This window comes from Elgaria multicarinata, chromosome 10, assembly GCF_023053635.1.
Source record: "Elgaria multicarinata webbii isolate HBS135686 ecotype San Diego chromosome 10, rElgMul1.1.pri, whole genome shotgun sequence".
In the NCBI taxonomy this organism is placed as follows: domain Eukaryota; kingdom Metazoa; phylum Chordata; class Lepidosauria; order Squamata; family Anguidae; genus Elgaria; species Elgaria multicarinata.
The window spans coordinates 55,308,119-55,449,446 of NC_086180.1; the positions used below are offsets into that span (position 1 = coordinate 55,308,119).

The following is a 141,328-nucleotide window of genomic DNA, read 5'->3' on the forward strand; positions in this document are numbered from 1 at the left end:
ACAGTTAAAGCTGCAGATGCCCAGACCTCTTTTAAATCTGGTCACTCTAGTATAGCTCCTGCAGCTTTAACTGCTGTGATGAAGAGGGAATTTCACCAGGTTCTCCATATATACAAATGATACCTGCTGAAATTCCCTTTTCTATACAACTATTAAAGATACAGGAGCCCTGTCCTCCTTTTCATATGGTCACCCTACCCTGATTGGAGGGGAAAGTGTGACAACATCCACCCACCCACACTGCTCTAATTAGGGGCTTTTCTATAACATCCAGCAATGACATGTTTTCCCCTTTAAGGCCGCAGTTGGAGCAGGGGGAGGGGATAACATGCCTCCAGAATGACGCACCTCCAGGAAGTATGCCTTCCCCCCACACTAAAGGTGGCCTTAAAGGGGAAAGTGTGTCATTTCAGGACATTTTAGAAAAATTCAGGAAATCCCCCCCTGACACCCAGGATAGAACAAAAAACAGGACAAATCCAAGGAAATCCTGACAGTTGGTCACCCTACAAAGGCTGCCAAGAGCCTAAGACAATGTTTATTATGTTTGTCTCTTGTAACTTGGGGATGGAGGTGGCTGTGAGGGGGTGGGGGGTCAGTTGTAAACTGTCTTGAGCGCTTTGAAAGAACAGAATGAACAAATGCACTCAACTTATAGACTTACATGTACAGCAGCAGCATTACGTTGGCCATGTCTCCAACTTTTCAGAGGGCAGTCCTCCATTTGAAGGGCTGTTCAGTACAAGGCCAGTATCTCTCTATATAAAACACTGAGGTATGTTTCTGTAAAGGCTTCAGCTGATACAGGTTGCTAAGCAACAGTAACAACATGTAACATCAGCTGATACAGGTTGCTAAGCCCCTCGCCTGACTCCTCCGGGCTTTTCAAGGTAATCCTACCCCCCTTTCTGCCTCTTCGCTCCCCCCCCCACACACAAAGGGGGCAGCACCACAGTCCAGAGCATGAGCAAGGCACGGCCAGGGCCCTTGGTGGCTGGGTGGGAGGCCGCTTGCCTGCTGCGAGTCGAGGCTGGGCGGGCAGCCCAAGACTGACAGGAACCCCGGGGAGAGGGAGACACCTGCTCCCCCTTCCCCTGACCTCCCTGCCCCCCAGGTCTGCCAGACAGCACTGTATCAGCAGCCTCCAAGCATCCCACGCCCCTGCGATGATATTTAATTAATAAACTTAAAGATATGCTACAACGGCATATGTTACGCCAGGTACAGCTAGTAAAAACAAAAAGCCCCAAGAAGGGTGAGCCAGCAGGTCCTCTGAAATTGCCAGTCAACACTTAACACCTGGACATTGTCTGTATGCTCTTGAAGCCCCTCAGTTGTATGATGCAGCTCCCAACTCAGAGCCACCCCGTGGCAAAGAGCTGAAGAACTGCAGCAGAAAGGTCAGGGACTATTCCTTCCCCATCCTCACTTGAGTTGTGCTGCGGGGGCTTTCCCGGGTGGAAGGCAACCACTCATTGGTTCAGGAAGTCATAGGGGAAGGGGGTTGCTGGAAAGCCTGTGCTGCCTTCCGCTGTCTCCCTCTAGATGATGCCACCCTACTCCAGCGATACCACAGGGTTTGGCAGCAGAGTGGTGCCAACTCGGCACCGTGAAGACAGCCCCCTAGTCAGCCAACAATACATACACTCACGTCACCTGGTCACATCCGCCCCCCCCCCCCCCCGGTGAGATGTGTTGTATTTCTGCTTAAATTATAACAGTCATTTCTAAATTAGCATTTATACCTCTGAATTAACATTTTGCCAATTGTATGCAAATCTTCACCCTCTTTTTTTTTTGCTGATGCTGAAGGCGCCGCTCAAGCTTCATTGTCTGTTTGTATATCTGGTCATCCTCAGCTAAACAGAAGCTCCACTGACTTATAATAGCAAAGAGCCTGCAGCAGGTAGCTAAAACTGACAAAAATGGATGCTATGGAAGTTTAAAAACAACAGCAGCGAGCATTTCAGAGTCCGGGGTGTGTGTTGTGGTTTTTTTCCAAAGAGCTGCACTGCAGTAGCTTTTGGCTTTGTTATCCTGCCCAGGTGATCTTACAACTTAGGAGCAGTCTGAATTAGATAACCTGCATGTGTCCTTTCAAAGAGACAGCAAGTTGCTGTTAGCTTTTGTATTTCCTCCAGTTTGGTAACAAAGACAGAGATGGTATTGTGAGATGTAGAAGAAAAGGGAGAACAAAGTCAAGGCAGTGCAAAAGCAAAGCTGAACGAAAGAGGTGTTTGACTGGAGTCAGATGTCTATGATTTGCATTGAGGGAAGAGAGAAAGGAAAGGTGAACAAGGAGGAAAAAAATGAATGGGTGGCGAAACAGGGAAACAGCCGGTTTAGCACTTGAACAGAGTTGGCAGCAAGGGTAGCCCGAGTTGGGCACTCCACCACACTCCAGCATGGGCCCACGGATGAGAGCACCTTGGAGTTGTGCCGCCTCTTCACCACTGAAATCTGCTTGCTCACCTGGCCCAGACAACAGTGGGGGTGAGAAGAAGGAGCAGGAGATGCCACAGAATTCTAAGTTCACTGGTTCTCTGCCTGTGAAGAGAACCAGTGAGAGAACCATAGGGGTAGCAATGGTGAGAAAGGGGATAAGGGGGAAGAGCAGGTGGGGACAATGATAGAAAGAAAATAGATTCACTGCAGGAGTGGTAGCAATGATGAGAAAGGCAATAAGGAGCAATAGCTGCTGGTGACAATGATAATGGGCCTGTTCCAACAACATGGCAAGCCATAGTTTGGCCGTTGACCCTTTTCCAGCAAGTGGTTAGTGAGTGTGTTCGTGGTCATCTGGCCATCATGGTTAGGAATGGTTCGCACGACATGCTAAGCCATAATGTTTGACTAAAAAATTCTTAACCGTCATCGTTGAGTGTGTCGTCTGAATAGGGCCAGTGAAAAAATAGATTCATTGGGCCCATTGATGGGGTCTTGCCCATGGGACCTCCAACCACCAGCACTGCACTTAAATTACAACCCCCATTCTAAGTCTGATGCTATAGCTTGTTTGGCCTCACGAACAACAGTGGTGAAAGGGGGTTTCCATCTTATTCTGCTGCTGGGCACTCCAGAGGCATCTGGCTGGGCACTGTGAGAACAGGATGCCAGTTTACACAGGCCTTAGTTCTCAACTTCTCATCCAGCAGGGCTCTCTTCTTACGTTCGGAATGGGCATCCCATCTCCCAGGCAGGACATCCTTGTGACAGGCAGACATCCAATAGACGACTTCTTCTCCATGCAAGGGAAAAGCTACACCTGTGCTACCTGCCAGGCAGCTGTTCAAGGAACTGCCAAAGTCGGAGGTGGGAAGACACAAGCCAGGTCTCTGTTGTTCCTCCTTTACTTCTTGGCATGCTGGCTTTGTGGTGGACATGCCCTTTCCTTTTCCAAACAGCTGCTGGACATGGAGAAGTGTAGCAAGGGGAGCTCTCCCAATTATTTTATTCTGCCTGGAGGAAATGCTTAAGCGACTCGATGAAGAGCTGGTCCAAGAGACTTTGCTGGCTGAGGCATAGGATAAGATGGCGCAACTTTCTCCAGAAGCCGACTGGATTGCCAGTCGACCCCTACTTTAATATTAGCAATGGGGATAGCTTCCTGTGCCACGCCTGAAGGCAGCAGGACAGTTTGAGGAAGCAGGACAGGCCATGGGGTACACAGAATTCCACTAGAAGGGAATGGTCAGGGAGCCTCAGCCAAACAGCCAGGGGATTCTGCTTGCTGCCCAGCACCACCAAGGTGTGAAACACCTTGGACAGCTCCTGTAGAGTTCTGACTGGTTCTGACGGAAACCTGAAGCAGATTCACCACCCCACTGACATCAGAGCCACCAGCTTCTGCTGGCCTACTGGTCAGGCTGGCCCCAGCTCACAGGGTGCAGTCAAAGGCCCTGGATCAGAGTCAGTTAAAAATAGGGGTGTGCACGGACCCCCCGATCCGCTTCTCTTCCAGATCTGCAACTTCCGTATCGGGTTGGCTCCACTCCGCTCCGCCTATAGTCCGCTTCGGTTTGCTGCGAAGCTCCGGATCCGGATCGGAGCTCCGCTTTTCCCCCATAGGCTTGCATTGAAATCCAAAAAACCCTACAACTTTTTTTCTGTTAAAGTTAGAAACCTCAAGTTTGGCACCATGACACCTCATGGACATATACACATGCATGCCAAGACTCAAGCAAATCCAAGCATACCCTGATTTTCGGGGAAATTTTGAAAATCGGACACCCCATCTTCAGACATGGGATTTACTCTGACATTTTGATAGATAAAAACTTGGAAGCAGGCACCCTCACAGCTGCCATCTAGATCCACATTTATGGCAAGTTTCAAGCAAATCCCATCATCCCCTGATTTTTGGCGGGGCTTTAACCTCTAACGCATCACCCGTAACCCCAATTCACACCCCTTTCGATATCTCCGTCAATTTTCACGTTAGAAACCTCAAACTCAGAACCATGATAGCTTAACCATGTATACACATGCATGCCAAGCCTCAAGCAAATCCAAGCCTCCCCTGATTTTGGGGGAATTTTTGAAAATTGGACACCCCATTTTCAAACATGGGATTTGCTCTGACATTTTGACAGATAAAAAAAATTGAAGTGGGCACCCTCACAGATGCCATCTAGATCCACAATCATGGCAAGTTTCAAGCAAATCCCATCATCCCCTGATTTTTGGTGGGGCTTTAACCTTTTAACTCACCCCAAATCAAGTCCCATGGTAGAACTACGTCAATTTTCATGTTAGAAACCTCAAGTTCGGCACCATGACACCTCATGGACGTATACACATGCATGCCAACCCTCAAGCCAATCCAAGCCTCCCCTGATTTTGGGGGAATTTTTGAAAATCGGACACCCCAGTATCTCAGGGATTTAAAGCTGCAGACAGCTCAATGGGGCCATTTCAAAGGAAATCCCAACTTCCTTTGGGGAGTAGATAAACCTATATGAATCTTCTTCCACACTTGAAAAATTGATTTGGAACTTCAAAAAGTCTAAGTGAGCGCAGGAAGGACTTATCCCCTGAGACAAAGCAAGACACACACAAACCATCCCTGTGAGGCGGTCACTGAGGAGGAGGACAGGCGGGCAGATCTAGTATGGGGGAGTCAGTCCCGGCAGATGCCCCACCACAGCAGCACCCCAGGGGGAAGGCACGCAGGCAGGCAGGCAGGCACATTTCTGGGGGCACAAGGAAGTGATGCAAGGATGGCTTGTTTCTTTCTAAGCCAGCAGTAACACATTGCAAAGTACAAACCATCCCTGCGAGGCGGTCACAGAGGAGGAGGAGGACAGGCGGGCAGAGAGCCAGGCAGAGATACGCCATAGATCTAGTATGGGGGAGTCAGTCCTGGCAGATGCCCCACCACAGCAGCACCCCAGGGGGAAGGCACGCAGGCAGGCAGGCAGGCAGCTGACATTTCTGGGGGCAAAAGGAAGTGATGCAAGATGGCTTGTTTCAAAGCCAGCAGTAAGTCATGCATTGCAAAGTGCAAACCATCCCTGCGAGGCGGTCACAGAGGAGGAGGACAGGCGGGCTGATCTAGTATGGGGGAGTCAGTCCCGGCAGATGCCCCACCACAGCAGCACCCCAGGGGGAAGGCACACAGGCAGGCAGGCATCTGACATTTCTGGGGGCAAAAGGAAGTGATGCAAGGATGGCTTGTTTCTTTCTAAGCCAGCAGTAACACATTGCAAAGTGCAAACCATCCCTGCAAGGCGGTCACAGAGGAGGAGGAGGACAGGCGGGCAGAGAGCCAGGCAGAGATACGCCATAGATCTAGTATGGGGGAGTCAGTCCCGGCAGATGCCCCACCATGGACTTGCCTGTTTGATTTTCACAGCAGGAGAGGCGGCCTGCTTACTGGTGCCAGCCTGAGCCTTCCCTTGACCACCACTGCTTTCAGCACGCCCAGCCACAGACGTGCGCCTGCTCCCTCTTCTCATGATGATAACATATATAATACTAATACTAATACTAATAATAATATGTATTTAGGGAAATGGGACAAGTGTGTATGCTTTGCCCAAACTGGATTTGAAATGCTCAAACTTCACAAGCAGTGCACACAGCACACTCACACAATAACACAGTCACACACACAGTCCAAGTAACACACACACACACACACACACACACACACACACAGAGAGAGAGAGAGAGAGAGAGAGAGAGAGAGAGAGAGAGAGAGAGAGAATAGAGAATAATTTTTTTTGTATTTTTTTTTTTTTTAAATTTAATATAGAAGAAAGAAGGAAGATGAAACACAGTCAGGCTTTAAGAAGGGGAAAGGGGGGGGGAACCAAATAAACAAACAAACACTCCAAAATTTAAAAATAAAGTTTATATAAAATCAAAGTAAGGGAAAAACACAGAGCAAACTAAGCAAACAGTCAGAAACAAGCAAACAAACACACACACAACCCAAGCTAAATCCTAATCTAATCTCCTCCAACTCCAAACACAGCAGCAGCACCTATAACTTACTCCTCTCTCCACGAACGCCAACCCACAAAGAGACTGAAAGGAGAAAGGTCTCAGGGTGGCTCTGCCTTAGTCCCCCCCACCAACGCTGGGATTGGAGGATGCTTCATGAGGTGATCAATTCTCATCAGGATTGGGAGCTGAATATGCCTGTCATCGCTAAAAAAAACAAAAAAACCTGCTGCTTTTACCCTTTCCCGTTTTTTTAACATATTTTTAAAAAAAATTCTAGCAAGCGAACTGCACCACGCAGAGAGCTGAGAGTAGGCTCAAAATGACCCCCAGCCACGACTCTCTAAGCACCAGAAGTTTCAGAAAGATAGCTTAAAAAACAACACAGTTATCCCCTATTCTTTTCCGCAATGCAATCCTATGGGCAAAATGATCCAAAATGGCGGGTGGAGCGCTCTGTGAAAAGAGAAGCGCTTCTCCTATGGCTGCTTCTCTTTGCCATGCTTCTAAGGGTCCACGGTCCGCTTCTACTCCGCCTCTGGGCAAGGCGGAGCAGGCCAATTCGCTTCTGATTCTCCAATTCTAATCAGAGCGGAGCACACCTCTAGTTAAAAACCAGCGATTCACTCCCCTTTCCCCCATTACTGCGTCATCCAATTATTCCCGTAGTGCTGCATAATAGGCTGCAACACCCCACTCTCCATGTCCTGTTTCTTTGCTCGTCACAGCCCCTTTAGCATTGGGCCTAGCTCACCCACATGCTCCCTACTCCCACCACCACCCCAATTTGACCATCTGAATATATCCTCATCAATTTCAGAGTCTAAGGAGACTCTCCTGCATTGGGGATATGGTGTGGGGAGAAAGAACTGTTTTTCTCTGTAGCCTCAAACAGCGATTTCTTTCTGTAACTCTCTCCTGCTGGCTTCATTTCCATTTGTCAGAACACATCAAATCTACACTCAGTTGGAAACATAATTGTGTTGTTTTTCTCTCCCAGTCGCCTTATAATCAGTAAAATGTGTGTTGTTGTTTCTATCAATAATACATTTCTTGTCAGTTCTACCAGGTGCCCTACCTTTGGGGGGATTAAAAAAAATCTGACTTCAATATAGGCCCCAAAAGTCCAGCCTTCTCCAACCTGGGGCCTTCCAGAGGTTTTAAATGTCCATCAACCCCAAGCAGCATTGGCCAATGGACAGAAATCCTGGGAGTTGTAGCCCAAAACATTGGATTGGGGAGACACTGCAACTGACTGTGAGAATGTTAGGTTTCCTGGGGAGTGCAGAGAGATTTCAGAATTTGGTAATGGATGTAGAATTCACCTTTCAGAGAATCTCAGGATACACGAATATCCGTCTGATCAGACTTTGCAAGCATTCCAACTGAAGGCATGAGGATGCTTGCAAAATTATTATGGACCTGGAACGCTCATCGTCAGAAGGTTCTGACCCCTTGCCCTTAGAAGAAGAGGTACCAAAGTTAATAGTTCAGAGAGAAGACTCAGCTTCAGAAAGGCATCATGGAGCTTCTCCCTTCCCAGGACCCAGTCCTCCAGGAAGACCCCAGAGGAGGTTGCACTGCCATCCTCAGACTCTGAGCACTCAGGCCATGAGGAAGCTAGCCTGCCACAGCCACTCCCACATCATTACAATCTGAGATTGCTAAAACAGGCCACACCTCTTTCAGAGACAAGCTTCAGTCAACATGGCAGCAAACTCAGCCTAAACCCAGCAACACTTCTATTTAAACCTCAGTCTTGCTCTGATCTTTGTCGGAGCAACATACAAACAAGCCTGCCTTGCTTCCAGCCTCATTTGGAGTGTCCCATGGCACTTTTTTGTCTTTCTTCCTGAGAAACCTGACCTAACCTGACCCCTGTTCCAGATCTGATCCATAGCAGAACCTTGCAACCCAGGCCACTTCAAAGAGCATAATCAGAACCCGTGGCCTAAAATAGTACAAAAATGCCTAGTGCGGTCTCCCTCTTCCCCATGCCTCTGACACTTACCTGTTGGTACAGAGGAAGGTAGGGGTTGGCACTCCCCGGCCCCAGCACAACACCCTTTCCCTCTGAGGGCCTTCTCTGTGGTGGAAATGATGCCCAGAGCATCAGCTCCCTAATGGGGATTCTGGAACTCAAAGTCTCACTGTGCTACTATTTTTCCCTGCCCTTCCCAAATGCTCACAACCCCACTAATCTCAGCTTTCATTTAAAAGAAGAGGGAATTGTATAGACCACATGCCTGTAAAGATATCCTTGAAAGACTGCAGATAATGGTTGCTGAATTCCCAGAAGTCAGAGGATTCATTGCATAAGATTTCAGCTCAGCTGCCAGGAGTGCTTTTTCTAACTTTGACTGGTTCAGCAGCTGCTGCCCTATCTAGAGAAAGCTGACCTAGCCACAGTCCTTTGTTTCATCCAGGCTAGATTGCTGCAATGTGCTCTACATGGGGCTGCCCTTGAAGATTATTCAGAAACTGAAACTACTACAGAATGTGACAGCTAGAATGCTTGTGGGAGCTAGACGTTCTGATCATATCACTCCTATTCTGTTTACATTGACTGTCTGTTTCTGGGCCCAATTCAAGGTGTTGATTTTGACCTTTAAAGCCCTCAGTGGTTTGGGAAAATGCTATCTAAATGACTGCCTATACCTGTATGAGCCTAAACTTTTCAGGGAGGGATCCTTAAAAAGGAGGGAGGAGCGACCATAGCTCAGAGGTAGAACACATGTTTTTTCATCCCAGGTTCAATCCCTGGCATCTCCAGGTAGGGCCAGGAAAGAATACTACCTGAAATCCTGGAGAGAGGCTGCCAATCAGTGTTGACCACACTTAGCTAGATGGACCAATGTTTAGATGCAATGTAAGGCAGCTTTCTCTATTCCTGTGTTCTATGTTAACTTAGCACCAAGAAGATGACAGTGTTGGTGCCAGGAAGACCTCACTTGGGAGAGCCTTCCACAGTCAGGGGGCCACCACTGAGAAGGCCCAAAGAATTGATCAGCACTAGCATAGTTGGGTTTTGTTTTTGTTTTTAACAGGAATCCATATTCAAAACCCCACCAAGTGGATTGTGGAAGGAATTATCCCCACACACACACACACACTTAAAACTGTGGTTCCTCAACAAGCTAGAAATATGGACATAGATGCTTTCTCACTAGCTGAATTGGAGGCCCCTGAGCATACTCTCCCTGCTTATCTTCCAACCAACATTTTTTTTATTTTCCATGTCTGTTTTTCTTATCCACCTCTATCTAGTCCAGCTATCTTAAAGAATGTTCCAGCAGTGCCTTTTCACAGTCTTTTGTTTTACCTCCACACCACACCTGCCTCTTGTCTGTGACCCAATAACTAAAATAAGGCATAGCCTTATTGGGTGATTGACATCTGTCATCATTGGGCCTCATTCTTCATTCTTTTCATATGTATCTGAGGTAATTGCTTCTGAATATTTTTGCTCCCAGAATAGTGCTGCTATTCATATTTGTTCCTGAATGTCGCATACATATTTAGAAAGGACTATTTTCAGCTTGTATTACTTTGTCATCGTGTGTCAACTATGTCAGGATCCCCCTCAAACGATAAGGCTTCTGAATGATTCAATCCAAAATAACTGCATGGTGGAGGAGGATTGGAACATAAAAAGAACACAGCCCCTGTAATTACCATACACATACCTAAACACACACGCACACATACGTATGCGCACACACATACGCGCGCACACACACACACAGAGAGATTTTGAATTTCCTGAATTACACAATCCATGCTGTCACGAAGTCATTTCTTGGTAGCTGCAAATAAATATGAATCTTGCTTAATATTTCCTGGCATGTTGCATCCCAAGAACAATGAGTTGGATTGAGGATCTACCACGCTGGGACGGAAGGGCTTCATTCATAGCGCTCCCTCCAGTGCACCACCACTCACCCCATTTAGCAGGGGGTCCCAGCCCTCTGTAGCTGGAGAGGCTGCTGTGATGAGGAAAGGGCAGGGAAGTCTCCTTCCACCAGACCAATTGCACACACCTAAATCTGGATCCAATCCAATATGTGGGATCTTTGAGAAACTATGTTGTCTGGAGGCAGGGAGCAGAAGAATCAAGGTTGTCCTAGGCAGAGTCTACACCAGCTGTTTATTCCAGGAAAATATTGAAGTCGTCCCTACTGGGCCGCATGATGCACAGGTGATCCTGCTATGATCTTGGGTCAACCCCTCAGTTATTCAGGAATATCACTGACTGCTTTTGTCACTTTTTTTTTTTTGGCTTTCTCACTACAATCCTGAAGTCCGCAACTGGTATGCCCACCCTTCACGAAGCTGTTGCTGTTTGGTGCAAGCCCCTGGCTCTGCAGACAGCCAACCCACTTTCAGGTGCATGTGCATCAGCATGTTTCATCGCCAAGTGTTTGGTTTTTCCAGTAAATATATCACTGCGCAGCAGCACATTTTCAACACAGTACCTATCCCCCTTGTTTTGCTACGTGTCTGCGCTGGTGCACATCTCTAAGGAGCTATTAAAAAAAATCCATGCCCCATACCCATGTGACTAGTCTCACCCATTTCTGCCAATACACATTCAGAACTGCCAACACGGGGCACATGTCCTCCTGCAATGGCTCTCTTTTACTTGCGGGAAACATCGGTGGCGTGTTCCCCGTGAGTGCCAATCACAGAAGCTGGGAACCATTGCAATTATCCCTCCTGTGTTGCAAAAGGGCTGTAGGTGTAGATTAGCCCCTACTCTATTATGCTCCCCTATCTAATTTTCCTCTGTTCACTTTCTGCCCTAATCAATCTTTGGGATATGCCCCTGTGATGTTCAGCTACCTTATATGCTGTAAATGTAAATTTCTACAAGGTTATTGTTTATATTATGCATAAAGTTTCAGGAAGTAAGTAGGCCTCAAGGTACTTACAATTTGTAAGGGTGGGGGGGTTGAATGCCTAAGTGCTGATTGGATAGTTGAGGGGGAGTGCTGATTGGCTGAGTAAGAGTGGGAGGAGCTGGAGAAATGTATCCATATCAGCGGTTCTCAACCTGTGGGTTGGGACCCCTTTGGGGGTCGAATGACCCTTCCACAGGGGTTGCCGAAGACCATCGGAAAACACATATTTCCGATAGTTTAGGAAACTGTATTGACTGAACTATGTCATGTATCATCTTTTGTATTATTAAAGCTATTGTTATGTATTATTTTCATTAGCAAACCATCCCATGACAATGGATCGTGTAGAGAAGAACGAAAATAATTTTATGGTTGGGGGTCACCACAACATGAGGAACTGTATTAAAGGGTCGCGGCATTAGGAAGGTTGAGAACCACTGATCTATATATAGTTAAGTGAGTGAGTGAGAGAAGTGTGGGTTAGGATATTGTGGAGTGAAGGGTAGAAAGAAGTGGATGATTATATGAGGGAAGTAGACAGTAGTATTATATAGTGGAACTTGTAAGAGAAGGAACTGACAGAAACCAATATACTTGTACTGAGGAAAGAATTTCATTGTCAAAGGATGGTGTGGTAACCACTAGCAAGATGGCTAGTAGAAAAAGACCTGTGAATCATTTATTTGGGCATAGTTTGAGTTGTGCTGCCCTCAGTGGCTTCCTAGTCTGTTGCTGCAGCTTGTTGAGTAGAAGTGGTTCTCCAGCAACTGGTACCAACCCTGTTTCCCTGCCCCAGAGCTTTCAAACTCTTTTAAGCCCAAAGGTTGAATTTAATTTTGGAGAAACTTTCCGGTAGGGTGACCATATGGAAAGGAGGACAGGGCTCCTGTATCTTTAACAGTTGCATAGAAAAGGGAATTTCAGCAGGTGTCATTTGTATATAGGGAGAACCTGGTGAAATTCCCTCTTCCTCACAGCAGTTAAAGCTGCAGGAGGTATACTAGAGTGACCAGATTTAAAAGAGGGCAGGGCACCTGCAGCTTTAACTGTTGTGATGAAGAGGAAATTTCACCAGGTTCCCCATATATACAAATGACACCTGCAGAAATTTCCTTTTCAATACAACTGTTAAAGATACAGGATCCCTGTCCTCATTTTCATATGGTCACCCTACTTTCTGGGATTGAGTTCTGGTGGTGGATGGGGCCAAAGGCAAAAGGGGTTGGAGGCAGGGGATGAGGAAGCCCAGAAGCCAGACTGGAACCCCAGGTGGGCCAGTTATGGTCCACAGGCCTGAGGTTGGACACCCCTTCCCTGCTCCATACCAATGAACGCCTTGCATGCAGCATTTCACATTGAACTCTCTCATGCTACAAGTCACAGCCAGCAACCGGTGCAACTGGTGCCCCCATTGAAAACACTCAGCACAGTATTTCCCTTTCTTGGCCTGTTTTGCTCTGATGGAAACCTCATGGAAAGATGCACTAAAAGCGTAAGATGCTGCAATAAGAGAAAGGTTCTTCAAGCCTCATCCATGGCTTGAGGTAATGGAGTCAACTATTTTTCATTGGTAAGAGGCAACAGGGTGGCTTCTGGTTGTATTCATGCCGCTCAGATAAGAGAAGCAGACCAAACGATGAGGTGGAAGCAATGCACTTTGTCATGGTGTTGCAGACTTTCAATTTCCCCTTGGACAGATTTTCTTCACAGCTTTAAGACAAGGGATCTTGATTACTCCCGCAAGAATAATCTCAGTTGGGGGTGTGCCTCAGATGCGGTTGAATCCACAGCTGAATTGGAATCATTCAGACACATACAGGGTTCAACTGAAGTGAGGCAAGGATACTCCAAATCAACCTGAAGCAATTCTGGGGCCTCCCAAGTCTTTGTCAGTGAAATGGAGCATGTTGCCATTTTGCAGACATTTCTCATCAAACTTTCGATATAAGTTCCCCATCACACAGATTTATGGCAGGGACCCTGAAGTAGTATATCAACTTGCTTCTAGTCTGTTCCCTGTTGTTTGCCATCACTCTCTTCTGAGCAGGGACAGTGAAAAAGTTGAGGTAGCATTTAGAAGGTGTTTGGTTTGTATTTCTAATCTATACCCAGAACCAGTTTTCTCCCTTATTCCAATCACTTATTTATCCCAAACCCTTTCCTTTCCAATCCAGTCCTATCCTGAAATCCTTATCCTTTGTTAAAATCCATTCTTAGTGCTTTTGATTTATTGTTGCAGTTGTTTGCTTTTGTCTGTCTTGAGTGCACTTTGTTGTTTGTAATGATATACAGGTAGCATCCATTTCCTTGTCCCCTATACCCTACTCCAAATTTGGCCTAGTTTTATACGTTCGATTTTTATTTTTGTTCATTGTTCTCTGTTTGCATCTGTGTATACCTCTACTGTCTGATCACTATGTCCCTTTCAGCTCTTTGTAATGTGTAGAGCATCTCCTGCCTGAAACTCTGAAGAGCCACTGCCTGACAGTGCTGAGAATGCTGGGCTCGCTTCCTATGTTCCTGTGGGAGAAGTTGGCACAGTTGGGCATTCCACAGCACAGGATGATCCAGGATTTGGTGGAACTCCACATGCCTGAGGTTCCATGTGTGACCTTAGGGCCTGGGACAGGCTTTCAGCCCCAGTACCATCAGCAGCTGGCAGAACGTGTTGATGAAGGAAGTGCAGGAGAACCAGGTGAAGAGGCAGGAGCCAAGCCAGGAGGAGGGAGAAGGTCCCTCTCCTTCCTGCAGCAGCTCTTCCCAGCCACATAGGTCCCTCTCAGGCAGCTGCAGAGGTGGGTTTGTGACGTATGCCAGGGCTTTGAGGACAGGGTTAGGTCCAATAGCAGGATGTTGAAACTCAGGTCAGTACCAGATGCCACTATGCATAGTGCTGCTGATGGGACCCTACGTCACTCCACCCCACTATGCCAAAGGCCCACCCACCCACAAATCGTGGATTCAACCCCATAAGTATGAAGAATTATTTTTGGATAGAATTTAAGAGTAAAATCGCAGCTAAGTCCTCTTTAGACTATACCCATTGAAATGAATGGGATTGAAGCCAGTCATGACTACTTTAAGACCCATTAATTTCAATGGGTCTGGTCTGTGGAGGACTTAGGTGGGATTTTATCTAAAGTCACAACTCTAAAACATGTATTACAGCGTCAAAACTACAAAAAAGCAGGGCCAAAAATACAAAGAACAAAAGAAAGAAATACTAGGACGTTGTAGCTTAACGCTCTTAGGAGAGACTTTTCCAAGGAACATCAGAGGGCCAGATTGGGATCACAGGTTTTTCCCCTTGTGCCTAAGGTTTTGCACCCCTGATTTAAATGTATATCATTTTAGTGTGAAAAGTGCTTCACACTCATGATTGAACTTTCACTGCTCTAATGTGATCAAGAACCTGATTATTTTCACCATATAGGCAGAAAGCTGTGCCTGAGTTCTATACATTCAAGATCTCTATATAGGATTGATATATAGAGATCCATAATTTTCCCCACTAGGTCACTGGAATGGGAAAACATACAAGTAGTTGTTAAAATGACAATCGTTAATCAGTTTTTGGGAGTGTGTAAATAATCAGCCATTCATCCTTCAGCATCTTAAACCATATTCACAACCCAAATTAATTCCCTTTCATTATGAACAAGGAGCTGCTTACTTATGCCTTTTCATAGTTCTCCATTTTTCATCCTCTTAGATTTTAGCTTGGAGAACTTTATGAACTGAATGAAAGTCAATTCCCCCACTCCCAGAGTAAGCAGATTTTATACTGAAAAAGACTAATTTTAACTCTGGGCCAAAATTGAAAACTTATTGATAGTTCAGGGAAACACCAGTCTGGGGTTATTATCAGCGGTAAAAGGAGTTCATTCGGCACCTATTCAGGGGCATGTTATTCCACAGGTAAGTAGGGGCTTGTCTATATGCTGTATAGACGTCATTGTGGCTGCATAGTTGTGCTCCGTTGTTTATATGACGCAGCCGCCAACTCGCAGCCACATCAAATTATTCCCTGTAAAGCTGTACATTTTTTATGTGTCAATTTACGTCAGTTTTTACTTTGCTCCGATGTCACCATGGTTGTTTGTGAATGTATCAGTAGTGGTTTTAGTTTGGATTAACAATGAGGACATAGGGGTCAGGGTAAGTGCAAGAATCTAGGACAGGGGGGCGGCTCCAGGTGAGTATTTAGTAATGACTGCCATGAAGATACTAAAGTCTCATTCTGGAATAAAGTAAGGACACTTATGCATAACACATAAATTCAATGAACTGTACTAGCACAGCTGCACAGCTATGGGTTTTCAAAGCTATAATGTTGTGCAGAGTTGAAGAAAAAAAGTGCTGTTGGAGGGTTTCAGTCACTCAATATTTGATGCCTGTTATCACCCTGTGACAATGGTGCCGCAAATTTTCCTGGCTGGATAGCCTGTGCTCACTCCTGCCATGTAACCCAATCGATGCTGCTTGGAGAATCAGTAGTTAAAGCAGTGCCATATAGATGCCCCCTAGAACTTGATCCAACTAATTGAAAACAGTGCAGGCTACATGCTTTGGAAGCCCCTTGGGCAAGATACCCTCAATGGCCACCCTCCCTCAGTGAGGCTTCTTTCACACCTACATTGCCACCAGTGGCTGCGGCTCCTCATTCTTTTCCTTATCTTTGCTATCACTTCCTTGCTTGATCGTCAGAACACCAGTGAGCAAGCAAGCAGTGGCATCTACTTCTCACCAGCACCACCACCACCATTGACTTGGACAGAGCAAGAGGCAGCTGTACAACTAGGTTGCAACAAAGATAAGGCGGAGCATGCCCAGGAGGCTCTCATCAGTATGGGTCTTCAGCAGGTGCTCAACCATGCTTACCCTTGATGACACCAGCCCTGACTGCAAAGGTCACCCCCAACCCCAGTAACTAATTCTGTGCGCCTTTTCATTGGTTTCCTATCAGTTCACTGGGAAGGGCTCAACTTCAATTACCATTAAAAAATAACTATTAATATTTACCATTTATATAGAATTATTTGTAATCTTGTTGTTGTAATAATAGCAGTGCTTTGGCATTGGCATTTTTGTTGTGGTTGTTACAGCATTCAGAGCCCTCCACATATATTAGCATAGCAATCCTTGCAACAAGCCTACAAGCAGAGTTGCAGGGAATACGACTCAGCCAGTAGTTCTGTTTTCAACAAAGGGGTTCTAAAGCTGGCTGGGAAATCCTCTAAGCCATGACAAGGGAAGGCAAAGTGGTTCCCTCCAGAAGCTTTAGACTGAATCTCCCATCATCCCCAGCCAGCATGGCCAATGGCTAGGAAGTTGAAGTTCAAAACATCTGGTAGGTTATTGACACTGGGTTGCCTACCCCTCTAAGCTCAGAAGGACTCTTATCCAGCCAGCTGATCAACAAGTAACGAAGATGGCAAAAAGAACTCTCCTTATAGAGCCTGCATAGAACCCTCACTATCTGCATATGTACCTAGTCTTGAATAAACATCTAACAATAAGTTTACTAGTGAGAGCTCTATGCCAAATATCTACATGACAGGCGTAGTCTCTCTCTCTCTCTCTCTCTCTCTCTCTCTCTCTCTCTCTCTCTCTCTCTCTCTCTCTCTCTCTCTCACACACACACACACACACACACACACACACACACACACACACACACACACACGGGGTGTGAGGTGTCATGACTTCTTTGATTCTGGCCAGATTGACTATTCAAATCATGTTGTTAGTCTAGGACAGTTAACAAGCACACTTATGATGCAATCTTCTGCTTCGGCTATTGGGCGGTATAAAAATGTAATAAATAAATAAACAAATAAATAAATAAATATTTAGTCAGCTGTAAGTCTTGTTGATTTCAGTGGGGCTCACATGCAAAAGATTGCAGCCTATGGTACCCTTTCCCCCCTCCCAGAAGCTTAGCTGTTCTTGGCAATAAAGTTATTAGCAGCAGCATTATTATTAGCAGCAATCCATTGACATTTTACAGTCTGATCCTAACTGTTCTCCAACCTATGTTCCATCGCTTTCCACAGAACTTGCTTCTAAGTAGGAGATTGCATCCTTAATAATAAGTCCAAAGCATCTACTTCTAGGCATCTCATTACCGAACAACATTCAAAATTTGAAAGGTGTTTAGAGGAAGACAAAAACAAACATGGGCTTGTTGATAAGGAAAAATGACTGGAATGTTTTATCATTACTGTTGCAGAAAACAAATACCTGCTATAGAAATGGGGCTGAGAAGAGTGTAGAAATTAAGAGAAATGAGGTGTCTGCCTGCTTGCTAAAACATTTTTTTAGGAAAACTGATCCAGTAGGATAAAGAGATAAAAATCTGATGGAACTGTTATCATGACTACTGTAAACTGATTCACAGTCTGTCCTACCTGCTCTCTGCCATAGTTCTTTATTGCGTGTATTTGACTTTGTCTTCACTAAGTACAAAAAGTGCCTTATGGGTGATATGTTATTTGCTTTCCAACAAAATAAATAAGAACAGGCAACTCACTCCTAGGATTTCTGGTGCTGCTAGTAAGTTCAGCCTTCAGAACAGGAGAGTATCATCTTATATGAACACTTTGCACACATCAGTGAGTCTGTCTTTCCTCCTTCTGCTTCTGAACCACATTTTGGAGATGCACCTCTTTGGGAGAAAGGCTGTGAAAGTTGAGTGGGAGGAAAAACTAACAGGCTGTGGGGACGTGCACATTTGCAATAGGGAGAGAAACACACACACCCTGTAAAGCTTTGATGCCTACAGAGACAAAGGCCTTAGCTAGATCTAAGGTTTATCCCAGGATCGTCCTTGCCTGCTCCCGGGATATCCTGTGTGTCACATGAACAGGGAAGACCCCGGGACGATACCAGGATAAACCTTAGGTCTAGCTAAGTCCCAAGTAAAAAGGTCAGGCCTTAGAGGCCTAGTTGGGGGGGGGGGGTTCTGTTGGGAGGGGCTGTCTCTGAGATGAGTAGTTTAATTTCTCCAGTTAAGATTCTTTTCCATGGTTAAGTTTCATTTCTTCAAGCTTGAAGCAGTATTTTCTGTTTTGGTCGAAGAGGCATAAAGGAAGAGAAAGCCAGCCAGAGAGAAAGCAGGAAAATATGAGAGCATGAGGAAGAAGTAGCTGTAAAAAACTAAATGCAGCTAAGGTAAAAGAATTTGCATTTTGCAACTTTTAGCTTCTTTTGACACTATTCACTAAATACTTTTATATGTAGTTTGGTTGTTTTAATATAATAGAAAACAGTAGTGTTAAATATCAAGTATCTGGTGTGCCATTCACCTCACAACTATAGCCTAAACCCCACATTATTTATTTATTTATTTATTTAATTTATATACCGCCCCATAGCTGAAGCTCTCTGGGCAGTTTACAAAAGTTAAAAACAGTGAACATCAAAAAAGTATACAAAAATTAAAACCATCAAAAATATAAAAACAACAGTATAAAACAGTATCCATTTTTAAACAACAACAGTTCTGGGGGCTGTTAAAAAACAAACTTAGTATATGTTGTTAAATGCTGTTAAATGCCTGGGAGAAGAGAAAGGTCTTGAACTGGCGCCAAAAAGATAACAATGTTGGCGCCAGGCGAGCCTCATTGGGGAGATCTTTCCATAATTGGGGGGCCACCACCGAAAAGGCTTTGTCCCTTTTTGCTATCCTCCGAGCTTCCCTCGGAGTAGGCACTCAGAGGAGGACCTTAGATGTTGAGCGCAGTGTATGGGTAGGTTCATGTCGAGAGAGGCATTCCATCAGGGATTGTGGTCCCAAGCCGTGTACAGTTTTATAGGTCAAAAACAGCACATTGAATTGGGCTCGGAAACATATAGGCAGCCAATGCAAGCAGGCCAGAATTGGTGTTATATGTTCAAACCTTCTGGTTCCAATCTGGCCGCTGCATTTTGCACAAGCTGCAACTTCCAAACCGTCTTCAAAGGCTGCCCCACGTAGAGGGGAAGGTCAAAGAAGGAAGGTGAGGAGCTTAAGGAGGCAAGAGATCCTTAAAGAGTTGCTCAAGGGGTCAGGACACAGAAAGAACCTGGACACCCCCAAATTTCTCTTCCCCCTTGAACAACATGGAGTCCCCCCATGACTTTGAGTGCAGCCCCTGCCACCCCTGCTGCTGCCTCTGCACTGCTGCTACAGGGACTCAAAAGTGCCAAGTTAAGCTTGTTTTCAAGCTAAATGTGCCCCCTTTGAGCCTCTGTAGCAGTTTGCTGCCAAGTGTTGATGGGAATTTGCCAACTTGTTTTGCCTTGGCAGGAGGTGCAGTGAGAGGAGTGCAGCCCCCAGGTCCCCAGGAGGATCCCCTGGACCACCCAAACTTGCCACCCCTTCCTTAGGAACTACAGTATGTAGGCCAAATATTACTTAAGGGAAGCTCCAGTACCTTTGTGACATCAGAAGACCTTATACCAATCCCGACTCTCATCTCTGATCTATTTGCATGCCTAGAAAGTAGAACACCTTGGTCACACATGAATATAGGATTTATTTATTTATTTATTTATTTATTTATTTATTTAAATCATGTTTGTGAATGATCACAAACAAAGCAGTTACAGTCACCCATACTCTCATCCCAATCCATATTGAGAGCATGGAATTTAACCCTTTTCACTATACCATTTCCCCCCACCAAAACTCTTTCTCACATGCCTGGATAAGAGAAGATTGAGGGGAGACATGATAGCACTCTTCAAATACTTAAAAGGTTGTCACACAGAGGAGGGCCAGGATCTCTTCTCGATCATCCCATGCAGTACACTGAATAATGGGCTCAAGTTACAGGAAGCCAGATTCCAGCTGGACATCAGGAAAAACTTCCTGACTGTTAGAGCAGTACAAAAATGGAACCAGTTACCTAGGGACGTTGTGAGCTGGACAGTCATCTCTCAGGTATGCTTTAAGGTGGATTCCTGCATTGAGCAGGGGATTGGACTCGATGGCCTTATTGGCCCCTTCCAACTCTACTATTCTATGATTCTATGCACACATCCAGAAGCTCTTTGATCATATATTTAAAAACTGGGACACACAGCAGCTTCAGAGGGCTTTTCAGCAGAAAACAGCACCTGCACAACAGTCTCAATCTAGATCAGGGCTGCTAACAATCACAAGCACATGATTATTATTATTTTTTAAAAGTGCTTTAAGTCACTTCTAGTGTGACTCGATTCTAACGAAAGAAGAATGAAATGATTAACAAACGTTTAACAGATGAGAAAAATAAAATAATAAAATAATGAGAAACAGATGAGAAAAAAAGAAAAGCTTTTATTTATTTATAGTGTTTTTACCCTCCTTCTGTGCCAAAATGGCTTACATTTAATCAGTAAAACAAAGTAGTCCCTGCTGCAAGCTTAGGCTGTTTCTACATGAGGCATTTATCATGCGTTTCTGATTAATCATTCACAGAAGTTCACAGGACCAATACATGATGTCGTCATCCACCAGGGCACCTCCCATTCTTTACAACCTTTATTGCATTGTTTTTCATTATGACCAGCATTTTGCTTTCTCCTACCATAAATCTATAGTGTAGAATAAAACATATAGAAAAGGGGGGAAAGGGGGAGGGAAACCACATGGAAAGGAGCTGATCTAATCCCACAAGGAGTCTGGAAGCAGAAGCCCTGGTAAACTTTTGGGATTTTAGCTTGGTGTACAAATGCTCTTTCATTCTAAAAACACACAAGGATAAAAATGGGGGGGGATCAATCATTCAACAGGGCTGGCAGAATGGGCTGGCTCCCCCCTCTAATACCTTTGAATGTCAACTATGGACATTCCATGAAAAATTAACTGCCCCAGAAATTTTTACAGGCGTGTTTCACTTGCAAGCAAACCAAATCATAGGTTTTGCTGCCATAATGCTGCAAAACAAGTTTTTACCAAATCGTTATTGTGCTCTAATCACTCATTTGAATGAGGATTTGATAGGAAAAAATCATGAGCATATAGAAGGCTTGATCTTCACTAAGGGTGGAGACCACCTCTCCAATCAATTCTGAAATTGATCTGGAGTAGCTAGAAAATCCATTTGGAATTCCATGTGATTTTAAGCATCCATAGGACCTTTCTACACCTATGGGTGTAGAGGGAGGGAGAGGGGGTGATCCTGGAATTACCTGCTTCTGGGATCGTTGCCCTCAGTCTAAACAGGCCACGTGATGTCACATATATCACAGCTGTCACAGCTGCATTTTTTTTAAAGGGCCAGAGCTGGAGAAGCTAGGACGGGTGCCCACACCACCTGTGGTCTTCAGGATAGTCCCGGGACCGCAAGTAAAACTGGGATAACTGAGGTCTCAGTTATACTGGGAAAATGGAGGGATCATCCGTTCTGATCCTGGGATCTGCTATGCATCATTTCGACACACAGGGATGATCCCGGGATGATCCCTGGAAAAAATGGCTGGTGTAAAAAGGGCCATAGATACATTGTGTGCATAAGCCACGCTTTGTTCTGGGTTTATGACTTGGGCCTGTCTGAGGAAGGACAAGCCACAGTTTGTGGTTTGCCTGTCATGGTAAGTAAACCACGGATGGGAGCAATTCATCATCATGCAGCAGCATGGTGCCTTGTTCATGAAAAGGCGGACTCCTTTAGAATTCTGGCTTATCACATGTAAAACAGCTACATGCTTGATACATTGTAAGAATGCGTCTATCATGAGAATGCACATGTAAGCATAAGATGATTCATAAAAAATACAGCAGCAATAATAGTAAGGAACAGGGTTTGGATATTATAGAACCACAATATTCAACCCAGATTCTGTTGGGGTGTTTAAGTAAAAATTCTGCAATAAATCTTCATTGCAGTATTCAGCAAGAAAATATTGCTTTAATAGTTTTATGTGTCTCCTGCCACTAGAGGACATAATGAGCATTGTAAAACAGGGGACATTTGACAAAGCATCGCCTCTGACAGGAATAACTTCAGCTACACTAACCACTGTTCTGCTTTAACTATGAGACATAATTCTCCAATCTTTATGCTACAAATCAGGCAGAAAAGATGCATCCAATTGCATTAACATGGGAGCCAAACTATAATACGTATAAAGTATTCACAGAAGCCAACATTATTTATCAGAAAGCCAAAGTCACATAATCTATATTTACTGGGCATGTTTTAGAAATTGTCTGCGAGTGCAACCTTGATTAAGCCATCTACATTATTTCTTGTTATTGATGCTGCCAAATGGCCACATTCAGTGCATCCCAATGTGATCAATGAAACTGATGCTTGGTCCGTGCACACATGGTCATCACTTGTTGATTTACATCTGAGAATGGTCAATCACAGCTATACTACCACAGGCAGGACTTTCACATCCCCTCAGACACAATGCTTTTCATACATTCTGCAACCAGTCTTCAAATGTAGAGAAACTGAACAATACATGTGCACATGTGAATCAGGCCTTAGATATGTGTTAACTGGGAGCTTAAATAGCATTGTTTTTTAACAGGTCGTATGTGCAGTTTAGGGTAGGGTTCAGCACTTTGGATAGCTGCTTTAGAGTTCTGGCTGGTTCTGACTGAAATTATTCACAGCCCCATCGAAATTGGAGCCACCAGCCTCCACTGCCCACATCCTGTGGGAGTCCCACAAGAGGCCTCAGTGAGGGCGCCTGTAGCCCAAGCAGCTCCTGCTTGAAAAATAGTGAAGGTCCCTAGTCTAGCCTGCAATGTAAACCTATTTCCCTGATCCTAGTATTTTCAGCATCTCAAAGCTCGGTACATTTTTGCTAACTTCTGGTAGGTCTAATAGGAAAGCTGTTATTCTGTCAACCTAATAGGTATAATGGGAAGGGATTATATGGTATTGGCTAAAAATTGCACCGCTGAGTTCTGCCTAAAGCGAAAACTATTTCAACGTGAATTTGAAAGCTCCTGTTTGAGTAAAACATCCAAGGAATTTCTAGAAAAACCAAATGTCTTTTGGTAAGCATAGCAACGTTTGATGTGTGTGTGTGTGTGTGTGTGTGTGTGTGTGTACACTGCAAAACTTCTGCAAAGTTTCAGCCAAAAGGCAGGCCCAGCAAGGAATGCTTGAAGATTTCACTTGGTCCTCATTTTAAAGGGAATCAACCTGATCCACACTGCCTGAAGAAATGGCCAGATTATTTATTTATTTATTTATTTACAATAGTTATATACTGCTCCCCATTCAAAATTTTGGAGCAGTGTACAAGATAAAATAAAATAAAAACAGAATAAAAACACATTAAAATAGATTTTTAAAAGAAGCAAACTGCAAAGTGAACCATTATCCTTCAATTTCACACATCTCTGAATTTTGTGATCCAGTTCTTGGCTCAGGAAAAAGATACCAAAAATGTTTATAAAAATGAGTGTATTGGGATAAAATTCCATTTAGACATGTAGACATTCAGAAAAAATGTGTGTTTTTTTATAAAAGGCATTCAAAATAGGTCTTTAAATATGTATTAAATGCTATTTTTCATGCTAATCCCCCCTGCTCCCCAACCACAGTCTATTCAGAAACAGGACAGAATGGAGTTATGAATGAATGGACCAGTTACCTAGGGAGGTTGTGGGCTCTCCCACACTAGAGGCCTTCATGTTGCAGCTGGTCAACCATCTGTCAGGTATGCTGTAAGTTGGATTCCTGCATTGAGCAGGGGGTTGGACTCGATGGCCTTATAGGCCCCTTTCACCTCTACTATTCTATGATTCTATGAATACAAGCAAAACTAACACAGTCAGGAAATAAACTGATCTTCCCCTCCCTACACCCGAGCATACAAGGTGCCCCCCAGCTGCCCAGGGTATCAGAGGACATGTTTGTCATCTTATCTCCTTGATTACCTAACTTTGGGAGAAGCATTAAATCTGGCCCTATTGCCTGAAGTGTCAATTCCTTTTCAATTTATTCTCAAATTGTTTCACATTGAAAGCTTTCTTTCGCTTGTCTTCCACATGAGCCCCCTTTCGTCTCTGTGTTGAGCCAGTGAGAGAGCTACTATTGAAATGACACAAAGAGATATTTTTGTCCCGAATTCGCTGCTTTCAAGGCACTCTAAAATTAGAGGTATTCATTGGGGTAATGTGTGTCTGCTGAGCAATAAAAGCAAACAGGACTGGGAAGTAGGAAAATGTGAAGGAAGCCTGGTTTGTTTGGTCAGAGTTTCTCAGACTGGGTTTTAGAGAATTGTGGTGTTCGTTGGAAGCGTGCCAGGATTCCTGAATGAAAACATCCTCCACTACCAATCTCCTACCACCAGTGTATGGTCTCAGTGCATTGTTGGGTGTGTTTTAGGGTGTGCACTGAATTTACATGGGATGACAAAAATGCCAAGGAAATCTGGCCAATATCTCATATGACAGAATCATCACCCTGAGAAAGAATGATAATATTTATTTATTTATTTATTTATTTATTACATTTTTATACCGCCCAATAGCCGAAGCTCTCTGAGCGGTTCACAAAAATTAAAACCATAATAAAACAACCAACAGGTTAAAAGCACAAATACAAAATACAGTATAAAAAGCACAACCAGGATAAAACCACGCAGCAAAATTGATATAAGATTAAAATACAGAGTTAAAACAGTAAAATTTAAATTTAAGTTAAAATTAAGTGTTAAAATACTGAGGGAATAAAAAGGTCTTCAGCTGGCGACGAAAAGAGTACAGTGTAGGCGCCAGGCAGACCTGTCTGGGGAGCTCATTCCACAACTGCCACAGCGGAGAAAGCCCTCCTCCTAGTAGCCACCTGCCTCACTTCCTTTGGCAGGGGCTCACGAAGAAGGGCCCCTGTAGATGATCTTAAGGTCCGGGCAGGTACATATGGGAGGAGGCGTTCCTTCAGATAACCTGGCCCCAAACCGTTTAGGGCTTTAAATGTCAATACCAGCACTTTGAATCGGGCCCGGACCTGGACTGGCAGCCAATGAAGTTGGAAAAGGACTGGCGTAATGTGATCTCACTGGCCAGTCCCTGTTAGTAAATGGGCTGCCCTGTTTTGTACCAGCTGAAGCTTCCAGACTGTTTTCAAAGGCAGCCCCACGTATAATGCATTGCAGTAATCCAAACGAGAGGTTATCAGAGCATGGATAACTGTAGCTAGGCTATCTCTGTCCAGATAAGGGCGTAGTTAGTATATCAACCTAAGCTGATAAAAGGTGCTCTTTGCCACTGAGTTCACCTGTGCCTCAAGTGACAGTTCTGGATCCAAGAGCACCCCCAAATTACAGATCCGATCCTTTAGGGAGAGTGCAACCCCGTCCAGGACAGGGCAAACATCACCTCGCCGGACAGATGAACCACCCGCTAACAGTACCTCCGTCTTGTCTGGATTGAGTCTCAGTTTGTTAGCCCTCATCCAGTCCATTACCGTGCCCAGGCACTGGTTCAGAACAGTCACTGCCTCACCTGGGTTTGATGAAAAGGAAAGGTAGAGCTGGGTATCATCCGCATATTGATGACACCTCAGTCCACATCTCCGGATAACCTCCCCCAGCAGCTTCATGTATATGTTAAACAGCATAGGGGATAAAATAGAGCCCTGCGGAACCCCATGGCTTAGGAGCCACAGCACAGAGCAATAATCCCCCAGCACCACCTTCTGGAATCAGCCATCCAAGTAGGAGTACCTCCAACTCCCAGCTCAGACAACCTATCCAGAAGGATACCATGGTCGATGGTATCAAAGGCTGCTGAGAGGTCCAGGAGAACCAACAGGGTGGTTGTGTGGCTAAGAAATAATTCTCTACAGTCCTTTTGAAGGGTCCACCATAGATTTCATCAGGTAGCTTTTCATACATTTTATAAATGTACCCCAGTGGGCCTTGGTTTACGTGGAATAATGGGCTTAAGTTACAGGAAGCCAGATTCTGGCTGGACATCAGGAAAAACTTCCTGACAGTTAGAGCAGTATGACAATGGAACCAATTGCCGAGGGATGTCGTGGGCTCTCCCACACTAGAGGCCTTCAAGAGGCAGCTGGACAGCCATTTTTTCAGGAATGTTTTAAGGTAGGTTCCTGCAATGAGCAGGGGGTTGGACTCGATGGCCTTATGGGTCCCTTCCAACTCTATTATGCTATGATTCTTTTATTCTACTTGATCTTAGTTTTCAAGCAACAGAAGTACAAATGAAGAAATATTTGACATGATTGCCCATTTAGCTAAAAATCCTAGTACTTTCTTTGCCCCATTCTCCACTGCATAATATTTTAGAGGGGAAACAACTTTCAAGCTAGGTTGAATAAACAGGCCCTTTGTTGGCAGTGGGTATATATATGGAGGACAGCTTGATTTTAACAGAGGATCCCTTGGAATATGCTACCAAGAATATACACTGTATATTGGTAGCTAAAAGAAAAAGCTGACAGATCCAGCAGGAAATAGGCATCAATGCTTCAGTCAAGAATCTTCCCCAACGTTGTACCCTCCAGATGTTTTGGACTTCATATCCCATCATCCCCAGCCAGCATAGAAAATGCTTAGGAATGCTGGAAGTTCTAGGCCAAAACATCTGAAGGGCATCAGGTTGGATATGGCTGCAAGAAGGAAAACCACTGAGAAGTTTAAAATGTGACCTATTTAAACTTGCTTAGCTCAGTGCATGAGAAAGCACCATAACTGCTAAGTTGAATCAAGAAATAGCAATATAAAAGTTAATTAATTGGTTACAATAGATAGGTAATGGGACAAACACCTGCTGAGAGAGCAGCTAGTGGTGAGGAAGTGAAGATCCAGGTAGTAGCCCAATTAATATTGTTAAAGTAAGTACTGTGGAAAATGGCAGATGGATTAAAACTTTGAGCACTAATTTCTCAAGAGGCACGGGAAGATTATTGGCAGATAATGAAGTTTTTAAATGCTTTATTGCATGTGTGTTTTAAAACAGTAATATATCTTCTTAAAGTAATGTCTATAACTACTGAAATACCCACTAAGGGGGAGAAACATCTGGAGGTTTGTGATCATAGACGGAAGGGCTATAGCCAAGGGGATGAGTGAAAGCCCGGCCAAACTCCCCTTCAAGGTGGCTTTGCTCCAGCTTTGCTTTTGCCTTGCTCTTCTTCCCATGCTGTAAGGTTGTCACCTCTGCCCCGCTTTCCAGTGTCCTGCTCTGTCCATTGTGTTTTCAGACACTAGCTGGCCTGGTTGTTCCTCACTCTGTATGTCCTTATTCCCAGAGGCACTGCGAAGTTTGAGAGGACCCTGGCCAAGCTGTTTTCTGGGGGCCCTCTGCCTAGCTGGCCACTTCTACTGCTGGTGACAGCTGAAGTAGGGGGTCTGATGGGGCCTACCCAACCATATTGTAGTCATAATTGTCCAGGACAGAATGGGGCAGGCATCAAAATCAATGCTGGTGATGGCAATGAACCATCTGGCCAGATCAACACCTCGTGTCAAATCATTGCAATCCCATCATGGTAATGCTATATCTCTCTGGCACATTTATACCTCGTAGGACACACAGTGACATTTGTTGTGGTATTTTGGATAATGTGGAATAAAAAACAGGAAATAACACTAATAAAGCAGTATGTTTCAACACCACTGTAGTGTAGATCTAGCCCAGGGGTTCCCTGGGAAGATGCACGTCTTTGTTATTCCTTACTGCTGCAACCATCTTCATGATCTCCCTGGCCCTGGAACCAAAGGCATTCCAGACTTATGGGATGTCTTGAGAATAGGAAAGCAGTCTTGTTATGCCCAGTTCCGCTCTCCTTTTGAATCTAGAGCAGGCTTCCAAGCTGGTTAGACATGTGGGTGAGACCAGATGCTGGGCTGGGCAAAAATGCAACCAGTTAATAAGGTTTCTTTAAATTTCAGGGAAGACAGCATTCTAATCTACACCAAGCAGGATATTGCACTATGAAACAGTATGAAAGTGGTATATAAAAGGCAGGAGCCACACCAAGCAGGATATAGCAGTATGAAAGCGGTATGAAAGTGGTATATGGTATATGGTATATGGTTACGCCTGGAACGCTCTTCCAGAACACTTGAGAACTACCAACTCAATCACAGCTTTTAAAACTCAGCTAAAAACTTTTCTTTTCCCTATAGCTTTTAAATATTGAGTTTGTTCTGACTCTATACTGTTAGCTTCACCCTACCCGGTGCCTGTTTACACTTCCCTGTGCCTGTTTGCATTCTCTTCTCTCCTTATTGTTTACTGCAACTTTATTAGATTGTAAGCCTATGCGGCAGGGTCTTGCTATTTACTGTGTATAATCTGTACAGCACCATGTACATTGATGGTGCTATATAAATAAATAAAATAATAATAATAATAATAATAATAATAATAATAATAATGTCAATGGGCCCCACCAGTTGTCAGTGCACTTCAATACTGCTATAAAGCAGTCGTGTGGCTCCTGCCATTTATATACCACTTTCATACCAACTTCATAGTGCAATATCCTGCTTGGTGTAGATTAGGCCAGTGAAAGAAATAGAAGTTGTATCAATGAAAATAAAGTGATTATATTCTCTGACTGAGTGAAGGCAGGGTCAACAACTTACATGCAGAGAACATGAATCACTCCAGGCACTTCATAAAAGGCAATCCAGGGAGTGACTAGAGGCACTTGGGAAAAGAAGGGGGAAAGAAGATTGTACCCATACAATCAAGGGTACCCAGCCAACCAGCAAGGTGGGCTGGGGATATGAAAGGGAGCAATCTCTTCTTGGTTTCCTGTAAGACTGGAGAGAAAGACCTTCAGCAGATTTATGCAAAATGCAGCCTGTGTGATGGCTTGCTTTGAGGATCATAATATAATAATAATATATTTATTTGTTACCTGCCCCTCTCTCTGGATCGAGGCAGGGTACAACACAAATAAAAACACTATAAAATACATATAACTACTTAAACATTTAAAACTAATACATTATTAAAAGCAGCACATTATTAAAATTCAACTGGGTAGAATTTTGCACTCAAATACTGGATTTAGGAGATAACCAGGGGCTTCAGGTTTCCATTACAGTAGGAGTGTTAAACCTCAGGTCCACTGGGAACCCATTCCAGACCCCTGGTCACTCCCCAGATGGCCATGCCCACTTACCCTCACCCCACCACATCTTTCCAGCAATGGCCACCAGGTTCTCTGGCTTTTACATGGTTCCCCGCCCCATTCTAAAAAGGTTGAAATGCCTCACCTAAGGCTTGCTTATGTGCAGAAAGAGTTTTAAGCTAACATATGCTGGTATATGGAGTATTTTGGCCCTGCCCCTTTTGACTTCAGTCCTGCCTACCACTTGACCGCAGCTCCCAAGAGCTTCTCCCAAATTGAATTTTGTCCCTAGGATGAAAGGAGTTTGACAGCCCTGCGTTACAGTGACAGTCTGCTAATATACTATCGTCCAGACACAAACCTATAAGTCCATTTTGTTGGAAGAGAGGAGCTTCCACAAAATGCAATCACTGAAAACTGTCAATCTGGCATTGTGTTTTGGTCACATGGCAGAACCCATATAGTGAGCCCTTCTGAAAATGACAAATATTCCCAACCCCTCCTGGTTCTGTTTCCAAAATTATTATCCTGGAAATTCTGAGATAAAGTTGCCAGCAGAACTTTTCAGCTGAAACTCTGACAGACTCAGTAGGAAGCAACAAAGGCAAACGAGAGAGAGAAAATACAAAGGATTTGAACAAAATGATCAAAAGGCTCCCACTGTGGTTTTGGGTGGTTTTTTGTTTTTTTAGGTTTAGCTTTTTAAAAGCTCTTGTCATTGTGGCAACAGCAGCAGCAGCAGCTAAAATGGACCAAAAGAATCCCAGAATAATTTATAAAATAAAGGGTAAATTACATCATCAAAATAATAATACTGGTTGCTTTGAGCAAACTGTCCCCTGTCTTGTATGTATTCAACTGAATGATGTCATCCCAGACAGCTTGTAGCTATCATAAGAGAAATGTAAAGTTTCCTCGGATTTATAACCTTTGCTTTCAGTAGGCATTCAGAGGTGTTGTTGCAGCTTTCATAAGCTCTATGGATTCATCAAACCATGCATTTTTTGGCTGTCATTTATAATTCTTCTCACAATTTGCAGGCTACTCTCTCTTCTTCTTTTTTAAGGCTCCACAGTGTCTTGTATGATGGTACAAAAAGGTACCACACCCCAGGATTATATTGTGGTGAATACTTTGATGAAAATGTCAAGCCAATGTGTTACTGCTGTGAAAATGGCAAATTCCATGTTGGGGATCAGTAGGAAAGGAATTGGGGGGGGGACTGCCAATAACACACACCCCTATACAAATCTATGGGGAGAATACTGTGTATAGTTCTGATAATTGCATCCCAAAAAGGATATTGAAGAACTGGGGGAGGTTCCAAAAAGGGCAACCAAAAAGATCAAAGGCAAGGGTGAGATGGGGGGACATGATAGACATGTTTACAATTATGCATGGTGTGGAGAAAGTGGATAGGGTGAGATTTTTTTCCCTCATAATAAGAGAACTCAGGGTCATCTAATGCAGCTGAATGTTGGGAAATTCAGGACAGATGGCAAGAAGTAGTACTTCATACAGAGCACAGTTAAACTACAGAATCCGCTTCCACAAGATGTAGTGATGGCCATCAGCTTGGATGGCTTTAAAAGGGGATTAGAAAAATGCATGCAGGATAAAGCTATGAATGTTTACTAGTCACGATGGCTATATACGATCTCCAGTATTACCTCCAGTATACCAGCTGCTGGGAAACATGAATGGGTGGGCATTATTGCATTCATGTCCTACCTGTGGACTTCTGATAGGCAGCTGGTTGGCCACTGTGTGAGCAGATTGTTGGTCCTGATGGAACTTTGGCCTGATCCAGGACAGTTCTTCTTCTCTGTTTGTGGCCATTTGTAAAGTGGTAGGAGAATGCTACTATAGCCATGAGTAAACCTCAGGGTGGTTCAATTGTATGGTAATTTTGTCCACTGTCCCCATTACTAATCTATTCTAAATCCAAATAGATCAATCATATTTAGTGGTGAAACCACCTTCCCCCATTTCACCCCCCCCCCATGGCAGTAAAAAATGCAGGTACAAAGGACAGCCCATCCAAATATAACAGGGGTGAGACTTTTTGGGTTAATTGTGATCATTTGCGTCTGGCTTCTGTCATAGGTTCAAATCCCACTCTCCCCCATGCATTTCTAGTTAAAAGGATCTTGGGTAGTAAGGCCTGGAAATATCCCTACCTGAGATTCAGTTGGACCTGTCAGTAGTGAGCTAGATGGACCAATGGATTGTATTTGCACTTATTTGCATTCATATTAAGTAGGGTGACCGTATGGAAAGGAAGACAGGGCTCCTGTGTCATTAACAGTTGTATAGAAAAGGGGATTTCAGCAGGTGTCATTTGCCTGCATGCGGCACCTGGTGAAATTCCCTCTTCATCACAACAGTTAAAGCTGCAGGAGCCCTGCCCTCTTTTGTATTTGGTCAAGAGGACAAGGCTCCTGCAGCTTTAACTGTTGTGGTGAAGAAGGAATTTCACTAGGTGCTGCATGCAGACCAATGATACCTTCTGAAAATCCCTTTTCTATACAACTGTTAAAGATACAGGAGCCCTGTCCTCCTTTCCATAGAGTCACCCTATTTTAAGGCACACATGTGTTATATGATGGTGGTGCCTCTCCACTGTCCCACACCAATAATAGATCTTTAGCATGAATATTGAACTTTCTTCTGGGAAGTCTTTCCTCCCCCAGTTCTATCCTTCAAGGCTGAAGTTCAGAGTAAGAATATAGCTCTCAAAGTAGCTGTGCAACATTGCACATGCAGCTGTGGTATATATATATAAAAAAACCCAGATCCAAAGCAGTCTGGAGTTAACAGTCTCCTTTTCAAGGGTCATCTTTATTCCCTCTTTTTAAAAATCCAAATCCTTATGTTTTTAGTCCTGCCTCTCTGTTCCGAACACTGGTGACAGTCAGGATTGAAAAGACAAGGATTTGAACTTTTAAAGATTATCCTTGGGAGGGAGAGAAGAGTCACTGGATTCAAAAATATATCTAGGGATTTAGAAAAATGCATGCAGGATAAGGCTATGAGTATGAATGGTTACTAGTCATGGTGGCTATATACTGTCTCCAGTATTACCTCCAGTATACCAGCTGCTGGGAAACATGAATGGGTGGGCATTATTGCATTCGTGTCCTACCTGTGGACTTCTGATAGGCAGCTGGTTGGCCACTGTGTGAGCAGATTGTTGGTCCTGATGGAACTTTGGCCTGATCCAGGACAGTTCTTCTTCTCTTATGCAGCGATGTCTCATGCACACCTCTGTTAAGTCTGTCTGTTAGCCCTTGTCTCCTCCTGAACCTCTCTGCTGGTGCAGTTGGGTGGGGACTTGTCAGAAGGCTGCGAGGGAGGCGTTTAGAGAACCCCTGAGTGTTTCACTTTGGAGAGAGCGCACAGAATGAGCCTCCTCCCTAAGAATCACTCAGGAAAATGGCACTGCTTTCCTCTGCTGAAGGGAGACGTTAGTCCCTTTCTGGCATCCGTGGCCATAATATGTGGGATGGGGAAACTCTTTCAAATTCCAAAGACCAAATTCCACTTCAGAGAAACTTTGGGGGGGCCACATTCTACAGGTGGACGGGGCGGAAAGCAAAAGTGGTGGGGCCAAAGTATGAGCATATTTTAGCTTAAAGCTCTTCCTGCTAGTAGCAAAGCCTGAGGAGAGGCATTTTCTAAATGGCTAGTGGTTGGGGGAAGGAAGCGTGGCCAGGGAAAGAGCCACGGCCATCTGGAGAACCTTGGAGAGATGGATTAGGACCCTGGAATGGAAGTTCTGCAACCCTGTATTATACTAACTAGTCTCAGCCCTGTTTGCATGCCTAGCCATCAGCACTCCTCCTGGGACAAATACTGCAATGCTTGACAAGCACGAGAGCCAATGGTCAACGTGGGCATTGAGAGGTGAGTCACAAACTGGCCCAGTCACTGTGTGAACAGCTCAACTGTGTAACAGCAGACAGGACTCTGTAAAGCAGGAAGGGGCCCTGCAAGGTTTGGACAGTGGCCCACAGGGCTCCGCAGAACAGGCCTGAATGGAAGAGGGAATGGTGGCAGCTGAAGTCAGGGGGCCAATGAAGTAATGCATGGGAGAGAAGGTCAGCAAGTTAGTGGGAATGGGAAGAAGCAGTTACCAAATGACAGGAAGCTGTCTGGCCAAGCTGGGCCACATTAACTTAAAATCAGGAGTGGAGAACCTCTTTCAGCCGAGGGTTGAATTCCACCTCAGAGCAGCTTTCAGGGGGCACATTCCAGTGGTGGGTGGGCCCAAAGGCAAGAGGGGATGGGCCAGAAATGATTGCCCTCACTGACACTCTCCTGTAGCCAAATCCGTCAGCCTTTCATTTGATTTGCTGAAGTCAGTTGTGGCAATATCCTTCTGTTCACAATGTGACACCTGATCGGGTGGGATAGTCCATGTGACTAACTTAGGAAGAGGACAGAACAGTCATGAGACAGGGGGATTGTGTAAAATAGCATTAGGGAAAACAATGGCACTGAACAAGATATGGGGGAAAGGTAAACATGGTCAGCAGAATTCTATTCCATTTAAGTTGCTGCTTTAGAGGGCTAAAATTGAAAGAAGAGAATATTCAGCAAAGAAAATCTGCATGGGAATGCTCAGAGAGAATTAGGTCTAAGCTGAAAGGGAGAATCTTGAGACAACCCCACCAGAAATATTGGTTTACTGTTACTACTGTTTGCTGTACACATCTTTAAATTGCTACACGTTATCCCCCCCCCCTTTTGAGACTCCCTCTCGAATGGAAGACAAACTGTAATAATCCTTTCTGCCTAAGGGATTTGTTCTTCCATTTTATGGAAGTACCAAATCATTTTAGCCCGGCAGAATCCATAACTATGTCCAACCTTTATGCCCTGTTTTTTAACGCACATTGTGCTTGTGAACCAAAAGGCAATGCTCTCAACATTACAAATTAAAGGGGTGGGGGTGGGAAAACAATAAGAAAAAAAATGCTGTATAAATCATTCTTGATACATGAAGCAAGGCATATTAATAATGCAAGTTCACACCTAACTTTGAGGTTGTTGTGCTATCTTGAGAAACTGTTCGGTGTAGCTCCCTACAAATCCATAATAGTTTCCTGTCTAAACATGGATAGCATTGCACCCTTATTTATTTAATCTATTTCCCAGCCACCCTTGAAGACCACAGTGTTTGTGTTTTGCTATATTATGTTGTAATGCAGAAAGTAGATTTCCAGATGTCTTGGACTTCAAGTCCCAGCATTCCTGACCATTACCCAGGCTGCCATGGGCTTCTGGGAGTTGAAGTCCAAAATATCTGCCCACCCCTGCTCTAAGAAACTCAAGGATGTTGCTTTAGTCCTGACCTCCTTCAGCCCCTGCACACACTGATATCTGGCTGTTCATTAATCACATTGAAAATACATCTAATTCTTCCAAAGGGAAAAGAAAGCATGTTGTTTAATGTTACTTTAATAACCGTCAAAAGGTGACATCATCTCTGCTGAACAATTTGTTGCCACGCTGTCCATGTGGTCTGAAGGCCCTGATTTATATCACTGGGTTCTCCCATTCCATCCCCCTCACTCTGCAAGCCAGATGTTAGATTTGTAGGTGGAGGAAGAGGGACCAGAAAGACTGGGGAGGAGGAATGGGAAAGCTTCAGCTGCATGATCTCTTGTTTCCTCCATTATTTTAAATTTTCACGTGGCATCGCCAGGTTGGTCGTGACTCTGCAGCCCAAATGGCATAGCCCTCTTTTGTTCGAATGCAAGCCCTACTCTCAAGTTGTCAGGAAGAGAGACAATGAAATTACCAGAGGGAGCCTATTTGAAATTAACATGAATCCTGACAAGGACATTGACTTTCTCCTAATTAACCTGTATAGAGAGGATAGCACTGATCTTCAAGAAATGCCCAATCTCTCCCTTTAAATCTGTGAACAGTAATTTGGAAGCATTTTGAGCTAAACATTATGGCTTAGCTTGTCATGTGAACCATGACTGAAGTGTATCATGTGAAAATTCCTAACTATGGTGGCTACATAGGTGCAAAAGGGTTAGTGGTCTAACTATTGCTTAGCGTGTTGTCTGAACAGGCATGTATGACCTACTAGATTCTACACACACACACATGCGCACAGAGAGAAAGAGAGAGAGAGAGAGAGAATTAGAGTTTTGCAGTTACAGACAAATAGCAAAAGCAAGAGGTTTCTGGTGGGCTACAATGCATGCATTGCGGTGTGTTGCATGTGAGTCATGAGATTTGCAGTTCTGTGATATAACCATATAAAGTACAAGTAGTAACTCATAAACCCCATCAGCTCAGTCCTGCTAAAGTGACGCTCAAGGGACATAGATGTTGCAAAGGGAAATGGCATCCATAGCCACAAATCCATCAAGCAGACAGGGGTGTCATCTATACTGAACACTAATTGGCACCAGGATGAGGGAAAACATATTGATCCTGAAGGAAGCCACAAAGACAGACATTTGGCAGCATTTTTAAAGGTTTGGTTTACCATATCTCATGCTGGCCTGCCTTGAGGTTAGGAAAAGTGGGATAAAATATTTTAAATACATAAAATATAATGTGTGGTGTAGTGGCTAAAGTGTTGGACTGGGAGTCAGGAGATCCGGGTTCTAGTCCCCACTCGGCCATGGAAACTCACTGGGTGACTTTGGGCCAGTCACAAATTCTCAGCCCAGCCTACCTCACCGGGTTGTTGTTGTGAGGATAAAATGGAGAGGAGGATTATGTACAATGCCTTGGGCTTCCTGGAGGAAAAAAGGCAGGATATAATAATAATAATAACAACAACAACAACAACAACAACAATAATACCTTTTGACCATCTCTAGATTTCCTGTAGTTATGTTTGCCCCCAGTTTGGATATGGTTAGTGCCCTTGTACATAGAAAGCAAGGGGCAGCATGGGGCTATGTCCAGTATTTTGCTAGCAGAAAATGACAAGAGTTGGCATTGTTCTGCTAGCCGTTGCACCACTGCTACCAAAACAACTTGTGCAACAAACACAAGCAACACAACCTAACGAAGTCATATTGAGCAACGCCTTTTGGAATCACCTTACGGAACACCTTGTGCAACAGCTTGCACAAGCAGAATCAAAGTGCTGCATTTGACCCTTGAGCAGGGATGAAAAGGGGGTTTCTGCAAGTAGTAGGAGCTTTGCATTAATGGAATGGCACCTCTTCATACAACCTATGAAACAGGTCACTGGATGAAGATGAGGTTTCCTATACGTTTAATAATTGTGTGGGAGGGGATTTTTCAGTTGTAATATTCCCTCACCTTGAGCATTTGCAATCTGTATAAATTATCAAAATAAACACATTTTAATGGATGTGTAATTATGAATTTTGGACTATCTGTTCATCATAGGAAGCACAAGGAATTGTGGAGGGCACTGAAGCCTTATCCCAAGAGATGCAGTTGCGGCCTAGTCTTCCTGGTTGAGTCCTCAGGCTCAATTGAAGCAGCCACGGGACCGCAGACGGACTCAGGTAAGACCCCCCTCCCCCTTGGTCCCTTACCTGGCTCTGCCGCCGTCACCGCACGGGCGGCGGCGGTGGCAGGGCCAGGTAAACCCCCTCCCTCCTCTCCCTTACCTGCGTCCGTCCGTGGTCCCGCAGCTGCTTCAATTGAGCCCGAGGACCCAACAGGAAGACTAGGCCACAGTTGCGGCCTAGTCTTCCTTGTTGAGTCCTCGGGCTCAATTGAAGCAGCCGTGGGACCACCGACAGACTCAGGTAAGACCCCCTCCCACTTGGTCCCTTACCTGGCTCTGCCGCCGTCACCGCAACTCGGCCTAGTCTTCCTGTTTGAATCCTCGGGCTCAGTTGAAGCAGCCGCGGGACCGTGGCCGGACGCAGGTAAGGGAGAGGAGGGAGGGGGGGTTACCTGGCTCTGCCGCTGTCGCCGCAACTCGGCCTAGTCTTCCTGTTTGAATCCTCGGGCTCAGTTGAAGCAGCCGCGGGACCGTGGCCGGACGCAGGTAAGGGAGAGGAGGGAGGGGGGGTTACCTGGCCCTGCCGCCGCTGCCGCCCATGCGGTGACGGCAGCAGAGCCAGGTAAGGGACCAAGGGGGAGGGGGGGTCTTACCTGAGTCCGTCTGCGGTCCCGTGGCTGCTTCAATTGAGCCCGAGGACTCAACCAGGAAGACTAGGCCGCAACTGCATCTCTTGGGATAAGGCTTCAGTGCCTTATCCCAAGGCACTGGGGGGGGGCAGGGCCAAGTAAACCCCACTTACCTTTTTGGCGGAGCTCCGGATCGAGGCGAAGGATCCGCCTTCACCTCGATCCACTCCGCAACGCTCCGCAGGTCCCCCAATCCTCTTCGCCTCCGCCTTAAGAGTAGGCGAAGCCCCCCGCTCCGCTCCTGCTTCTCCGGTTCGAGGAGAAGCGGAGCACATCCCTACTGATAATCCCTGCAGAGGTTCTTAACTTTGCTAGCGAATCTTACCACCACTTCCAGGATCCATGTCGAAAGTCCTGCTTTCAGAAATTTTACCAGACATTGTCCACAGACTTTCAAGCTTGTTTTACAAAACAAATCACCACTACCAGCCAAAAAAGGCTATTAGGATATATCTAAATATTTCCAACGAAGCATGTAACAATCCAGAGTCTGATGTTGGACTGACTCTGGTTTGGCCTTTGTTTCTTTGGAATTACAAAACACACAGTTCCCATGACAGCAGACCACCAAAAACTTCAGTCTGATGAGTTGAGGAAGAGGGACTTACACACGCTCATTTAAAGGAGTAGAATTTTGCAATGGAGTTCTCCAATAAAAAAAAAAGTTTACAAAATTGTCATGTATTAGGGAAGATTGCACAAAAATTGTATAATAGTAAAAAAAAGTTCAAAACTGCATTATATTTGGAAAATTGCTTGCAAAACACAAGTATATTTTCCATACAACAACACATGCATTAGAAGAAATGTACACAAAAATGCATACAAATTTCCATGTGAACTTTTAAAACTAATCTCAGAGTTCAGGACAAACTGAACTTCAAGACTGGAAAAAGTTTGGGACAAACTGAAGTTAAGAAAAAGGATAAACAGAGAAAATGCGTTCTGTTTTTTAATTCCAAAGAAACACAGAACAATTGACAGATCCATCCATTCCTAATGGCACAATTGTCATGCCCAAGAGAACAGCTAAATGTTAAAAGAAACTCAAGGAAGCCCTATGTCAAGTTCTTCCTTTCTCTTCAGTACCATGGATTGGATTATAACTGCCCTTGTGCAATTCTGCTGTTCATTTCACCGCCCTTGCCAGGGGTAGCCAATAATGCTGAGCGAAGGCACAGATGACATTGGAATCACAGGGGAAAGTGGACTACACATTCCGGGGGCACGGAGAGGGGAGAAACTCAATATTGAACTGCTGTACTCAGTAGCAGCAGAAAGTGCACAACATTGAACCGTAGAAGTGTAAAGTGTTGTTTTCCCATTGGTGTTTAGGCACAAAAGTATATAAATTGGGGAAAACTCAAACAACAATGATAGGACATACGTTTTTCAGAACAGTGTTGAAAATGCACATTTGCGGGTTTTATTTGCAGGCAGAGAATTAGCCTAATTTGTTTAGCTTTTAGCTGATTAATGTCCCGAGATGCATCTTGACAATAATATTAGGATGCTCATAGGCTTCTATGACACTTCAATAAATTATGCAGCAATTTAACATCCATCACTGCACTGATGAAGCCCATCCTGTTATCTGCCCATGTGCAACATCCTGGTGATGAATCAACAGGTCATAGGGACTAACATGACTCACAAAAAGGAGTTCCAGACAGCACAGTTGCAAAAGCATGAACAAAACTGTTGCAGAACAGGAGGGAATGGCAGCCATTCACTGTGTGGGAGAAAGTAAATGGGTGTATTTGGAGCAGGCATGTGCAACTTGTCTCATCAAGCCAAACGCATACTGGTCCCAAGCATGCATGGAAGACCCTCAGGGCATCAATCCACTTCCTGCATTTGCTGGAATTGTAAAAATACAGGAACTTGTCCAATTGATGGTGGGTTGACAACATATGGCTAGTGGCCTACATTTGGTTTGGTGGACTGCAACTTGATTCTTTGATTTAAAGAAACTGTGGGTGAGGTCATCTCATCTCCCCTCCAGAGAAAATAAATTTTATATCCCCAGTCCCCCCCCCCACAACACACACATACAACATTCTTGCTGATTATCATTGAGGTGAGAGCTCAGGCAGGAGGGGTTAACTAGGTGAATATCCCTGCTCAAATTGTGGAGAGAAGGATCAAGGGGGAATCAGCTCACCATTTGAAGACCTCCACTTCAGTTCTGCTCACACCCCATTGCCCTACTAGCTTCTACCCCATCCTTCTTTCCCAAGGCCTAAGAAACCTGATCTTGAGGAAGAACAGGGTAACAGCTGGCAGTAAGCCTATACACACCAGTTGCTGGGGAATATGGTTGTGGGATGCAGTTGCACTGTGTGGGTCTCTGCTTGTCGGTCTCTGGTCAACAGCTGGTTTGTCATTAGGTGAACAGAGTGCTGGACTAGATGGACCCTTGGTCTGATCAAGCATGGCTCTTCTTATATTCTTATCTACAAATCTGTAAATTTCAGTTACTCATTTTTCCAAACTTATGGTTTGTTCATCCCAAACTTTGACAATTATTCCAATCTTCCATTCAGTTTGTTCTAAATTTTGAGAATCTTTCTTTTTTAGAAAGTTTGCATCAAAATCTATATGCTGTTTTGTGTGCATTTTCCTGCTACATGCATTTTTGAAAGTAAATTCCCTAAGCACCTTTTATCAGCTTAGACTGATATACCAACTCTGCCCTTATCTGGACAGAGATAGCCTAGCTACAGTTATCCATGCTATGATAACCTCTCATTTGGATTATTGCAATGTGTTATACATGGGGCTGCCTTTGAAAATGCTCCGGAAACTTCAACTGGTAGAAAACAGGGCAGCACGGTTACTAACAGGGACTGGCCGACAAGTCCACATCACGCCAGTCCTCTTCCAGCTTCACTGGCTGCAAGTCCAGATCCGGGCCCGATTCAAAGTGCTGGTATTAACATTTAAAGCCCTAAACAGCTATCTGAAGGAATGCCTCCTCCCATATGTACCTGCCCGGACCCTAAAGTCATCCTCAGGGGTCCTTCTCTGCGAGCCCCTGACAAAGAAAGTGAGGGAGGTGGCTACCAGGAAGAGGGCCTTCTCTGCTGTGGCACCCAGGCTGTGGAATGAGCTCCCTAAGGAGGTTTGCTTGGAACCTACATTACATTCTTTTAGACGCCAGGTGAAGATCTTTTTATTCTCCCAGTATTTTAACAGTCTATAAATTAATTTTGCTGTTTTAAATTTGTGTTTTTGCATTGCTGCTATTTTTATCTTGGTTGGGCTTTTATATTGAATTTTATATTATAGTTTTATACTTTGAATTATCTTAATTTTGTAAACCGCCCAGAGAGCTTCAACTATTGAGCAGTATAGAAATGCCCAATAAATAAATAAATGCCCAATAAATAAATAAATAAATAGCATATTTGACATTTATTTTGACTAATATAAGCATTTTTGTGTGCACTTCCCCTTATATAAACATTTCTATATGCATATTTTTTTAATTGGGGAACTCCATTGCAAAATTTGGAGAAGTGCGAATTTTGAAGAATATCAGTTTCAGTTCATATATTGATTCAAAATGCAAAACTAGGTGAGTTTGCATTAATATGCAAACCAAATTAATTTCTCCCCCAGCACTACCTTACGAAGGGCTCCAAAGATGACCATCAGACCGCCTGCCCAACAGCAAATGATATGCAGCATAGTTTTCTGCTGGGGAATCATGGGTAGCAGTTTTTATTACATTTATATCCTGCCTGTTTCCTTCTTGCAAGGAACCCAACACACCTTCCATGGTCCTCCTCCTCTCCATTTTATCCTCACAACAACCCTGAGAGTCAGACTGAGGATTAGTGAATGACTCAAAGTCACCTGGTGTGCTAAGTGGGGACTAGAACGTGGATCTCCCATGTCCCAGACGAACAGTCTAACCACTATACCACAACTGGCTCTCTTAACTTTTGAGGTACTCTATTCCAATCCCTCAAGGCCAGAGCCCCCTCTCCCAGAGAAGACACCTGTGTAGCAACTGATTTAAGATTCCAATGAAGACTGGCGGTCTGCCCATCTGGTCAGAAAAGGTTTGAGGGTGTCATTTCCTACCAAAAAAAGCATGAAGCTTATAGTCTACGACAAGATTTCCTGGCAAAAAAGCATCTGTCTTTGATAGAACGTTCCACTAGCTGCTACCTCAACTCTTTGGGCTCTTGCCCTTGTGGGAGGGGAATCAGGTAGCAGTTGGAGAACTGGAATTTGCATTGTTTGACTGTTGAGTCAGATGCTTTGTGGATTTCTGAGCATTTGACTTTAATACCCCAAAGGTGCAAACAGTCTACGGAAATACATCATTTTAGCCAGTTTCAGTGATGTTTTACCTACCTGTTTTAATGGTTATTTTACATTTTAGTGCTAGCCACCTTAAGCACCATTTGGTAGAAATATGGAATGCAAACTTGATAAACAAATAAGAAATAAATAGTTCTAGCCTAGGTTCCACTGTGACACTAGAATATGACAAAGAGATGAAACTCAGGAACAAAATGTTGATACGTGGTCTTATATACCATCTAGTGTCAGGTGTGGAAGGTAGGTTTTGCCCTCACTGCAGCAGTATCACCCAAAGCAGTGTTGCTTTCCTGCACATGTGAACAGCAAATTTATCATTTATCATTTATCTTTGAGAAAGTGATACTACAGGGATGAGGTTAAAGTTGCTTCACACTTCTGGTGGTCCTCGTGCTTTAGGAATCAAATCTACACCTTTCTGTAAAGCCCCGTCTCCATCCTTAGTTTTGTGTGTTGGTCACGCCCAAATGTGACAGAATTTCAAGAAGTGGCTTTTATATAGACAGAGTTGAAGTGGGCCAATAACTACTTTCTCCACCTTTTGCTACAGAATATCCCCTTAAATTAACCCCCAAATTCTAGATCACATTGTAGTACCATTATGGAGCCAGATGCATTGCAGAGAGATGTCCATACCTTTTGCCAATGAAAGTAAGCCCAGCGACATGACAACCGGTTAAGAACTCTCACAATATAGTATTTTATTGACATCAGCAGCATACATTTGGAATATAATAGGAACAGTTTTGCACAACCTTTCCCTTTGGAGATGGATTTCTTTTTTCAGAAGACACAGATGTTCATAATACAGGTAAGGTAACAAGTAAGCTGCACAATACCGAAACAAGTTTACAGGTACTTTCACTACTTGAGATTCTTGTGGTAGGTCAGCTGACCAATATTGAGTGTAAACATTCAATTTCAATAATTAGCATTGTTTTGTTGTGGATGCTGTTTTATCGCATTAATTTTCTAGGCACATTGTTTTAGTCTCTCAAATGTGTAACTAGAGAATTGAGTTTAGTTTGAACATGATTACTTAACTGAACCTACTGGCTCCTTTTTTAAACCTATCTGCCAACTCCATTTTAAGAATCATCCCACATTGCAAATCAGTCCAATCTAACTGAAATATGTTGAGGTTTACAGTGCCATCCCATGCTTGTCTACTCAGAAGTAAGTCCCAATGAGTTGAATGAGACTTACTTCCAGGTAAATGTGCAGCCTTAATTACCTCCATGTAATCTGTGCTTGCGGGAGGCCTGTCACACCTTTCTCTCTGACCACATCATTTTCAGGATGTGGTTGTGTATTATCTGTCACTCTGCCTTTCTGTCTCATTTTTCCAAATTAAATGTAATTGTGTCTTCTTTCTAGGCTGAGATGCAGTTGTGTAGTTTGCATTCTATGACATATATTAACCTGTTCTGATTGGCTTTTGACAAGCCCTTGCATCTTGCACTCTTAGATAGTGTGAAATAGTCTTCAGGGTAGGAGTCACCATCCATCCTTAGCAAGAGGCTGTGAACATATTCCCTAGCGTAAAGGTTTTCTCTATTATGAGGTGGGACTCTGCTGTTGGGAAATTCAGATTCAAAAGCAGTTTGAGTTTTCTGCAATGGGTTAATTTCCTGCTTCCTACTTTCTTTCTTCTCTCAAATATCATATTCTGAGTTAAATGTTATTATAATGTTCTGTAAAATTTATAAATAAGTGTGCTATGGAATGTAATATTGTTATGTTAACAGTGAGAGTTGAAAAAGGTTATATATAAAGGAAGTCTGTTTTTTTTAAGTGTGTTGTTGTTGTTTAAAATCTGTTTTTAATCATTTGGCCCAAAAGCAGTATAAAAATATTTTAATAAAAATAAATGTTACTTTGTAACTGAGGCCTACTGTGGCAGCCTGCCAACTACCAGCAAAGTTCTTAATGTTCGCTTGTTGCCAAGGACAACAGTTACAAACCTCAGCAGTTCACAGTTAATCCTGTCAGATTACATACTGGACAGAAGAATAAAAAAGATAAACTTGTAATAGGCCCTTTTACTAATTTTCTATTTATTCTCATTGGCTCATAAACTGAGGCCAATCGACTGGCAGCTAATGACACACTAAAAGATTACTGGTCATAGGGTTCAGATTAGAGTGTATAAAATGATTGTCCCAACATTGTCCAGGGTCAGCCAGCTCAGTTGGAGGAGGTTGGTCAGTTCAGGTAGAGACTGTTAAGGAAAAAGACAGTATAGCCTAAGGACTGAGCTCAGGACAGCTTTTTTTCTGGCAGTGGGCACGATCCTCTTATCAGTTCTCCTGTGATGGTTCAACTGAAATGAATGGGAATTGTTTAAAACTATTACAGTGTTTCCCCCTGCCCCCACTCAAATCATTCTAAATGAGCCTGTCTAGCACCTGATCTTAATTTGCATGATACCATACAAATATCCAAAGTCACACAAATAAGTTTAAGTATGTATGTTCATGAATTGTGTAAGTTGTTTGCTGGGTCTAAAATTTCATTCATAGTAATGTTTGCGTGAATAAGGCCTGATTTATATATACTGCTGCAGCATAGATACCACTTCTGTGTGATCCACCCTCATTAAGCAGTGGTGACATCCAGGAATTCCATGTGTGGCTCTTCTTGCAAGTTCTGATGTGTGTGTGTTTGTTTTTGCTGATGAAAGAAACAAAACATCCCAGGGTAAAAGGGTTTTTCTCCATCTTTTAACTGTGTGGGATGTCTCAAGGATACCACAAGACATTGATTGTATCCTAGCCTCGGTTGACAACTGCAGTAAAGATGAAAAGGACATCAGCAGATGTTTGATGGGACCAAACAATAAGGGTGCAGTCTTATAGTCCCTGGGAGGATATCCCACGGGCCATAGGATGGATCCCCCTCTTCACCTGAGGTCTAGGTGGAGAATAAAGTCTACCTTCATAAATTTCTCTGTTGTGAATGCAGAAAGAGCCATTATCAATACTCCAACCATGGTAACAGCAATAAGGGATCATGCTGGGCATGGATTGAGGGAGGCTTTGGATCCATTCGTTCCAAATCCCTCCCATTTGCATTAAATGTGGGGGATACTTATTTTCTCTCCTTTTGAGACCAACAGGCCAGAAAATCTGTAAGTGGAAAATGCCCCTCCAAAAGAAGAAAAATACCCCCCCCCCCACACACACACCATCATAATTCTCTTTAGACATTTTGCCCTGCCAGCACAATTCTTCCCCCCCCCCCCACCTCCATAAGATTGCTCTGCCAATCTGTTTAGGATTGCAGCCTTAGCTAGTTTATTATACTGTACCAGACTGGCCCAAGATGCAGTCCTAAACACACTTACTAGAAAGTAAGCCCCACTAAAGATAGTGTGACAACTTCGTTGGCTGCCAGTCCAGGTCCAGGCCCAATTCAAAGTGCTGGTATTGACATTCAAAGCCCTAAACGGTTTGGGGCCAGGTTATTTGAAGGAATGCCTCCTCCCACATGTACCTGCCCGGACCTGAAGATCTTCTACAGGGCCCCTTCTCTGTGAGCCTCTGCCAAAGGAAGTGAGGCAGGTGGCTACTAGGAGGAGGGCTTTCTCCACTGTGGCACCCTGGCTGTGGAATGAGCTCCCCAGAGAGGTCCGCCTGGTGCCTACACGGTACTCTTTTCATCGCCAGCTAAAGACCTTTTTATTCTCTCAGTATTTTAACACTTAATTTTAACTTAAATTTAAATTTTACTGTTCTAACTCTGTATTTTAATCTTATATCAATTTTGCTGCGAGGTTTGTGCTTTTTATACTATATTTTGTATTTGTGTTTTTAACCTGTTGGTTGTTTTATTATGGTTTTAATTCTTGTGAACTGCCCAGAGAGCTTCGGCTATTGGGCGGTATAAAAATGTAATAAATAAATAAATAAATTACAAGTAAACATGCATAGGGTTGTGTTACAGAAAATCTGAATAAACACAATCTAGTTGCAGGTTAAAAAAAATATCAGCAAGGACTTTTTTCCTTCCCTCTGAAAGGTTATAATCATGAACAATCTTAATAAGTTTGCCTCATGAATAAAATAATAATAAGCTACCACAAACATTAATGAAAGAATGCTACAGATTTGCCAGAGATAACTGACATGAAAATCAAGATTCATCTAAAATTGATGAGCTTTAATTCAAACATTTTGAGTAGGAACTCTTGGGTGTTGTCCATGTCAACATCTTTGCAATTGACACTCCCATTTTGTCAACACTTTATCTTAAATGCTGGATCCTGTGATGCCCCCCAAAGTTATAATTTCAATTTTGTTTGTCAAATCTTAAAAATGGCACAGGTGTGAGTCAGAATTTAAATGCTCCAAAACATGTCAACTACAGCATCAAACTATAATTAATTTAAGGAAGCTTAAAGTGTTCATAGAATGGGCACTTTCTTTTTTCATTCTGTTCAGCTGTGTGGTGCCCTGATCCAGGGAGAATAGGTGGGTTATTCCTTTCCTCTCTGTGGTATTTTCATGCCAAAACTCCCCTAGCTGCTAGTTCTCGTTCTCTCTCTCTCTCTCTCTCTCTCTCTCTCTCTCTCACACACACACACACACACACACACACACACCACACCACTGCAAAGTTGCTGTTTTGGGGAAAACAGCAGCTTGGGGAGCTGATTTTGGTAGGAAAACAGCATGGGGAGGAAAGGGTTAACCCTCTCCTCCATGTGTTATGGTCCTGATCCAGATGGGGACCTGACACAACTGTTTTTCTTTCTTTATTTTTCTTTATTTAAAAGATGTATAAATTGCCTTTTAGGGAAAACTTTCCAGCGGCAGCATACAAAATTTCAAACCACAAAGCAATGATAAGAAATAACAAACATTGATGAAATCAAAATGAATGATTAAAACTAAATAGCACTATATATGCCACAACACCTAATGAAGTCATGCTTTAAAAAACATATGCTCAACGTTCCCTGCGCTTAATTCTGACTGCACACAGTGGGCAATCAATCGCCATGGGTTTTCAAAGGGTGTCATCCTTTCTTTCTTTTTTATCGAAGTGCTCTGGGAACAGAAGCACATCTTCCCATTGAACCAATGAGCACTGGCAAATACTCAGATTTCCAAAGGGCAGCACAAAATGCCAGTAATATAGAGCCCAAACGTATAGCACTATTTTAATTCTCTCTATTTTTGTGAAGACAGTGGAAAGCCAAGCCAAGTAGCAAGTTGTCCCCTAGTGCCAGCAGTAGAACCAGGAGACCTCATCCTATGCACTGTTGCCTCAGTGTAGCCAGTAATAACGGAATTGGATCAGTAACGAGTAACTGGTTAGTCTCACAGTTTGATAGGCAATGCAAGATTCTGAAATTGGCATTGTCTATGAAATTGGCAATTTTACAGATGTGGAATTGGCATAATGAAATTGGCATCTCTATCAAACTGCTGCCCTGTTGAATAAATGGCATGAAGTTTAGCTCAAATCATTTATCTTCCTATGTCTATTATGGCTGAGGACTACAAGAATAGGACTTGAGCTTACATTCTCTCGCCCCACCCCAAAATGTGTGTTTTCATATAATTCCACCATACTTCTCTGGTTACCTGAATAAACTCTACTTGAGACAAGGTTGTGGCTATTTCAGACTCTGAAGGTACTCTGAGAGATGCATCATTGCCTGTGGGTCAGCAGAGGCCACTGTAGGATGAGTATAATACACAGTGGTGTATTATACTAACCTCATAGTACCATCTAGTAAATAGGGTTTCTGCAATGCTTCAAAACCCTCATTAGACAGAGGCAATAGAAATTAACGTGTACAACATAGGCTACCCTAATCATACTACTTTCAGCTCTTAAGAACTAATGGCCCAGTTCATATGATAACCACAGCCCAACATCGCTTATTTAAGCCACAGTGAGTTGTGGTGTGTGCCAGCAGCCATTTTGAATATTCAAGCTACGACAGGTCATTGCCATGGCTTATTGTGATGTCCAAACCCGGTGAAGATAGATTGTTGATGCTGTTCACAAACCACTCACAACCCTAAAAAAGCCCATGGGTTGTAGATGGTTTGTGAACCATGCCAACAACCCATCCTCACTTAAATAAGCCATAGTGGGCTGTGGTGATTGTGCAAACCAGGCCATTGTCTATCTCCAGACCCAGTTTTAAATGTAGAGCAAAACCAAGAGAATAAGAATCCAATTCAACTAAACAATGAATGAAGCGCATACATAGATATTTTTGTTTTTTGGTCTTCTGTAAATACATAATTCATGGCTCCTCTGACGCAGTCCCATGCAAATGAAAGATAAAAAGTTCACAGCTGCCACTGAGGCTGTGTGTGATGTTAATTGGTACAGTGATGAGTTTCATAAGCCCTTCAAACTGAAATGCAGGTAAAGCAAAATATTCATGATTTCTGAAGCTCCCTATTTTCGCAAGTTCCCACATAACAGGACAATGAGCTGTCATGCTTGTTAAGAGTCAAGACAAGCCAGGTTACAATATTTTAACATGTGAAATGACTGAACTCAGTAGACCCACTGAGCAATTCATGCAGATTTCTCCCCCTTCCATCAATCTCCATTCCACCTTCTTTTTTTGTTGTTTAATGTATAAACATGCTTACAAATAAGAGATGACTTAAAAGAAACACCTTTTGTACTCTCCGACAATCACAGTTATATATCTTGTTTCTTTGTAGAATAACGCAGTGGCTTGTGATATTCACTCCAGAAGACACCGTAGATACAGAGTGTTGATAAAATGTACAGCAAGCATGCTGAAACCGGATCATTTGCAACAGATTAGGAAAAAAACTAAAAACTAAAAAAACCAGACTGGCTCAACAAAGTAGTCCAAAGTCAATTACAGTAGCACAATACACATTAGTTCTCTTGTCTCATTATCTTCTGCTTCTCGATGCCCACAAGACATTTGATGTTACTAATATAAATATATATAAAAGGAACCCATCCAAATGAGCTTGGATTGCTTAGTTTGGGGGTGAGTAGCCTCTTGGTGCGAGGCAGGTCCACATCCCCCACCCCAGAACCCACTGGGGGCCATACCTCAGCCCTCCAAATGTGCTGTTGTGGCTACAGAATTTGTCACTGCAGTGGTGGTGGCAGCGAAAACCACAATGATTTTGCAGGGAAACATGGTGTGTGGGGAGCATGTGCCATGTTTCCAAGCAGAATCGCCCTTCTGGGAACCTTCCAGGGACCATAGTCTGCTTGCAAACCAGGTGGCTCTTTTCCCCTACAGAATCGACACCATTTTTGCTGCCACCACTGCAATAACCAATCTGGCCATCGCGGCGGTAGGGGAACTCAGCAGGGGCTGCAGCGATGGCCATGGGAAGGCCAGCCTGCAGCCTGTGGGCCACAGGTTGCCCTCCCGTCTTAAATGTACTGCTTCTGACTATGGCTACGCCTTGTAATCTTACATCTCCAGAGAAAGTTAGGTGCACTTTGGTCCATTGAAACCAATGGAAGAACTATCTAAGTTCCATTAATGATGAACGTTCCCTTCTGTGGCTCAGGGGCTTGGCTTAAATCCTAAAATAGTTAACTTATCTGCCAAACAATGTGGAATGGAGCACAGGTGCTGCTGAGGAATGGAAAGGGAAGGGAAATTTTCCTTCCATCAACTTCCATACATCAACATACCTTAGGATAAAAGCCCCATTTATTGTTCAGAAGTCCCCCCCCAACCCTCCAGAAATGCTTCTTGTGGGTAGGTGGCTGCAGGGAAGAAGAGGAGATGGGAAAAAGTCATTCTCTCAACTTCCTTAAATGAACATATCCTAGGATCCAAGCCAATGGCCCTGATTCAGCTCAAGTCAGCCCTGAAAGTCCCACTGAACATAATAGACCACTAACTTGTCCGTTCGAATGGGACTAAGTTATGACTAGCTAACTAGAGCTGGACTGAGGCCATTACTGACTAAGCATCTGACAATGGCCTTATTTCAGCCCAGTTCCCATAGGAGCAGCCCTACCATTAGGCAGACATAGGCCATCACTAGACCAGGCCTATGTCCCTGGATTGTCCCGGGATCATGCCTGTGCATCCAAGTGACACACAGGGGGGATCCCAGGAGCAGGCAGGGACGACCCCTCCATTTGCCTGGGATAATCCTTGGGTCTAGATAAGGCCTGAGATAGCTGCCTCAGGCAACTGATTTCAAGCATCATGAAAGGGCAGCAAATGGTTAGATATTTAATTTATTATGGTATTTTTACTTCCAGAAAACAGGAGAGGCACTTGTGGGGATTTTCTGCCTCAGGTGCTGAAATAACTTGGCTAGCCTTGGATACTATGCATCTTGACTGTACGTGTTGGGGGAGGGGGAGAACCATTAGCTGGTTTCCATCAGATAGCAAGATATTTTTGGTCAATCCTGATGGCAGGCTCACTCAAGAACATTGAGAGCAGATACGTTTGGGGCACCATTTGTGACAACCAGCACAGAGAGGTGGACTATCTGCTCAGCTGTGATGTCACAGAATCACACAAATCAGAGCAGCCACATATAAAACTGTAGAAGTACCAGATTGCACAAAAAGTGCCTCATCATGAATGAAGCACACTGACGCTTGTGTTCGCAAGGGGCTCTTTAGAGCTGGGAACCTTCATTTATTTATATTATTTATTCACTTTAAATGGCAAATCCTTAGTGCTCTCTGAAGAATTCCCATCTAGAATTAGGATGTTTTCTGATGCTACCTTCACAGAATTGCTTCTGTTCCTGGGATTCCTGATGCATTTGCTAATTTGCAGATAAAAAAGAAGCGGTAAGGTTCTCTCATTCTTCTTCAAAAGGATCAAGGCTACAATTTGACTTCAGAAGAGGGACACACTGTAATGCATTTCACTTTCCAGTAGACTGATTGGAAACCATTGCAATGCAAGAATCCAGAAAGATACCCCCCACCAAATAAATCAAATTACTTACATATTTCAAAGCAACACAATAGCAAATGATATTGAAAGCATATGTCTTGCATTGGTAGACTCACTCGCAGAAACCCAACATACTCAGCAGCATGGTGGATACTTTGCATTTTACTTGTCTGAGATTTAAGCTTGGGACATTAAAAAAGCATGAGATAAAAATGGTAGGCATTATTGTTATTTCTTGACATGGAGCAGAAGTATTTTTTGTCTGTGGTTTTGGATGCAAGTACACAGGTGTCAATAAGTAATGTAATCCCTTGATCAATTAAAATATGTTTATTGTTAAATTGGCAGGGGTTTTGTTTTTGTTTTAACAAGAACATTTTTTTGGGGGGGGGATGTCAAGAAATCACCTAGTATTTTTTGAGGTTTTTTTAAAAAAACTTGTTCTTAATTAGGGGAACACCCAAATATGTAGGAATCTACTTCCGTTCTGGAGTGGTGCAGCCCTGTGAGGGTGAATGGGCGCCCGGTCACTAGCTTCATTTCCTAGAAATCACTGCGATGGATCCAAGAATTCAATGGGCATCGGGAGAGAAAGAGCAAGAGGAAATTTAGGGTTTTACTCATGCTCATCCAGGATTTCTTTAAAAAATGCCTTTTGCTCATAACGGGCAGCATGAAATGACAAACACCATTCCAGTGAATGAGGATGTTCAGGCTGGCGCAGGTCAAATGATAATGTCAATTAGGGATTAAGGCAGGGGTGTTGACCCTCTTTCAGGCCAAATGCAATTTCAGAGAAGCTCATGGGGAGGGGGGAGGATTCCAGTAGTGGGAGGGGTCAAAGGAAAAAGGGGTGGGGCCAAATAAAAAGGGGCAGGACCAAAATGCTAACATACTCAGCATCATTGCATTCACTTGGCATTTTACTTTTCTGAGATTTAAGCTTGGAACATTAAAAATCCAAAAAAAAAAAAAAATAGTTTTAAGCTTTTACTGCCAGTAAGGCATTTCAATCATTTTGAATGGGGGTAGGGGAACCACATCAAACAATAGGCCATCAGGAGAAAGGCAATGGAACTAGAGGAAGGACACGTGGCCATCTGCAGAATCTCAGAGGGCCAGACTGAGACCCTAGGTAGATCAGACTTGGCCCACGGGCCTGAGGTTCAACACCCTAGATTAAGGCAACTTTAGCGGAAGGGCCCAGTTAGAATCACCACAGATAACTAAGGCACCCACCGAATCATGGTTTCCTCTTGATATAAGCTACTTTGATGAAGCCCTGGTCTTGTCAAACAAAGAGGAAACAATGCTTTAATTTAACAGTCCATTAAACAACAACCACATGTTGTTGTGGGTTAAAACTCTACCTGGATAAGAGGAAGCAGGATTGTGAACCCTTAACTTCTGTAGGACTGGCTGCTTGACTGGTTAGAGGCAGAAAAGGAAAGAGGATGTGAAGTCAAGGACAGGTGGTATACATGATGGGTGCATGGGATGTAGGAGTCAAGGATGGGTGCACCCAGTAAGTTTTCTAAGTGGAAGATGGGATGTGCAAACAATCTAATAAATTGAAATGGGCTTCACATGAACAAACAGCACTTTAGTCTCTGACCATGTGAAGACACTTTAATCTGAAGTAGCTCCTCACACAGGGACAGCTACAGCCAAACCCATGCAAGCAATTACTTTGCTCTCAGAGAAAACTACCCAACTCATAGCCCACCAAGCCAAACACAGCTGGTGGTCAAGCGGATACCCAGCAACATGTCCTGTTCATGCAGTCCAAGGCAGGCAGCCAAAACAGATGGTGTATCAAGATGTCTGCCTTTTGGTGGCAGTGTTATTGATAGCAGAGGTGTTAGCCAATAGTACCTATACTACAGTTGGCTTTACTTCAGTTTGAATGGAACTAGGCTCAAAAGACAGAAAACTAGTCTTTAATCCAGGCCCTGCCTCCAAACATTTCCCCCAGGACAGAAAAATGTTATGTCTGTTTGGAAGGACAGCTAGAGCACTATCAAACCGCTTTCCTAAGTTTATTTATTTATTACATTTTTATACTGCCCAATAGCCAAGGCTCTCTGGGCAGTTTTATTGGGATGCATCTGCGAATAGGTCAAATTGATATTATGAGAGAAAATGAAATGAACAGCAGGGAGATAATGCCCAGTGAGAATGACTGGTGAAAAATTAAGCAGGGGGTAAGACAGATTAAGGGCAGATCAAGGAGAGAGGCAGCAATGAGAGAAGTTGGGCCAGATCTACACCAAGCAGGATATGACACTTTGAAAACGGCTTGAAAATTGTATATGGAGTGAGTCCTAGGCCCCAACAGTTGTCACTGCTGTTATAAACCATTCTAAAGCTGTAGTGTAGATCCTGCCAAGTTTGCTGGAAACAAAACTTGGCAGGGTTTATTTTCCTTTCCTTTTCAGAGGTGAAAATCAAGAAAAACTCAGGCTGTAATCCGGAGTAGTCCTGTAGGGCTAATCTAAAGACATTTCCTAAGGATTACTGATAATCTCATCCTAAATGCTCACTCCAATGCTGTGTTAGCATAATAATGCTGCAATGCCACCGGAACATCACATTACTTTGTAGATTTGCTCTTCCAGAGTTGAATAAGCCCCATTCTAAGGAAGTCTTACAATTCAGCTGTACTGTTTAACTACTGAAAACAATGAAAATCCCACAAAACGCTAATTTCATGTGTTAGCGCAGTGAGATCTACAGTGGTGTGATGTGAAACCCACAATGGTGTCTGATCCCATGCCTGGATGGGAGCTGGACAACTATGATATGGGAAGCACATGCCTGTACATAGTTCCAAAGTGCCATAGTAAAGACCACAGGAAGCAGCTCCAATGCCACAATGGTAACATATGAATGGACCTCAAATGACTGTGACTAAGGCCACCTAATCTCAGCCCTGGTTCCATATGACCATACTTAACTCAACAACTCAACTCAACATGGATCAGAAATTTAGAATAGTTATTCCACACAAAAACGTGCATGGCAACAGAGAGGGACAGTTCATCGTTTCAGCACGCCCTAACTACAAAACAACTACCAAAGTGGTAAAACTTAAGAGATCTCGAACTTAACAGGGTATCAATGCAAGAATAATAGTTTAAATCAGTCTTCTCCAACCTGGCAACCTCCAAATGTGTCAAACTACAACTTCTATCATCCCCATCCAATTTCGAGGCTGGCTGGTGATGATGGGAGCTATAGTCTGACACATCTGGGGGACACCAGGTATGGGTACAATCCAATGCATGTGTTGACAGAAAAAAGCAATGCTGGGAGTTCTAGGACCCTTTTCTGCCTAAACCTACATAGGATTGCACCCTTTAAGGATTTACAAAGTACATACAGGAAATGCAGCGTAATGCTCCTACAATCCAGCCCAAGTTAAGCACTTTTGTTTCCCATTTATATTAATGAGTTGGCCTTAAAGTGCTTCACTTTGTCTAGGTCATGCCCCTTATTTGCTAGCCAAAAAGAGTTTGTCTAGTAGTTGTACAAACTCCTTCAGAACCAACCATCCCTAGTTCATAGGCATAATTGCCTGGGCATTGGCATATGAAATTGCTTAGTATAAAACTACCTACCCGCTCATTTGCAAAATTCTTTTTTCCCCCTAAGCCTTCCCAACATATGGCAAGTAATTTTGCTTCTGCTGTCCACTACCTGACAAAGACTGTGATCCTATCTGCTCATTTACCTGGGAATAAGCCCCACTGAACTCAAGGCTTGCTTCTAAGTAGACATGCATAGGATTGCACTGTGAATATGCTTTCTTTAAGGGAAGGCCTTTACCAGCAAAGGCCTGAGTAATTCCCAAGTAACAGCCACCACAGCTCATACTAGAGTATTCAGTGCTGAAGCGACGCAATGAAAATACAGATTTCTACGGATCAGTATGCACATTTGGAAAAGCCAATCCATACTTCTTGCACATCTGTATGCCCCTGCAGTTTATTTCCATCCCACCTCTGTCCTTCCCAATGGCCCACTACACTTCTGTTCACAAAACACCATTTTGAGAAGCCCCGGAAGCCAATCTCTGTCTTTGCTGAGTTCATTTATGTAATAATATCTGCCCTTTACCATGGGAAAACGAGCACAGAGCTTTGTTTAAAAAATAAGCATTAAAGGTTTCTTTTTTAAAAAATAGTTTTAAAAGAAGAAACTCCGCATTCAAACATGTTTTGAGTAAACTGCAGAATAAACTACTACATAGCAGCAAGACTACATTAGACTTTTTGATTTCTCCATGGTGTCCTTGGATAGATACACCACCCAGTAGACCATGTTGAAAGCTCCAAAAGTGACTGGAAACAAAATGCGTGCATATTTGTCGATCTTACTGGTGCCAGAACTGGAGGCCGGAGGGGCGGGAGCAGGGGCAGGACTGACGGCTGACGGCTTGGCAGAAGCTCCCAAAGTATTCGCTGTAGTCTGAATCTGCTCCAGTCTAGATCCAAGTAAATGATGGATGGACGGAGACCCAGCTATAGCTTGCTGGGGTATATATCCAGTTAAAACTGGGGTAGAGGGAGGAGCCGAAGGAGTCCCTCTCGCAGAAGCCAATGTTTCCGAGATGCTAATACGGCTGAAGGGGTTCGGACTCGATGCTGAAGGAGAGCGGGGCGTAATGTCCGAAGGCCCCTGAGTTACTGTCGAAGGTGGCATCGAACCGTTTCCTGTGTCAATTCTCTTCACACTCTCGGCTTCTGGCTGTACTATGGTGTTAGTTCTTTTCCTCACATTTGAATTCGAGTCTGTATTCTGCAGTATTGAAAGAACAACATCAGTGGTTTGCCATAGAAATGGTCACACATAAGTGCAGACATGAAGATAAAGGCCACATTCAGAAGACACCTTAAACCATGGCTTTAACCAAGGTGAATAAGGCTTTCTGGCTTAACCACCATGGTTAAAGCCATGGTTTAAGGTGTCTTCTGAATGAGGGCATTCTTTAATAGTATAAAAAAAAGGTAAGGAGGGGGGGAAAGCAGCACCCTCCTGAAATTTATGAATGGGGTTCGGGTGTTCAATGAAAATGTATTGGTCAACACTAAATCTCTTCCCATCACATAAGGGCATAGAGAAATAATCACATGACAAGTAAGACGATCATTGTTGCTTTTCTAAACCTAGACCCACCAGTATATCCTGTCTCCCTAAATGTGGATTGTGATGGTAATGTAGATACCAGTCAGTTGTAGTAATTATTAGAGATGCTGGTGACTGGAAGCTATTCTGCATATTTCACAGAATGGTAGTACTCGAACTGAAGTAGTAAACCTTTGCACTATTGCATTCTCCAAACTGCAGAGTGGTGGAGGCAGGTTTCCTATTCTTTGAACGCTCTCCCAAATAAAAAGCTCCCTGCATGTAACAAACCAGCACATCAAGGAGCCAACTATACTAAACCTTTCTTCTTGAAGAGCTACTTTATTACATATAAGGAAAGATTATTAAAAATAATGCAGGCATATATCAAAATATAATTTCCTCCATCTGCAATCAGAAATGGTACAATCCAGTACAGTCCTCAATTACTACCTCATTCTGTGTAATGTGTGGAATGGTTTTTGACAACAAAGACAATATTTACTGGAAATCCCTGCAGAACAAACCTCATCAACAGTTCTGGAAATAATTCAGGTGTTCACCTGTGTTCTATCACAATTCTGGGTCCATTTTTATAAGGCTTCATTTGAGGTTTTCCGCATGTTTGTCCCATATAGTTTGTGTGTTGAATTTCAAAGCTGGATGTAAAGCTGGTTCACAAAAACTGAATATGCAGATCCTCACCCTGGCTGTGCCTGAATGCTTATCCCAGTGTGAAATGATACAGAGTGACTGACCTTAATACTCATAGCCATGCCTAAATGGCTCAAATTTGAATGCCAGTCACCAGTTTTCAAGGAGGGGGGGGACCCTCAATTTAATTGCATAAACACCACCAAATAGCTCCAAGCATTTCCTCTGCCTGACAAAATAAATCTTCCAAGAAAACACTCTCTCTCTTTCGCCCTGGACCAAGGAACATACGGAACTGATGACACACCACAAACAAATACAAGTGGCTTATTTCAGTAAAGTCTATTACTGCACTATTGTATGCTCTTGGTTAGCATCTGTAGTGTTTCCAGGGGGGTAACTATATTAGCCCGTTAACCAAAACAACGAAAAGCCTTGTAGTAAATTAAAAACTAGTAATTTTATTATAGCATAAACTTTTGTGGACTAGACTCCATTTTATCAGATAAGCTTATGCCATAATACATCTTTAAGATGCCACATGACACTTCGTTGCTTTATCCATAATTGTACTCCCTATGAGCAAACATTATTAGTGAGGAGAGGAGCTTGTCCTAACATTCGTAGAACAACCAGTATGAATTCAATGCTTGTCTCTGGGGCTTCTGGGGCAAGCAAAATGTCCTTCTCCATTTACCAGCATATGATGAGCTGTGGACTCAAGTATGGTGGAAGTTACATAAAACATCTGGCAAGCAAAGCAGCAGTCAGAGCAGGTGACAAAAATTTCAGGAAGGGAAATGTGATCAGACATTTCAGCTTTTATCACACACAACAAATCCTCCCCCAGAGAAGGATAAGATTCCTATCATTTTCCTTCCCAAGGTTGACAAGATACATATCTGGTTCTTCTGGATGCAGGGCTGCTGCTACAGTTTCAGGTGGCAGCTATGAACATGAGTGTTCTGCAGCTTGCTTCAAGCAACTTATTTTAGTGTAGACTGAAAATATTACTTACCTGATTGATTGATTAAATGTGTTTCCCATAAAACTGTGCCCAAATTCCATATAGTGTTGCTTCTAATGCTTTAGAACTCCCTGAGTATTGTAGATATTTTTTCTGTTGAGGATTGTTTTGTGATGATAAATGATTTAAAGCAAATAAACATAACTACTACCAATTATATCTAGGTTTTAAAACCAGCAACCTTTCTTGAAGGATGGAGACAGGAGTCACCAAGTGTATGAAAATATGTATTCATCATATATGACAACACATACACACATGTGCATGCATACAGAGAGAGAGAGAGGGAGAGAGGGAGAGAGAGAGAGAGAGAGAGCTTTATTATTGGTTACTCAACTCTTATAGATGATTGTAAGCTGCCTTCAGTGCCATTTTCTCAGTCGAAAGGCAGGGTACAAATCAAATAATTTCATATAACTTTTTTTCTCTGCACACACATCTGTAACAATTGAACATGAAGCTCAAATGTATACATGACAAGTACACAGATCATTCATAGCACCAATAATAGGTGATGCCCAGAAGGTGGATGGGATTCTTGTTTAGACATATTTCTTCATTGGACTATTTCTTTCTTGCACGTGATTGCTGCTATCTGCTATTTTCTGTCCGCATTTGTAAGGGTTGGATTTACTGTTAGAAGGAGGAGATAGAGAAGCAGAAAAATATACTGATGGCAGGCAGCACTGATGACACAAGTTGATCTAGAAAGCTTGAGTTCCAGCATGTGCAATTCTAATCACACAGGCATGGCATTTTTTTTATCTCCAAACATGGGTTGTGTATGACTTATGGACAGGCAAATGAATTTTTAGCATCTTAAAATACATTGCAATGAATGATACACTCAATGAATATGCATGTGGTGCGCCTGCTCCAGTTGGACTATGACCTGTCCCACCGCAGGGCAAGCTCCTACAACCCTGTAAGAAGGAGCAAGGGAGATGGGAGCAGGCAAAGGGAACATCAGAGGCTCCTCCAGTTGGACAGCCCCTCCTTCGGGAGATGAGAAGGGAGAGCAGGTCCATCCCACCAGCCCTGCTGACAGTCTAATTATTATTATTTTCTTTTCCCTCCTCATCGCCTTTTCCTTGTGTATCGTGTCTCTTTTAGATTGTAAGCCTGTTGATTGATTGTAAACCACCCCAGGAGCCTTTTTTGGCTGAGGAGTGGGATGAAAATGCTAGAAACAAACAAACAAGCAAATAAATAAATAAGGGGGGCATGGGTATAGCATGTTCATAAAGTGGTGGCAGAAATAAAGTATAATGCTACTTTAAAGTATACAAACCAATAGTTATTTAATGCCAGAAGAGCAAGAAATACGCTTAAATGGACTATGTAAATTCTATGCATGTTTTCTCAGATATAAGCCCCATTGTATTGAATGGGGCTTACTTGCAGCTAAGTGTGCATAGCACATTGGCTCACATCTTTTTTCTGTACAGATCCCTATGTGCAATATTTGTCAATGTCACTTTACAAGGGAGAAATTAAATGGTGAGAAAACGTGGTTGCGCCCCCAGAATATTCTTCATGATGAAAAGAACATAAACGTTAGGGGGAGAATGTGATTTGCTTCCAACAAGAATCATTTGTATTTGATGAAGAATCCAAAAAGCTGGAAGATGATTTTGTACAGCCACAGCAATATACGACGAACAGGGATAGCTGTTTCGTGTGGTCTTTTGAACATTGCCTCTATTAAGCACATGGATCATTATTTCAACCTCAGGCTGTACTATAGTAAACACACACAGGCATATTAGGATTGTTTGTAGATAAAGGCTCATTATCTTCTTTTTTTCTCCCCTCCCCTTTTTTTTGGTTTACCAAAGTGGTGATTATGCAGGGGGGCGGGGTTCATGGACAGCATGCCGTTTACAGCAGCCATTTGCAGACTGCCAAAGAGGAAATGCATCACCCAAAAGAGGACAAAAGAAGGTACCAATTTACATAAAATGTGCATGTGCTAATTTACATGTATAGAAGCAAATTGAGAAATAATTACTGTAATTTAAATAGAAATACAATACATCCCACCATAATGTGGACAGCTGGGGTCAGGTGACCCTCTGGGCCTGTTCGGTGTGCTGTCCAGGTGCTGAGCGGCCATGGGCAATTCAAGGCCCCCGCTCCTCTCCCTTTTCATGGTTCTTTCTCTTTAGGCCAGATTTGGATTGGACAGGTCTTCCAACAGAAGATGCCATCCAACCCTTCAAATAAGGGACTGTCCTCTGTAAATGAGGACACATGGCCACCCTAGTTAATCTCATCCCCCACAGAAACTTTGTAGCAGAATCCCAAAAATCCTGTTTAGGGATGTCGTGGGTACCCGACTGAGTCCAGGACTCTGACGGACTGCCCCGTATCCACCCCTCAACTCAGTCAGGCACCCATGACACATTCACGAAACTACACTCCAAGTGAGTGCCCACAAGGCCTGACAACCTCTCATCCAGAGCCTCCACTGTGTACCACAATGGAGGCTCCAGAAATCATGCATTTTGCTCCACTGCCTAAATGGCGGATGTAAAAATCCCATTTATGCAAGAGTAAAGGCACGAACACACTCTGTTCATGACTTTACTCTTGTATAAATGGGGCCTTTACGGTTGCTGTTTTTGCAACAGAGGGTAAAACACTGGCCTAATCTACACCAAGCAGGATATCATACTATGAAGGCAGTATGAAAGCGAGATATAAAAGGCTGGAGCCACACTACTGCTTTATAGTGGTATTGAAGTGGACTGACAAGTGTTAGGGCCCATTGACATGTACCATATACCACTTTCATACTACTATATCCTGTGTGGCTCCTTCCTTTTATACACCACTTTTGTACCACTTTCATAGTGCAATATTCTGCTTGGTGTAGATTAGGCCTGGGTTTCTGGACCGAGAACAGACCACTGCATAGCACTCGTTGGGCCTATGCAAGCCTCAAAAGATGCTCACGCGGCCCGATGAGCTGTGGCAGATGGTGGTGGGGCAAGCATCCAACAAATTGCACACAGGTGAGCTGGCAATCCCTAATTTCCTATTCCACTGAAAACAGCCTAATGCTCCTCTTATGGCATCAGGTGACATTTTGCCTGGGTGGCCTTGATTTCAGTTAGCGTGAAATTTGTATTATGTAAAATCCTCCTCCCTCCCTTTTAGCCCCCCCCCACCACCACCACCACACCAAAACAGAATTTAGTTATCCTGTATTCCAAACCACAGCTGAAACGCTTTTGAATATTTTCTGGTGCTTTTTAAAGGGAGGCTGATTTCGACAGCCAGAAATGACACATTCTTGACTTCTTCAATCATCTCTCAAGGACTCACACAAGATACTGCTTTCATAACCACTGCAAAAATCTTATCCACTTTATTTGCCGCAAAGGTAGAATAACCCGGCAAACTTCTTTGCAGGCATGTATAAATATTGCAATTAATGCCGTGACCGTCTCTTTCCAAACGGAAGCACATTAAATTGACCATGCGTAATGCAATGGAGTATGCCGTTGGCATAATTTGCTGCAAATTTGTCTGATCTATTGTTAAACATTATGGCAGTTCTATTCAATAAGATTGTGTGGCTGACTTTAGAGTACAAAATCTATCTCGATACCAGAAGAAAAAGAAAGAGGAACTGCTCATCTCTTTCTTACAAAAATAGCTTGTAGATCATTCCCTGTTCTACCCCACCATCCAAGCTCTCCAGGTATGACTGCCACCATGCTAAAGTGGTGCTCAAGCATGACTCAATCCAAGCCCTTCAATTATGAACAAGGTTTGCCCATTAGAAACAGCTGTTCATATGCAGTGGAAATTTGGAAAGAAAGAAAAAAAGTCCTCTGAGCCTCCCTAATCCTCCATTTGAGCCAGAAAAGGAAGTATTAGATCGTTTTGCATGTATTACCAGCTCATGACAAGCAAGCCAATTTTGCACTCCAGTGAAGTTGGGTTGCAAATTTAGGATGGGCTGAAACTGTGCATCCTTGCAAAAGTTGTGATGCACAGCAGCTAGTTCGCTGGCATATTAATCAGCACTGCTGAAATGGCAAACGTGAGTCATATAATTACACAACAATAGAAAGAAGCAAGCCAGCAAAAAATATAGAGATAGTATTTTCAAACCCTTTCCCTTATGTGCTAGCTTACAATGGAAGGGGAACTCTTTTTTATTGGGGCAACATTGAGACATGTGGTTCTCACTTCCTGTTTGAAATGGTATAGTCCTGGGAACATGTGCTTTTTCTTCACATTTTTAGTGAAATGACATCAGATTGTATTAAAAATAATGACTAAATCTCTAGCCTTGATGGCAACTGTCTGCAAGCTGGTGCTTACAATTGGCCATGCTGGCTGAGAATGATGGGAATTGCAATCCAACATGCCTAGAGGGCACCAGGTTGAAGAAGGCTGCCTTGTGGTTTTAGAGATGACAACAAATCTATGCTCGATGAAAATAGGAGAAGACAACTTTGTCCATACACTTGCAATCTAATCTATGGCCATTGCTAGATGAGGGTTTAGCCCGGTGCGAGGCCCGGGCTCCCTGCTGTGCATGCAGACGAAGCACAGGGGATCCCGGGGTCAGGCCAGGCTAAACCCTCCCTTGACCCGGGATAACCGGATCCGTTTGTGGCCTGTTTTTTCCGCAGCCCTGGGCTGAGCCCGGGGCTGCGGAAGGTCTAGCTAGTTCCATGGCTTTTCCCGGCTGCTCGCTTACTTCCGAGTAGCTGGGAGAAGCCGAGCGCTGTGCCCATTGGGCTGGGGGGGGCGGAGGGGGCATGGCGAGCAGGGGGGGCATCAGACATGGTGAGCGGGGGGTGGACATGGTGAGCGAGGGGGTGGACATGGTGAGCGAGGGGGGTGGACATGGTGAGCGAGGGGGGTGGACATGGTGGGCGAGCGGGCGAGTGAGGGGGCGAGCGGGCAAGCGAGGGGGTGAGCAGGGGGTATCAGACATTGTGGGGGGGAATCAGGGGCAGGGGGAGCGGGGAACCCTTTTTTTAAAAAAAAAAACCCTACCTTTTCATTGGTGCGCTCCTGCGCACATCGCCCCTTTAAGTTTTTTTAAAAAATGGCCGACGCAACGGGACTTTCCTTTCCCTGTCGCATCTGACGTCTAGCTAGGGGCAACGGCCCGCGCTAGCTGCAGCGCAGCCTCACCCCGACTCCCCACTGGATTATCAGGTAGGTCTAGCAAGGCCCTATGTCTTGAAGTTAAGATTAAAAAGGAAAGGAGTAATCTGTAGCGGCTTTGGGTCCAGAAATAATCACAGAGGGAGTCCCAAGTGTCAAGGATTACTTCAGTCCCCTCTGGACACTAATCTCATTTCTCTGCCTTTTGAAAGGTTATTATACAAAAGCCCAAAATGTTTTGGCCTCTTGTTTTTTAGGCCTTCTTCAGGGGGTTGTTACAATGTCTGCAGAAATTATTAATAACAAATTGTCTTGTGATAGCAACTAGTCTAATAAACTTTTCTATAGCATCCTGATGCTTCTATAGCATCATTAACTTTCTCCCACTGAAAGCAACAAGTCTGAAGCATAGCCATTTTGGGACTGGATTGCGGCTCACATTTTAAAGTCGCTTGGCAGATGTGGCAGGCTTGTGGACAGGAACTGCCAGAGCCTAGCAAAACATTCCAGGGGATTTATGGCTCCTGTCAATCCACATCTCCCCGACATGTACATCTACTAAAAGAAGGGACTCTCTGGAATAAGAACCTGGATGCAGAATAAGCTCAACAGATGTATAGCTTAATGTGCAGGTACCTTCCTGGCTCAGAACAACAAACACACTCCTTCCTTTCAGAATTCTTATATTCCCAGTCTGGATTAATCTGCGATTCACATCAAGGCATTCCGAAATACCGGTGAGAAACTAGAAATGGATCTATCACAATCATAACAATGACATTGGCCATTTCTACACCTGCCTTTTTCCACAGGATCATCCCTAGATTGTTCCTGTGCATCCAGGCAGGGACAATCCCTCCATTTTCCTGGGATACCCCTTAGGTGTAGAAAGGGCCATCATAGCATCCAGTGGTTTCCCACCCCCTGGAAAGCTACAGAGAATGAGCTGACATAGATGTCAGCTCATTCTCTGTAGAATGAGCACTACAGAGAATGAGCACCATAAACACTGGATGCAACAACAGCGTATGAAGTATTTCTTTCACTAGGCATTACCTGGAAGGTGGACGTGGAAGACACAGGCTGGTGGCAGGCACAAGTCTCCCATGAACATCTAGCTAGGCCCCAAGAGGGATTTTAATGAAAACCATGATTCTGTTCTTCATGCTCCTGGAATAGATTCCTCTTATGTTTTTACAAGTGAATTCTATTTTAAAATATGTTGGTTTTTTAAATCATCATCATCATCATCATCATCATCATCATCGTCATCATCTTGTGATAAAAAGTTTCATTGTGAATCAGGGTCACAGCAAAATGTTTCCTTTTCTGGTAATCTCCTAATCTTTATTAGCACAATATTTAACCCTTGTCACATACCCCTGGGGAGGGTGCAATTTAGAAACTAGGTCAGTTTCAAGCAATCCCTCTTCTACTGTTCAATGTGTGCTTCAAATAAAATGAAACACTGACCAAACCAACAGACAGTGGTAATTCAGAGTGGCTCCGTTTCTTTGATTATCTAGACTAGTACCCCATACACTACAGGAATTACCAGTTATGTTTTAACTTTTATGTTTTGATATTCTCCCAAGCTAGAACATGTACTTTCCCCCCAAATTATCTTTAAACCGCAATAACTACAGATATTAATTTCTGCAAGCCAATTACAGTTTATGAATTTACCTCAGAAAAAATCCAAGACAATTTTGAATCTAGCTGTAGTCACAGGCTGAATAAACCTTATACAGAACCTCACTTTGATTTCAGGCAAAGAATCACACACTGCTGGATAGGACAGAATTTGGGTCAATGCATTTTGAATGATTTTCTAGCTTGTGGGAACCAATTATTCACGTGCTTGCCTCAAAAATATTGGGTTTAAAAAAACACAATTTAAATAAAGCCGTGTAGCAAGCCATTATTTGATACTATTATTTTATGGGAAGCTGGAGACAAATAAAAGATGGAGAACCTGAAAAAATCCGAAAGGAAGGGTGATTGCTTTTGTGGTGACCATAAGGAAGAAGCTAATAAAGCCAGCATAAGATAGCATCCATATGTGTAATACAATAAAGTTACCACATTTAAATTAGCTTACAAGGGAGGTGTGAAAACTGTAGTCTTTGGAGGCCTGTTAACGAAAGTTATTACATTGGCTGAGTGCTAAAAAGTTGAAATTGTTTATGCTTCAGGCAAAATGTTGGTATTTGTGGTAGAAATGGGAGGGGGAGTAATTGAATGAGACACATAAATGTAAATCTCAGAAGCAACCAGAAGTTTTAAAACACTCCTTCATTTCAAGTGCATTTCTATCTCATGAGACTGGCCATAGATGGTCCAAACATAAGCATGGGTGCAAGGCGAGTGAGCATCCAAGATGTACACAAAAGGAGAGAGAATGATCAGGATGCGATAGAAAAGTTTATTAGACTAGTTGCCATCACAAGACAATTTGTTGTTAATAATTTCTGCAGACATTGTAACAACCCCCAAAAGACTGCCTAAAAAACAAGAGGCCGAAACATGTAGGGCTTTTGTATAATAAACTTTTCTATAGCATCCTGAGACTTCTTTCCATTTTTGTATCCAAACGTAAGCATGGCTTTTCAGGCCTCTTGTGATGTATGCATCTGGTAATACAAAGAGAGGTAACTACCATGGAGTACATTGGACTGGATTTTCTAATGGATTTTCCCATGGTTCCATGCGATCAAAAACTAATCTCCTGGACCAGCTGAGGATTAACAGTGGCTGGATGAAGAGCTCAACTCCAGAACCCATTTTGAAAATTAGGGTCGAGATATGGGCAAGGAGTGAATACAGATGATACTTTATCAGATGGAAAGTTACCATGTTGTGCAGGTCAACACTGGACAAGCCAATTGTCTCTAACACCTTGCAATGGTGAGAATAATGTTACATCGCCACCTGGCAAACAATACCGACAACCGATTTACCAAGTGATTGCATGAATTTAGCAAGTGGTTGCCTCTTGTTAAGTTAAGGCTAAGGGTTGTATCCAGAGTAGACCCACTCTGGGGCTTAAATTATCATACAACTCCATGATTTCTGAAAGGTATACTCCCCCTGCTTTAAAAAAAGAAAGATAGCACTAAAGTTTTTAAGTTGTTAGAATTATATATTTTAGTCAAGTAATTACATAAATTAATCAACTAAAATCTCAGATTAGCACACACACCAATTAATTAATGCAGCTGACAATAAGCAAAGATTCTTGGATTTGGATGGCTTGCCAGGCTGAATCAAACCTCACCTACTTCCTCCCTTAAAACAAAACTTTACCTACCAGTTGAAACCATACCAATACTCCTTTTCAACCTGGATCACCTGCAGTAATGATGGCCTTGAACTTCTTTGCTTTTGAAGCCATGTTTTGTTCAGGTATGTTACTACAAAAGGGAATATTCTACATTTTCAAATAATATTAAAGAAAAAAGTCTTTATAATATTTGTATTTTTGCTTGTGATAATGAGGAGTAACCTTGATTTGTTAAACTGTATGCTCACACTTAACAGAAACTCTCCCCTTCTTTCAGAAATCACACATTTTGAGAATTATTTAGGGTGCAGTCCTATAGATGTTCAGTTTGGAAGAAGTCCTACAACTCCCATCATGCCCCAGTCAGCCAACACCCTTAGCCATTAATACCTTCAAATTTGAGATGGGATAAATGTGAAGTTACAGACTCCTTGGGCATGGCTAGACAAGGGGGTTGGAGGGCGATGATCTCACAATTTTATGATTGCGAGATTATCACCCTTGTCTACACGTGGCGGCGCCATTACGGGCACCATTTTAGATTTTTTAAAAAAGTAAAAGGAGCGCACGAATGCTTGAACAAAACCATAAGTTTTGTAAAGTGTTTTGCAATGGCTCTCCTAAGGCTTAGTTACTACTAGTAAAAGCTTTAGGATAAAATATGCTGGCATTTTTGGTATTTAGCCCTGCCCCTTTCACCTTTGGTCCCACTTCCTTTTGCCTTCAGCACCACCCATCACTGGAACGCAACTCCAAAATTGAATTTGGCCATCAGGCTGAAAGAGGTTCGACACCGCTGACATAAATTATAAAGATTTGAAATGCCCTTGCCAGATGGAGAGCAGGAGCCAAGAATTAGCCTCATTTCCCCACCCACCACCCCAAACGGTCAATGTACTGTAACGGCTTTCGGAACATCAGCATATGGCTCATGCCCTGGGGAAACAAATTCGCAAGACTTTCAACTAGCCCAAATCAAAAGAGAGGACCAGGACGCTAGTGAGTGCAACATCCCTGGCCCGCAATCACAAACAAGCTTACCACCATCGCAATACGTAAACCATCAGCATATTTCAAATGCAGACATTTGCAACAGTTAATTGGAGATGATCCCTAAGGATTGTAAAATATACTGCTTATTTCGTCTGTCAGTTAATCACATAATGCAATTAGCTCATTTCTGTAGGGTTGCCAACTTTAGAACAGGCCACTGTCACTGTGACTTTAAGAGCAGATTGATATACAGACAAAAGCTTCCCCTGCTGATTTCTGCACATCCAGCTGCTCTTAAGGGAATAAAGCCACACTTTTTTCTGATCAGGTGACAACCTTACCAGTAGGCAATAGTTCCGACACATCCATCATCCACCAAAACCCATTGCACACTAATTACAATTCCATTTCCACTCAGATCAGCCAGCAATGATTTCAGGAAAAAATCCAGCTCAATCCTATGTATCAAACTGGGTTAACTGGGGCTGATTCCTAGGCAACTGTTCATACGACTTCAGCCACGATTTCATATGAACATGATATACTTAATCACAGCTTGTTCATTCACACGTTTCAATTGTCAGCTGTTCCTCTGCCCCAATCCTGAATGTTGTCACAGCCTAGTGTTGCCAACTGACCAGAAAAACAAACACGGCCTGTTCTGCAATGGAGCCTTCAACAATGATTTCATCTGAAGAAATCAGTGTGTGAAGGTTTCTGCAACTTGTCGATTAACATTTATCACCTATAGATCAAGCCACTGTGAAATTTATCACAACGACTCTGTGAGGTAGGTCGGGCTGAGAGTCTGTGATTGGCCCAAAGTTGCCCAGTGAGTTTCCATGGTCGAATGGGGACTAGAACCCAGACCTCAAAAGCATGTGTCACTTCTCATTGCCTGATAGACTATTCTGATGTGAATCATAAAATAAACCTGGATTATCAATGTTGGGCTGTAGCCGAATAAGTGTTGGGATCATTATGTCCTTTAAATGCACATAAGGAGTACAGCAGTGGGGGGCGACATGTCTAAAATGCCTGGGAGGGAAGAAAAGTCTTTGCCTGGTGCCAAAAAAATAACATGTGGGGCACAAGGCAAGTCTCCTTGGGAAGGGCATAAACAGAAGACCCTCTCGCTTGTAGCCAACCTTCAGCATTGCCACACAGAGAAGGACCTCCAAAGATGCCCTAAAGGTCCAAGCAGGTATATATATCCTTTAGATACTCTGGCCCCAAGCCATTTGGGCCTTTTTGGAAGCCAGTGCAGCTGACTATGTACTGGCATCACATAATCACATCAACTACTCGCAGTTAATTGCCTAGCAGCTGTATTCTGAACCAAGCCTTTGTAGTAGTCTACTGAGAGGTTACCAGAGTTTGGATAATTGTGCCAGGCTATCCCAGCCCAGCTGGTATATCAGCCTAAGCTAATAAGAGGTGCTCCTAGCCACTAAAGCCACCTGTGCCTCAAATGTCCATGCTGAATCCAGGACCACCCCCAGTCTGTGCACTTGGGCAGGATCTACACTACTGCTTTAAAGTGCTTTATAACAGTTTGGTCAACTGTTGGGGCCCAGGACATACGCCATATACAGTTGTCAAAACTGTTATAAAGCGCTTTAAAGCAGTAGTGTAGATTCGGCCTTGATCTTTCCAAAGCAGTCCAAACTCTTCCAGAACTAACTAGACATCACTAAACTGGACAAACAATATCTCCACTTGGGCCACAGCTAGACCTAAGGTTTATCCTGGGATCATCCAGGGTTTGCCCCTGCCTGAGCACGGGATCCCCTGTGTGTCACCTAGATGAACAGGTTTGACCCCTGGATGATCCAGGGATAAACCTTAGGTCTAGCTATGGCCTTAGTCTGGAGTGAGCTTCAGTTTACTGGTCCTCATCCAGTCCATCACCTGCTCTGGCACCAACTCAGGACATCCACTACCTCACTTCAGTTAAATGAAAAGGAGCGGTATAGCTGGCTGACATCTACATTACCGATCACGCTTCAGCCCAGATCTCTGGCTAACCTCCCCCACTGATTTCATGTAGACGTTAAATAGCACAGGGAGTAAAACTGAGCCTTGCAGAAACACATGACGTAATTGCCATGGACCAGAACAGCAATCCCCCAGCACGACCTTCTAGAAACAGCCATCCAAGTTGGGATAGAACCACCACAGAACAGTGCCCCCAATTCCCAACCTAGTCGATCCAGAAGGCTATCATGGTTGATTGCATCAAAAGCCCCTGGGAGTGCGGGCAAGGGAACCCCTTTCTCTTATCTCGGAACTCTCATCAGCTAGCACTAGCCAGGGACGGCCCAGGCTTGTGTGTATGCACCCACATGCTTCCCCGCCCCCAGTTTCGTGCATTTTTGCTCGTTTTAGAAGTTTGAAATGGCCCCCCTAAGGCTTAATTACAGGCAGTAAGAGCTTTCAGCTAAAATGTGCTGATATTTTTGTCCCTGCCCAGTTGACCATCTAGTTATGCCACTGTCATGTAGGGATACTGAAGAAAACTGCTGCAGACTCAAATGAAGCCAAATTCCAAAGAATCCAACCTCCAGTGTTCATGCGGGGCGGCTATCCAGCTTTTGGAACAATGCAATAGGCTAATGGGAGCTGCCATTAGCCTACTGTGAAAAAATTAGAGCTGTAAATGACTGCAATTGATATAGAAGGGCAATTTACATAAATGTAAAGGGTTTATGGATGCAAATGGTATGAAATATGCATTTACGTTATAATATTCGTGTCCTTAAAGCCGGAGATCAGCAGGGCCCCGGGGAAATCCGTAGGGCCCCAACTGGCTCAAATTTCTCCATGGCGGACCACCCCTGCAACGTATAATGGGGGGGTGTCAGCCATCCCTACTGTCATAAGGAGGAAAGGCATCCACTATCCTCACAATTCTCCTAGACTTCATCAGAGACTCCTGGATCTTTAGAAGGGGAAGGAGTAAACTGGGTCAGTTGTGAATAATCTGAGGAGGAACAGTTTGGCTTCAACTGAGATTGGGAATCAAGGAAATAGAAAATCAATGCATCTTCAATCTCACAGAGTGCCCTACTGAACACAGCCAATGCAGTCAGGGATGGCAAAATGCTGGGAAAGGAAACGTGCACGGCAAATTAAAGAATGGCTCAGAGTAAAGAAGGGGTGCTGGGTTCAGGGACCAGGCCCATAAGACACAAAATTGCCATTTGCATCCTGCGAATCATCCAGATCATCCCAAACCAAAGGAAAACATGTTTTCCTAAGCTTAACTGCCATGGAGGGAGGGGTTTGGTGGGGGAGGGGGCATTGCAGCATGTAGGGTGGGGAGAGTTAACCCTTCCCTTCCCAGTTGCAATTCTCTCCTTGAAAACTTCCCCCTGCAATGTAATTAAGCTAAGGGGGGCGGGGGGGACCCTTCCGGACCTTCAAAGCTCTGGGGAATAGATTTGGGGCTGGAGCCCAACCGGTCGTAGCAATGCCCCTGGCTTTGGATATCTTATTTCATGCATTGTAAGAACCATGGAAGCCAAAGCCCCAGTGCCTCCACTCGTGCTTCCTGCTGAATGTGTGAAGCAGGGCATGGCACATCTTCGTCTGTGAAAAGACGCACACACTCTCATCTCAGCTGGAGTTTGCACACTCCACTGTGGGCCAAGGCACAGCTCCCCAGTTTGAAAACCAGTGAACACCACCTTGAAGCTTGGATGCCCTTTGCTCCTGTGTTGGATGGCCATCTTTTTCAGTTTTGTTCAAGTGGGCAAAGTGTGTGTTTTCAAATGGGGGAAAAACCACATTTTCAAAATGTGTGCATCCAAATGCACACTTTTCTCCTATAGGCAAAACTGTGAAAATGGTTTGTTTGTTTTTTGAAAATCTGCATTTTTTAAAAGTGTACTTTTTTCCAACACAAACACAAATTTGGGGGAAATGAGAGCTTCTCCTGGAAAAAAAATGCTCACATTTCTGTTCAAACTCAGAGGCAAATTCGAGTGAAAAATGAACCAAAACAAAATTCTCATACGTCCCTAAATACCACATAGAGGGTGCAAGAAGTAGATGCACCTATTCTTCAACCAACACTACTCACATTTCCCAGTGTACTATGTAACATCTGAAGCCATCTCATACCCAGGGACAAAGACAATGCTGCTTTTAATCCCCATCAGGCTGTTCACTTGCAACGAACAACTAATGCCTCCATGTCTGGGCTAGTAAAAGACTTTGGTGGAATTATTTTTCAATTCTGTACTTCTATGTCAGAAAACGCATCTTGCTGGCCATTAAGGAAGAGGAAATCAAGTTCAGACTCAAGACCTCCTGGGCTGTAGTGCATTGGAAAGCACCAACTGTATACAGAAAACATTTGGTGTCCTCCAAATGTTTTGGACAACTGCCATAATCCCTTACCATTGGTCATGCTGGCTGGGGCTGATGAAAGTTGTAGTCCAAAACATCTGGAGGACTCCAAGTTGCCTACCCCTGTGCACCTTCAAGGGAAATTACCCATGTTAGATTTATTTACATAAAATCATAGAATAGTAGAGTTGGAAGGGGCCTATAAGGACGTCAAGCCCAACACTCTGCTCAGTGCAGGAATCCACCTTAAAGCGTACCCGACAGATGGCCATCCAGCTGCATGTTTGCAAGTGAACATATATAATGCATGTTTGAATTTGGGCCAATGGCTGCACCGTTGGGATGCTAGCAAACATGCCTTCAATCAAATTAAATCCCCAGATTTCTGGGCACTATCCTAAAACTTGATTTGAAAACAGGCAAACTGCAAAATAATGCAAGCACCGTTATTGCTTGTTAACGTCTTTTTCAGCCAGCAACATGTTCTGATTCAACTCGGATGATGTGGCTCAATCTCAGAGTCAGCCTGAATGAGTTGAGGTTCCATTTCCTAGAATGGTTTCTCATTTAGCCGTCTGCCTCCAATTGCACTTTAAAGGAGGACAATTTCCTTCCGACAAATCCAATGATAACAAAACCCCACATCGCCCCTATTTGTTTTCTCGCACCTTTTTAAAACTTGGTGCTGAACGATATATAACATTCCACCCCTGTCTGCAGTATCCAATCCACGTAGTTCAGACGGGAGCCATTTGTATCAGTGAAATGTTTTGCGACGAAGCGGGCCTGAAGAATTGCCTCAAAAGAGAGTTTCACATGCAGGAGTCGCCACTCTGAAATGTCAAATGCGCAAAGCCTACTCCTCACTTTGAAAATTGTGGCAGAGAGTATAAAAGGCACTTTCAGGATCATGCTGTCTGTAGTCACCTCCAGATCCATGACTAGGCTGCAGCCAGTTCCAGGAACCAAGCTCACAAGAAATCTAAAATTCTACACAGAATGAGGGCCAAATTCAGAGGTGTTCAACTTCTTTCATACTGAGGGACAAATTTCTTTTCAGAAAAGCTCTCAGGGGCCAAAAAGACTAGTGTATTTTCACTTAAAGCTCTTATTGCCTTTAACTAAGCCATAGGAGAGACAAGGTGGGGGATTGCATAAAGGCAGGGAAATTATTGGTGGTCAGGGAAAAGGGGAAGGCAGCATTGCCATCTGGGGGACATCAGAGAGCTGGATTTGTACTGCTGGCCAAATGACGTGTTACTTTTTCCACATAGTTCTGGCCTTCAGCACAGGGGATATGAGTTTCATTTTGTCTCGCCTCTCCCCACCCCACCTGCCACTGCAAGAACAATTTGCATTGCGAAAAAAGATCCATTGATCTAAAACTCCAATCAACCATCAGATGGACACATTTCAGCTCTCCCAGGGCGGTTGATAGGCAGAGAAGCAGATTGGGTGCGCAGATAGATAAGAGTTCTAGGAAGCAGGAAGGCCTGGAGAACCAGGCAAACAGTAGCAGCCTGGAGACCTAAGCCAGCCGCCGCCACTACCATCCCCATCACCTCAGAAGCTAGGACGTCTGAGGCAAAGTCTGCCCTGATTTCCTAGGAGGCAATCTGCAAGTGGTCAGCAAATTGCAGGGGAAGCTGGGGCACTAAACCAAACAGCCAAACCCGGGCTCAAACCTGGTAATGAGCCAACCCCTTTGACCTATATCTTGGGCCTGTTTCACCAATACTTTCGGGGAGCCTCACAGTAATATGATGATTTTCCTGACCTTATATATGATTTTCTCCTGACCTTGCTTGTCTATAAAATGAGACCCCCAAGGGAGCAGGGCAAAGAACTCTGACTTGAGGGTGTAAGAGCTGTGCTGCTTTTCTCCTTGCTGACGTGGACACAGGGGTTGAGAGACTGGCTACAGTATGAGAGGAACAGGCAAAGAAGGCAGCTTAGCTGCAACTGGTAGACAAAAGTGACACCCTCATATCCTACTTGTGGGCTTCCCAGAGGCATCACCTGGTTGGTCCCTATGGGCTAGATAGGCTTTTGGCAGGGTTCTTCTTATATGAGTCCCATGGGAAGCCAGATACCAAGGAAAGGCCAGATGAGGCAAAGCTTTGGCTATTGGGAGGTATAGAAATGAAACAAATAAATTAAATAAATTAATAAAGCCACCTGAGTAGGGGAACTGGAGCTGACATCTGGCCGTCCAACTCAACTAAGACCCATCACCTTTCAATATACGTTTGACAGCCATTTTGCTAGTAAGCTTCTAAAGTGTATTAAATCAATAAAATACCATGGGTGCCTCATCTGCACAGTTTTCCCTCTGCACAGGAGCTGCTGGAAATTCAGGGGTGGATTTCATGGCCTTCCTTTTTGCTTTTTCCGTTTGAACGTTAGTGAAATAGTTGACAGCTGCAAATTCGATAAGTGCAGAGAATACAAAGGCAAAGCACACGGCGATGAACCAGTCCATGGCGGTGGCATAGGAGACTTTGGGCAAGGAATGCCTTGCGCTGATGCTCAGAGTTGTCATAGTCAAAACGGTGGTTATTCCTTGAAAATAAAAGACACAAAGCAAAATTGGTTGCTGTATTTATCCAATTCAAAATCAAATCAGATCTAGTTTTTATAACCCTCCTATACATCACAGACCCCAAATGGTACCCAAAAACCACATGTAACATGTGCCAGTTCATACATACTCCATGTATTTCTTCCAGTAAGGGAATCAATTGTTTTGAAGCATTTCAGCACCCTCCTTTTCTTTAATTCTTTTTTTTAAAAAGTGTATTGAAGATTTCATTAAAACGCATTGGGGCCAGTTAAACCACAATTTGAATTAACGGGGAGGAAATGCTGCATGTGTCCCATCTAAAGAGACAGCCCTATACACACTTACCAGGGAGTAAGTCCCATTGAACTCAATGGAGTTTGCTTCTGACTAGACATTATAGGATTGCAATGTAAATGACCCAATATGGTGAAAACTATAATATGACAGCACAATCACAATTTTCAGTTGTTGCAAAAGTTACAATCATAATAAGTAGGCCCGTTCAGAATTTTTATTTATACCTCCAGATGATTATCTTTATTGCACTTAGCCAATGCCATTATACTTTGGTAGACAGCATAACAAAAATAACCCACAATAAGATATAATACAATCTGTTGCTCCCCAACCTCCCCGGAACTGTAAGAAGCTGTCCATACAGGAGATATATCAGCAATCCTTTAAAAATTTATGATTAAGAATGATTGGAATTGCTGATACATGTAATTTCCTGGCAGCTACAGCAAGGGCAGCTACCTCATAGGAAATATTGTGTTGATTATCTGCCGATAACTGCACCCTGTATATCTTGTGGATCAGGAGATAGCAAAGGTCCATGAGACCTCATGGAAATTAACACTGTGTGGTTATTACACATCCTAGATATCATGTCGACTAACTTGTCCCCATTAATTTCAATGGGTCTACTCTACGTAGGACTAACACGGGCTATTATGGATTGTATCCAATGATGTGATTCCACTAGTACAAAGCTCCTACTGGTTGTGGGAAACCCATTTTCGGCCTTACACAAGTGTCAACTTTGATTATGCATGTGCAAATTGTTGTGCAAAGCACTTCACAAGGTGTCCCGCAACTGATTAGACTGCATTAGATTAGGTGATGATGCGCTTCTTGTCATTTTTCTGCTTGCTCTACCCAGTGATCCTGACAACAATTCCATATTTTTATATGAAACTGCAGTCCTTGGCTCAAGAGTACTTAACACTGTGTTGGATTGTGGCCATTGTCAAACAAATCTCATTGTTTGTGACTTAACTATAACCCAACACTAATTAAAATATTTTTTTTCCAATCATAAAGGGGTTTAAAAAGTAGTAAAGGAAAAAATATCAGAGCTACTAAAGAGATTTTTGGAGGGCTTTACAACTGCAAATCGAAAAGACTGTATTGAAGCTCAGGACTCTAAATGACAGTGATTCCAGTGCAAATTCTGTTTACAGCTGCTGCTTTCCCCCCTTTTTCTTTCTTCTTTTCACCAGATGATAATAAGGACGAATGAACTCAAAACCGCTTTAAAATAATATGAGAGACTATACATTTTAATAAAGCAGCCGAGAAGACAGCAGTATGTGACCAAATGCAGCAATACAGTGTTTCTCCTGACAGTTCTGTAATATAACTCTAATGGTATGGAACAATCCACTTACAGTGCTTGGATTGAGACTGTGGTTTAAATTAGTACAGAGTACAATCACCTCAGGGAAAGGCTCTCTGTGTTCTGCAATTTGGTGCGCATGCACATAACGGCACAGACCTATCCAGCAATGGAAAGCTGGGCTTGGAAAGTTTGTGCTTAGAATGGATGCAAATGCACAGCCAAAACCACAATGTACATCTGGACACAACACATCTAATGTGGGTTCACAATCACTGGGCAGAATATGGGTTTGGGGTGCACATTCCCATCACTCTTGTAATGTGGAAAGACAAGGAGGAAACGGAGAGGCCATGAAAAGTGTGGGAAGGGGGAGCAGAGAGCTAGCACATGGGCTAGCACTTGGTCTCAACATGTGCTAGCCCAACGATGGTTTGGGGATAGCAAGTAGTGCATAGGCTCACACGTTCATTTGTTCCCTGGTTTGCTCTAGTCCAGCTTTGCCCAGCCTGGTACCCTCCAGAAGTTTTGGACTCCAACTTAGTTTGGAGTCCAAGATCAAGAATTCTGGGAGTTGTAGTACAAAATATCTGGAGAGAGCACCAACTTGGGCAAGGCAGCTGTAGTCTAAGCACAATTTGCCATTCTATCTAAACTGGGCAAACTCCGGTTAGTGCTAACCAGACATACCCCCAAACCACAGATGGCAGAGGAGAGTTGGCAAAACATGGCTAGCACAAACCATAATTTCCCTCCATACAGACGCCATGGCAAAGAATGGGCAGAACCCAACAGGGTGTTTATGCTCCCACTGTTCCCTTTCTACCCTGCCAATTTCCTTCTTCGAGGTCCCATCAATTTTGTTGTGCAAGCAAGGGTCACTGCTTACATAAGGGAGTTTTAGTATTTTCTTAGGGAAACGCTCATTTCTAGAAGAAGGCAGGTTGGTATAGCTCCCTTATGAGAGCTCCACCAACCTGCTTCCTTCCAGAAACGAGTGTTTCCGCTCATTTTCAGTTGCCCCAGAAGTGCTAAATCACCACTGCAGAAGCAGTAGGGGTCGCTTTCTCTCCAGAGTTAATAGTGTGTAAGAGAATCAGTGGGGCATGAGGCACCCCACTGGATTCTGCCCTGTGTTTCCAACAAGCCAGGAGAGGGAGGAAGAAATCCATATGTTAAGGGGACAGGGGAAGAGGGACTGCGCAAGCCCTAGTTTGGCAGTCACCTGCCAGGATGGCTGAATTGAAGCAGAATCTTTCCTGATTGAACCAGGTCTTTATAGAAACAGCATTGCCATTGCAGTATGTAGAATTCAGAAGTGTGCGGCAGGAATTGGGATGGTAAACCCTGCCTATGCGACCACAGCTTGTTTTTGACCAGTTGATTCTGAACAACAATAATCTCATGCTTAATTGGGGAGTAGCCATAACTCTGTGGTAGAGCCAGGGTTGGAAGGGCATTTTGTTCGGCCTGCATTTTTAACTAAACCAGCCTAATTCATGCTCCCCCAAAAGCTATGTAGATCAAACTACAGTCCTCCTCCAGACTGTGCCTTTCTCCAAATTTTGTGATGCAATTCCAGATTGAAAAATTGCATTCAAGAATACATATATTAGCAAAAGTTGTTTACAAAAACGCACACATTGGGGAAAGTTACATACAAAAGTGCTTGTATTAGGGAAAGTTTCATACAAAAATGTGCATGTTAAGGGAAGTTGCATCCAAAGAAGGAATGTGACTTTTGTGTGTGCATTTTTTAAAAAATTACAGACTCATGCAGGAATCAGATGGTATGGACTTATGACTGAATACCTGTGAATATGACACAAACTAGAAAGAGATGTGTTTCGCCCACCCCTATGAAGGGGACATACTTTGTATGCACAAGGGGCAGTATCCAACAGTAACGTTCTGCAAACTCAAATAGTGCTAGAAGAGCTCTAATGAATTTTCTATTGCACAAGCAGTAGCCCATTATTCTTGCACAATGGGTGCAAGCAGTTGCGTAACCTAGGCAAAATGTGTGATTGGTTGTCTAACGGGTTGCAGAACGGGTTGCACAAGCATAATTCAAAACTGCATGCACAACCACACATGTACAAATATAAGTTTAGTTGGATGATTCTCCAGTATTCGAGGCAGTAAGCCTGTGTGCACCAGTTGCTGGGGAACATGGGTGGGAGGGGGCTGTTGCACCATGTCCTGCTTGTTCATCCCTGGCCAATGGCTGGTTGGCCGCTGTGGGAACAGAGTGCTGGACTAGATGGACCCTTGGTCTGATCCAGCATGGTACTTCTTATGTTCTTGCGCGTAGTTCGGAATCTAGTTTCTGCTAGCACAATGTAATTTGCACTAATGGAATGACACAATTGGATACTACCCGAGATCCCTGCTTCAGTTTCAAACTAAATCATCCCAGGCCACTGCCAGCCAGGAGAGGCAGTGCTAGGCTAGGGATACCCACTGTCTAGACTCAATGGAATAGAATAAGGCAGCTCCTTATAGCAATATAAATCTTGCATTATCTAAGCAAGGATTCTATCCTACTGCAAGACACTTGCTTTATTTGGGAATCGGCACATTATATTTTAAAGGGACCTTTCAGATTAATGTAGTAATTCCAAACACAACAATACACTACTGTTAATTCTCTTGATTCTCTCTGGGGGTACACACAGTGATGTGCCACAGAGAAGTGCTCCCCAGATACTTGATTGTATGCATTATCCAATAATGTATGCAATTAAAAACTCAAGTCTTTTCAGAGAGGATATATCAGATTGTCTAATTGGCATGCAAATGCTAATATATTATTTTGTAGCCTGAACCATGCATTTTCTTATCCCTCTCATAATCCAAAGAGAAGAACTGGCGACATCTCTATTAAAGGGAACAATTAATTTTGTGCTGCTTCAGAAAAATGGCAGGATTATCACTGGACACTTCCTAAGGCAGCTCCTCATCAGTTAAAAGCTTTCTGCCAGAAGTCTGCTAGAGACAAGATGCAACTGGAAATACCATGAAAAGAAAACCGTTTTAATGCAAGCATGTATCTTGAAAGGTTTATGCTGAAACAATACCAATAATCTACATGTAGAGTAACCAGTTCCCAACATATTGCGCCCATTCAGAAGACACCTTAAACCATGGCTTTAACCATGATGGTTAAGCCAGAAAGCCAGGCCGAATTCAGAAGACACCTTAAACCATGGCTTTAACTATGGTGAATAAGGCTTTTTACTTTATTCACCATGGTTTAAGGTGTCTTGTGAACACATCCTGGCTTTCTGGCTTAACCACCATGGTTAAAGCTATGGCTTAAGGTGTCTTCTGAACAGGGCCTCTGTCTCTTTTCCTAGATCTACACATTCCAGAGAAGGAAGTGGCAATGAAGGGGTAGAATGGACTGTATCACTTTGGAGCACAGGTGGGGAGGGGGGAGATAATTTTTAAAAAAAATTGTGGGGGGATGCATTCTAGAGCTGGGTAGGGATGAAGGCAAAGCATATGGGGCCAAAGGCAAAAGGAGTAAGGACAAATATCCACACCCACCCACGCAGCATATTTTAGCTTTTAAAGTGCTTACTGCCTTATGAAAGCCAATTCAGCCTTTTAGTATGAGGAAGCAATCACACAAAAGCTGGGAAACCATCAGATGATAGGTGGTCAGAAGGAGTGGAAACCAGCGACGTGGAGGAACCTGGTGATGTCAGGAAGGGGGGTGACCCTCTGGGGAATCCTGAATGGATGGTTCGGAATCCCAAGCAATTCAAATTTATTTTTTTATTTTTTTATTTATTTAAGGATTTTTATGCCGCCATTCAGCCAAAAAAGGCTCTCACGGCGGCTTACAAAAGTATTTCTTGACAGTCCCTGCCCACAGGCTTACAATCTAAAAGACATGACACAAAAGGAAAAGGGATTGGGAGGGAGGAGGAGGAGGGGAAAAAGGAAAGCAAATTCAGGCACTACAATCTTAGTTGCAAAGTTCAGCAGTTACAGTTGACAGCAGGAGGGAGGGGGCTCTCAGCTGGAGCTGGAGCCAGGCACAGTGGAGAGGTGCCTGGCTGCTGCTTCCTCCCTCACTGGTGGCCTCTGCAGAGACAGTTGGTAGCAGGAGGGAGGGGGCTCTCAGCTGGAGCTGGACCCAGGCACGGTGGAGAGGTGCCTGGCTGCTGCTTCCTCCCTCACTGGTGGCCTCTGCAGAGACAGTTGGTAGCAGGAGGGAGGGGGCTCTCAGCTGGAGCTGGACCCAGGCACGGTGGAGAGGTGCCTGGCTGCTGCTTCCTCCCTCACTGGTGGCCTCTCCAGAGACGGTAGCAGGAGGGAGGGGGCTCTCAGCTGGAGCTGGAGCCAGGCACAGTGGAGAGGTGCCTGGCTGCTGCTTCCTCCCTCCAAATTTGCCCCCCAGGCCTGAGGTTCAAGACCCCTGGCATAACAATACGAGAACAGGATTGCTACATCTCTCTGGCTTGCTCAGATCTCTCTTGCTAGCTTGCTCCAATCTGGCTCCTAGAACCTCTCACCGGTTCCTACGTCTTTATTTGGTGGGGTGAAGGATGCACAGATCACCATGTATAAGCTTTCTGTGGCCCTATTCAGACAACACACTAAGCCATTATGATTCAGCATTTTCAGTGAACAGAGTTTTTCCTAAACATGGTAGCTAAATAACTACGGTTTAACTATGCTCACTAACCACTTGCTGCAAGCGTGTTGTCTGAACAGGCCTTATAAAAAAAATCTTCCACCCAGCCAAAAGATGCAATTGGAATAGCTGTTTCATGCCCTGCTTCTCCCAAGTCAACCCTAACAAGATAAACAGAAGCCACTGGGAAACTGCAGCTCATTCCGTGGGAAAGAAAAAGACTAAGAAGCACCAAGCACTGAATTACACGCCTGTGGAAGATGGCATTTTCCAAACTTAGCTAACAGCCGCTAGCTAGAAAATTTCCATAGAAACTGGAGTATTTTTGTAGCATTTACACCTTTGAGCACAAAGCAGACTAGCAAATTTCAAATGGCTTATTACTGTAAATGCATCACTACAGTACAGTACATGCATTGCTACATGGTCAGGACAGGACAGCAAAAGGCAGCAACCTTCTCTAAATTACCCTGTGTGCTCTCTGGCATCTTCTACTGCTGTGGCTACCACTGTTAAGAAGGGTAGTTTACCTTGCCAAGCCACTGTGGCATGGCTAGATCCGTCCTACACCCCACAGTAATCCACATCTACCTAGCATAGTTGTCTGTTGCCTGCAAACACAAATTCTGTCCTGCTATCATGTCTGGTTAAAATATTCTTGCAGGTTTTAATGAAAACCTGCAAAACCTGTTTGATCTGAGTTGACAGTGGAATGGAGGAAAAAGAAGGCTATAATCCAATACACACTTACTTTTTGAGTAGACATGCATAAGATTGAGCTGTAAGTTTGCATGCCGCAAGCAACAATAGCTATATGAAAGCATTTTCAAAACACACATCTCCAAATAAAACAATTATCTGTGTCCAGTCTAACAAAAAAAGATGTCACTGAGATTCAAACTTCTTTTTTCACAATTACCAACTCCGTGCTGGAATAAAAACGTGGATGGGCGTACATATTCAGATTTCTCATTCCATTGAAAAGCCTGCCCTTCAGTTCCTAGCCAGGTCTCATCTCTTTTATTACTTTCTTCAAAATATGCCATTTAATAGGTCTTTTAGCCCAATAGGATTAATCAAACTTGATTAATCCTTCTATAAAGCATGATAAAGAGGAGATTCAGAAAGATGTCTTCTTTAGAAAATTGCTTGAGCCACATCTGCATCTTCTGCCCCTTTGTCAGGAATCCAGATTTCCCCCTTGTCTTCTTGGGTGTGAACTCCCTGCGGTTTATCTACTTTGTGTTCAGCGTCCATTGTAGCATCCTCTTTTAAATTGCATTTTAATGTGTTTCACTCTAATATCCAGTCATTGATTTTTCCTAATTGCTTTTCCAATTCAGCCTCACCCAGGCAGGAGGAGAAAGGAGACGGCATCGGCGGCAAAGCTGACATTTCAAATTCAGGACCTGAGGCCACCCGCTCCTTACTTGGGCAAATCTCCCATTCCTATCAGTTGGGGTCCTTTTGAGACATGCACACATAAAGATGAATTCCTAATCAGGTGGACTTCTGAGAAGGAGCTCTGTGCATACACATGAGAGCAACAACCTCCTCTGATTGGGACCCCAGGAGGAAAAGCTGTAGGCCTGGCCTTTGACTCTTACCCAATAACAAATGCCTATGTGTCATGACCAGCAGCCCGGATAACCATCCTCATAAGATTGTGACCCCTCATCCACAAAAGAGGCTCTGGGGTCAATAGAAGAAGACTCGGCAACAGAAAGGCATAGTGAGACTTCTATCTCCCCAGCACCCAGTTCTCCAGAGGAATCTCCGGGGGCAGCTGCCCTGCATCTGGAGGAGGCACCATTACCATTCCCAGAGTCTGAGGACTCCAGCCATGAACTGACTATCATGCCACAATCACTCCCACACCGTCACAGCTGGAGGCTGCTAAAACAGACCAGACCCCTTTAAAGGTCAAAGCCTCAGTAGATGTAGAAGCTAACCAGCCTAAAGGCTTGTAAATTCCTATTTAAGCCCCAATCTTGCTCTGATCTTTGTTGGAACAACATATAGACAATCCTGACTAGCCCCACTCAGAGCTCTCCATGGTACTGAACTCTTTTTGTCTTGCTTCTTGAGACATCTGACCCAACCTGACCCCTGCTCCAGATCTGATCCATAGCATAACCCTGCACTTCACAGAGCACCCTCAGATCACGGCCTGCATCAAATTGCATGACTTGTAGCCATCCAGATGTTTTTGCCTACAACTCCCATCAATCCTAGGCAGCATAGTCAGTGGTGAGGGATGGTGTGAGTTGTATACTAAAACATTTGGTGGAACACAAATTTCCCACCTGGTCTACATCACTAAATCGCACAAGAAATGGATGCCCATTAGGTTTTCAGTTTGTTATGGTTGTATTTTTACTGCTGGGCTAGGGGAGAGGCACTTGTGGGATTTTCTGCCTCAGTTGCCCAAATACCTTGGCTGGCATTGAGTACTCTGCACCTTGACTTGGAGAAGGGGTGCTATATGCTATTCTCCCTCAGGAAAATCAGCATTTTCAATCGCGTGGAGAGCCTCCATAGATACCAGGGACTCTCCCCTTCAGGAAGTTGACCTCAAAGAGCAGAAGGCCTAGCAAGCTCCATCTCCTGACACATTTAGTGAGTACGTCTAAATCAGTATGTCTAAATCAGGCTCAAATAGCAGGCTCAAAATAGTAGGTAACCTGATGACCTTCATGGCTTGAGTGAGGATTTGAACCCCCTAACCCACAGGTAAGAAAACTCAGATCTGGCAGCCAAATCTGCCCTCCTGGAGACCCAGTCAGGCCCAGATGACCTCATCCCTCTCCCCTGCCCCCATAACCACCAATGATTTGGTGATATCCCAGCTTTTGCGCAGTTTTTTCCTCCCATTCTTAAAGGTTGAAATGTGTCTCCTTGCGCTTAGTTACTGGCAGCAAGTGCTTTAAGCTAAACTACGCTGGTATTTTTGGCCCCACCCTCTTTGCCTTCAAACCCCTCCCACCACTGGAATACAGCCCCCTGGAGCACTTTCTGCCCTCAGGCTGAAAGAGCTTTTCCCGCTCTGCTCTAACTACTGCACCAGTACTGCTTCAGAACTAGTGACCGTTATGAAAAAGAAACAACAAGGAAGATTAATAATACATGCAAAGTCAATCTTGCTACTTACCAAAAACAGTTCGGGCAGGGACAGACTCCTTATTGATCCAAAATGAAACTTGGGAGAGGATCACAGTCATGATGCATGGGATATATGTCTGGATCATGAAATAACCCATTTTTCGTCGGAGATGGAAGTGCACCGTCATTACAACATATTCACCTTTTTTTGAAGAAGCAAAAATCGATGTTTTACTCACAACAAGAATTTTATTTTAAAAATTCAAAATACCCAGTCTACTACGGTTATTTTTTAAAGGACATCTCCAGCAACTCCAATGTCATTCAATTATTCTAACTCTGAAGGTGCATGATGCTGTACCACTCTCGAAGTGAAACAGGTCACAGCGTGGTCAGTACCTTGATGGAGACAGTCTGGAAGTCCCATGTGAGCTCCATGATGGAAGGCCAGGACGTATCATAATAAATGAAAGCCACACTGAGGCCAAGGAAGTTAAAGAGATCTTAAAGTAATCCTTTCCAGGAGACAGAATGTAAAATATTAATCAGTAGACTCCATTTGACATCCCTTATGCTCCTATGCATTATATAAAAAAAGCGTAGGTATATCTGGACATTGAGAAATAAGAATGAAAAATATGAGCTGTCTGTTCTGGCTGCTGCAGCCTTTGCTAATTTGGGGCCCTACCGATGTGTTGTACTAAAACATCTAACATCCCCTCGGCCAGGGGATGCTGGGAATTGTAGTCCAACACATATAGCGGGCACCAGGTTAGCAAAGGCTGCTTGGCACCAGAATTATTACTGGGTGGGCTCCAATCAGGCCATAGGTCCATGCAGAACCACCAGGAGCATCCCATCTACTGACTTCAGTGACTGGGCAGGTTGATAAGAGAGAAGGCATTCTCCCAAGTATCCTGGTCCCAAGCTGTTTAGGGTTTTATACACTAGCAGCAAAACCTTAAAACTGGCCTGGTAGCCTAGAGGCAGACGTTGCAGGAATATCAGCAAAGGAGTTGCATGCTGAAAAGGGGCAGTTTCTGACAACATCCGAGCTGCTGCATTCTGCACTATCTCCAGCTTCTGAACCAGATTTAAGGACAGCCCCACACAGAGCACATCACAGTAATCCAGTCTTCAGGTTACTACTAGTGCCTGTACCACTGCGACCAAGCTATCCCTGTCCAGGAAAGGCTGTAGCTGGCATACCAGTTGAAGCTGGTAAAAAGCAGTCCAAGTCGCCATAGCTGTTTGGGCCTCTAGCGACAGACAATGATAGATTTCGAAGCATCCCCAGACTATGAACCTGATCTTTCAAAGGTGATATCTCCAGGACTCAGGAACCACTCACCCACAGGGCTTTCATCTTGCCACGATTCAGCTTTAGCGTTTTAAAACATTGGTTTTCTACTGTTGTGTTCGGACCCACTACTAAGCCATAGCCCAGCCTAAGGCAGGTCACAAAAGCAGCACTAATAGCATTCAAATAAAAGGAAAAGTGGGCCCTTAGCTGCATATTTGGGCTAAAGGTGGGCTCCAGGTCTCAAAAAGCTGAAAACTAGTGCTTTAAAAAGCAAAACTAGCAAGTTGAATTGAGCCCAGAAGAAAAGTAGTAACCAGCGAAGCTGGTAAAAGATCAGTGTAATATAAGCGCTTAAGAAGAACCATGTTGAATGGGACTACAGGGCAGGATCTACACTACTGCTTAATATCAGTTTATTATAATGCTTTTGACAATTGTTTGGGCCCAGGAAAACATTCCATATACCATTTTCAAAATGTTTTCGAAGTGTTATATCCTGCTTGGTGTAGATCTGGCCCAGTGGCCCAGGTCTATTTGGTCCACCATTCTGCTCACACAGTAACTGCCTGTGCGAAGCCCACAAGTAGGTCATGAGTGCAACAGTGCCCTCCAATATCATGCAATCAGATGGCTCCCATCAAAACCTTGGAAGCCACATTCTAAATGAGCCTTCTGGAATGTCTTCAAGCACAGCTTCACATAACACATAGAGCAACAAAACTAATGGGAACTCCAGTACATCAACTTTTAGCCACTAAACAACAGAAAAAAGTTATTCATTTGGATGGAGAAGTGGCACAATCCAGTGGAGAACTTGTGCAGGAGAACTTCCCAGTGGACAGTGTCATAAATCTTCCCTGTCCCTCTGCCCCTTTCCACAATAAACACTCAAAAAATAAATTCCAAATGGAAGATCATGAATTACATGGAATCTGTTTAAATTGATACAAACTGGCCCATGTTCCAAATGCCACTTTTCTAGCTAAAATAGTGGAAAATTCAATCAAATCATATATAATACTCCTGAGGGATCCTGGGAACTTACTTTTGAAACCCCTTAATAAAAGCATTGCTCTATCTTGATGAGGAGCATAAGAAAGTACCTTATACCAGTGGATTTCAACTGCTCCAGACAGGAGACCCACCTCGGACTCCGAACCTCTAACATGGGGCCTACTTTCACAATTTCACAATTGCCCAGTAGGGCTACAACAGCTTTGCCGCAGCCCATCTGGACTGATCTCGCAACCCACTGATCTCACGACCCACCAGATGAACACCAGTACCTTATATCAAGGCAAGCCATTAGTCCATATAGCTCAGTATTGTCTACATTGGCTTTACCCAACCTAGTGCCCTCCAGATGTGCTGGACTACATTTCCCATCATCTTCACCCAGCATGGTGCATGCTGTCTGGGAATGATGGGAGCTGTAGTCCAACACAGCAAGAGAGTGCCAGATTGCGAAAGGCCTACACCGATACCTGGAGATGTTTGCAGCTGAACCTGGGACTGTCTTCATGTGAATCATGTGCTCTTCTACTGAGTTATGTCCTTTTCTGACATGCATATTCATCAGGCATTTTTATAAGGCAAATGAGTATTTCTCATTTATCTTAATCATCATATTGCCATTGTTACTGCCAAGTCATTCATAAATAATGCTTGGAGATGGCTCAGCCTTGGGTTCTAATTTGTATTCCACAGCTTGGCTCTAAATGGAGGCTCTAGTCATGGCCAAATTGTCAAGATGTGTCCAGAAAGATATAAAAGAGTACGGCTGATGAAGATGAGTCACGGATCAACATCAACATGAAGGATAAGTACAATTCAAGAATGGCAATTGGCCCCCACTTTCTTGGCTTTTAGAAAGGGTAAAGAGACACATCTTTTAAATTTAGCCATTTAAATCTTTTTATATTGTATTTTGTATTTGTGTTTTTAGATTGTTGGTTGTTTTTATGCTCCTCATGATTTTAATTCTTGTGAACCACCCAGAGAGCTTCGGCTATTGGGCGGTATAAAAACGTAATGAATAAATAAATAAATAAATAAATAATCATATGCTTGTTTTAATATTTTAACTTTTCATGTCTTCTGTTTGTTTGAAATTGCTGTACCCCACTTTTGGTGGCTTTTTAGCAAGTAAGGTGGTATAGAAATGATAATCACCAATAAAATAAAAACCAGGCGAGATTCAAAATGACACATTCTTTCACCCAAAATTCACACGTAGGTTTTGCTCTCACAAAATCAAGCAAGAAGGATTGTGGAGATGTTCAGATATGGAAGAGGACCACATGGCTCAATGGTTAATAGAAATATCTGCAGTTGCACTTTAAAGGACACAATTCATACGGCAGCAACTACAGAAATAAACAGCAAAAATAATACGTCCTGGATCATAAGAAACTTATGACTATTTCCCATTGCCCAGTGGGGTTTGGCCTTGTGGTTCCCTGGCAGTAACCCTCACGCCACATAGGAAACTTCTTTGGAGACTGAAGGAAGCTTCAAAGGCCATGTAGAGTGGCCATGCATCCTCTTTTACAGAGGACTGCCCTCTTTTTGAAGGACTGTTCAGTTCAATTTGTTTAAAGATAAAGAACCATGAAGACTGCTGCCCACCAACCATTAGCACTTAGACAGCAGAGTGAGCAAGGCACACAGGCCACCTGGCTACAGCCTTCCACACTATGGTGAGAGGGACTGTATTTATTTATTTATTTATTTGTTTATTACATTTATATACCACCCCATAGCCGCAGCTCTCTGGGCGATTTACTTCTATTTAAACTGAAATAACTATTTCTAAATTTGCATCTATACAGATGAATTAGTATGTGCAAATTGTATGCAACTTGCCATTTTCTTTTATCCTCTTTTGGGGTGATGCATTTCCTCTTTTTTGGCGATTTGTAAGTAGTATCACCCTAAGCTGATGATATTCGGATGGTAATCTTCCGTTCAAAGCAGGTTTAAACAAAACCACTGGCCACACTGAAACCCTTGGTAAAACTTAAATTTCTACCAGGTTAATCACAGTTGCCTGTTTTGATCATTCCTGTGTCTTTTTCTGAAGAAACAGGACTAGAGAAAGAGAAGTAAATTGTTTACCTGTAGTTGATGTTTTGAGGATGGCCATTTTTGGAGTTTTATATATTCTGAACCCGTACAGAGTTAACTCCAGGAGAGTACAAGAACTTCTGCACACATTCAGAGCTTAGTGTGAATTGACAGTGTGAACCAGGTGGCCACTTTGCACAAGTCTATTAAGAGAACATATGTGTCACTCTGGAGAATGTGGAATATGGAAGAAGTGGCCATGCCCCTGGTAGAATGGCCTCAACAATAGCTGGAAGAACTTGCTTTGCTAAGAGGTATACCACCCTGAAATCCCAGTGATAACAGGGTGGGATATAAATGTTTTAATAAATAAGTAAGTAAATAAATAAATAAATAAATAGTGATCATAAGAACCAGCCCACAAGAAAACTTCTCTGGAGGAACTTGGAGACCATGTTTAGGATTAGCGCAACAAATTTATACAGGATGAGGAGCCTCCAGCTTGAGGGTCAAATTCGGCCTCCCAGGCCTTCCTGAGACCCTGTCCCATCACCAAATCAAGAGAAGGGAGAGGGGAGCCAGTTCCATCAAGAGGCTTCAACTCCTGGCTTCCACTCTGCTCACCCCTCACCTTTTCATTGGGAAAACAAGGAACAAACAAAGTCAGCTCAGGTGGAAGATGCTCTGGGTTTGGATTTGCTCAGGAAGACGTTGTAGTGTAGCTCCAAGTTCTGGTAGCCAGCTGGCAAAGTGTCCTGTGTTGATATTAAAAGTTTGATAGCTATCTAGACAACCCTGCCATGAAGGAGCAGAAGAAATGAAGCCAAACTCCCATATGACACTAATATCTCAAGACAGTTTGTGTACCTTTTCACTCGCCACAGGCCATTTATTATGGTAAATGAGTGACTATGAATCCCTCAGCTCCAGCCAGAGACAGCTTGTAAGATGTGGAGGAATAATTGTGAGATCTGGAGTAGCTGAAACAGTGAATGATGCTGTGCAATAGCTGTCTCCGAATAACCAGCAATCTCAAATGGGGGAAAAACATAGCTGGAGATTTCATCTCCTGAGATGGACATAAGCCTCTGCCATCAGGCCAAATATTGGTGGGTATGAGTACTTTGGCCACATAATGAGAAGACAGGATACCCTGGAGAAGAGGCTGATGCTAGGGAAAGTGGAAGGCAAAAGGAAGAGGGGCCAACCAAGGGCAAGATGGATGGATGATATTCTGGAGGTGACAGACTTGACCTTGGGGGAGCTGGGGGTGGCGACAGCCGACAGAAAGCTCTGGCATGGGCTGGTCCATGAAGTCACGAAGAGTCGGACACGACTGAACGAATAAACAACAACAACAAATGAGTTGACCAGCAATAGGATGAGCTTGATCCTTAGCAGATAAGTTTGAGCTGGAACAAGTCAATATCATCCCAATTGTTTGACTCCATTGATTATTTACCAAGTGAGACTTCAAGAGAGGCCAACAGACTCATGATGATCAACTGCCATGTGAATTCTTTTGAAGATGTCATTGCAACTATTCCCCACAAGAAGGCATTCATCTATATATGGAAATGTTCTAATTCCTAGATGATGAAGCTTTATCATTCATTTAGTACATATTTTCAATTCCATAGAACAGCCCAAAAGAGGGGATGATCTCCTCTTTTGGGCTGTTCTATGGATCTCCTATTGTGAACCTGTGCTGGAACTCAGTCAAACATAAAGTCTAGACTCCAACACTGAGAAAGGGAAAACATCTGCTGGATATCAGCTGGAAGTTCCAAAGCCAGTTGAAAATGTTAACAACTCTGGGGTTGAGAATAAGGTGATCATCTTTATCCTTCTTTGGCTCAGTAAAATACGGTAAAGTAATCATGTGCCTGATGATGCAAAGATCTCAGAACAAACTGAATCCCCTCTCTTGAAGGATGGTGACTCGGTAGAGGATTTGAACGGGAGGGGTAGTGCCCACAACTTCTGAGTAAGGAGGGATGTCAGATTTCATGGCATAGCCAACACGTAACCATGAGGACCGTTTGTCCGGTGTAATTGACTTCCAAGTGTAAGCAAAGTCTCAGTCCCTGCAGACAAGTGGATGGGCAAACTAAGTAGTAGAGTGGCTTAGCATCAAAAACAAGAACATTGTGATACAAGTGTGAAATTTAGTATGATGATATTTATTACCATGTAGATTAAATTAGATATAGCAGCATCTTGGAAAATGGCATCCGAAATTTAGTTTTCTTACAATAACACTATTATTTTTAATCTCATAGAAACTCATGTCTCAGTACAAAATTAAAGAGAATAAAATTTGCTAAAAAAAAGCTCCGTATCAATCTTCTATAGGAGCAACTCTTGCCAAGATATTAAGGTTTTATTCCTACCCATTTGTCTGAGAAGTCAACAAGGTGTTCTATCTCACTCTCATTTCAATCTTGCACTTTATGTGGCTTGCATTTGGCTTGGTGGGAAACAAAAGGTTCCAGCCTGCATTAAAGGTGCAACTGTCCACCATCTACCATACCAGTGTTCTATTCTCACAGTATAAAAAAAAAAACCTTTAAAAAAGAAAAAGAAAAAAGCACGGCAGAACTGCTGAAGTCATTCCACCCATCCTCTCTTCGCTCCCACTTAGCAATAAACAACTTGAGCCTGCTGGTGGAAATTCTTATATGAACGAATCATTCCCCGTTTTGGCCGTTATTCAAACTGAAATTTAAATCAAAGGAAAGCCAATGTAAAGGCAATCTAGGTGGGAAATTGCTGCAGTGCATAACCCAGGGTGCTGAAGAAGTCATCAGAACATGCTGAGATCTGATCAAGATCATGCAGACAGTTTCCTAGAGACCAGTGTCAGAGTCTTGGCTAGATGTTCCATGATGGAGCAATGATCTCTCACTTACTAATAATATTCAATACAATGTGAAAATATTGCTTCGTCTTTCTATCAATAATGCCACTCAGAAATCTGTCAGCTACATCTGTTCCCTCTGTTCCTTAATTCTGTCATGATCTCTGCTACAGCATTTTTAACTGAACCAATAATAGAAGCTTTAGTAATATCATTGTCATCGTAACAACTAACAGCCATCAATTGAAGAGGGGGAAAATACCCACAGATCTTAAACACTGCCACTTCTTCTCGCTGTTGCTGCCTGTTGCTATTTTCTAACACCGCCAACAAAACAAAACAAAACAAAAAGACAGTAATAGCTGTTACATTTTAATGTGTTTGTTCCGGCATTTCTAATATGAATTTATTTGGACCATCTGCGTGCTATTTGTAGTATACGTCATAACTAAAGATCAACATTTACAACTGTACGGCTTTGAAAATATGTCAGTAGCAACAAATTTCTGTTGGATGGATTGGATTTCCAACCATCCTCACTTTCCTTTCTGAAGGGAGACAGCGTATATCAACAGAGAATTGGCTTCAGTGTAAGCTTGAAGATAAGCCGTCTAAGATCTGTCATCGGCTTATGTCTCTCAGGCTGCTGATAGCTCCAGGATGTATCGTTGGCTAAAACAACATTATTCTACTAATCACCAACAAGATTCTTACCTGTAATGGATTTAACAGTGTCAGTGGATGCTGTATGCCCAAGCAGGTCATACTGAACTAAACTGGAAGACTCTTCAGGGACTTCCACAGAATTCTTAGGCCCTTTAGTCCAGGTGTAAATCATTTCGCTCTTTGGATATGCATCTGAACAACGTAGAATTAGAAAACATGAATTAGATGTTTCTTTAGGCTGTATGTAGGGTCTGATATGATCAAAGCTAATATCAATGGAAATGTTCTTACTGATTTCAGTTGATCTAAGCAAGGGCTGCAGAAACTCTGGCCCTCTGGGGTTCCCCAGAAGGCTCTGCCCTTGCTCCTTCCACCACCCCCTTTTCCCAGACCACCAATCATTTGGTGGTTTCCTGACATTTGTGCAGTTTTCCCCATTCAGAAAAGGTGAAATGCCTTTCTTAAGGATTAGCTTTAAGCGAAAATATGCTGGGGGATTTTGGTATTTTGGCCCTGCCCCTTATGCCCCACCCACCACTGGAATGTGAGAATTTCACTGAAATGGAAGTTGGCCTTCGGGCTGAAAGAGGTTCAATGCCCCTGTACTTTAGAACTGATCTGGCCCTAGCTAAAATCAATGAAAATATTCCTATTCATTCTAATTTATCTACGCTTTCATACAATACAGAGACAGATATCTCTGGCTATTCTCTGACCTGTTTCTTATGCAAAACATAAGTTAGGACTCTAACATGATGTAAAATGCCATAACAGTGACTTACAACTTCCAAATTTCAGAGGGCAAGCATGACCATCCATTGGGAAATCCACCAATCTCATGGGGCACTCGGCACTTATGGTGAGCCTATAAGGAACCAAATGGAATTAGTCCTAGGATGGTGTTTTGCCTCAGCAGTAAATATCTTATGTAAAAAAAAAAAAGTACAGAAACATAGATAGATAAATCAACTACCTCATTGTATACAAGATGGTGCCATTTCGCATTATTCTAAATAGTTTATTTGGGGCTGTCATATTATGTGAGACTGATTTTTTCCCATTCCGGAAGAAAGTGTCTGGTGTCCACACTTTGGTAACCATTAAGTTATTTAGTCGTAGAATTTCAATTGGACCATCATATTTTAATCTCTTGTCCACCCATGTCTGGCGGAAGAAAACATCCATCGTGTATTCCTACAGTAATTTGGAGGAAACACAAATTTAATAAGTTTTAGATGCATAGCCTTTCTATGAAAATCCCTCAAGGACAAATTAGTCATTGGTAACTGTAAACCCCCTAAATACATTTCTATCAATTAAACTGTACCATGTACTCCTTAATACTTTAATTTTCCACATTAGTCATATAAATAAATTGCTATACATATTAAATCAATCAAAAATAATTACTATAATCTAATATAATGGCAAGAACCACGCAATTAAACTTGTACTCTAGCACAGAACTGGAAACAAAATGATTAATTCACTAACATACGTTAATGATTTTTATGTCTGTGCTATTTTTTTAAGAGATGGACAGATTAAAATATGCACTGGGGACACATAATTACGTATATCAACCCAAATCTAAGAAATATTATTTAATTTCAGCAAATAAAACACTGATTGGAAGGAGGGGGATGATCGTGGACTTACCTGCTTCCGTGATCCTCCCCCAGCATCTATACAGCTGCGTGACGTCCCAGAAAAGTAAGGAAACCCCCTTGCCAGACTCCATGCCCAACCCCCACCATGGATGGCAAAATTGCTGCCCCACCCACCCCCATGGGAGCCATCCTGCACAGCTCCATGCCCATTTGAGGACCCGGGAGGCCACGCCACACCAGCCGCAGTCCTCAGGATTGTCCCAGGACAGAGGAAAAAATGGGACATCCCCAGTTTCAGTTATCCCAGGGAAAGTCTGCGGTCATCCCCAGTTGACCCCAGGATCCCCTGTGTGCCATTTGGACAACCTAGAGATAACTGCCTGGTGTAGACATGCCCCAAAAGGAAAACAGCAGCTCTTCAACCAAATTATGATATTGCCTCTGATTCAACCATCACTTATTGCAGAAGAGTCTTTCTAGTGGTCTTTGTAGGACTAGTGAATGTATATATGTCTTTTACAGCAGAGCCCCCTGTAAAGCCCAGTGTGTATTTGGGCTCCAGTACAAACGAACTCTAGAGCAAATAAGCATACATCTCAATGGGGAGGGGAATTACGCACAGAATGTGCACATAGAGCTACTCCTTCCACTGAAATCAGCCCTTATAGGCTTCTAACAATGTTTACTTAGAAGTAAGTTCCAATGAGCTCAGTTGGGCTTCGTCCCAAGTAAACATGCACAGGACCGACACCATAGTGAACTAATCACAAGATCAAAAACATGCATCAAACAATGAATGGATCAATCAAGAACAATTTCAAGACTGAAGTCAGGGCTACAAAGTGGCTGTGACTTCATGGAACCGCAGGAAAGAAACAACACAGAATGTGAAACTCGGCAGAGAATTCAATTTCCTGAAAATCTCGGCTTGCACATTTTTATTTATTTATTTATTTGACATTTTAAGCCACCTTTAAGGGTTAAACCCTCCTGAGGCAGCATTCCAAATAAAAACCATTCAAAAATATTCAAATATGCAATAAATATACAATAAAATATTTTAAAAACGATATAAAAAACAAATTACACCAATAAAACCCACAGATTATGGGAAAGTTAGTGAAAACAGATGTTTCTTTAGAGCCTTCCTGAAGACCTGCAAAGAAGGGGCCTGACGAATCCCTGATGGAAGCTGATTCCAGAGTTGCTGGGCGGGGCCACCAGTGAAAAGTTCCTCTCCCATGTACTAATCAGCCTAAACACTCCTGGGAATGTAAAAACGGCCGATGATGATGATTTTAAAATAACTTTCCAGCTAGCTCTAATGATTGCAAAAAGATGTGCTTGAACGTTTGGTCAATAACTGGTGGATCTCAAGAAGTTGGAGTAGTTGCTGAATTCAATTTCTACTAGTTGGGGAAACAGCTTCATGACCTGCATAGCTTATCCCCTCCCCATGACTTGCAAAAGCAGCATAAATTATGCAAAGTAAAACAAATCAGGCAAATGTGCTTAATTTGCATACATTATACAGTTCCCAGTATTCAGCTTTTCTTGCTTATATGTATAAAGACCATAGGCTTGACTCCAGTACCAAAGACCTCTGTCCATCAGGGGGGTGTTTTAAGAAAATTTTCCAACTGCACAAATGCCCTGTCAGACACCACCCCTTCCAAGCCAAACACATTATTTGTCTTTCACAACTGGACAGATCATCACCAACACTAATAGCACCTTAAACTTAAAGACAGATTGAGAGGGCCGTATGGATACCCAGGAAGGATGACAGACCAAAAGAAGTACACCACTGGTTGTCATGTACAGCCTCCAATTGAAACCACTGCAACAGATCATCAGTGAACTCCAACCCATCAGCAGCACAGACACTTCTCTCACACAAGCCTTGGGAGGCAGGCCAATCCTGTCCTACAGACAAACTCCCAACCTGAAGTAGATGCTAACCAGCAATAGTACACAGGACAGAGTCACAGACAGAGGGACCAGACCATGCATTGGACCCTAGTGCCAACTCTGCCCCCACATCTATTCGGGCAACACTGTTACAGGACCCAACAACATCAGTCACACCATCAAGGGCTCTTTCACCTGCATCCTTATATACTTTGTGTTACATGCTATCCCTGACTTTGTCTATTGTTAAGTTCTTCATAAACACATACACATAACACGTGTCTTATTTTTTTCACCACTTTTTTCAACTGCACATTATCAGATTTCTAACTGCACATTTTTTTGCCAACTGCATGTTTTGTGTCCAACTGCACACTAAAAAAAAAACCCTGCCGTGCATTCCATTTTTGTCTTTCATTCAAGAAGGTTATGAATTATTTTATATTGGGTTGATCATGTTCCAGAGAAATGGCTATATCCTTTCCAAAGCAGATGTCAATTTGCTGAAAGCAAGGGATTTTTATTTTTATTTTTACAGTGGTCTAAATCCAGCATGCACAGGAGGGCTAAAATCAGGGCTGCCATGTCTAATAATAGCCTGAAAATTAAGCTGCTGCTGCTGCTAATCTTCCCTACTTTGCATGATTGACAGTAGTGCACAAAGGCACTTGAATTAGTTGTTCACTCGTTACTGGGGTTCATCCCCCCACCCCACTCAAAGAAATCAAGAAATACATACCATCTCTACATCAGAAACAGGTCCAAAACTGGTGACGTAGATATCTGTTTTGACTTCGGTAACAGGACCTAATGTACAAAAAGGAAGTGAGCAAGAAAAATTGAAATGTTTCAGGTTAAGAAGCAGGAAATGTGGTACGAGCAAGTAACGCCACCTCTTATGCAATTGTCACTTTGACGATTCATTGGGCTAATAGGAGGAAAATGCGCAGGCAGCATGTTCTTCTAACCAAGCCTGCTGTACTTGGAGATTCTTGCATAATGTTGATTTTCATACAATTCACTTTCCTTACATAAGTATACTGGTATAATTCACAGACAGTTTTGAAACGCATTGTTTCCATTGACATGAGTAAGAATATGCATGCACAGGAAGATCTGAAAAAAACATTTTTTAAAAGGTGGGTGCTGCTCCTTCACACCATAATCACCAGATCTACTTCAGGCTGGGAGTGATGCTATGTACCACTGCTTTCACAAATGGTCAGTTCATACAGATAAAACCAAACCGTGGTTTGGTACTACAGGACTGAACCCTTTGCTCCCAAGCTCTCTCCTCTACTGGCATACTGCACTTAGCGCTTGTGGTTGGCAATTACACCCAAACTAGCATGCTGTGGTTTGCGCTGACCTGCAGACCAGGACTGCAATCAGGATGCTTTATAATCCCAGTTTCCAGGGAAAGCACAATATTTTTTTTGTCACTTTGGATGCGGTAGAAATCTACAGTATGCCACCAAGCAGGAAGTAACTAATTGAGTGAAGAGTATAAAGGAAAGAGAGAAGGGAGCACAGGGCTCATTCCTACATGTGAATTCATTGCAAGTGTGATCCAGCTATACCAAAGGTGTGAAACGGTGAGCTTTTTAAGGATTCACAATGTGGCCCATGGCATCTCATCACATTTCACTTAAAGGATAATTGGTTCACTTTTGAATTCTGATAGAACTGACAATTTCAGTTTGATACTATACTGATGCCACTGAGCATCTACCGGGTTGGGAATTTGGCACTCGAGCTCAATTGAGTTTGACACCCCTATCAATGGCATACGTAGTTTGACAGCGAGTGAAAAGAAATGCATTATTATTAAGACCAACATCATCATCATCATCAAAAACAACCACTATGGGAAGGATCCAACAATGGGCTACCACTAGCACTGTTGATGTTGTGCCAGCAGAAACCAACACTTGAGCAGCATCCATTTGCTAGAGCGACACATTCTAGCATGACAGATTTCCTGGGAAACTCATTGCACTAGCCAGCACTATTGATGTTGCACAAGTGTTAGTTTCTGCTACTGCAACATCAATGGCACTAACAATAGCATACCGCTGGATCCTTGCCTTATAGCTAGTTCTTCCCTGCATGCAATACAACTTGCATGTACTTCACTGACGGCTCTTTCATCCAAGCAGTTTAGAGAGCCAGCCCTGCTAAATTTCAGCAGCTTGTTTTTAATCGTAAACAGCTTTGTGTTTCTCTTGGTAAAGAAAAGTGGTGTACAAATGATTAAAATGAGAAACTGAGAAAATAACATCAGAACTGAAGAATGTGGTATCAAAGCATTCTCTGGGCCTTGCTGCATAAAAGTGCCAGGCTACTATTCAACGCACCCCATTCACCAGTCTACTATCTCTCTTAACATGTTCGTACTCAGCCACTGTCTTGTGCTGGGGGTAGCTGTGCAAGGTTCAAGACTGAAGTGCTACAAAGACTGATTTCAAAGTCAATAGTCGCATCTTCCTTATCCCCTTCACCATACATTCCTGTACAAGTATCATGTATAACTTGGATAGAATCTTGCTGAGGACAAGTACATATTAACTAACAGTGTGTTCAGATTTATGGGACTCATTCTTAGAGGCAGCCCTTGATCAATCCCTAAAAGACTTGGGACCCAGGTATCTGAAGGAACACCTCTCACAGAACCTGTGCACATGCTCTTAGATCTGGGGTGGGTGAGGGAGGTCCATCTCATTGTCCCACTGTTAGGGGAAGTAAACCACCCAGAGAGCTTCGGCTGTTGGGCGGTATATAAATGTAATAAATAAATAAAATAAATAAAATCAGGTGGTGACACATAATAAGGCCTTCTTCATGGGCACCCCAACTTTGGAACACCCAACCCCAATAGGTACGCCTGGGCTAGCACCAACTTTATAGACATTTCCATGCCAGGCAAAGACCCATCTGATTACTCTGGCATTTATGACTGGCTAGTTGCTGCTGCAATCAATCTGGCTGCTGATTGATTTATTGTTTTCATTACTTGGTTATTCACCGTATTTTATTATTCTTTTGATGTTATGGCTTTAATGTTGTTGCCTGCCCTGGGATTTTTTTCTGAAGGGTGGGATATAAATAGAATAATATATTTTTAAAAGCAAAAAGATAAACTGTTGCAGATTTCAGCTATATGGATTTCGTGGCTGCAAAAACACACTTGCAGCTCAATCTTGTCTAGGGCAGTTTTAACTTGCTTTCATAAGAAGTGAATGGTGGGCCCTGACCATGCTAGATATGTATAAAAGTCTGGATGAAATTGAGAAAGTGGATAGGGAGACATTTTTCTCCCTCTCTCATTATAGTAGAATCTAGTATCATTCTATGAAGCTGAATGGTGGGAGATTCAGGACAGTTAAAAAGGAAACACATCTTCACATAGCACATAGTCAAACTATGGAATTTGCTACGACAAGTTGTAGAAATGGCCACCTGTTTGGATGGCTATACAAGAAGTTTGGATAAATCCATAGAGGACAAGGCTATCAATGGCTACTTCTCTGGGCACTACAAAGTCCTGCCCTTGCCTACCACCCATCCGACCTATGATGGTGAAGGTCCCTGAAGCAGGGCTTCCAATTATTATTATTATTTATTTATATAGCACCATCAATGTACATGGTGCTGTGAAGACTTCAGCAAACTGGTAGGTTCACATTAGATAATCACACACAAGTTGTATAGCAAAAATGTGTTGTGCAACTTAACTTAAGACATAATCCTATGCATGTTATACAGAAAAAAGTCTTACAACTCCCAACATGAGTCATGCTAGAAGTTGTAGAATATTTCTCTGTCTAAGCGTGGAAAGGATTGCGCTCTGAAACACCTCCAACAGATGCCAACCTGCCAGGAATCCAATTGTTATTGCACTGGGCTACACTGAAGATGAGGACATTCAACCAAAGTCCCTTCAAAGTTCCAGGCTCTTGACTCGACTGGGCTTTTTTAAACAACTTCCGCAACCCCGCAGGCACAGTGGCAACACTCTTTAAAACTTTGTTACAAAAGGTAAGGCGTATTTGCTTTGTGCATAACAGTGTTGCACGTGCAAATGTCACTCCATGTCAAAATGCAGAAAGCAATAAGCAACTAGCAAAGTGAAAAGATTATTTCTCATCATCCGGATATGCCAGTTTCAAGCTGCTAGCTGCACACAAACTAAAAGCTTGTAAAATTACCCGACTCCGGTTTCTAAATTGCGGTTAAAAGATCAGTTAGGAACAACATGAATGCAGTAATTGCTATCAGTCTTTACCAACAAAACAGGAATATGTGAGCTAGGTTCAGATCGCAGCCACCTCAATCAGCTCCTGCAATTTTCTAGTTCAATATTATCAAAGATCTTTCACTTTCATCTATATATATCTTTTGTTTGATTCATAACGGTAAAACTGTTTTTAAACCAACATCTGAAAAGCTCACCGTTTTCCACTGAAACAAAACCTTTCCAAACATTGCTACATTCATTTGAAAGTGTTGTTATGGATATTTTTAAGTGCCATTTATACCCATAGCGGTTTTACAACATAAGCAAAAAAAAAAAAAAAAGGTCCCTACCCCAAGGGTCTTACAATCTGAAGTTGAACAGAGGGGAGGCAAGGCATGGATGTAAAAGACAAGAAAACAAGAAATAAACGTGATCGAAGGCACTAGATTTGGGAGGGGTGGGAAGATACACACTTACTTGGAAGTAAGTCCCACTGAACTTAGTGGAACATACCTCTGATAACTTGGAGACCAAGGCCAAAGCTAGACAGGGCGATATCCAAAGACAATCCCCAGGATCGTCCCTGTGTGTTCACATGACGCACAGGGGATCCCGGGAGCAGGGAGGGATGATCCTTCCCTCTCCCCGGGATATGGCCCTACCCTTTCAGCCCGCTTTTTTCACAGTCTTGGGATGACTGCGGAACGTGTGGGCGGGCATCGCATGTAAGCCTATCTATTAGAATGCAAGCCTATGCAGCAGGGTTTTGCTATTTTAGTGTTTTACTATGTACAGCACCATGTACACTGATGGTGCTATATAAATAATAATAATAATAATAATAATAATAATAATAATAATAATAATAATATCCCAGCTCCTCGTGGTTACTCGTACAGCACCATGTACACTGATGGTGCTATATAAATAATAATAATAATAATAATAATAATAATAATAATAATAATGGAGCTGGGAACCACGCACAGGGAGCAGAGCTCCTCAGGAGCTCTGTGCCCATTGGGGGTGGGGTGGGGGAGCGGGGAAATTATTATTTTGTAAAAAAAACCCAACACGCTACCTTTGAGCGCACAAGCGCTCGTGCACTTCTTCCGTTTTCTTAAAAAACACAAAATGGTGGGCACGAAGTCCTCTCCCTCCAAGGTCGTCGCACACCGTGTGTAAACAGAGGGGGAGATCTCACGATAACAATATCGCTAGATCCTCACCCCTCCGTTGCGCTAGTTCCATAGGTCTAGCTAAGGCCCAAGCCTTATGATTGAAGGTTGCGGAAACTGGAGATGTTTGGAGAAGAGACAATTAAGAGGTAATATGTCATCCATCTTGAAAAATCTGAAAGGTTGCCACATAGACGATGGACCAAATTTGTTTTCAGTTGCTCTTGAGTATAGGGCCCGAACCAATGAGCTCAATTTACAAGGAAAAGAACTGAGATTAAGCATTAGGAAGAATTTCCTGACAGTATGCACTGTTCAAAAAAGGACTGGCTTCCACAGGTCGACTCTTTTTCTTAGAGGTTCTTAAACTGAAGTTGGAGGCACCTATCGGAGATGCTGTGATAGTGCATTTCCTGCACTCGCAGGGAGTTGACTAGATGACTAGCGAGGTCCCTTACAACTCTATGATTCTAAGTAACATGCATAGGGTGAGGCAAAGTAAGGAAAATATCTATTAAGGTCAAGTTGCTCAAACTCTTAGAAGATGAGTCCCATTCTACGTACCTTCTGGGCCTTCACAACCCAGCATCATCCACCTTCTTTGTTGGGCCACGGATGTGCAACTTGTGGCCCTCCAATAGTTTTTGCCTATAACTCTGAAGATCCCTCATGGTTGGCTATGCTGGCTAGGAGTGATGGGAGTTATAGTCCAAAACATATGAAGGACAACACGTTGCCTCCCCCTGCTGTAGGGAAATGTTGAAAGCCCCAAGGCTGTCTTCAACCTTTCTCTCAAACTTACACAAAGGAAAAACATTCATGAGAACCAAGCAAGGGCTCTTCCTGAGGTCCCTGGAAGTTGAAGTTGGGATAATGGGGCAGTGGAAGGCCTGAGAACCTAGACACGGTCTGTTAAAACATGGCTTCGCCCTGAGCTGTCAAATACCACTACATCTGGCTTGTGCTTGTCATCACTGTGATAAACTCCTCTGCATTTATTGCAGGGCATTTGTTTTCATGCATTTATAGAACATATAGGTTCTGCACCAGTATGTTGCCTTTTGCATACAATCACGTACTGCAATAGCGGTCAGGTGAACTTTGTATTGCACACAGTACAGGAACTTCAGTCATCATGAAATGCCACTGACTTGGGCCAAATCTACACCAAGCAGGATATTTATTTATTTATTTATTTATTACATTTTTATACCGCCCAATAGCCGAAGCTCTCTGGTCAAAATATGTCAAAATATGACACTTTGAAAAAAGAAACAGTTTGAAAACTGCATATGGTGCGTTTCCTGGGCCAAACAATTGTCACTACTCTTATAAACCACTTTAAAGCAGTAGTGTCGATCCTGCCTTGATGTTTGCTTGTTTAAAATTTATATCTCACCTGTCTTCAAGAAGGAAATCAAACCAGGTTAAAATTAAAAATAGCATTAAAGCCACTAGAAATGCACATAAAACTTAAATCCTCCAGCCCATTCCTTCTCTCTCTTTGTTGTATCTCACACTATTGATTGTAAGTTCATTGAGGCAGGGGCCTGTCTCTTTGTTTATTTGTTAAAAATGGTATTCTCTTAATAAGGATGTTTTATGGTAAGAATACCATAAAAATGGTATTCTCTTAATAAGGATGTTTCTTACTGCTGAGTGTTTAATATAAGTGCTGTATGTATTAGGTGCCTATAATTTTAAGTATAATTTAATTTATATAGTGCTATGATGGTACATAACACTATATAAATTAAATTATACTTAAAAATGTTGGCACCTTATACATACAGCACTTATATTAAACACTCAGCAGTAAGAAACATCCTTATTAAGATCTACTACCAAAAAAATCAAGCTAAAATCAGAGCATGCATTCTCTAAAATGTGAGCATGTGAGTAGTGAGGACATTTTAAGGAATTAAAATGCCAGTTTAACACTGCTCCAGACAGTGTGTTCATACTTCCTTGGGTGTTTAATTCACAAGCTCAGGCGTAAGACACAAACATGAAATACCAGTCAGGTCTTACTATGTGGTCCCTAGATTTATTTTGGCTTATACCTTAATATACCGATGCCAGGTGGTACAATCTGTTAAAGAGCAAAATTGTTTAATTACAATATATACAGTTTTTAAAACCTAACTTCTCACGATACAGTTGAACAACCGGACATCATTATACCTAATATATACTTATTTATGGGACCAGTTCATGTTGCATTTAATAAATTTAACTACTGCAGAAAAGGGCAACTAAAATGATTAATTGGCTGGAGCATCACCCCTATAAGGGAAGGTTACAACAGCTCAGATTGTTTAGCTTGTGGAAAAAGAAGGCTAAGGTGTACATGACAGAGGTGTACAAAATTGGAGAATGTGGATATGGAGACATTTTTCTCCTTCTCCCATAATACTAGAACCCCAGGTCATCCCATAAAGCTGATTGGTGGGGAGATTCAAGTCAAATAAAAGGAAATACTTCTTCACACAGCACATAGTTCAGTTATGGAATTCATAACTACAAGATGCAGTGATGGCCACCAATTTGGATGGCTTTAAAAGGGGGTTGGATAAATTCTTGGAGGAGAAGTCTTCTATACCCTGATGGTTAATGTGCTACCTTACTGCCAGTATCCAAGGCAGTAAGCCTATGTGCACCAGTTGCTGGGGAACATGGGTGTGAGGGTGCTGTTGCACCATGTCCTGCTTTGTTGGTCACTGGTTGACAGCTGGTTGACCACTGTGTGAACAGAGAGCTGGACTAGATGGACCCTCAGTCTGATCCAGCATGGCACTTCTTACTCATTATTTATTATTATTATTATTATTATTATTATTATTATTATTATTTATTTATATAGCACCATCAATGTACATGGTGCTGTACAGAGTAAAACAGTAAATAGCAAGACTCTGCCGCATAGCCTTACAATCTAATAAAATCATAGTAAAACAATAAGGAGGGGAAGAGATATTATAAATATAAATAAATAATATTATTATTTATTACATTTATATACCGCCCCATAGCCGAAGCTCTCTGGGCGGTTTACAAAAGTTAAAAACAGTGAACATTAAAAACAAATATACAAAATTTAAAACCATAAGAAGTATAAAATACAAACAAAAACAGACAATATCCGTATGTTCTTATGGTGGGCCTTCTAAAGTTCTATCAAAATAAACATCTTCTAAAGTTCTCAGTTTGCATTCAGCACTCTAGGAACTATCTACAGATTCAATGGTGAGCATTTTTAATGTCAGCTAAACAGTAGGGGCATTGTCAAGTATGAATCACAACTTACAGGAACAAATATTTCAAAGAATGAAAAGCAACCCAAATGCAAAATCCAGCTATTACTCCAGGAGGGAGCTTAGCATCACAATAAATAGGCTAACCAGAGGGCAATTGCACTGCTGGTCTTACGACTTGCCCAAAGCATTTTATCAACTGCAGTGAAGAACAAGATGGCATCCACATACACCACACCCCTGCTCCATTCCACCTATAGAAGCCAGCTGGACTGGGAACTGAAACTTACTTCAACACTAGTGAAGAGCAGACAGCATCCCCCACCTCACCTGAGAGCAGCAGACTAGCTTAAAGAGTGCAGGACAAGTTGGCTGCTACACACAGCTGTATTTTAAAAGAGCCGAGAGGCGGCTGCTGCCCCCTCCACACCAGCCAGCACCTGCCAACTGACACAATCACCTCACTCTGTCCAATGATAGGGCTGGCCTTATCCAGTTTATTCTACTTTGTTATCTACTCCAACTCTTCTTGTCTGCCCTAACTCCTTATTACTGTACAGGCCCAATTAGGGTGCTAGTCAAAACCTGTAAAGCCCTGAACACCTGTGTACATTAATGAGCATTTTCTCCTATATGTTTCCTCCTGTTCTTTGACTTCTGGTGTAGCATAATGATAGAACAGTGTCATCCCTAAGAGACCAAACTACAAATTAGGAAGTCCCCATTTTTGGCATGAACCTACTTAGCAACCTTAAGAAAGCCACACACTCTCGGCCTCAGATTCCACCCCACGCACATTTGCAATAAGCAGATAATAACACTAACCTACCTTAAAGAGTTCTTGTAAGAATTATGACATGTCTGATATTCTTTGAAGGCTTGACCACACTAAATAACATTAAATAATTTCTATCCTGCCTTTCCCTCTCATCTCCAAGAACCCCAGGAAGCTAACATCATAAGGATTTAAAACCAACAATTTTATCTCTGTGTCTCTGGCCTAATCTACATCAAGCAGGATATTGCACTATGAAAGCGGTATGAAAGCAGTATAAAAAAGGCAGGAGCCACACCAAGCAGGATATAGAAGCATGAAAGCAGTATATGGTATGTGTCAATGGGCCCCAACAGTAGTCAGTGCACTTCAATACTGCTATAAAGCAGTAGTGTGGCTCCTGCCTTTTATATACCACTTTCATACCACTTTCATAGTGCAATTTCCTACTTGGTGTAGATTAGGCCTCTGTCACACATGCACGCGCACACTCTCTCTCTCTCTCACACACACACACACAGAGAGAGACAGAGAGAGAGAGAGACAGAGAGGGCAGATACAAAGAAAACACCTTTTAACACTCAACAACCAGAAAGGCCGAAAGACTGCCTTCACAAATGTTTTCACTTGGTGCCAAAACACAGGGACCAGATGCCTCTCCCAAGGAAAGGGAGCCCCATAACCTGAATGCTAACACAAAGAAGGCCTTTTATTGCATCCCTTCCAACAGCATGCCTGACAATGGTTGGACACTGAGCAGTAAATGGACAGAATCATGCAGTAAGAGACTGTCCTTAAGCATCGTGATCTCAAGATGTTTAGGGTTTTACTATGGAACGTGTTCTCTACTTTTTTAGATGTTTACCTTTGCATTAAAAAAAAGTACGTGTTTATATCTCAGTTTATCCTGTATATCACTTTGAGTATAGGTCACATTAAAAAAAACAACCCTAAGCTATTCATTTACACAAACACAGAGATCCTCCCCATAGAAAAACAAGTTTCTATTCTGTCTGACTGCAAAAAATAGGCTTGAAATGGTCTCCATACACATTTTGAGGAGTTTCTGCAGAACCAAGTCCCCCTATGAGTGGAGACTGTTTCCTGCGACCTGTCCAGAATCCTCTACAACATACAATGTTTCCATAGCAGAAATGTGCTGAGGCACCATAGCAAACAAATATAGCAGGCAACCTTTTGGGGCCGAGAGCACATTCGGTAATTTGAGAAACAGCTGTGGGCACTACCACAAAATGGCTGCCGTGGGAGGCATGGCAAGTAATTTGCCCCAAAGATTCAGTACAAAACTGACCTGCAGTCTGAGCCCCAACACACTAAACCATTCGTTTGAACCCACAGTTTTCAGCACCACTACATTTTCAGCACAGTTACCAGCTGCCAGTAAGAAAATGGGTTAATGTGTTAATTTTATTTAAAATACGGGAGGGGTAGGGCACTGTGGCAGGTGCCAAGAAAGGTGTCCAGGTGGCGTGTTGATGCCCATGGGCACCATGCTGCTTACCCTGTGCTATATTATTTAGAAATGTAAAATATTCCCCGAGGGAATGAAGTTTGAAAGCATCCACATCCCTGCCATCTTCCTCACTCCTGATCCAAAAAGGTCATGGGTAGAAATGATGAGGTAATTTGCTTTCCACTCTTATTCAGCACTCAGCCTACCAGCTGAAGATGCCAACAAGGTTGATAACTGGGGCCAATTTCGTGATCGGGACACCTGTCCACTGGGGATAGTGCTAAGAATACCATCACATTTTGCCAAGGTCACTGAGCAGTAGACAGATGGTCATAACTTCAGTCACCACCAACCTGGGAAAGGAATCAAGAAAAACAACTTGCAGATAGTCCCATATCCTCTTAGCAGTCCTGAGTCATCTAGTTTTGCCATTTGGACAGCGGCCTGGAAAAGTGATCAGCCTCACTTCATGGTTCACCTGCTCCTCATAGTGTTATTTCCCCTTACAAATCAAATAAGTGCATAACGAAAGTTGAGAGGTGATTGGTTGTATTTTTAATAATCTTTATGTGAACATTCTCCCTGATCTGGAGATTCACAGAACATTGCATTCTTTGCATTTCCAGTTCTTCTCTTGTTTTCCCATATATGAGCTATTGCCTGTGTGCCATGTTCATGGGCTTCCAGGGGCATCTAATTGGCCATTACAGGAAATCAAAGGCAGAAGGCAAAGCAACGGGGGAAGGGGCTAACTGGAGCAGAAAAGAGCCAACAGGAGCAAAGGGTTAAGACTCTTCCCTCTTCGGCTCAAAATTGTCCTCACCAAAACTGCTTTCCATTTAAAAATAAAAGACCACTGAGACTTGTCAGAGTTATTTGTATGTAAGCATGAGTTTGCTCTTTTGAGACAGGGGACTCATCTATACCAAGCAGGATATTACACTATGAAAGTGGTATATAAAAGGCAGGAGCCACACTACTGCTTAATAATGGTATTGAAGTGCACTGACAACTGTTGGGGCCCATTGACACATACCATATACAGCTTTCATACCACTTTCATAGTGTTATATCCTGCTTGGTTTGGATATATCATGGGCCTCAACAGTTGTCAGTGCACTTCAGTACCACTATAAAGCAGTAGTGTAGATCCTACAGTGCACGTCAATACTGCTATAAAGCAGTAGTGTGGCTCCTGCCTTTTATATACCACTTTCATACCACTTTCATTGTGGAATATCCTGCTTGGTGGAGATGAGCCCAGGGTTTGCCCAAGGCAACCCAGCGAGTTTAGGTGAGAGCTGAGATTTGGATCAGGGCCTATTGGTTCAAAGCTTATGCTCTTAGTCACTAAAGAATGCAGTTTTGTTTCACTTCCAGACTTTCACTTCTAACTTTAAAACATTAAGGTCCCTTTTCAGCTTCTGTGGAAAGCTTAGAAACCAACACATCTTTAGTCTGGCTCCTGCAAGTATGTAGGAGAACACAATGGATGTATTCACAGTGGCAGAGCCATCACTAGGCTGGCTTCTGTGTGGATATTCCACACAATTCCTGAAATTTGTTTTATTGTTTTTTAAAAAGTAGATCTCTACTCCTTTTACGTCTAGCAACACAGGGAAACAAACAGGCAATGTTCGGCTCAATTGCTCAGTAAGAAGTACTAGGGTGTGTGTGGCTATCTCAAGGCTAAACAGAGGAAGGCTATCTGTGAGCAATTACCTTGGGATAGAAGCTGTACTGGGAACCTTGCCAGGATTCTCTAAGATATCATGGTGTTAGATATGAATATACCAAAGATCCTTGAGGCTGGGTTAGCCTAATCACAGCTGTATGTAATATAGATAAAAAACTGTGTATATATGTATATGTGTATAGCTTTTGTCACTCTGCGCAATGACACGGAACTGTAAAGAAGTCTGAAACTAATAAACTTACTCTGCTAAGTAAGAGCTGCATTGTGAGCTGTGTTTCTAAGCACAAACAGAATTCCTAAGGAAAAGTTCTGGCCCCAACAGGGTGACCATATGGAAAGGAGGACAGGGCTCCTATATCTTTAACAGTTGTATTGAAAAGGGAATTTCAGTAGGTATCAGTAGGTGAAACTGACCTACTGAAATTCCCTCTTCATCACAACAGTTAAAGCTGCAAAAGCCCTGCCCTGCATCTTTAACGGTTCTGATGAAGAGGGAATTTCACTAGGTGCTGCATGCATACAAGTGTCACCAGCTGAAATTCACTTTTCTATGCAACTGTTACAGATACAGGAGCCCTGTCCTTCTTTCCATATGGTCACCCTAAGTAAACCTACTTCTAGCTTCCACTGTCTGGACAACAAGTGTAAATCTACTGAAGGGTAAGCACATCTTTTTTTTTACAAAAAAATATTAAACATGTCATCATCAAAGAAAAGGAGGAATTTCAGAGTTTTTGTTTATTTGTTTTACTATTTCATACTAATTTACGATGATCTAGCCACAAAATTCTGGCTACAGGTCTGGGCCAACAATACTTGAAATGATGTATTTTGGAAGTGCAATCCTATATAGGTCTGCTCAGATGTAAGCCCCACTGAATTCAAAGCAACTTACTTGCAGGTAAATGAGTAAATTATTATATTATGCATTCTTACCTGGGTGGCATTTATACCTAAAATATGTATACTTCTGAGTACATGTAGGAGTGCATTATTCTTTATTTATCTAGATTTCTTTCCTGCTTTTTCGCAGAGGATCGAGGTTTGGTATAATATAACCAGGGATAAAATCATTCATGGCAACTAAAATATGTGCTCCAATGACTTACTAGTTAAGACTGTGGAGGGATCCACTAGCATGGAAGGGGATTGAATCTACATATTTTTGTCTTAGAGAATTTCTATGTTAGGTTTTTATTCTATGCTTGTGATTGGTCGTTCACAGATGTTTGCGGGTCCTTTACACGATGTCGTCAACCTCCAGGGCGCCTTCAACATTTACTGACCTTTACCCCGCTTTTAGAAAGATCAAAGATAAACCAATAAGGGACAGTAATCAGATATATCAGCAGTGTCTAATTGTGCAATTCCACTATACTACAACACAATCTAGTAGCTGAATAATGAAACTTATAGAACATGCTGAGAAAAGAAGTCCTTGATTTAAAGCACATGGAAAGGAGCCAATATTAATCCTGCAAAGAATCTGGAAGCAGAAGCCCTGGTAAGGTTGCAGGATTTTAGCCTCACGTAGTAAAGCCCTTAGCGTTTCCTCTGCAGCCAGTAGACCGCACTGGCTGTGTGATACATCCCAGTAGCTAAGAATACAAATTCACCTTTATATGTTAAGGTGGTTTTAATGAGCCAACTTCCCTTCTTAAATGAGAAATTAGAGAGGGTTTTGGTGTGCGGAGATACGAACATCACCGCAGTCCTTCTGATTATTTTCTTCTACAGGCTGAAAGAACAGCAAACTCCAGTGATATGTGGGAGGGGATAAGCTATGCTGTTGCATTAAATTAGTAACAATTAAAATGGCATGTTAAAGATTAAGGCAACCATCTGGGTAATACTTACAAGCTTGCAAATCCCATTGAAAAGAAGGCAAACTTGTAAGACGTGTCAGGCATACATTCTTTAATCAGTATCTATGAGGAACAGTCACCAAATCCAACCTGAGAATACTTATGATCGAGACTTAAATAAGCTAATTTTAAAAAAGTTATAGAATTCCCTACCCATAATGATATCTATTTTAAAATAGTCAAAGAGCTTCACTCTCAATTAGTGGGGGCATGTGGCTCTGATTTTGGTGGGGTTGTGAATCCATTATAGTTTCAGTCAGAAACAACCAGAACTCTAAAGTTTCCCAAAATAGGTTCAGCACCTTGGATTACTCCTTTGGAGTTCTGGCTGGTTCTGATTGAAACCCAGTCCTAATCTACACCAAGCAAGATATTGCACTATGAAAGCAGTATGGAAGCGGTATATAAAAGGCAGGAGCCACACCAAGCAGGATATAGCACTATGAACGCAGTATATGGTATGTGTCAATGGTCCCCAATAGTTGTCAGTACACTTCAATACCACTATAAAGCTGTAGTGTGGCTCCTGCCTTTTATATACTGTTTTCATACTGCTTTCATAGTGCAATATCCTGCTTGGTTTAGATTAGGCCCCAGAGTGGATTCACCGCCCCCCTGAAATAAGAGCCACTGGCCTCCACTGCTTTCAATATCTCAGCATTTTCTGGAAGGCAGGCCTGTATTAATATCCCCATACTGTAGAAGAGGGAGTGTAACCAACAGTGGCTTGCCTAGTGAGTTTGCGGTTGAGGTGAAATTTGGTCCAGCCACTTTTGTTCAAGATAGTTTAGTAAGATGCGTGCAGCCAGCATAAGAAAAGTTTAATGTTGTGCTGTTTATTTACTTACAACATTTGTATACCACTCCAAATCTAAAACAGATTCCAGAATGGTGAACATAAGGGGTAAAATAATAAAAAGAATTGAAAACACCATATTAAAAAATTTCTTTGTAAAAATAGAACGCCAATAAAAAACACGGCTTGTCAGTTAAGGATGCTTTCTGGAACAGAATTGTTTTCAGGAGGCACCAGAAGCAACACATTATTGGTGGCTGTGTGACCTCCATTTGTATAGTTAATTTGGTTGCCTCTCCAGAGTTTCCTTTCTACAATGATCGCTAAATGGTTGAGAGATATCAGGAGGGCAGAACTTTGAGAAGCTGACACAACCCACCTCAGCTAATTGGGAGGAGCTGATATAAGGTGGAGTGACTTGGTTCGCACATAATGAGAAGCCACCATGTGGGAATTTTCCTGTGGGGTTTCTCATTGCAGTGGCCTCTGCCATTTTGAATATTCAAGCCGCAGCAGTTTGTCATTATGTGCAAACCCAGCAAGGGTGAGTTGTTCAAGCCACCCAGAACCCATAGGCTGATTTAGGGTTGTGGCTGGCCTCTCAAGCACCCCAACAACCCACTCTTGCTGGGTTCGCACTAACAACAAGCTATAGCGTGCCACCACACGGGCTCAAATATTCAAAATGGCAGCTGCCATCACAACAACAAGCCCTATGGGGAGATTCCCCCACAGCGGCTTCTCCTTACATGAGAACTTGCTCTGTGTGTGTGCATGTGTCTGTAAGTATAAGTAAGTGTGAGAAGGAATGAAAGAAGCCGTTTGGGAACAGAAGCAGAAAGAGAGGGTGTACTGAGAGTCAGCTGAAAGCTAATAGTATCCTGGGGTGCACATCTCTCCAATCTGTGTGTGTGTGTGTGTGTCTGTCTGTCTCTCTCTCTGGGGATCTGAACTGGGAGTACATATGCTGCTTGTCTCCATGCTCTACTGACAGAATATGACAAACACCATAAGCCCCCTCCAGCGCACTCTCTTCCAAAGGAAGCCAAGCTTGAATATAGTTGCCCCTTCTCACCACTTTGTGTAGTGAGCAAAAAACAGTATAAACATCTAATCATTTTTTCTGATCCTACCAAATGTTTTGTCCCAACAACAATGTGTCTGTCTCACCACATAGTTTGGCAGGGGGCTTTATAAGCTTCAATGCCTTTTAAACAATATTCCAACAACACATGGCTTTAAAAGAAAATGTATCTTTATTCTTTATTTAAAAGAATAAAGGAGAATTATTTTAAAATTCTATGGAGGTGGTACCTAACCCCGGTTAGATTGAATAAGATAAGTGATCAACATTCAGCAAATTGTTGGAGAGGTTGTGGGGAAAAAGGAACGTATTTACATATGTGGTGGCAATGCAAATATGTACAAAGATTATGGAAGATGGTGTTCTCAGAAATTGAAGAAATAGTGGGAATGAAAATAGAACAAACACCAAAAATAGCATTGCTGTCACTATTTGAAGATATAAAGTGTGGAAAAGGAACTATAGAGCTGATATCGAATTTGTTGGTTGCAGCACGACTGATGGTAGCTAGGAACTGGAAGATCCAAGGGGAATACTCTATTGAGGAATGGTATAAAGAAGTCTGGGACATAGCCATTAATGATAAACTGACATGTAATATTAAGTGGAGAAAAGGCGTAACTAAAATAAATGAGTTCGAAGGAATTTGGAAACAGTTCCTAGTGTTTGTGTTTACTAAGGGAAGTGGGAAACCACCAGCAGAAGAAACGATTAGATTTTGGACTCAAGAATGATCCCGAGGTGGGGGGTGCACTTTTATGTTAAGAACGAAGATGTTGTAGTATGATAAGGTATATGTAATAGTTTTTGATATTTGTACTCAACAATCATTCAATATGTATGCAGCAGATATTTGATGTGTTTTTTTTCTTATTGTGTTTTGTTTCAGTTATATTTTGGTAATGTTTATCTATGTTTATATAGTGTTGAAAATGAATAAAAAATTTTAAAAGAAAAAAAAATAAAAGAAAATGTATCACATGCTGGCGTACGCTTTCTGTTTTATTGTGACATGGAGGAGAAGCAGAGCCCACTTCCACTGTCTCCATGCCTTTCATGGATTTCTGCTACTACCTTCTGTAAAGCACCACAGAAGCTGTAAAACGCTATGTAACCAATGGAAGTTATTATATTGCTCAACTAAAGAAGCCAAGATCTGGCCATATGCTAGGCAGGCAAGTTATGATCATTTTAAAGCATGGACATCTGTGTCCTCATTCTTGGCCCTAAATAAATGAATGAAAGACAGCAGTGATGTTGTAATTGTAAGATGGAAAAGCTGAAGTTAAAAGCACTTTCACTGTAGTAATCTGGCCACTCAACGAACTCACACACCCATTGCCCTCTTCAGTCACATTCACAATACACTTCCTGCCAGATGGATAAAGGTCCAGTTAAGGGGCAACCTTAAGGAGTGTGGCCTGAGGGGTGGTTACTCTCGTCCTGCTTTGTTTGCCTATTAACAATATCCTGACAAAGGCCATCTTCAAAGCTAATTTGCACACTGGCTGGTCACAGATTTACAAGCTTTTTTGATTCTGGATACAGTCTATCTTTAGGAACTCATTGGGAAGCCAATAGAATTTCCATGTTCTCTCTCCAGGAAAATTGCATGACAAATGCTTACTAAGGAAAGATTGCATCATTGGAGACTGGGGATGAGGAGGGAAAGAAGAACATCTGAGCTTCATCAGACACTTAACAATTCATTCTGATCTAATCTAGAGAGTAGGGTGACCATATGGAAAGGAGGACAGGGTTCCTGTATTTTGAACAGGTGTATAGAAAAGGGAATGTCAGAGGGTGTCATTTGTATGCATGAAGCACCTGGTGAAATTCCCTCTTCATCACAACAGTTAAGGTGCAGGAGCCCTGCCCTCTTTTGTATCCGATTACCCTACCAGAAAGCAAAAATGTTACATGCTCATTTATTGTAATGAACTAGTCAGATTTTATTTATAAGCCACAAGGTTATAAAAGTTAACATGTTTAAGGCCCGTTTATTTCAAGAGGAAAGTTAAGGACACGACTGACTCCGAACTCCATATAACTTTAAATTACTTAACTTTGGCTGTATTGTGCCCCAAGGTGTTCAGCAGTGGAAGTTGGAACATTTTTATCTAAGGCAGCAGCATCTACATATTTGCTACCAGTGCAATTTTAAAGGGGGGAAAGAAATGGATCTTATAGGACTAAGATAAGAAAGATACTGGGATTGAAGGTCTCATGGAAGGATAAAGAGGTATGGAGTACAGCCCACAGCCCCTCCTGGAAGCACTTTAACCTTTTAACACATCTGTGTGGCCTTGAGAACTAGAAACTTGTTCTTTGTTGTTGGTATTTAATCCACTGCTTATTGAACTTTTCAAATAACCTTTGCAGTAACTTTCCATAATGTCGTCATCTAAGAGAGAGTTGATACATGCAATGGAGGAGAAGCAAAAAAAGCAGGAAGGACTAACATGGGGATGTTGTTCTTCTCCAGGGGATTGGCATGCCAGTCAATTTCCCAGTCAAATATTGACAAGTGAATGGTCAATTTTTCAAAGAATCATAGAATAGTAGAGTTGGAAAGTGCCTATAAGGCCATCAAGTCCATCCCAAATGAAGAGGAAGAGGATCATGTACTCCACCTTGGGCTCCTTGGAGAAAGGCAGGCCATAAATGTACCAAATAAATAAATATTGATACAGATGTTCTAATTTAGGAAGGAATTTGGGTCACTGGATGGCAGTTTGGGCTCACTTTTATTGGCTGGCTGACTTATGAATCTTTTTTTCTCATTATATAAGATGCTGGGATTTTTCTATTGTGAATTTATGGTACTATTATATTTTTACAGCTTCTTGGCCACTTGGGAGCCCTGTGGGTAAAGAATACAGGACATACGTTTTAAGAATAACATCATTTTGAAATAAAAGCTGAGACTGTTAGGTGAATGATGATGAGAAACCAAATTCCGCAATGGAAGGTATAGCAATACCCATGCCGAACACAGAATCTGGCAGCATCAACGTGGCCACTGTGATCTGCACAGGACTTCTCCAGAGCTGTATAAACTGAGATGGTGAATCAGCTCCCACATTAAATATTGCATTGCTTGTCAACATGCAACACAACTTTAACATTCACTTTTCTTCTGCTCTCTGACATTTGTTTATTATGTGTTCACCGGTGAGCGACCCGCTTTTTTTTAAAGTTACTTCCATTATAAATATTTATTAGCAAAAAAAGCCCCAAACTAGAAAGAAATAATACTTGATTTGATGTAGTAAATGTTTTAATGATTAGTCAGCTGCTATTTCTCTGAGTTATGTCAAAGAAACAAATCTTTGCACGCAGATGTGTGATTAAATCATAAAAAGAGTTCTTTCTAGTTCAGCCGAAAGGTACCACTGCTCCAAAAAAAGCAACACAAGCTACAGATGCAATCTCCAAAAATCAGAGTACATTGTTCAATCTATTTCTTACAAGATATAAAATGTGAAAAAGCATTCACCTTTTAGTTTGAGCTAGAGAGCAAGAAACCTAAATTTAAAAAAAGTGCTCCAGTCCAATCCAACTTAGATTTAAGAGGCTTTTTCTTCACTAATTTCTAAATATGAACTTAAATTAAAGCCCATTGTATGAACCCAATATGTTCCAAAGCTCCTACTTTACAGGGCCATTTCACACATTACATGGCAGCAACCCCTGGTTTCTTGCTAAGTCTGTATTCAGCAGGAAGCCCCAAGCCACGTATTAAGGGTGCAATCCTACGCTTGTTTAGACAGAAAGAAAAGGTCTACAACTCCCAGAATTCCTCAGCCAGGATGCTGGCTTGGGAATGCTGGGAGTTGCAGGACTTTTTCTGGTCTAAACATGCAAATGACTGCACCCTAAGTAACCTCCCTAAGTCTCACCTTGGTCCATCCATGCCCTCTCCTAGGTAAATTGTTTGCCTCTTTTTGTCATCTTGACCATGTGACAACTCCTGTTAAATTCCTGCACTCACTTCCTGTCTGCTACAAGATCCCTTCATTTGTTCAGCTCCACCACCCTCAGCTCCCCAAAAGGATTCTGCCTTTTCTCCCTTGCACCCCCTAATGCCTGGCATTGACTCCCAGAAAGTATCCATGAAATCCCCCTACCTTACTTTCTTCAAAACCCTCCTCCAAACTCACTTTTTCTGGGAAGCCTTTGTAACAACCCCCTAGTAGTCCCAATACCCTACTATAACTAAGCCATGTGTACCTGAAGTAAGTATATGTGCACCTGAAATAATCATTCCATCATCATCATCATTATTATTATTATTATTATTATTATTATTATTATTATTATTATTATTCCCCAATTTCACCCTACTTCAATTTCCTTCCCCTACCTGTTGTTTCCCCGGTCTATTTTTTTAAGACTGCAGACCCCTTAAAGAAAAGGACCTGTCAAACCTGTTCTTTGTATATGGATGGTGCTCTACTAGAGGAATGCAATTTGTAGCCTCCAGATGTTTTGGCCTACATCTCTCATCATCCCACACCATTCACTATACTGGCTAGGAATGATAGGAGTTGTAGGCCTAAAAATCTGGAGGGCTACAATTACCCATCCCTATACTATATAAACAAATAACTACTGACAAACTAAAGTAGATTTGCCATCAGATATACGCTAAACCACTCCTGCCACTCAGACTAATATACCTGAAATGTCTCCAAACCCATCTTTTCATCATTCACCCATTTTATGTTAAGGAGTACCCTAGCTTTCCCCAACTTGGTGCCCTCCAGATGTTTTGGCCTTCAACTCCCATCAGCCAAAGGCAGCATGGCCAATGTTCAGGAATCCTGGGAGCGGTAGTCCTAAAGATCGGGAAGGGCACCAAGCTTTTGTACACCTATAAATGGAATGTATAAATCAGCCCAAACATTCATGGTCTGCTCCATCTAGAGTCTAGAACATGTCAGTGTGAACTCTGTGAAACAATACTATTAATCTGGACCACTGATTCACCAACCAACATATGGCCCAGTAAATCTCTTTCAGCTCTATGATTGTTATGCATCCCAGCCATTCCAATAGATGAACTCGAACGGAGTGCTATACAGTTTAAAGGGAAGCTGACCTTCAGACGACTGGGATTTTAACTTTATGTTTGTTGTTGCTGTATTTTACAAGGGAGAGGCCCTGCCACGCAACAGAAGGAAACATTAGGGAGTAGATAAAGACCAGATTTGGCATCTGAATGGTGAAGCAAGAGAAGGGTCGACCCTAGCATGGCTCAGTGAACCATCTGGACTCTGCTATAGGCAGCAGAGAGTCATGAGCCAACACTGGGGAGACGGAGTTACCCAGAAGACAACGACATTTTAATAAATACAATCAGGATGGGAACCTGAATTTGACATTTCCTATTTGTTTAGAAAATCTTAACTGCCTTTTGCTCAGTTGTTTATGAGATCTGTAAGAGTGCAAAATACATACGATAACACGTTTTAGTGAGGCAACTTTGGTTAGTGGGACACACGGTGGAGCCAGGAGTTGATACGCCTGTTCATTCAACCGCTAGGTAGCTTATTCTTAGCCATTAAGAGAGCACAGGTACTGACTAATGCACAGACCTAAGGCAGTTCAGATAAATAGTGTCATAATTTTGATTCATTTTTAAATTTGCATCCCATTTTTTTAGCCCTCTAAACATTTTAAATCTTTAAGAAAATGGGAAAAACAGACTAGCAAAAACACATTTAAGTTCTTGGGCCAGTAAAACATTCTATAACTCCAAAAACCATGGGCTCTTTGGGCATTGTAACTGTTTCTCAGCAAACGAATCTATATGTCTGAAGTGAGAACAAAAACATTCTGATTAGACCAATCTCTATCTGAAATAGTATTTAAATCGCTGTGATTTTCTTCCATGGATAGCATCCTTCCCCAATTGGGTACCCTCCAGATATTTTGGACTTCAATTCCCAGCAGCCCTAAACAGAATGACCAATTGTCAGGAATGCTGGGAGTTGTAAGTTCAAAACATCTGGAGGGCACCTGCCAGGAGAAGGCTGAAGTATAGGCTAGAACAGGGGCAGGCAGGTGTTTTGGACTTCAACTCCCAGAAGCCCCTGTTAGCATGGACAATGGTCAGGAATGCTGGGAGATGAAGTCCAAACAATCTGGAGACCTACTTTCTGCCTACCCCATCCTTCCTCAAATTGGCACCCTCCAGATGTATTGGGCTACAACTCCCATCATCTCCATGTAATCTGGGAATGGTTGGAGTTGTAATCCAACATATCTGGACAGCACCATAATAAGAAAGGCTGGGCTTAAGACCAAAGGGAATGCTGCAGGGCTACAGTCCAAAATTCCCTCACTAGAGATCAAGGCCCAATGAACACAGTGGGAGCGAGTTCTGAGTAAACTTGCGTACAGGTTGTGCTGTGCTTAAGTAGTTGCATCCTGTAGAATTTTTTACTCTCTCATCCCCAGACTTGGAACAGCAGGCTCCCATGTCCCATCCCAAGCTGCTTTTGAAACTTGGCTCATTTTCAAAAGCAATTTGCCATGTGACATGGGGAGCTGCTGTTCAAGAATCATTAGCCCAAATCCCTCTTTATGTGTGCGTATATGACCAGTGGCACAGTTCTTTGCAGCCTGGCTATAGAAAATTGGCTGCTTTTCCATTCTTCCTAGTAGAAAGCTCTCTTTTACTCAAAGGTTTTCATAATCTTACCCGAGCAGAAACGAGAAAAGCAAAAGGTATCACCCCACTGATGTACCTCCAAACATCTATGACAAGTGGATATATTTGTGTTCAGACAACATCTTCATATATACACACACCCAAGACGGAAACATATGGAAAAGACTAGGAAAGTAAACTGCTTTTGTGTAACTGATTTTCTCTGATGCTTTGATAAGGTTAGTTTCATTTACATTCAATGTCCTTAAACAGCCCTCAAAGAAAACCCAAGTCCACTGAAAGGATGTCTAAAATAAGCAGAAGCTGATAGTGCCAAGTTGCTTCCCATTTAGTTTATGCCTGCCCTGGTTAACTGCATCCATGGAAATTACCGGCGTAGGTGTATCACATGCCTAAACTAAGCACTTAAGGAAAGAAGCATAATGTTTTCACAGAACAAGGCTGGGCATGGTCTCCTAACAAGGCTGGTTTCACAGTAGCCCCAGAAATATCTCCATCCTGCATTTGGACATATACCCATCTCAAGCAGCAAGGAAGAGCTGAAACCAATCCTCAAGAATTCATCATGAAGGTAGGGGATGGAAGACTGTTATTAGCACAGCCTTCCCCCAAATTGGTGCCCTCCAGATATATTGGGCTTCAACTCCCATCAGCCCCAGCTGAAGGACAGGATAGGCCATTCTTCCCAAAATTGGCAGTCTGAGGAAGGTGGGAGTTGTAGTCCAAAGCCAACAAAAGGGGGCATAAGGAATGTCAAAAAACTAAAAGCAAAGAGGGCAGGGAGACAAAAAGGATGTTTTATCCAACAAAAGAAAAATATTTCAGTGAGTTTCAGGCCACATCCAGATCCTTCAACAGGGAAATCTAAAAAACAGTATACAACATGGATAGACTTTCAATATTCTCTGTGTTCAATCATAGGCATGTGCAAGGGGTGTGCTGGGTGTGCCCAGGCACACCCTAATGTCTCAAGCAATAAGTGTCAAATTGAGGAGGCCATTGAGCAGGGACCAATATGGAGATCCAGATGCAGTGGGAACTGTCATCCTGCTGCCCTCCAGCTGCTCCGCCACCGTGCCGAAGAACTGCTGCCCTGGTAGAGGAGCAAAAAGGAATTGCTCAGCTGGGAGCTTCTCTGCCAGGAGCCACATTTCAAAGAGGCCAGGAGGAGGGGCCCCAAAGGCTAAATATTGCCTCATAAGACCCTCCTCCAGCCAGTGTCACCACAAAGCCCCACTAATGCTGGGGCTTGAGGAACGTCTCCTCATTCCCCCCGCTCACCTGCAATGGCCCTCCCATGGTCAGGCAAGCTGAACGCGGAGTAGGGCACCAGTTTCTAAAGTGTTTTATAAATAAATGAATAAAAATAATGCCCTTTATGATCAAGTATTCAATAAATGTTCGCCTTTAAGAAACAAAGGAATGAAATTTCCTGGGTGCACACCTGAATGAAATGTGCTGTGCACGCCTACGTGTTCAATAGTAGGTACCACAACATATTTGGAGGGCAGATGATCAGGGAAGCCTGCTGTAGGGCTTTTAGCATCTTCCTGGGTCATGAGCAAAAACCACACCTGCCCCACCTACAAAGCCTTGGGTTGACTCAAATTTCAGCCACCAAACTTGCTGCATCAAAAGAACAAATAAGTATAACTGAGTGTGGGGGTGGGAATTAAAGAAAACCAGGAGAAACTCCTGTTTAAAACACACACACACCAGAGGATCCCAGGATTGGCTACATATCTTTTGCTAGATCTAAGAGATGTGGGGAGCATGAATGTTATGGGGGGAAGGGGTTATTTAGATGTTCTGCCCCTATAATCTTTTTTTTTTTTTTTTTGGTTTAAACGCGATGGGATTTTTTGGAATAGCAACATGGTTGCCAAGATCAAGCCAGTTGCAGGTGCAAGATTTCAAGCCTTTGCTTATATATTTATTTCTTTTCTCCCTGCCGTCGCCACCAGAGTGTCAAGAGTGTGCGGGTGTGTTTTTAATCGAGAGGCGGCAGCTGCACTTGCTCTCCGTTGACAGAAAGCCAAGTGACTGCTGCCCCCGACGTTGCAGGATCCAGGCAACCAACTCCCAACTTCTCTCATCTCATGATGTACTGGATCCACAAATGAGGCGGGCGGTGGGGTGGGGTGGGGAATGAACAGCTGCTAACTCCCTGTTTCCCCTGCTTCATGTGGTAGGATCCGAGAGGGAGAGGGGTCCACCAGCTGGCACACAACCCGACCAGCAGTTGCAGCCTTGCCGCTTGCTGCATCGCCAAGGGTGCCGTGAGTTGGACTTCGGAGATGCAAAACTTCTCCCTCCTCACCTTACATGTAGTGGGATTTTGCTGGACTGGCTGCAAACAAGGGCCCCAGGAAACTAGTCTTGGCAGATGTGCTGTAAACCAGTGGGGGGCTTTGGCATTTGCAAGCAGCGAAAGAACAGGTTTGGGAGCCACAATTTGGAACGGTTGGGGGGGGGGAGGTGAAATCAGCAGGGTCTCTAAGTAAATCCACTCTTACTTCCCTCCCCCCCTTCCTTTCCCTCCTCCCAATCAATGTGATCAAATGCTGGAGAGATGGAGAGAAAAAAAAGAGAGAGAGGGGGTTCAACAGGACTGCGATTTGTCAATAACAACAGCAACAAAATAAAAGAGAGAGAGAGAGATCATCATTACTTTGTTTTGTTTTTTTGAAAGGCACAGAAGCATACCTAGGCGAATTTTTCCCCCACAGACAAGACACACAGGCAGACTCATCACAGACAGCAGGGACCGTACACAGTAAGCATACCCCCAAATCCAGGACGCAGCCTGTTGTCATAACCATCCAAGAGACGGTCCAGGATGCGCGTGAAATTCTCCGGCCATAATTTCTCCTCCTTTTTGAGCTGTCCCGGGAGCACGGTGAGACTGCAAGGCGAAAGCACACACACACACCCAAAAAAAAGCATGATTATACTTGAGTGGCCGGAGAGGGGCAAAAAAGAGCTAGGACATTTTAAAAAGCAAGAGATTAGAGAGCCACCATGAAGGGGGGGGCGATCGGGTAGCTTTGATTTAACCACCCCCCCGCCCCGTAACTCTCCATCATATCTCTCTCTCTCTCTCTCTCTCTCTCTCTCTCTCTCTCACACACACACACACACACACACACTTTCTTTCTCTCTCCTTTCTCTCGGCAGTCACCCAAATCCAGGGCATCAGGTAAGGGTGCAAGGAAATTGGAGGGCGGCCCGGGATGGGGTGGGTGGGGGATGTCGTCCTACTACTCACCAGGTCGTCAGGCACAGGAAGTGTACGAAGGTGACAGACAGACCCGAAGACATTGCGATCGCTGGCTCCTTGGCAGAAACCATCTTTGCTTGCCATACTTCCCAGCCTGGTGGCACGTTCCCCCGTCACTAAACGCCTTGTCCAGAGCAGGGATCACACAGCCGCGAAAGGAGGGGAGGTGGGGGGGGGAGGGGAGAGAGATGGAGAAGTCGAGTGGGGTGGGGTGGAGAGGGAGCGGGAGAGGGAAGCGATCCCACCACCGGCGCACACGCTCCGCCAGCCACACGCCTGCCTGCCTGCCTGCCTGGAGAACGATCGACGGAGCCGGGCACACGCCAGGAGAAAGACGGGGGGGGGGGCAGCCGAGGGGAGGGGGAGAGGCTGGGCTTGGGCCCCGATCCCTTGAGCCAAAGCCCCGGCCGCGCAAAGCCTACATGCCGTCGGGATTGCCGGGCGCGTTCAGCAACGGGACTCGCTCGCCAAGTTCCCCGCCGTCGAGACCCTTCTCCTCCCCTCTAGGGGGGAACAGGCTTCAACAAACTCCACCTCTTCCTCTTTCTCCGGCCCCTTCCTTCTCCCCTTCGCCTGTCCCCGCCCCACTGCTCGGCCGGAGAAGGGAGGTTGGCAACTGAGCGTCGGGCGGATTTTGGCCCCTCCTCGGTTAGCTTGGCGTGTGTGTGTGTGTGTGTGTGTGTGTGTGTGTGTGTGTGTGTGTGTGTGTACTCTCTCTCTCTCTCTCTCTCTCTCTCTCCCCCCCCCCCCCCGCAGGATTGGAAGCAGGAAGGGAAGGCTTCTGCAACTCCTGGGCTTCATCTGACTTGTCGCCGCCGAGAGATCAACCCCCGAACCTTATTTCAAATGTTGGGGCTCAGCCTCGAGATATGCCAAGCAATTGTTACTTATTTATAACTGCGCGCCTCTGCACATAAGCAGAGTGTCTTTCCGTCCATCCGCAATCTAACCCTCTTCCCACGCTGAATCAGAGACAAGGCGGAAGGCTGCTCTTGCAAAGAGGTGAACATTCAAGCGCCTCTCCCTTTACAGTGCAAGGACCTCCGAAGGATCCCACTCCAAGTTTTGCTGCGAAGCTGCCCAGGAAATCTACCCATATTGTCCAAAACTCAAGCCCTGCAGAATACAAAATTATAAGAAAGAGTGTATTTGGGCATGCACAGAGTGTTATTTCCTCCCATCGTTGGCTACCAACCTTCGGATTAGGATGGACTTTTGAAGCCACAGAGGCTACTGAACAGGTTTGAAGCTTATTAGAAATTAGGACCTGATGGGCAACAGCAGCACTAGAAATAATTCCTTCCTTAAAACGGATTAAAAATTACTGCTTCCCTCAAGAGTTAATTTCGCAACGGGAAGGAAAAAGAGAGCATGCACGTAACGATTGGCAAGAAATGCCACTGTGCAAAGTCCAGCGTGGACTTCCCTCTCCTCTTTCTCAAATGTGCACATCAATCGGCAGTACTCTGATCTTCCGCCTTCCCCATCACAGTGGCCCATCAAGGACCCTTTTCGGTGTCATTATCAAGCCTCAGAGCCTTAACGGGTGACACTACCACTTTCACTTCTTCGAAGCCCTACATCCCAGAATGACGCAGGCTTGCTGTCACAATTCAGCTCTCGTGTGTGTGCGTGTGTGTGTGTGTGTGTGCGCGCGCGCGCGTGTTCGCCTTTCTTATGCCTTCCCAGATGTCTTGGCCGTGATCATGGTGACGAAGTCTTCATTTGTCTTGATTGTCTTTTGTTGAGAGAGAGAGAGCACCAAAGACAACAAAAACGGGGTGATAACACATGTGTTCCTTTGATATGAGAGGCTGGATTACAAAACGATTTCTTCCTACAGAGATCGTGGCATGGGACTAAAGTGGTGAGACTAGAGAAGGAGCAGGAAAATCGCAACTGTACTGCAATGTTTAAAACAGTGCCTGCCCTCCCTGCCCACCCAATGCATGCAATTGAGTTAATTATCCTTGGGCGCTAAACACAGATGTCAGTGCGACAAGAGCAGGGAGGGGGGACAGTCAGATACACATCTGTGCCTTCAGAACATTCCTCGCAATGTTCAAGCCAGATTTTGGTGACCCAAATAATTTCTATCACACTCGCTCCAAGGGATTAGGCGCCGGTTCCCAAGATTTATTTTGCAATATTTTTATGTCTTAATCAGAGCTTGTCGGATTTCTTTGGGTGGAAGTGCTTCGTGCAAATGGTGGGTCCACTTTGTGTATCAGGGAGTCCTTCCATCCAAAGGCCATCCTGTAGGTCAGTTTCATCTGGAATATTGAAATCTCCCATAACGCCTAGCCAGCAGGGCTGATGGGGAATGCTGGGAGATGTAATACAAGGGCACTAGGTTAGGGAAGTGTAAGTGTAGAAGGAAAACTTCAAGTGACTCGCATTTTCCTGAATCAGTACCCAATACACAACAGGTACTTTATAGTGTACCGGTGTGGGTGTGTTTCTGTCATTGAAATGAATCTGTTCATCTTCAGTGCTATTACCTCCTTTAATCCTGCCTTCCAGATTGTACTTCAGTTCTTGTTCCCATAAAGGTGCCCTGAATCTTTTGGATAAAACACACACATGAACAGTGCCCTTGAAATCATTTTATCACTTTTTCAAAGGGCTTCATCTAGATAATAACCCTTTAAAATAAAGGCCTGCTTGAGTTTGTGAAGCTTGTCTGATTTTGCTGACCTCTGTTTCGGTTCTAAGATCGCTATGTAAAAGTAAATGTTAGCAGTATTATTCAAGATAGTGAACTGAGATTGACAATCATGGTGTGGGTCTACTACTGGGTAGATTGGGGATCAGCATTTGGAGGACCCATGGCTAAATCTGGGCCCTGGGAGAGTACCAACTGGTCCCCAGGTACTAGCCCCAGGGAAAGAGAGTGGTGTCAAGAGAGAAGTGACTGTGACAATGAGATTTGTGGGCAGTTCACTCTGGGGTTGACGGATGGATCCTTGGCTCACTGTCTTCTGTCCTCTCCTCTAAGCGCCCCCCCTCCATAAAACTAGTTTGCTGAGTGGGACAGTAGATTGTCTTATATCATGGTTTATTTGAAAGACCTGAGGAAAAATCTTTCCCACTTAGCAAAATCCTTCATCCCACCACATCAACCAAGTGAGCTCTTCACTCTGCTGTAAGTCAAAAGGTTTGCTTTAGCGCTCTTTCCCACAGCTTTCCCTGACACCATAACTTGATTCACCCATAATGCATAATCCATGGTTTCTTTAACCCATGGCTTGTTGAATTCTGCACTGTCGTGATGTCTGAACCCAGCTACGCTAACAAACCATGGTTTGTTAACTGGAAACAATCCAGAGAGAGAACTCATGGGTTGTTTTGCCAAGCTACAGAAGTGGCAAGAGTGGTTAAAAAAAATTACAGCTGCCCTTCATGCCAGTAGTACAGCATCCAAAGGCATTTAGGATATATGGAGGGACTGAGTGAAGGAAGTGAGAAACAAACAACTCAGGGATTGAGAAAACAAGCCATGATTGGTTCAGTTGTCTGTCAGACAAAAATGATGGGTAGAGCAACAAACCATGGGTTAAATAAACTCTGGTTAGCATTATGTGCAGACTGGGCCTGCATTTCATTCCCAATGCTATCCCATCCAGTCACAGTTTTGTAGCCAAACCTGAGATGGTAGCATATTGCAGTTGTTAACAAACAATCCTACAACAGGCCATGGGTTCTGGGTAGTTTGTTAACCACCTCTTCAAGCCACCTCAATGGATTCGACCAACACTATAAGCCATGCCTAACGAGGGTAATATGTAAATTAGCTGGCACACAACCAGTTCGCATGAATCACCATGGCTTGTTAACCACACTGTGATCATGCAATTTGGGCCAGATAGATATCCTGCTTTTCTATTATTTATACTCAAATAATAGCACACTCTGGTTAAAAACTCCATCATAAAACCCAGACATCCAAAACAAACCACTAAGAAAAACGCACAAGTTTAACCCTCTGGATAGTTACCTGGGAGTAAGCTCCATTGAACTTAGTGGTGATTCCTTCTGACAAAATCAGTTCAACTTGAAAAATACACTGAGCTTTAATTAACAAATAGATCTTCAGCGAGTTAAAATGCCTTTAGACTTTAGTTAGAGAGGCAAAACAATCTTGCAATTAAGTTTTACTATTCAAGCCGCTAGTGTGAAGTAGGGACTTTTTCAAAAGAAAGGAAAGACATATCCAGCATCTGCTTGATTATTTTCATCATTTGCTGACTTCCTCTCAGTTTATTTATCCCAAACAAGAGTAAAAACTTGAAAGCATTGTTATCACTTCCTATCACCAGAGCATACAAGGTCTGACAATTACTCTGGTACTCTAGCAGATGATGTCATCACTCCTGCTCTGAAAAAAGTCCAGCAGCTATGCGTCCTGCATTCCCCTCCCACTACCCCACTGGGGCTCCCACACGCTGCTCCTGCAATAGATATACGTTTCAGTCTGCTGTCACTGAACCAGAGCATATTTTTAGGATATTATTATAATTATTCTGAGTGACTCAGAGGTAAGGACATGAGAAGAGTTATGTTGGGTCAGACCAAAGACTCATCTAGTCCAGCATTCTGTCCCCACCAGGTGCCCTTGGATAACCCACAAGGAGGACATGACTGCAACAGCACCCTCCCACCTATGTACTCCAGAAGTTCGTATTGAGAGACAGGATGCCTCTGATATGGGAGGTAATAAACAATCAGGGCTAGTAGCCCTGATAGTCTTTCTCCTCTGTGGATTTGCCAAAGCCCCTTCTAAAGAGAGCTATGCTTCTCTTGACATGAAAGTGCCATTTAGACAGAAAACATGCATAGGATGGCACCTTAAATGGCTGACTGGGGAATGCTGGGAGTTGTAGGATTTTTATCTGTCTGAACATTCATATTTATTTATTTATTTATTTATTTATTTCATTTATATACTACCCCATAGCCGAAGCTCTCTGGGCAGTTTACAAAAGTTAAAAACAGTAAACATTAAAAAAGTATACAAAGTTTAAAAATCATCAGAAACGTAAAAACAACAGTATCCATTTAAAAACAACAGTTCTGGGGTCCGTTAAAAAGCAAACTTAGTGTTGTTAAATGCTGTTAAATGCCTGGGAGAAGAGAAAAGTCTTGACCTGGTGCCTGAAAGATAACAGTGCTGGCACCAGGCGAGCCTCATTAGGGAGATCATTCGACAGTCTGGGGGCCACCACCAAAAACACCCTCTCTCTTGCTGCCATCCTTCAAGCTTCCCTTGGAGTAGGCATTCAGAGGAAGACCTTAGATAATTAGTGTACAGGTAGGTTCATGTTGGGAGAGGCGTTCCATCAGGTATTGCGGTCCCAAGCCATGTAGGTCTTTATAGGCTAAAACCAGCACCATACATATCATGACACAAGATTTCCCCATAAATCCAAAGAAAAAAAAGAAGGGAAGGGGTTGTCCTAAAAACTGTAGTGGTGTAGAGGTGCCTTTCCCAACCTGGTGCCCTCCAGATGTATTGGACTACAACTCCCAGTATCCCAGTGAGATATGATGGGAGTTATAGTCTAATATATCTGAAGGGCATAAGGTAGGAGAAGCATAGTGTACAGAGTTCCACTGGAATAAAGACCAAAGACCACAAAGTGGTATATAAAATTGTTGTATTAGATCCTGTCTTTAAAAAATAATAATAGTTAACTCCCATCAATCATATGGTCCCCCAAGGTGCATTAAAGAGAATAAATTCAGGATTAAATGCTGTATGAACAGCTCCTGAGTCATGACTTCAGAAGAATTTGCTATAAGCCTGGTGGTTGCTTCAAGTTATCAGCTCTCTGCTTGCTCCAGAGTCCAGCACTCAATTTGCTTTGAAGCTAATACTTGCTGCAAAGGTTGTGTGCTCTATGTTCGCTCCAGTCATCTGGGTCAATTGCTTAGGGATTTCATGGTATATAAATATCACAAATAAATAAATAAATTTGAACCCTGAACCAACCACAGAGTTAATCTCTCCTCTTCTTCAACTCCACCCATCCCTTCTTCTGTGTCAAAAGTGCATTTACCAGAGAAATTTTGCCCATGTCAAATAGCAGAGGGCTGAGGAGTAGAAGAAGCCTGCATTTGTGCACAGTATCTATTTCCGGTGACTCCCACTCCACCTGGTTTGGTCACCTGCAGTGAGCTGCAAAATGCTTTTAGGGCTAGAGAGTGTGCACTCTTCGATTGCAATTTGCTATGGTGAAGTTGCAGGTCCGGTCTGACCATTGGGCAGAGTGAGGCAACTACCTCTGGCAGCAAATGCTGGGAGCCAGCAGTGGCAGCCCTCCAGCCATTCTCCTCTCCCAGAGGGCAGAGTTATATATGCCACACAGCATGTTTTGCTTCCCCTAAACTAGCCTGCTGTCCTCATGTGTGATGGGAGGCGCTCTCGAGTGGACAGTGTTGCAACAAGATTCAACCGGCAATCCCGACGGCTTCTGTACGTGGAATGGAGCATGGGTGCCATTAGGGATGTCGGACGAATCTGCAATGGAAGCAAATAAGTTCAGATTTCCATGGCTCTGATCTGTGGATTCCACCATGGACCAGCTTTTCCCAACTAACATGGATTCCATGGACTTGCAGGCCTTTAAAAAAAAAAACTTCCTGGAATTTTATGCAAATTTAGTCATAAAAATACATAAAATAAAAAACTGGCTGAAAATACACATTCCCCCCATAGGCTAAAGAATGAAAATGTGCATTTGGGGGGGGGAGCATATTTTTGGGGAGAATTTGTGCATTTTTTATGGGGGAAATTCGATCCCATAAGAGAACGAAAATCACCTGGCAACCCGCAAAACACAGACAGATCAGTTTTTACAAAATCCTTACATTCCTATGTACCATCTTGTCCATCATCTCAAACAGCAAAATGTCTTGGGCTGACCCTGTAAATTTGTGAGACTGAAATCATGAGATGGATGAAATCCACACTGCAGAAGCTGTGATCATTCAAGCTGAATATATCCTGCCAGGTCAGTCATGTATGTCAGCCTACCAGGGCTGGACTGTTTGACTTATAGGGCTCAATGAAAATGACCTCCCCAAATTCTCCATCCTACTTGCAGATAGTAAAATTGGGGCAGGGAATAGGATTTCACCCAGCATTCTCCAGGAAAGGGAAATAATTCTTCCACCATTTGACAGGGAAAAAACCCTGAATATTTACCAGAAAATTCCTTTCTGAAGCATTTCAGTTCAGTTAATTTTGAATGAATCTATATGGTGAGTCCATAATGGTGAATGAAGGAAGCAATGGACTAAAGTATTTAAAATATTTTAATTTTGCATTGGTTCTGTTTTACTTTCTTTTATTGTTCAGCACTCGGGAATCCTGTTGTATGTTGATTGGCATATACAATTTGTAAATGAAGAAATAAATCAGAGGTATGCAACATTTTTGGACCGTGACACATTTCACAATTTGAGAAACTGTTCTGGGCGCCACCACAAAATGGTGGGAAGCATGGCAAAGGACAAGTAAACAAAAGACTGAGTGCAAGGCAGAGGTGAGGTCTCAGCCCCAACGCACTACACCACACCCACAAATGTGGCTTCTAAGTTTTCAGCACCAACAGATACCTATTTCACAGCAATCAGAGCAGCTGGTAAGAAAAGTTTTTGTTTTGCTGTGTCCAATGGTGTATCATTGTTCACAGGCACTATATTGCCTACTGCTTAAATGAATAAATAAGAGAGAAGGGCTGGAAGGAGTTAGGGTCTAACCCCATTGCTTCCTTCAATAATGCTAAAGTAATATTAAGCAATATTAAAAATGGATCCACAGTTGCATCTGAAACACTCCATCCAATTCACAGATGAAGGGGGACTTCTTCTTTTTTTCAAATATACTTCAGGGGCCCCAACATTTTCCAAGAATTGTGGAGAGCCAAAGAAAAAAAATTCTCAAAGGATTTATCATAAAATGGTTTCTGTGAAATAAAGGCCCAACTCTCAGAAAGGAGTAGCATAGGATCTTGACGTTGGCCTTTGCTTTGCTAAAGATGTGCTCCTCCTTTGCTAAAAATCTCCCCTCTCTCGGATTTGGCACCACCTGCCATTTGATATTGAACCACACAGTTGGCAATCAAACCTGTTAGGGAATGGCTATCCTAAATTCCTCGAATGTGTTATACACACACACACACACACCATTTGTTAGGGTGGGAGCTAAAAACACTCTGGCTGGGAAAGTTGTTTCAAGGAACAGTTGTGGAGTTGAAATTTGCCCACATGAAAAGAAAGCATTTCTAAATTTTCTGAGCTTGGAGTCCAAGGGGTGGTACTGATGCTGCTGGGGCCTGATGCAACCTTGAGTCTAGCAGTGCTCGTTCACTTGCTATCTACCCAATCTGCATTTTCAGGGGGCGGGGGAACCTTCTCTCTTTTCCACCGGAAACTGGACCTTTGATTAGTAGTGCTCTTAGGTCATTTTAGACTCTTTAGGTCTTATGGAGGTCCTTCTTTAGATGGCCATGTGTGTTACTTCAAAATGTGATAAGCCCTGCTGCATTTAGGTGGTCCTCCTCTTCATTCTGCTGAGTGAGGCCCTGGACTTCTGCCCCAAAGGCCTACCCCTGAGGCACCTCTGAACTTTTGTGGTGCTGGGGGAAGTCAGTACCTTTGTGTCTGACACATACTTGATGCAAACCCAGACTTATCTTCAGCAGCCGGTAGCTTGGCATCTGCCTCCACCTTGGACGTCCATCAGAAGTCCTGTCAGAAGACCTTATATTTTGAAAGGAAATGCAACAGGCCTGGCCCAGTACAGAGAGCCTGGGATTGTTTGTTCTGTGTTTCCCCCATAGAATAGTAGAGTTGGAAGGGGCCTATAGCCATCGAGTCCAAACCCACCCACCCCGCCTTAATGCTCAGGGAAACAAGTGCAAATGAGAAATGGGAGGAGGCGGGTGAAAGGAAAGGTGCCTAAAGACTACATCCTGTCCACTTCCTGGTTGCTACCAGCTGTTTGTTAAATGGCTGTTTCGACTTCCACATCGAGGAGGCCAGAGCTAGGATGCTGGGAGGAGTCTGGGGAAAGCTGTTCGGCACACAATGTTCCCCTTTCGAGGCTTCTAAATTATGATGCAAAACGTATCATAAATTCTGGTTGCCCTGAGCAACTGTAACAATCCCTCTGCAGTTTTCCCACACTGCTGCAGAGCTATGGGAAAGTGGCTGGCAGGCAGCTCCGAAGCAGTTAAGGGAAAAGACCCACATTAGAGACGCTGCTGAGGCCATGAAGGTAAAAGCCAAGGGGCTGAAGTCCAAGGATTTGCCTTCGCACTCCGTTAGAACTAACGATAGGAGCGCCAGCTTTTCCACTCTATTCCCTGGCTCCTGTACTCTGACATAAAATACTGCCTGAAATGTGTACATGCTGGCTGCTTGCTGTAATAAATTTGATTGATTGATTGCCTGAAATGTGAACTTAAGAACCGTGGTCCTCCTAAGGGTTAAACATTAGGGGCCAAGGTCCAGAGCCCCACACTCCGGGGGTGGGGGGGTGGGAATGACCAATGAGAGAGCAGCAAATAGATATCACATTTGCATGTCAGCTAGCAGCATGAGCTTGCCAGGGCCTACCAAGGTTGGTTGACATTGGTCATCACAGCATCCATTCTTATTTTTGTAAACATGTTATAGTCAGGGGGCAACCAGGTGAGCATGTATATAGTTTCAGATATAGGCCCTGTTCAGACAACACACTAAACCACGGTGGTTAAGCATTTTGAGCTAAACATTATGGCTTAGCGAGTCTTATGAATAATGACTTAGTGTGTCATGTGAACCATTCCTAACCATGGTGGCTACATAACCACGGTTTAAACATGCTCACTAACCACTTGCTGTAAAAGGGTTAGCATCCTAACTATGGCTTAGCATGTTGTCTGAACAGGCCCATAGATTATCTTTTTCTATGACAAAATGCTGCTTATTCCCCACATCGATGTATTTAGCGTCAGAACAGCAGAAACGCATTCCATTTTATTCCTGTCGTTATGATGATGCTATAATTTCCATGAGAAACTGCACACGCTCTGAGTATTTCTCCCCCCCCTCAGGATTGGCAAACAGATTTTTTCTTTGTTTGATTTTCTCTAACCTATCAGGAAGGAAAGTAGAAGCAGTTATAAAGCATGGAATGGCGGTGGAAGGGGGAAAGAAATGTTAGTTCTAATAGACATGGCAGTCACAAGGAGGTCCCTTTAAAACAGGCAGGGAACCTCAGGCTTGGAAGCCAAATGCGGCCCTCCCAGGCTCCCAGTCCAGCCCTCTGGGGATTCCCCAAACAGCCAAAGCCCCGTTCCCTGACCCCACCCACCTTTCCCTAACTACTAATCATTTGGTGGTTTCCTGGCTTTTGTGAAATTCCCCCTATCCTAAAAGGCTGGCCTGCCTTCCCTGAGGCTTCATTACTGGCAATAAGAGCATTAAGCTAAACTCTGTGGGTATTTCTTTCTTTTGGCCCTGCCTCTTGGCCATCAGCCCCGCCTACCACTAGAAGGCCACCCCTGAGAGCTGCTCTGAAATTGAATTTAGCCCTTGGGTTGAACGAGGTTCCTCACCCCTGCTGTGAAGCCATGAATCCTAGGCTCTAACTTTGCCTAGTTGCACTGCTGCTTAAGAATAACACTAATAAAAGCCAGCCATTTTTTGTAGCATAGTATTCCTCATGCTGCATGAATAGGAACAGTGATCGTAGAGAGGGTGCCACCTTGAGCTAAACTCTTCAAAATGATGACTTCAGGTTCAGGGACTCCCTGTTTGGATTGGACACATGAAAAAGCAGTGTTGAGAGAGAATATATCACTATCATCCTAGAGAGAGTGATAGTCCCTCAAAAAAACAAATACAACACTACTATATCAGACTGAAGGTCAGGGGAAATCACATGATTGATGATGATTGATGATGATGATGATTTGAAACATCTTCTACACAAAACAGAAGGATGATGGGAATTGTAGGCCAAACCATCTGGAGGACCACAAGTCGCCCACACCAAGGATATTTTCCCTTGACATTTTGGATGAATGCTTACCAGCTATGGACTTAATGCAATCCCGAGCACTTCTATTGGCCCACCTAAGGAAAGTGTGAGTTCTTTACAGAGTTCATGGAGTTAATGCAGGGAGCTGAGGGTACTTGCAGGGGAGAATCAGAGGGGCAGGTGAAAGATTAAGTATTCCCTCTCATTCACCAATTGTCCCTTGCAAATGCCTCCATTATCTTGGGATGTTTGGGAAAATGTGTTTGCCTAAGGTAAAATGTCATGTAGGTCTGTCCCAAGATGGTTAATATGCCCACTCCATCACTTTGGCAAAGGCCAATATTAAAGGGGGGAAATGAAAAACTTCATGACAAGACCCCAAAACAAAAGAATGTCTTGGTCCCATTTCTAATTACATAGCAAGCTGGAGGAGCATGAGCCTGTTGCTAGTGAGCAGGTAGGACTGGTACAGCATCTGCCAAGGGCCCACGCCCTGGCATAGGCCCACTGACAAGAGGCCCTGGGAGTTGCTCCTCCGCTTCATCATTACAACCTGCTCGTTCATCCGCCTCTCACTCTGGCCCAGGCAAGGATGGTGAGAAGGAGAAGAAGTAGATGCCACGGCCTACTTGCTCACCAGCTCTCTCTCGCTGTCCAGCAAGCAAGAGGTAGCAACGATGGGAAAGAGGAAGAAGAGCAATAGCAGCTGGTGATAATGGTAGTGAGAAGCCAGGCCCACTGAGGGAGGGGGCCCATTGAAGGTGTTTTGCCCAAGAGACCCCAAAAACCTGGAGCAAGCACTGCTTGTGCATCAGAGTTATTCTTAGCACCAAGTCACGCACAGCTACTTTAATTTACATTTAATCTAAGATTAAAGAGAAATCATTTTGGAAGATTAAGTTATAACCTGATACCATATCTCTAACTGTATCCTCTCTGTGGGTTTAAAATGAAATTTAGCAAAAGTAGAATGGAAAATTATTTACTGAATTTATTTACTGAATCCATTTCAACTCACAGTGATCACATCTTTATAGTAAAGCTGAAATCCATGCATTCCTGCAACATTTACTATCTATGGCTTGCCAGCAGGAAGAACACAGCATTTAGATGTGTTGTGAATTAACTCCCAGAATGCATTCATCATAGGGTAGGGTGACCATATGGAAAGGAGGACAGGGCTCCTGTATCTTTAACAGTTGCATAGAAAAGGGAATTTCAGCTGGTATCACTTGTATATATAGAGAACCTGGTGATATTCCCTCTTCATCACAAGTGCAGGAGCTATACTAGAGTGACCAGATTTTAAAGAGGCCAGGGCACAACTGTTGTGATGAAGAGGAAATTTCACCAAACTCTCCATATGTACAAATGACACCTGCTGAAATTCCCCTTTCAATAAGGATACTGGAGCTCTGTCCTCCTTTTCATATCGTCACCCTATCATAGGGCAAATAACTGGATTCAAACTGTAGGTTGTTACATAAAAGAACCATGCACGACATTTGTTCTAGCTGATAGTATCACCTTGTGTCGCACGTTTCCTGGTCGCATTATGGGTTGTGAAACATCTAGCTATAAGCCCTTTACCTACACTAATAATTCATCCTGATTATTTATACTGAACCACTCTAAAACTAGGGATGTTTCAGCACTCCTAATAGTCCAACAAAGTCCCCTCAATCCCCATTCTTGGCCTTCAGAATCAGCCTGAAGGACAAAAACATATTAGGCCTATCTACATGGGCTATTTACTCCAGTCCTGCTGCGGCCCCAAAACGATCGTGGCAGGTGATGCATGGGCGTCTCAGTTGTGCTGTTTCTTGTTGTTATATCTGGAGTTTTGGAAACAGAAAGCTGGTTTTCTGACAGAGTTTCCCATCACAGCAGCTTCAGAGTGGTTTGGGAGTGTGTGTGACATGAACTACCCTCGGTGCACACTGCTGAGATCAGTGCTGATTGGCAGAAGAGAAGGTTGTGTGGGGAGAGGGGCATGAGGAGAGCCGAGGGCTAAGCATGTCTACCCAGAAGTAACTTCAGTTGCACTTTGCCAAGTACAGGAGCAGAGGGGTTGGGTAGGGTGACCATATGGAAAGATGGACAGGGCTCCTGTATCTTTAACAGTTGCATAGAAAAGGGAATTTCAGCAGGTCTTATTTGTATGCATTCAGCACCTGGTGAAATCCCTCTTCATCACAACAGTAAGCCCTGCCCTCTTGACCAGATACAAAATTGGCCAGGGCTCCTGCAGCTTTAACTGCTGCTGGGAGAATTCCTTTGTTTTATAGTTTCGTTGAGCGTGGGAAGAGGGCCAGCCCTGTTGCTTTGAAACTGCTCTCTTGGGAACATGTGCTGAAAAAACATGCTTACTCCAAAGTAACTCTCTCCAATTGTACTTTACTGACCACAGGAGTGGGAGTGGTGAAGAGCAAGTCTAAAGCCAGTTATTTTAAAACTGTGCTATTATGCAAATGCGAAGTTATGCTCTTATGGAGGTTGGCCCATATGCCAGGCCTTACTGATTTCAAAAGCTAACAGACCCCCAAATGATGCCTAATCCTGCAGAAGGGCTATAGATGGGTGAGAGTTGTCTGCTAAATATGCCTACTTGGAAGTAACTGCACCTCGCTGAGTGCAGGGGAGGAAGCCTTTACAGACATTCATTTTTATTTACAGGACTCCAACCAACCCCAAACTAATGAGATTCAAGGTATTGTTTGCCCCATGCAAGTGGGTTTTGTAATGTATAAACTGCTTTACCTAGAAAAAGCTAACTTAGGCCATAGCTAGACCTAAGGTTTATCCCTGGATCGTCCAGGGGTCAAACCTGTTCATCTAGGTGACACACAGGGGATCCAGTGCTCAGGCAGAGGCGAACCCTGGATGATCCCAGGATAAACCTTAGGTCTAGCTGTGGCCCCAGTTTCATGAAATTCTGGATTTAAATAGATCACCTCAAGAACTGTTGTCATATAGATTAAGCTGTAGAGCATGATCTGAAGGCCCATTCAGTACAATTGGGGAAATTTTATGCATATGCTTGAAGTATGCATGCATGTATGGTTAACTTTGCCAATAACACTTTAAAAAGCTTAACTTTGGATGGATTGTGCCCTATGTATTAAATAACATTATCTGAGGAAAGAAATGTAGGATGTAGGTTATGATCTGCATATGGAGTGTCTACTGCAGCATTCCCCAACCTGGTGCCCTCCAGATATTTTGGACTTCAACTCTAGGAGGGTAGGTGGTGAGGGAAGGTAGGAGCCATGGTCTAAAACATCTGGAAACCACCACATCAGGGAAAGCTATATTTCTGTCTTAGACATCCTTTCAGCCTACCTATAGAAAAAGAAACAGCAGAGCAAGTGAAATCAGGAATGTGTGCTAGTAAAAAATATGTCTTTTGGGTACTGTGTCTTAGGCCTTTGCTAGACCTACCTTAAAATCTGGGCGAGAGGAGGGGAGAGCCCGTGATGCAACTATTGTGGGCTGTCACCCTAGTCTACACATCAGGCACGACGAGCTAAAGTAGGGTGGCCATATGAAAAGGAGTACAGGGCTCCTGTATCTTTAACAGTTGCATAGAAAAGGGAATTTCAGCAGGGGTCATTTGTATATATGGAGAACCTGGTGAAATTCTCTCCATCACAACAGTTAAAGGGCAGGAGCTATACTAGAGTGACCAGATTTAAAAGAGGGCAGGGCACCTGCAGCTTTAACTATTGTGATGAAGAGGAAATTTCACCAGATTCCCCATACAAATGACACCTGCTGAAATGTCTTTTTCAGTACAACTGTTAAAGATACAGGAGCCTTGTCCTCCTTTTCATATGGTCACCCCTAGCTAAAGGAAAGACCCATCGTACCCACCATTTTTTTTAGATTTAAAGGGCCGGCTGCACAAGAGAACATGAATGCTGAAAGGTAAGGTGTTTTTTTTGTTTTTTAAAAAATAGATTTCCTCACTCCCCCCACCCTGCGCCCCGTGCACAGCTTCTCCCAGCTTTGCGCAAGTAATTGCATGGAGCTGGGAAAAGCTGCACAACAGGCTACACGCTTGCAGTCTCGGGCTCATCCCGAGACTGTGGGGAAAATCAGGCTTAAAGGGGTAGGCTATATCCCGGGGTTGATCCCTCCCTGAGCCCAGGATCCCCTGTACATCATGTGGATGCACAGGGGCGATCCCGGGTATCAGCCAGGGATATAGCCTGGTCTAGCAAAGGCCTTAGTGTTTCAGCCCCGCTTTGCCCCAACCTACCTTTTCTACCCTTGGAAATTCATCCTCTTTAAAAGAAGTATAAATAAACTGATAATATAATGAATTGTACCTGGATGGATTGACAGTAGGGTAGCCACTTGTGAATCACCAAAAGAAAGGAAATGCATCAGACACACACACACACACACACACACACACCAAAGGGGACAGAATTACATATGCCAATTTATATGCATAGATTTCTATGTAGAATCACTGTAGAATACATTTACGATAATTTTTTTTAAAGTACATAATGGAAAAGACTTGTGGGCTTGCTCAGTCCACTGTCCAAGTTGCTAAGTGCTGAAGATGGATGATGTCAAGGCCCCTGCACGCCTTTCTTATGGTTCTTTATCTTTAAACTGGATGTGGACAGCCTTTCAAATAGAGGACTGTAGAGTAGGTCACTTGGCCACCACCCTAACTGGGTGTCTTTCCTTCATCAACTAAACATCTGCAGCCTGTTCCGGTATATACCAACTTTAAAATCACTTTATTGGCTGCCAATTAGTTTCTGGGCAAAGTATAAAGTGTTGGTTATTACCTTTAAAGCCCTACATGGGCCCAGGCTACCTGCATCGTCTCACACACTCAGGTCCTCTGGGAAGAATTTACTTCAATCAGCCAAAACTAGGCTGGCAACCATTACCTAGATGACCTTCTCTTCTGCTGCTCCCAGACTGCAGAATGGCCTGCCGGGAGAGATCTGCCAGCATAATAGTCTTTCTGAATTTAAAAAAAAGCTATAAAGATGGATCTCTTCTGGCAGGCCTGCCCAGGTGAATTTTAAGATGTCTTAAAAGATTTTCAAATGTTTAATAATGTATTGGTTTTATCTTTCTAATAAGTTTTATGTATTTTATATTTTTGTATTCAATTATGTTCCCCACCTCAATCCAGAGGGAGAGGTGAGTAAGAAAATAATTATAATAACAATAACAATAATGTAGAGTAAAGGAGCAGTGTTTCCATCAAGGGAATACAGCAAATCTTATATATGGACCAGAGAACCAGAACCTCCTTTAAAAAATAAAATTAAAAACCATAGTGTCCATAACTCTGTCAATCAGCATTCTGAGAACACAATCCAGTTTCTTTTATATTTCTAGAGTATCTACTTTGCAAACCTTATATCACAACTAGATACCTGACCATATCCATTCATATTCAACACTTTACTGGACTCGCGTGAACACACATTTATTACATGGTTCTCCCCAGTGCAAAAGATCTTGCCGTTTACAAATTGATTGTGATGTGTACACTTTATGTGTTCTCAAACTCAGGAGTAGTTGGTTTTGAACTGTACCATTCTTCAGTCAGGACAGACAATAAGTTCACTTTATAACAGAGTGAACAATAGACATAAAAGAATTTGACATCCCAGAGGGAGAAGGACTGTAACTTCAAATAGGCCAGACAAATCAGACTTCTATGCACTTCAATGAACTGGAAAGAGCTGAGCAATCCAGCATTTAGAACTAAACTTGTAAACTGTAACTTCATTTGGCAAACTCTCAGTAAGCCATGGTAGTATTATGCTTAATTCTCAAAGGGCATGCATCCAATCTGCTCTTGATTACCATCTGCTGGTTACTGCACAAAGCAGTGTTTGCAAACGTATCTCTAAAATGAACTGCATTAGAGTATCCTATCAGAAAAACAAAATACTACAGCAGTTTTTTTGTTTTGTTTTAGCAATGGTAATCAACAGCACACAAAAATAGTGGACTTGATACTGTGTTACTCCTGAGGCTGATTTACAGTTTAGGAGGCCTTCATGTTACTATAGAAATAAGAGTCCTATTTTCCCTATTGCCCATCATCATCATCCTAAATTATTGTGCAAGCATGCCTTGAACAGAGTATTGGGCTCAGATGTGCAATGCCTGGGCTCAGATCGCTGCTCACCTGTAATACCTATGGGCATGTCTCATCCTCAGTTCTGTAAGTTTCCACCTGTACAATGGAAACACCACGGGGCTATTCTGAAGACAAATCATGTGAGTAAAACACCTTCAACTTTTTCTTTTCTTTTTAAACTGAAGAGTTTTTGTTACAACGTTTCCAATTATCCAAATTAAGTAAAAGTCAAACAAAACAAAAAGGAGAGTTAAAATAAAGAAGGGGAATAGCAGGGAAGTGGGTTACAGTGCCGTGACCCTATAAATTGGGAAGACACATATACTGGACGGCCAGCAATGATACATAAACATGTGCATTCTTGAACTGTTACTGAAACAGAACACACATGCCAACTCATGGGTTTTGTTCGCTTTCGAGTGACCAGTTCCTCACCCCTAATATTGGGTGACCTGGCTCATCTTTAATATTAGGTGACTTGGAGAGAGTTTAATATATCTCTTTGCACAGAGACATATTTCACACAACCTTTTGGACATGGGAAATGGAGTTTCATGTGGGTTTGGTTTTTTTTTTTAAAAAAAAAATATTGCACCACTCAATATGTATCGACTTTTGTGGTTACCAAGCACTGAAAGTCCTGTTGAATTCGATGTTTAACAAACTTTTCAGTCAACTCTTCAGTCAACTTCAAAGGCACAATTAAGGATGAGACAAAAGGTTCCTCTCAGTGGCCCCAAACTGGCAACCACCATTTTTCCCAGAATGCCCCAAACATAGTGCTGTTCCAAAGCATTCTGGGAAAAGACAGCCACCAAGAGACATAGGTCACAATCATATGTGTGTTTAAACAAACAAAGAAAAAAGTTCTAAAACTCCTAGCTTGCCCCAGCCACCATGGGAATTGTAGAGCTCTTTTCTGTCTAAACATGCATAGGATTGTGTCCCAAGAGAACACAATTAAGAGGGTGAGATGAATGGGGCAGTGAATTTGGGGAAGGGCACAAACTTGACAAATGAACTGCTTCCACTTAATTTCAAAGATGGGATCATTACCAAAGTCCATGTGCCATGGTGAGAGAAAGCTGTATTATTATTATTATTATTATTATTATTATTATTATTATTATTATTATTATTTATATAGCACCATCAATGTACATGGTGCTGTACAGATTACACAGTAAATAGCAAGACCCTGCCGCATAGGCTTACAATCTAATAAAGTTGTAGTAAACAATAAGGAGGGAAAGAGAATGCAAACAGGCACAGGGAAGTGTAAACAGGCACTGGGTAGGGTGAAGCTAAACATCCACCCATTCATGTCCCCCTAACTCCAGTTTGTTTGTTTACTTTTTTAAACCTTAACAAGCCGGCTAGACAGCAGCACAGTAAAGACCAGGAGCCAGGTCTGTAAATGACCCTTAAAACACAGCTATTTGACTACACTGCTACAATGTCTAAGTAAACCTCTTTAAAATGGGAAATGTGACATCCCAAGCAGCTAAAGAGCTTTGGAAAGAAGATCAAAGAATCATGAGTAGCTTATATGCTGGGATAACAGAGCTGCATATGATGTAACTATGTCTCCATTTTAAAATAAAATAATTTTTATTCCAAATTTTGTCTAATTCCTGATGCTACCCATCAATCCAACCCTTTCAGTGTGTGTGTGTGTGTGTGTGTTCGTGTTCGTGTGTGTTCCTCTGCCAGCCCTGCTTTCTATTCAAAGGAAATTTCAGGCTCCTGAGGATGTCTCTTCCATTGACATATTATTAATATTTATTCATTGCTTTGCCAATAACCCAGTTTCTGTCTCTCTAACATTCCTCATTCACACTTTTCCATCCCCAAAGTGCTAACATAGATTACTGTCTTATTTCTCAGCATCCCTCCCCTTTCCCCCCAAACCCATGATTCTGCTTCATCAAAGTTCAAGCTAACTTTTCCAGTCCTCTTAAATCAAAACTTGACTCAATTCATCTTCACACTCATTTTCACTCGAGCTACTTTGCTTCAGCCAGTGGTGAGCAGATGTTGAATGCTAGATGCTACAGAAATTTATGGGAAACCACTTGGATTTCAGAGGGGATGGGGGAGGAGTGGGCAAAGTAGGAAAATGTAATGACATGGTTTGCTAACAATATGATGTTTATGGGCCATTCTGTCTTGCTCTTCAGTGTCACTTTTGGTTTTGCCCACAGAGCTAAGAAAAACGAGAGTGGCATTTTGCTATCTAAGGCATAGGACAAGACAGCACTGCTTTTCTCACCCCCACCACAGTCCCGGACAGAAGCAGAGCAGAATGGTAGTTGAAATTTATTTCAGCTTTGGTGATGGGATGGCTTCCTTCACTGCATCTGAAAGCAGCAGGATAGCTTAGCGGGCCCAGAACAGGCAACGTGGTACACATAGCTCTGCTCTCTGAGAGTTCACTGCCACTTCCTGCCTCCCCACCCCTCAGCATCTGCTGCCTAAGGTGGCCAGCTCACCCTGCCCAATAGTAGGACCGGCCTTTAGCGACTCCGCTCCTAGATCCCATTGAAACCTGGATTTCAGTGACATTTCACGTTTTAGCCCAACCTGATAACCCCCATAAGTTCTGGGCTACAACTTACATCACCTCTGATTCTTGGCCATGCTGGCTTGGACTGAAGGGAATTGGAGGCCAAAGCACCTGGTGGGCCCCACATTGGGAGATGTTGCAGTACTCCTTCACCTCTAGAGCATGAGTTGTATTTGCCTGGCATTGGTTGCCACTCAGCTAGTCACATTCAATTAGAAGAAGACAATACTAACCCACATGCATGGTGCATTGGTTAGAATCAAGCCAGAGATGCAAGGTCCACCCAAGGGCTTCTCCAAAATTGAATTAATGATGAAGAGCTTCTATGGATACCTCTGGCAGGATGCATTTTTGGTCATGCACATTGCAAAGACCGGGCCAAGGAGACAGACCAGACTCGGAAGCTTCCTAACAACAGCTGGAACCAGTGGAGACTGGTGGCTCTGATTCCGGTGAGGCTATGAATCCATTCCGGTTTTCAATCAGAACCAGCCAGAACTCTAAAGGAGCTGTCCAATGTGCTGACCCTAGTTTGGAGTTAGGGCTCAGCACCTTGCATAGCTCCTTTAGAGTGTTGGCTGGTAT

At 43.1% G+C, this 141,328-nt stretch overlaps 1 protein-coding gene across 2 annotated transcripts; it reads right to left on the bottom strand.

Moving 5' to 3' along the window:
- Window positions 1–54,858: 54,858 nt before the first annotated feature.
- GABRA4 (gamma-aminobutyric acid type A receptor subunit alpha4) lies at window positions 54,859–121,189 on the bottom strand. 2 transcript variants are annotated; one of them, XM_063136365.1, is made up of 9 exons: window positions 121,007–121,189; window positions 120,525–120,643; window positions 95,440–95,507; window positions 92,153–92,373; window positions 91,962–92,044; window positions 91,228–91,371; window positions 83,334–83,486; window positions 73,656–73,915; window positions 54,859–55,580 (listed from the first exon to the last, which is right to left on the bottom strand). In XM_063136365.1, exons 1-9 carry the CDS (start codon window positions 121,087–121,089, stop codon window positions 55,041–55,043), a joined length of 1,671 nt encoding a protein of 556 aa, XP_062992435.1. In that variant the 5' UTR covers window positions 121,090–121,189; the 3' UTR covers window positions 54,859–55,040. The 2 variants fall into 2 exon arrangements, with proteins under 2 accessions (XP_062992435.1, XP_062992436.1); XM_063136366.1 differs by lacking the exon at window positions 121,007–121,189 and having other exon boundaries at window positions 120,445–120,595.
- Window positions 121,190–141,328: the final 20,139 nt, after the last annotated feature.

What these genes read in the sequence shown, in the direction of transcription:
- GABRA4 (XM_063136365.1), bottom strand. Translation starts at nt 121,089, where the DNA reads ATGGTTTCTGCCAAGGAGCCAGCGATCGCAATGTCTTCGGGTCTGTCT. An exon ending in CCCTCTGAAATTTGGAAGTT is followed by an intron (nt 91,372 to 91,961) that starts GTAAGTCACTGT and finishes TACGTTGTTCAG; the next exon opens with ATGCATATCCAAAGAGCGAA. An exon ending in CCCTGCCCGAACTGTTTTTG is followed by an intron (nt 73,916 to 83,333) that starts GTAAGTAGCAAG and finishes TTTATTTTCAAG; the next exon opens with GAATAACCACCGTTTTGACT.